Source organism: Macaca thibetana, chromosome 8 (genome assembly GCF_024542745.1).
Source record: "Macaca thibetana thibetana isolate TM-01 chromosome 8, ASM2454274v1, whole genome shotgun sequence".
NCBI classification, from domain to species: Eukaryota; Metazoa; Chordata; class Mammalia; order Primates; family Cercopithecidae; genus Macaca; species Macaca thibetana.
Window position 1 is genome coordinate 33,693,795 of NC_065585.1, and position 144,179 is coordinate 33,837,973.

The following is a 144,179-nucleotide window of genomic DNA, read 5'->3' on the forward strand; positions in this document are numbered from 1 at the left end:
TCCCTAATGACTACTGATATAGTGAAACTTATTATATTTTTATTGAGTATTTGTACATTTTTGGAATAAATATTTAAATCTGTTGCCCAATTTAATTGAGTTATATTTTTTCTTTTTCTTTTTTTCTTTAATTTTACTTTAATTTCTGGGACAGGTGTCACTTATTCTAAAATCGACCATATAATTAGAAGTAAAATAGTCCTTTGCAAATGCAAAAGAATGGAAATCATACCAAACAGTCTCTCAGACCACAGTGCAGTCAAATTAGAACTCAGAATTAAGGAACTCACTCAAAACTGCACAACTACATGGAAACTGAACAACCTGCTCTGGAGTGACTACTGGGTAAATAATAAAATTAAGGCAGAAATCAAGCAGTTCTTTGAAACCAACGAGAACAAAGAGCCAATGTACCAGAATCTCTGGGCCACAGCTAAAGCAGTGTTAAGAGGAAAATGTATAGCACTAAATGCCCACATCTGAAAGTTGGAAAGATCTCAAGTCAACAGCCTAACATCACTACTAAAATAGCTAGAGAAGCAAGAGCAAAGAAATCCAAAAGCTAGCAGAAGACAAGAAATAACTAAGATGAGAGAAGAACTGAAGGAGATAGAGACACCAAAAACCCTTAAAAAAATCAATGAATCCCAGAGCTGGTTTTTTGAAAAATATAATAAAATAGATAGACCACTAACTGGACAAATAAAGAAGAAAAGAGAGAAGAATCAAATAGACACAATAAAAAATGATAAAGGAGATGCCACCACTGACCCCACAGAAATACAGACTACCATCAGAGAATACTATAAACACCTCTACACAAATAAACTAGAAAATCTAGAAGAAACTGATACATTCCTGGACACGTACACATTCCCAAGACTAAATCAGGAATAAGTTGAATCCTTGAATAGACCAATTACAAGTTCTAAATTTAAGGAAGTAATTAACAGCCCATCAACCAAAAAAAAGCCCAGGACCAGATGAATTCACAGCCGAATTCCGCCAGAGATACAAGGAGGAACTGGTACCATTCCTTCTGAAATTATTTCAAACAAATGAAAAGGAGGGATCTTTCCTAATTTTTTTTAATGTGGCCGGTATCATCCCGATGCCCAAATCTGGGAGAGACAGAACAAAAAAGAACACTTCAGGCCAATATCCCTAATGAACATCGATGCAAAAATCCTCAATAAAATACTGGCAAACTGAATCCAGCAGCACATCAAAAAGCTTACCTACCATGATCAAATCGATCGATTTGATACCATGATCAAATCAAATCGATTTCATCTCTGAGATGCAAGTGTGCTTTAACATATTCAAATCAATAATCACAATCTATCGCATAAGCAGAACTAGTGACAAAAACCACATGATCGTCTCAATAATTGCAGAAAAAGTCTTTGATAAAATTTATGTGAAAAACTCTCAATAAACGAGGTATTCATGGAACATATCTCAAAATAATAAGAGCTATTTATGACAGCTATTATAAGAGCTGTCATAAATAATAAGAATAAATAGAATAAGAATAAATAGAATAAGAGCTATTCACAGACAATCATACTGACTGGGCAAAAGCTGGAAGTATCCCCTTTGAAAACTGGCACAAGACAAGGATGCCCTCGATCACCACTCTTATTCAACATAGTATTGGAAGTTCTGGCCAGGGCAATCAGGCAAGAGGAAGAAATAAGGCATATTCAAACAAGAAGAGAAGATGTCAAACTGTCTGTGTTTGCAGATGATATGATTGTGTATTCACAAAACCCCATCATCTCAGCCTGAAAACTCCTTAAGCTGATAAGCAACTTCAGCAAAATGTCAGGATACAAAATCAATGTGCAAAAATTACAAGTATTCCTATACACCAACAATGGACAAGCAGAGAGCCAAATAATGAATGAGTTAATTGTTTTTATCATTGAATTGCAACAATTATTTATTGATACTGGGAACAAATTCAATATCAAACACATGAGTCACAAATATTTTCTCATTCTACATGTTGTCTTTTTACTTTTTTTCTTTTTTTTTGTTTGAGACAAGGTCTTCCTTCTGTCGCTAAGGCTGGAGTGCAGAGGTGCGGTACAATCATAGCTCGCTGCAGCCTCAACCTCCTGGGCTCATGAAATCCTTCTACTTTAGCCTCCCAAGTAGCTGGGACTCCAGGCCTACAGGCATGTATCACCATGCCTAGCTAATTTCATTTGTATTTGTGTGTGTGTGGCAACAATATTTTGCTGTGTTGCCTTGGCAGGTCCTGAATTACTGGTTTCGAGGGATCCTCCCCCCTCGACCTCCCAGATTGCTGGGACTACAGGTATGAGTCACCGCACCCAGACTCACTTTCTTAATTGTATTGTTTGGATTACACTGGTGCAAAAGTAATGGCCACTTTTGCCAAGGTAATGACAAAAACCACAATCATTTTCTTGCACCAACCTAGTAGTACCAAATGTATGTTTGTATGTGTCTGTCTTGTACCTAAGAAAGTATTGCCTAATCTAAGGTCATGGATATGTACTGCTATGTTTTCTTCAAAAGGTTTTAGTTTTAGTTTTACTTTTTAAACTTATTTAAAAACATTCAATTCATAATTTTCATCATGTACAACTAAAAATTTGTTTATGTTTTCTCATCTATCTATCCATGAATGAGAATGATTACCTAGTTCCTTGAAGCTGCAAGTGCAGAGTGTAATTCTGTTACATTTTAGAGGTAACTATAAAAACATCAATTCAACCTAATCAATGTTGTCAAATGGAAACATTTGTTGTATTTATTTCCTTGTCTTTCTTTTCTTTTTCTTTCTTTCTTTTTTTTTTTTTTTTTTTTTTTTGAGATGAAGTCTCACTCTGGTGCCCAGGCTGGAGTGCAGTGGCTCCATCTCTACTCACTGCAACCTCCACCTCCCAGGTTCAAGCAATTCTCCTGCCTCAGCCTCCTTCCCAAGTACCTGGGATTACAGGTGCCTGTCACCACACTCAGATAATTTTTGTATTTTTAGTAGAGACGGGGTTTCAGCATGTTGGCCAGGCTGGTCTCCGACTCCTGACCTCAGGTGATCTGCCCACCTCGGCCTTCCAAAGTGCTGGGATTACAGCCCTGAGCCACTGTGCCAGGCCAATTTGTTGTATTTCTATATGGTTAACCATATGTTTAACTTCCAGGATTTCTAAATGTGAACTTCAGTCTCAATAATTTTTATTTTATTTTATTTGTATTTGTATTTATTATTTTGCATTTGAGCATCCTTAAAATTGACAAACTGACTATTTAATCTTTCCTCTAATTTGCTCACAGTAATGACCTATCAGCCATTTATTAACATAGAAATTGTGGCTCTATATTATTCTATAATGAATTCATTTTCCTTTGTTATATATTACAGTGAGCACACTGTTAAAATAATGCCGTTCTGGAAACATTTAGAACCTTCAAGAAAAGTAACATTATACTATTTAATATGACTTTTGTTTTTAAATATAACTTTTATATAAGTTACGGTTTTAGTCATGTAAATCTCATTCCAAGTGGATTTTGATAGAGTGATGTAAACTAAAGATTAGTCTGCACCATTATAGCATTCAGTCAACATACTGACTTAAGAGGAAGCTTTAAATTTCGCCTTTCTTATGTCTGTCAGTGCCAGTGAGTACATGGTCCTAAGTGCTCTGTTTCATCCACATTTTCAATCCTATGTTAGGTTTCTTACTGCCAAAGAAGATCTAATGAGCCATTTATAATTTGAAAGAATTCTTGAATATTTTATCTCTATATTCACAGGCTTTATTTTTTCACTCAATGCAAATTTCCGTTTACTCTAAAAATCTAGTGCATAAACTTCTTAAACAATGGGAAAAACATAATTATAAACTAGAAAAATGTACTATATTTTAAATTTGAAAAATATTTAAGTGACTATGTTATCTCAAAAGGGTAATCTGGGAAAATCTTATGAGTAGGCTTCAACTCTCTCTCTTTAATAACTTTAACTTAAATTACAATATCCTCAGCACCACAATTTAGATATTCTCCATTTGACACTGGATACACCCATACCTAGCTGAAAATGGGCCTGTCTTCATACCTATCAAATTCAGCTCTTTAGTCTCCAGCAAAACATCTTACTGCTATGTTCCATTCACTTAGTGGCTACCTGTGGATGTTTGTAGGTGATAGGTAATTAATAATTAATCTATTTAGAGGTGATTTTTTATTTATATATATATATTCTTGCAAATTAAATACTTTATTATACAAAGCACCAAATCTCAATCATTACTCAATTTCCAAAAATTACAATTTGTAAGCATTTTACTCAGCCCTTTTTAGGAAATGCAACCAATTCTTCTCAAATCACAAACCTGAGAAAGGTATCTTCTAAATCACTGTATTTCTATACATTTTGGAAAATCAGGCCTCAGGACTCAGATGATATTTTTTTTTTTCCACATTGAACATTGTATGTCACTGTATCACTTTCAAGTGTTTTTCTAGTTTAATGACCTTCTCTAATTTAATCTAAGACATAGTTTCATTTTAATATATGATGCTATAAAAATAAGGCTTAACTTTAAAATTTCAGATATGTTAGTGAGATTCTGAACAGATTTTACAGAAACCGCTTATTTGGCTTTCTAAGTAAAGTATGAATTTGCCAGGTTTTAGGTTTTTGTTTGTTAATTCTTTTGTTTTGTTTTGTTTTTTGAGACGGAGTCTCGCTCTGTCACCCAGGCTGGAGTGCATTAATTCTAAGCAGTTTCTACTTATTGGTCTTATTTAGTTAAATGTTAAATGGGCTTCCTGAAAAGGAATAAGAATAGAAAATTGATTCAAAGAGATGCGTTACCAATAAAATACGAAGAACAAAAAAGTATGGTTAATAGTTTAATTTTACTTATCTGCTTTCAAAAAAACTCTCCCAAATGTTACATATATATATATATAATTGAAAAATTGCAAGTTAAAATTATTCATATTCATTTTAAATACACATTCTGGCTTTTTTAAACTTTTATTTTAGGTTCGGGGTACATGTGAAGGTTTGCTATATATGTAATCTTGTGTCATGAAGGCTTGTTGTACAGATTATTTCATCACCCAAATATATTTTGGTGACTATATATGTGTGTATGTGTGTTTATGTGTGTGTGCATGTGTGTATTGATGGCTGATGTGATACTTCAGTTCTTGTTTTCTTAATTTAAAATAATTTAAATGAGAGACACACTGTAAAGGAGATGCAGCATGGAGTATTTCATTGTGAAAGAAAAATAATATTTTGAAAGTGAAGTGCAGAATAGACAGCACGCCCCGAGAGAGAGATTTCAGGGCAGGCTGCTTGTAAGGGTGAGACAGCAAAGACCGGCACTAGGGAGAGTCCCTCTGTGGGAGTCTTACATGATTGTTCATAAGGAGGTGGAAAGTGGTGTTGCTAGTAAGCATGTTCTAGGTGGTCCTCTGGGCGCACATGTACAGTAGCCATACATGCTTGTTCACACATAGCATGTTTCATTAGCAACTTAAATCTCCACCCCGGGGTGGGTTTTTTACTATTAAGATGAGCGAAGCGTCAGTTTGAGGATAGGTAAAATCAAAGTGCTCCTGCCCTGTAGAGGGGAAAGTCCCTACTGAAGATAGCTTTGCTTGAATAAGCTCAATTAAAATATGAATGTTGAGGCTTATTGTGTTGACGGTAAGGTCACCACGGTGGCTGCGTCCCAAGAACATTGTCATTTCTTTGACTACCTTTCCTGCTCCAGGTTCCCCCTAAGAGATCTTAGGAACTATGATCATACGGGAAGTTGAGGGGTTAAGTAAGGTTGTCTGAAGCTGCCTCCTGCTGAGTGGGGCACCGACCCTGCCCACCCTAGGCCCCAAAGTCTCTTCCTTCCTGATCTAATGGAGTAGAAACCATGTTGTCTATGGGACTGGTGGGTAACTTGCTGGCAGCCAGAGGTTGAAAGCCCTTGCAAAACCATCATGGAGAAGTGGAGTTGCTGTAAGCAAGAGCAAAAATTAAGTGAACATTTTAAACAAAGTTGGACCAAAAGTTAAAGCTAAAAGTATGGTAATGACTGACACCACTAAAAGCAGCAAGGCAGACAATAACCATTCCTTCCAAGTTCCCTTAGACTTTCCTGAAGATTCAATTTTGTCTGCATAGGTAATCATATTTTTGACATTTTCTTGGATAAAACCAGACTGATTGACAGAAAAACAGCATTCTTCTTTTAGATACAAAGTGGTACTCCTTGCCTGGCTCTGAGAAGACCTAAGCCTCTTTGGTTCGGTAGGACTACAGTGGCCAGGGAGTCTAGCAGTTGTTTGAAGTCCAGTGAGGCCCTTAGCCACTTTTTGGAGGGCCACTATGGTCTTCTGAGACTATTTTATTTCTGCAAGGCACTGATGCTCTGCCTCCCATGGCTGACTGGGTTAGTCCCAGAGGAGAAGATAGTACTTACTGCAAAGGAATAAAAGGTCCTGCTCAGAGGTGGATCTTGTGATATTGGTACATGGGGAAAGGAAGAGATGTTTTAATCCATGTGAAAGTTAAATAAGGAGAAATGTAGGCAATGGAGCATCACCCCTTGCATAGTAGAGGAAGTTGTAGATAGGCCAAAGGTCTCACAAACCCCCAAAATTCCATGTGATAGTGAAATTTGTGCTGCAAAAGTATTTTGCATTAAGATAGTAAAAGTAATAGAAGTTTGGTGGCCATGGGTTTATCAGAGGGTAGTAGAGTTGGGTGGTGGTGTTCATAAGTATTTTTTTTAAAAATCAGATCCCCCTTTTAGGGTCTCATCATAAGCTGTATAGATGACTCACTGACAAATGTTTGGTTACACTGACTGTCTCTTAGAGTTTTCCTATAAAAGTAGTGGAACTGGCATTGTTGTTATAGAAACAGAAGGGGAATTCCTGCAGGTAAAAGGTAAGGTAAGAAAGCAATTTTCCCTTTGGCAGAGTGGAGCTATTATGAATAGTTAAAAGTGGAAAGTTGAACTGGCCATAGCCAATTTCAAGAAAGTCTCTTTGTATTGCTTGTTTAGTCAGATATTCCCATATTATGGGCCAATGGGTTTGTACCAAGAGGTGTATAGAAGTTTTGGCCCAGTTTTCTTGAGGCACAGGTTTGGTATATTTTCAACTTTCAGTAGTCATGCAAAGCCAGCAAGTCTAAATTAATTTTAATAAGCTAGCCAAGAATGCCTAAAATACAATGAGTAAATAAGAGAAAAATAAGAACATTACTTATCTCTTAAGGAGGTCTCACTGCAAGTGTTTTCTTGAATAGAAGCTGGTGCTTAGGCAATCATAATTGTTCGATGTTTAGGTGCTGGCTGTTTCTTGGACAGGAGCTCTAGATCCTCCAGAGCTTCACAGGAATAGCTTGGAGTCTGTGTTGTGGGTTTCTGTGATAACTTAAAAGGAGTAACTTTTTACTTTTGTTAAGAGCACCCAAGGCCCCATACCCCTAGGTTTTACTGCAGTTGAAGTTGGTCAGCTGTAGGGTAGAGTGAAAATCCTAGTTTGGGGTTTGCTATTAACACTGATGACAGTGTAGTGTTTGGCAGGCAGAGGTCCAGGGCAGAAAGTGAAGGCTGATAGGCATACCCATGAACCAAGCTGAACCACGAGGGGTCCAGGGCGTCCCTTTGAAACTCCATTAAACTGAGACCTTAGGAGTTCATGGGTGTTTGCCATGCGTCGTCCTGGGTCTCACAGTGCTGGCCGTCTCCAGGCCCAGCTGAGATGGCCTCTGCTCCCAGCTGGGGGTCCCTGACTTATCAACAAGTCTTCCCTTACCTCACTGATTTGCCATTTTGACGCCCAATGATAATGCTTTGAATGCCTGGGCGTACTCACCATGACTGTGCATCCATGTGGACATGCACCTGTGCTCAACATGGATGGCCTCTTGCAAAGTCTCCCAAAAGAGTCTCAGAACACATAGAGCCTAGAGGGACAGGGCACTGTTCGCAAAATTAGATTTAAAGTGTCCAGGTGATCAAAAATTTTTTAAGAGATTACTTGTTTAACAGACAAATTACAGTGGCCAATTATTACTGGTCAGGATGGTCCTGAATGGGACAGCAAAACAAACAGTGAGATAAAAACAGCAAAAGAATCCAAAGACTGAATAATCAGGACATTTCATCTGAATAAGGTAATTATTAATATTGCCAAAGCAGCAGCAAAATGGAAAGTAATCACAAGTACTTGCTCAGAGAATGTGAGTTATTTAAAAGGTCCTCCTCAAAAAGCTAAATAAAATAAAGCTAGGAAAAGCAGTGATAGTCAACCAGGTAGCCTGGTACTGCCATAATACCCGTCACGGGTGAAGGGAAAGTGTAATCAATGAAGCAGACAAATGTCTATCCAGGTTGTGGCACCAGAAATGCTGATATGATACCTCGGTTCTTGTTTTCTTAGTTTAAAAGAATTTAAACAAGAGACACACAGCAAAAGAGATGTAGCATAGAGTATTTTATTGTGAAAGAAAAAGAATATTTTGAAAGTGACGTGCAAAAGAGACATACAATCTGAGAGAGCATTGCTGCTCATAAGGTCAAGACAGCAAAGACCGGAAGTACGAAGGCTTTCTTTATGGGAGTCTTACATGATTATGCATAAGGAGGTGGAAAGTGGCATTGGTCAGAAACATGTTCTAGGTGGTCCTATGTCTGCACATGCACAGTAGCTGTACATGCTTGTTCATAGATGGCATGTCTAGTTGGCATATGAAATCTCCACCCAGGAGTGGGTTTTTAACTTTGATAATGAGCAATGGGTCAGTTTGAGGACAGGTAAAATCAAAGTGCTCATGCTGTCTAGCAGGGAAAGTCTCTACTGAAGATAGCTTTGCTTGAATGAGCTCAAATACAATGCGAGTGCTGAGGCTTATTGTGTTGATTGTGTTGATGGTCAACACAGTTGCTGCATCCTGAGAACATGGTCACTTTCTTGACTGCCTATCCTGCCTATTGTGTATATGTGTATATACATACATATATTTGGTGACAACAGATAATATATGTATATATATTGAATGACAATGTATTATTTATTTCATAGAGTAAGGTTTGGCTAATGCTAAATCTGCTATTTTATTTGTGATTCTATGATGCATAAAAAGATATATAAATAAATACGTGGATAGGTGTCTAGATGTAACTGTTTACTGTTCAACATCTGTCATTAAAATGTCAATTAAAGGTGTTCAATATATGCTATGAAAATGTCAATTATTTTACTATATTGACTGAGATTTTAATTACCCTCTTTATGTTATTTTTCAAGGAAATTTAATATGTAAGGAGCCTTGAAAGTCTGTAAATCTAGCTCTTATTTTGCATCAGAATCAACTAATGTCTGAATAACATCAAAATATATATAGCTATTAAGTATGAAAATAAACACTAAAATTTTTAGTTTTAAAATTTCCTATAATCCTGAGTATTGCGTTTGCTATTATGCAAAACTTGTATCATAAACATAATTATCTTACTTCTAAATGATACTTCATGTTGCATCTAATATTTAAGAAGCTGGAATCATCTTCTGCCTTCCACCCAACCTATGTTTCTTCACTGAATTCTTATTACTCAAATGATTACTCTACGACTAGAAATATTTATGGGTACTAGTATAAGGATCTCACTAAAACTCCTAAGTAATTGCAAGTTCATTTTATTTTTCAAGCTATAAAGTTACATAACATACTAATAAAGATTAAGCCTCTTTACTATGATGTCTTATTGAAGTAGCAGTTTGCAAATGAAAGATTATATATTCTTGTAATAAAAATATATTAATATTATGATATATTCTCGTAATGGCAGTGAAGAAACGTAACTGACAATTGTTGAATGAACAAAACAAGGAAGACCTTCTTTATGTTATACCTCAAGGTAACATTTTACCTAAATAATATAAAATTCTATTAGTGGCCATGTTATTCCATATCATTTACTTTGTATCTGGCTTTACTGTTTTCTAGTAGAAATCAAATTAAACTAGTGCTTATGCGCTGGTTTAATAACTATCCCAGCAGTCTGCAGTACATAAGGGAACCACCAATGAAGAGATCACTTGAAGGCTACATTCTGGATCATATATTATTTGAGCCCTATACAACTATATAGATTATGCAATTCAAACACTCCAAACATTATATGAATAAAAGAAATACTGCAGTCATTACTGACTTTTCTGTGTTTGTATTAGAAGACATATTATAGCACAAATCTTCTGGGTTTTTGTTTAACTTTTATTTTAGGTTCAGGGGTACATAGGATGGTTTGTTGCATAGTTAAACTCATATTGTGGGGATTTGTTGTACAGATCCCTTCATCACCCAGGTACTAAGCCTAGAATTCAATAGTTATTTTTTTTGCTCCTTTCCCTCCTCTCATCCTCCACCTCAAGGAGGTGTCTGTTGCTCCCTTCTTTGTGTTCATGAGTTCTAATCATTCAGCTTCCACTTAAAAGTGAGAACATGCAGTATTTGGTTTTCTGTTCCTGCATTCATGTGATAAGGATAATAGTCTCTAGTCCCAGCCATGATCCCACACAAGACATGACCTCACTTTTTATGGCTGCATAGTATTCCATTGTGTATATGTACCACATTTTACTTATTCAAACTGTCATTGGTGGGAATTTAGGTTAATTCCATGTCTTTGCTATTGTGTATAGTGCTGCAATGGACGTTCACATGCATGTATCTTTATGGTGGAATGATTTATATTCCTCTGGGTATACTGTATGTGTGACAGATTGTATTTTCCAAATTTAGTCACCATCACAGTATCTCCCAGCTAATACACTCTTCCACTCTGTTCCCTTCATCAAAATTCAGAGCTGAATCCTTTCTTGTTGAATCTGAGCTAGGCTTATAACTTCTTGTAATCAATAGAATGTGATCAAATGATAATGCATTATTTTGGAAGTTGGGTCAGAATAAGGCATCCAGCTTTCACCTAGCTCTGAGGATAATACCTCTCATAGTATTTCCACTCAGATACTGATGTCATATTCTGATAAGCCCCAGTCACATGAAGAGGTCACCTCTAGATGCTGTGTGGACAATCCCAACTACTCCAAAACTTCAGCTGACCCATCTGGAGGTCAAGATGTCACTGAAGAAGATATCTGGGAAGTAAATCTTTCAGACCTAATTGTTCAACTTTCAATCATTCAGGTCTTCAAAGGCAAATCCTGAATGTTGTGGAGCAGAGAAAAAGCCACCACCGCTGAGACTTTTCTAATTTTTTTTCCCAAAAGAATCTGCAGTACTATAGGCTTTTTATAATTTTATATCACTAAATTTTGGGGTGATCATTGTGCAGCAATAGTAACTCTAATACCACTGTAAAAAAGACACATGTTGAATATGAAAGTTGGAGGACACCAAGATTTCAACTTGTATGACACACATGTTATATGAAGTAGAAGGCTGAAATTATAGCCTGGATCTTTTATTTTATTTTTTCTTAGAGCAGAAAACCAATCCCCAAAACACCACAATAACCTGCCCTCTTATCCTGCTTCTAACAGCAAATGGTTATTTGAAAATGAGTGCATTTTTTACCTATTTATATAATTATCTTAATTTTTGCCTGGATTACAATCTAGGAAATCTATGTCTTGAGTAGATAATATATATTCAGTTATGCACAAATATAATTAATTATCCAGCTAATATTTGAAGAGGTTTTTTTTGTTGTTGTTGTTCACCAGGTTTATCTGGAAGCATTAACTTTCACAGAGCTTTGTATTGAAATAACATTTAAGGTAAAGTCTGGAATTGATTATCTTGCTGAGGCTTATCTATGAGGTAGACTATGTATATGTATATTTGTGTCAAAAATGAAATATGTGTGTGTGTGTGTGTGTGTGTGTGTACATGACCTTACTTAACTGACTCCTCTGTTCAGAGTCTCATCAGACTGCAATCCGGGTGTCCGTGAGGGTTACACATTCATTAGAGTCTCAATCTGCTTCTCAGTTCCCTCAGACCAATGACAGAATTTATCACCTTATGGTGTAGGACTACAGCCCATTTTCTTGCTGGCTGTTGGCCAGCACCATACCTCTTAGAACCCTCTCGTGGTTCCTTGCCTCATGGTCATCTCACAACATGTCAACTTACCTCTTCAAAGCCAACAAGTGGATCTATCACTCTCACGCTAACCTACTAAGGAAGATTGTTGTATAATGCAATGTAACCAAGACTGTGACACCCCTTTTACCTTTGCCATGTAACATAATCTAGTCAATGGAGTGGCATCCTGTCACATTTCTCATATTCCATTGACTTAGAACAGTCAAAAGTCCTGGTGGCACTCATCCCAAAAAGGAATTACGCAAGACTGTGACTCAAATTTAATCATCTTAGAGTCACAGGATCTTTTGGGCGTCATCTCACCATCTGGAAACCTCTGTGGTCAGTGGTGCCTTTGCCTGACTTTTGCTCAGTCCCACTGGGTTTTTCTGCCCACTTGGCCCAGCAGTCTGTGCTCAGCCTGCACTACCAGCCTGGATTCCCTGCCTGCCAAGGGTGAGCCAGGTACAGAGCAGTGAGGGGTGTGTCAGCAAGTGAGCGCAGGGTCCGGCCACAGTCAGGTACCCCGGCTGCTGTGGCAGGACGGGAAGCTCCAGGCTCTGGTGCAGGTGCCAGCTCCGTGCAAGGCTGCAGCTGGACCAGATGTACTGCACATGGCTTTTCCTGAGAGCACCGGTGTCTGGACAGAAGGAATGTGGTAGCACCCAAAAGCTCAGAGACACCAGAAATTGCAGAGCCCTAAAGAGGGTTTTACAGCCCTGGCTCAGGGAGCTCTTAGGTCTGAGTTCCCTGAAGGGCCGCAGTTCTTCTCTCCTTCTCATCGCCTGCAACATGGTGAGCAGGGGGGTGTGTTTCAGTCCCGTTTGTGTTATAGCTCTTTCAGTCCCACCATCCAGCAGGTCTGAAATTCTTGTCGCACATCCAGGAAGAATGAGGTATGCGGAAAACTGAAGGGTTAGCAAGGTGAAAAAGTGCTTTATTGAGCAACAGTACAACTCTCAGGAGACCTGAAGTGGGTAGCTCCTACCCGCAGGCAGTCGTCCTGTCAAGTCTGCAGCCCTCAGTGGAGAAGAGATCTGGAGTGGGTAGCTCCTATAAGCAGGCAGGTCATCCTGGAGATCAGGAGTAGATAGCTCCTTTAGGCAGGCAGGTCTTCCTGACATCTGTAGCGGAGAGGAGCGCCACAGTGGTAGCTCCTATCTGTAGGCAGGTAATCTGTGTGAATCTGACTGAGTCCAGGATTTTTATGGCTTCAGAAGGAAGGAAGTGCATGCTTATTGGTTCATGGTGGCCATGGGTGGGCCTGGAAGAAGCACTATAAGTTCTCACTCCTGGCGGCCTGCAGCCTGGTCCCCAGTCTTCCCTGTCCCTGGTTTGAAGGTGGGGCTTCACCGAGGACCCACCCCTTTCTGCCCAGGACCTTGTCTGCCTCCTGCCTCCATCAACATGTCATCCATGGTATGTAGGCTGTTCATGCCAATGATTGCCCGCAAGCCTACAGTGCACCACCTTCAGCCCCGCTTGGCCTCTGTCCCTTGATCGTCAGTGCCCAAAGTCCCACGGGGACTGAGGTGTGGGGGTGGAGGCTGACATGTCAGTGTCTCCTCCAGCACACACATTCGGCTGGGTTGCCACAACGCCCAGGCTTTGCTTTACAGTGGTGTGGGTGCCCGAGCCGGAACAGGCCAGGGAGTGGGAGCAGGCACTTCCGAGCCTATAGGAGCATAGGGCATATGGGTCTGGAGTCACCCTTGCAGTTGCATCTGGAGTGAGGGGCTCTTGCCTTGCCACTTGATAGGGGCGGGGGTCCTGCATGTTCCCGGCCCCACCAGCTCCACAGAGGCACAGTCCCACCACGCCTCCCTCGCTGCAGACAACGTCTTCCGAACTGCGGCCCCAGATGGGCTGCTGCTACCATCACTAGGATGTATCCATTGCAAATGCCTTTTGAAGAATGCATTCAGTAACATGGAAAAACATAATTACAGACACAGTAACATACAGACAGTGCTTACTTCCAAAAATAAAGACACAAATTCATATCAAGAATCTCATATCAAGAATCCCTTCTTTATCTCTCCTTAGACAGATATTCAATTATATCTAATATTTGTGTATTCTTTATTTGTCGGATATTTTCCCAAGTGCTTTAAAAATGCTTTAATACTCATAATAACTCTATGCAGTATCTTTTTATTATCACTTTTTTAAAAATGAGGCTGTGAAAGTTTACTAACAAACTCACATAGATGAACATTGCAAATTGAGATATTAAGAAAAATAATTTTTGTATAACAATTACTGTTTGTTTTTATAACTGCTAAGGAAAATATCATTAATTTAGACTGTATTGTACAAACTTTAATACAACATCTAAATAATAAAACATATTTTACATGTTCAATAAATACATATTTTTCTATATGCATAAGTCACCGGAACCTATTACCAATACATATATTTAATGTAAAAATAAAGTACATTTTTTATGGAAACTTTAGTTTCTGGACTGACCATTAAGTTCATTTTGCATCAAGCACTATCTCATAGGAAATGATGTAGATAATATAATGTTATATTAAAGTTGATCTTGTACAATTTGCTACAAACTGACTTTATTCCCCTGTTGGTGGAACCAGTATTACAGAGTATTTTCTTCCTAGCCTGTGTTTAACAATTGATTACAACATACTCCTTGACCTTTTTATTTTCTTGCCTATGTATACTGCCTGCCTGTCCTGTTTTAAGCCCTATTTCTTTTAAACATCACATTTCTTATTGGTTGCTGTCTATCTTTGTTCTTTATCCTACGTTACCTTGTTATCAATAAAATTGCACATGTCTGATTGAGTTGTTGTAGCTTCTAGTTTCATGAGCTAAAAGTCCAGTGCCTCTCTCTTTCCCTTTCTTGAGGCATCCATTTATTGCTTCAGCCATTTCCTCCTCCTGTTCACTTCTCACTTCTCTATTTTTTCGTTTCTCATTTCCTTTTTCTTTCTCTCCCTGTCTTTTTCTCTTCCTCCCTAATCCAAAACTGTATCATCCAGTATCCTATTAAGAACTATGTTTTACAAAGAAAATGATATGTTATACAAAGCTGTCGATGATGAGTAGGGAAAAATAAATGCTGCAATTAGATGATAAAGGGGAAAGGGAGGGAAATATAACCCTTAGTCTTTCATAATTAAAATTTCATATATCTAAGTGAACTCACTGGAACTCAGACTCAAGTATTTGTAATAGCTGAAGTCATGTTATTTTAGTATAAAACTGGAAAGCAACTCATTTTTGTTGCTGTTATTCTTTTTGTTTGTTTGCTTTTTCTTAGAATCAGCAGACTTGTGAAACACTGTGACATAACATCCCCTCATGCACTGACTGCAGAGGAAGCAAAAAAAAAAAAAGAAGTCTCATGCTTTCTACCCAAAAGTCCCTGCTGAAATGCAACATCAGGTCTGGTTTCACTAATTTTCCATTTTTCAATTGTTTTTCTTATGTTGGAAAGAAAAATCTCAAAATAATTTGATAGGGAATTTAGCAAACATAAAATTAAGTCATGATCCATGCCATATGCAAATTACTGTCGTTTCCTGAGAGATTATTGCACTTTCTAGTTATGTAACAATGTATGTTCTATCTTGAAATAGCTTTAAGACTTGGCTGAGTTTCCAACAAAGTCTCAATTACATATGAGATTTAACAAAGGCAATGAAGAGATTCAATGCCCTAGGCTTTCAGAGAAAAAAAATAAAAATAGAAACACACATACCCATGGAATTATTCTAATAGTTACTTGGTATTACTAAGAGAGTCAGTTGAATATGCCTTTTCACATATGGATTAGCAAAATATTGATTTGAACTAAGTATCTTAACCTCATTTAAACTTCTGCGGACTGCAGTAAGTGAAGTGAAGCACTGTTCTACACATTTGAGCAGATTTTCAAGTTCTCTAACACTACAATACTTCCAACTAACAAGTTGGCAATAGCCCAAAGTTTGTTTTGAAAGTTTAATTCTTTAAATAAAATGTTTACTTTCACCTACATATAACTAATAATTTACTTCTCTGGATCAAAATTACTTGGATTTTGTATTTATATTTTTGTTGCTATAATTGATTAGTCTGTTCAATAGACACATGTAGTTCAATATATTTGTACATTTTATGGCATCATAGGTATACTGAGAATATACTAGGTGCTTTTATTTTTCAAGTAAATCAATATACTTAACATACACAAAATATTAGTTTCCATGTATACTATTTAAAGTGAAAATAAGGTTAATATTTTGAGAAAGATACATAATGAATTGTTTCTCAATGAGGGAGTGAATAATGGAGGAAAGAAAAAATAAATGAGAGCAGTGAAAATGCTCCTTTTCATTAAAAATGACAGAAACAAACACTTAATTGAAATAAATGAACAAGCATCATTTATTCAGTTGTATGACAAATATCCATGGCAAGCTACTATGTACCATGCCAGTAAGGAATAAAACATACTTGTGTTTATGTGTTCTATTCTAGTTGTATAGCCAGAAAATAAACATTTACTTTATATTTATAAGAATCCCATTTATAAGATATTCTTGAAAAGACAAAACTATAGTGATGGAGAACAGATCAGTAATTGTCAGGATATAGAGTTGATGTAGTGTGGTTGGTTATATGTGGCTAAATGTGTGCTAAAATTTATAGAAATTCACATCCAAAATCAAAGTCAATTTTACTATATATTAAACCCAAAACAGATAACCTTTAGACTAAATTAAATAAACTGACATAATATAATGTTTTCTGGAACACGTGGACTACATTTATTCAACAAAGCTTGTAAAACTCCTTGGCATATCTACTACATATGCATACCTTATAACCCAACAATTTCTATTTTATAAATATGTCCAATAAAAAAGGCATATGTAAGTCACAAAAATTTTGTAATGTATTTTGAGTAGCATTCTTCCTAATTGATTTTTTTGTATAATATATTCCAGGACAATAAGAATCTCAAGGTAACTTTTTAAAGTTAACTAAGATTTTTAATTTAATTTAAAATTCTGAAGCATTTTCAATACCATTTTGGTATTTTAAAATGTACAGTATAGAACAAAATGTTTATGATTTTTAAAATGTAGGATTTTAAGGTTAAAATAAAATATATTAAAATATAGTAAGTAAAACCACAACCTTCCCAAATATAATTTGGAAATAAGAGTAGCAACTTAAGATGCATTGTTAAAGAAAAATGTATTTTTTAAACAATGGATTTCTGATTTTGATCTACCTATCTAGGGAAACAATGAAAAATACAGTATCTCAATGTTAAAATGAAACTTACTCTTTATCTCATAAAAATATACTTCTTTTTATTACCAAAATTATTATTTTTAGTGACTACTCTGTCACTAAAATCTCTGTTGCATTTCTTGAATCATCTTTATCTTCTCCCTTCATAAGCCATATATTTCAGTAAACCTAATAGCCTACCGTACCTAGAAAGATGCCACATATATGTTGTGTCAAATAAATACTAGTTGAATGAATGTATTGGTGGTCATTTAAAATAACAACTTACATTCTAATATCATCATTATAAGAAAGTGTGATGTCTTTGAATGTACACGGCACTACATTGTAACTTCAAAGAGATAAAATTATTGTCCACTTTGTAAGTAGCCCATAAAAATCACTGCCTAATAAAAAAAGTGAAGGGCAGTATCTTCTAAGGGAACTTTATTCCTCAATATTATAAGAAAGAAGAAAGAGATGTATTATCTACTTGAGATATGAATAATGAATGTTAGCATGAGCTAATGTGAAAATTTAAAAGTTGTAATGTGTTATGAACTGAATGTTTGTGTCCCCCCAAAATTCATAGGTTGAAATTCTACCCCTTAACAAGATGGAAACAGGTGGGGAATGTAGGTGATAATTAAGTCATGAGAGCGTAGCCCTCATGAACAGGATTATTACCTTGATAAAAGGGACCACAGGAGCTCTCTTGTCCTCTTTCCTCCATTTGAAGTTATGAGGAGGTCTGCAGTCTGTGACCTCGACAATGCTGGCACCCTGATCTCAGACGTCCAGATTCAAGAACTGCAAGAAATAAATGTTTGTTGTTCAAGCAACCTAGTCTAAGGTACTATGTTATAGCAGCTGGGACTGAGACATGAAGTTATTCAGATATATTGTAAATTTATTTGTGTTTTATTTTCTAAATACAATATCAAACCATTACTAATATATTTGTATCTAAAGAGCAATATATAATTAAAAAGAACCACACAATTACTTTTGTCAACCTTGATCATTTTTGATGCTAAGGACAACTCACTCAGGAAGCGTTACAATTTAATCTAATTCCATATATAATAGAGAATCATGTGTATTTTAAAAGAAGTTTCTTTTTCTTATTCTCTAAAGATTGAATTTTATTCCAAGCCATAGATTTTTTTTATATTAGTACTCATCACTGAAACATTTCAGTAGAACATTCAATAAAGTACTTGTCATATTGGTGAGGGGAGCTTTTATTTTCTGGTTCTATTTTTCTATGTGGGTGAGTTTTTCTAAGTGGTACTGTTGGTATCTTTCACGTTCCACAGTTGTTTCTCACTATTAAGGGAAGATTGGCTTAACTGAGAGTGTGGTTATAAGGAGACACTGATTACACTTAGCTCAGCCCTACCTTCCTTCATTCCCTTTATTTCTGCCAACTTGCACAAAGGATCTATTCTCATTCTTTCTTGGTCATTTATTAGATTTAGTAGGACAGATTTCCATCACAGAGCCTTTGCATTCTATTAATTTCTGTGTTTAGATGGATCTAATTATTCAGGAGTATAATATAAATAATCAATTATCTAATTAAATCTATAGCCATATATTCGAACCTAGATTTTGTCAGTATATAATCATTTTATTTGTTTATTTTTACAAATTTAAATAGTTTTTTGTGTATAAGTGGTTTTTTTGTTACATAGATGAATTATATAGTGGTGAATGCTTTGATTTTAGTGCACCCATCACCGAAGTAGTACATATTGCACCCAATAGATAGTTCTCCGTTCCTCATCTCCTCCCACCCTCCACCTTCTGAGTCTCTAAAGTCTATTATATCATTCACTATCTGTGTCTTTACATAATCTTAGCTTAGCTTCCACTTATAAGTGAGAACATACAGTTTTTGCATTTCCACTCCTGTATTACTTCACTTAGAATAATGGCCTCCAGCTCCATCCATGTTGCTGCTGACATTATTTTGTTCCTTTCAATGGCTGAGTAGTATTTCATGGTGTATATTTATCATATGTTCCTTATCTGCTCATTGGTTCACAGGCACTTAGGTTAGTTTCATATCTTTGCAATTATGAATTCTGCTGCTATAAACATATGTGTGCAAGTATCCTTTCATATAATTACTTCTTTTTTTATGGGGTTTTAGATACCCCGTAGTGGGATTGCCGGATCAAATGGTAGCTCTACTTTTAGTTCTTTAAGGAATCTCCATGCTGTTTCCCATAGAGGTTGTACTAATTTTCATTGCCATCTGCAGTGTATAAGTGTTCCCTTTTCCCCATATCCACATCAATATCTATTGTTTTGTGACTTTTTAATAATAAAATTGTCATTCTTGCAAGAGTAAGGTAATATCTCATTGTGGTTTAGTTTGCATTTCCTTGATGATTAGTGATGTTGAGCATTTTTTCATATGTTTGCAGGCCATAAATCTTCTTTTGAGAAATGTCTATTAATGTCCTTTGCATACTTTCTAATAAGAGAATTTGTTTTTTTTAAATTGGTGATTTGTTCCAGTTCCTTATAGATTCTGGATACTAGTCCTTTTTCATTTGCATAGTTTGCAGATATTTTCTCCCATTCCATGGGTTGTCTGTATTTCTTTTGCTATGCAGAAGCTTTTTAGTTTAATTAGGTCTCATTTATTTTTATTTTGTTGCATTTGCTTTTGGGGTCTTAGTTATGAATTCTGTGCCTAGGCTGATGTCTAGAAGAGTTTTTCCAATATTGTCCTCTAGAATTTTTATGATTTCACGTCTTAGATTTATGTCTTTAATATATCTAGAGTTGATTTTTTATATGGTGAGAATTAGAGATCCAGTTTCATTCTGCTACATGTGGCTTGACAGTTTCCCCAGCACCATTTATTAAATAGGGTGTGCATTCTACAATTCATGTTGCTGTATGCTTTGTCAAAGAACAGTTGGCTGCACATAATTGGCTTTATTACTGGGTTCTCTGTAATCTTCCATTGAACTATGTGCCAACTTTTATACCACTACCATGTTGTTTTGGCAACTATAACCTTATAGTATAATTTGAGATCTGGTAATGTGATGCCCAGATTTGTTCTTTTTGCTTAGGTTTTCTTTGGCTATTCAGACTCTTTTTGGTTTCATATGAATTTTAGGATTGTTTTTACTAATTCTCTGACAAATGATGTTGGTATTTGAATGGAAATTGCATTGAATTTTTATGTTTCTTTGGGCAGTATGATCATTTTCACAATAGTGATTCTTTCAATCCATGAGTGTTTCCATTTGTGTCTGCCATGATTTATTTCAGCCTGTTTTGTAGTTCTCCTTGTAGAGATCTATCACTTCCTTAGTTAAGTATATGTCTAGGTGCTTTTGTTATTGGGGTGTGTGTGTGTGTGTGTGTGTGTGTGTGTGTGTGTGTGGTTTTATTTATAGCTGTCGTAAAGAGATTGAGTTCTTGATTTGATTCTCAGCTTGGTCGTGGATGCTGTATAGCAATTCTACTGATTTGTGTACATTGATTTTGTAACCCAAGTCTTTACTGAATTCTTTATCAGATCTAGGAGCTTTTTGGATGAGTCTTTAGGGTTTTCTAGGTATTCAATCATATCATTTGTACACAGTGATAGTTTCACTTCTTCTCTTCCAATTTGGATTCCATCCTCATGATGTAATTATCTGCTAAAGACTTAGCCTCCTAATACCATCACATTTAGGGTTAAGATTTCAACATATGAATTTTGGTGGAACTCATTCAGTCCATAAGAAGACCTTATAGAATGTCACAGAGTTTAAGCAGGTAGAATAAAAGTAATTTTTAATAATTATACACTGACACCCAGGGACTCCCACTCCTGGGGGAAGGGGGAGCACACCACATCAAGGGAACATCCTGTGGGACCAAATAATTTGGATGGCAGGCCTTGAGCTCCAGATCCTTCTGCTGGTGGAAAGTTTCCTTCAGCAGTGGCTGTACTCCAGTCTAGAATACAGAGCAAGATTCTGACTCAAAAAACAAAAAGAAAAGGCTGCCAGGGCAGTTGTCAATGCAAGGCCCTGGGTTATTCAAATATAGTTTTTCCAGGAATAGTTTTAACACAAGAACTAATAATACTAAATCAGGATAAGCCTATCCTTTCTTATTTGCTTGCTTGGCTTTTTGATAGACACAGTGAACACTTATGGATAAATAAAGATCTTGAAGAGACTTAAATACTTTCCAGATATACTATGTGAGCTATAATCCTTGAACTAGGTGTTCAGCATGCTTCAGGATTAAAATGAGTGCAGTTTTTTTTTTTTTTTTAATGAAAGAGATGGTTTTGTCCTTTAATACTTTCGTAATATATTTTTTTAATTTTTTAACTCATGTTAAAATATTATTTAAGTTTGGATTTTATTTAATCAATAATTTTTAACTTACCTCAAGGGCATAAAGGCATCTAAAGTCCCTTTGTACTTTAATACTCGATCCATAATTAATTTCTCCCTACCAGTGCTAATGGTAGATATTGAAATTGAGGACATCTCCTCATGGTTGGGATTTTATTTTTGTAGCATCTGTATTTTATCATTGAGTCTCATTGTAAAACCTTGTATAGTATATGTCATGAACATTTGGATTTTTTTTGAGGTTCAGAGTAGCATTCAAATCAATTTTACCACTTTATGACTATTTTTAAAATATACCATTCTGTGAAGAATAACATAACCTTCCCTTCAGTGATCTTCAGATCATCAGCAAATGGTTGGGGCACATGACAGACATCACAAACAGAATGACTCAATTTTAATCTTTCTTTTGATCCATCATGCGCACAGAAAGTTCAAATATTTGCTAATTCTGTGTGTGTGTGTGTGTGTGTTCTCTGTGTACTTGTAGATTGTATTGCTGTGAAAATATGCATTGCTCTCTCATCAGGCTTTTAGTTTATGGAACACTCCATAGCAGGTTCTTCTCTACAGTACATCTCCATCGTGTAAGATTATACCACTGTTCCCCAGCCTAAGCCAAGTGATTGGCTTTAGACATATAATTCTCAGCCTGGGACCACTTCGTCCCCCAGGGAACATATGGTAATGTTGCAGACATTTTTGTTTGTTACAACTGTGGGGCTGTTACTGGCATCTAGTGGGTAAAAAACAAAGATGCTGCTAAATAATAATGCACAAGATAGCTCTTCCAACCCCACCACAAATAATTATCTGGTCTCCAAAGTTAGTAATATTGTGTCTGAGAGTGCTTTTAATAATGAAATGTGTGTGATGTGATATGAACCATTTCTGAGTAGAAATCTTAAGAATCATAGTGTGATTCTGCCATTATTATTTTTTTTCTCTACCATGAGATGGGTGTAGGGGCTCCAATATGACTGCCTCTATAACCTAGACCCAAAATTGAAGAAGACATGGAGCAGTGCTCTAGCCAAACCACAATAGACGTATAATATGATCAAGAAATAAAGACATGTAATATGATCTAGAAATAAACCTTTCTTGTTGTAAGCTACTAAAATTTAAAGGTCTTTTGTTACTGTAGCATAATGTACTTAACATAAGCTGATTGATAAATTACTTAGTGAATTTCAGTAATAAGATTAGCATGTTTATGTCCATGAGGATGATCCCTGAATCTGACTCTTAATTGGCTCTGAATTCAGTTGATAAAGAAGGATTTTATTTATTGCCTTGCATAAAAATTAAAATATATGCTAAGATAAAATTGCTAATTCAAGGAAATGTAAACATTTCTATTTGAAGGGTTTTTAATCTCCAAATGATGCCAGACATTTTTAAATATGCTAAAAATCACCTTCTTTTGAAAGGTTAAAGCATGTCAATGACCAGCCTGAGCAAATTATCTTAAATGTAATGTAGTTTTAAATATGGTCTTGTCCAGATAATTTGTAATTTGTTAAACAGTTCATGGATGCTGGTTCTCAAAAGACTTGGGAAAGTGAAAATTTGAACATCATTTTATGTAGGGGCCTAGTAGACAGTAACAACAATTTTGGGAGTGACTGGTAAGTTCAGTTTAGTGGTAAAATAGCTATAATAAATTTATAGAAGCAGTAAATTCCTGCTCTGTAGTCAACGATTCTCCCAATAAGGTAGTCTAAAAATCTTGAACATTTACAGCCAAGTGTGAGAAGATAGTTCCAGCCTCTCTTAGTTTAAAGATAGTCTGCTACTCTTTCTGTGCTCATACTTTTCTTACAAAGTGTCAAAATATGTGGTGAACAGATACACACAAATAGACAAAGCACATGTGTTTGTGTTATAGTGCGCGTGCTTTCCGTCAGGCTTCAATTCCTTTTTGAAGGGAGTTTTGCCTTATGAATGTCTAATTAAGAGTATTTGGCACATAAAAAGGCTAAGTAAAGATTGAATTAATGAATACTTAAAAATGAATAGATAGTTTAATTTATGCTTATTTTCACAAAATAATCTAACAAAAATTTTATGAAAATTAGATATTTAGAACCAGTCTAATGTTTCAGTTTATACAAAGTTTTTTTTTTTCAATTCTACAAGAAATAAAAATGAAGTGTTTCATTGTAATCCTGTTTTCAAGACTGGAATTTATCTTCATTTTCAAAAGACTAAGAGTGGATGGCTTGTGGCTACTAAATTTCTCAAAATAGACTTCAAGACATATCTGAGTGTAGAGAAGGTGAGCAGATATTGGAAAATACAGTTCTCCTACATCAAACATCTTCAAACTTTAAAAAGCTTGGGCTTGTAACCCATCTTGTCCTCATAAAAAAGCTATACCATGCTGACATTCAAAGTTTTGGACATGGTGTTTTGCCATATTACGATTGTGATATACCTGTTTGAGACTGTGAGTTAGATCCTTTGGTTTCAGTTGAAGGACCTTATCTACAGCATATTTTTGTATTCTAATATAAGAGAATTGGATGTTACTCTAATAAAATTCAAAGGAAATAATTCTTTATAGATGCTTAAACTTCATAAAAAATTTAGGAAAGGTAGAGTGGCTTTGGACCTCAAATTTCTTTACATTCAGCATAACATTATTTTAACTTACAGTCTTGTATAACCCAGAGAGAATTTAATTGTCCAAAACCTTGTTATCTAAATGAAAGTCTGTGGCCTGGACACCCACACTGTCCCTCTGCTGGTATTATCTTATTTTGGGTCTTAAATTGCTGTTTTCTGAGGAAAGAAAAGTGTCTCCTGACGTCATTAAAAAAAAATAGACCCTGCTTTTTGATGCTCATTAATTTTGTATAATATGATTTTCTTCAGCCATCCAATTTATCTGTGTGAAGCAGTTACGTTTAACTTTAGTTTAGTTGCAAGCCTAAAGATTTTATTCCTAACTGCATTAAGTTAGTTGCATTTTATTTGTGATTTGAGTTTAAAGTAGGTAAAATATACATAACTATGAGCTGTTAAGTCTTTCTTTTCATTAAGAATGGTATTCTTCTTGGCTATTATTGTACTCTAGATACTATTTGTCCAACATTTTCTAAATATGTAAAAAATCTTTAGGTTATTTGATTTAGCTTTAAAAAATAATTTTGAACAATCTTCATGTAGATTGAAGACCTTCATTTACTAATTTTATTATGTAAAATATTTCAAAAATGTTATACAAATTAAATATTTACTTCCAAATCTTGAAATGAATTCTATTAAGTAGTATTTAATTTTAAAATACATATTTTCAGACAAAACTTTTATCAATTAGAATATTTAAAAATATACACAAGTTATTCCTGGAATCATTTAAAATAAACATCATAATATCCTCTTCTGAAGTGTTTCTATGTAGCTGTTATTAATATTTAGACACATACACACATACCATCTAAACATTTTGTGAACATGAGTGAAATATATTAAAAAGTTACAGTTCAGAAGATAAATGAAAGAACAAGATATAAAACAAACCTTTTTTTTTTTTACAAAGGCATTAATTTATTAAAAGATGCATTAGTTAGAATGTTAAGATTAACCAAATCCTCAGAACAAAAATTGGATCCAGTGCCACGAAAACCTGCCCACCATCTCAGGAGAAAGGCTGTCTCAAATACTTATCTGGCAAGATCTCATGCTATCCAAATGGAATATGAACTTCATTTCATCAACTCAGGTGAGGAAAATAATCCCCAGATGTTGCAATGAGCTCACACATTTCTGTCATCACTTTATTGTTGTATTATTGTTATTTGTGTATTAGTTTTCTTTTCTGCAATTGACTTAGCTCATCTCTGGGTCAGTTGGCTTCTCTATTTTAGTGTCATAGTCAACACCTGCAAGAGCAATCATATGTATTTCTCTTATAGCCAATGGCTCTCAGGAAAATATATACAATGCAGCATGTTTACTAAGGCATGGATATTTGTCTTATGCAACGTTGTGGGCAATCTAATCAAAGCTACCTTGGCTCCTGATTATGTGTGCCCAAGAAGTGGGCTTTCTTTCTTTTCCCACATAGCTCTAGGCCAAAAGATGAACGAGCTTTTGGCATTCTCTGAACTCCGAGAAATGTTCTTCTTTTGTAGTTTTACAGGAATTTCAAGTTATTTAGTCTTTCAATAAGGGTTTTGAAATCCAGGGTGAATAATTATTGTATAACATACATGAGACATATTCTGTCTTGTATATGTTCATTTGATACAGTATCTGCTATGAGTCAGGCATTATGATGATTACAGAAGATAAAAAGAAAACAGGACGCCTGCCTTCCAAGATTTCACGACCAAAAAAGTCAAATAAATTAATAAGCAGTTTCAATACTTTTTTTCTTTTCTTCTTCTTCTTTTTTTTTTTTTTTTTTTTTTTGAGACAGAGTCTCGCTGTGTCACCCAGGCTGGAGTGCAGTGGCACGACCTCAGGGCACTGCAACTTCTGCCTCCCGGGTTCAAGAAATTCTCCTGCCTCAGCACCCCGAGTAGCTGGGACTGCAGGCACACGCCACTATGCCTGGCTAACTTTTTTGTATTTTAGTAGATATAGGGTTTCACCATGTTGCCCAGGCTGGTCTCAAACTCCTGAGCTCAGGCAATCTGCCTGCCTCAGCCTCCCAAAGTGCTGGGATTAGAGGAACGAGCCACTGTGATTGGCCAATTTCAGTAATTTCTAAAGCAAGGTAAACTATTAATGAGTTCAATTATTTGGCATAGATATAGGTTTTTAAATATTGTATACATATGTAAATCAACTAAAATTAGAATCTTAGCAGACAGAGGCGACTGGAGTTTCAATCTCAATCACATTTTTCCATGCCTTTCTATGTACAATGTCAGTCAAAGGAGATGATAGACAGGGGAGGTCTCACTGGTTATGGGACTATTTTGGCTCCAGATGAGATACCCGTTATGTTAGCTCCCATGATGCTCCCTTGTCCACAGGATCTGCTGCTACAGGCCATGCTAGGAGCAGGGTCAATTGGACGTGTTTGTAAGGGCCCATGGCCTAGGGTGAGATTCACTCACGCTAGGAGGTGCTAGACCTGAGATTCATTCTCCCTATGTGTGCCTCAGTCACTTTCTCATTGGTGTTGCTACTTCCCAAGGGGGCTGCTGCTTCTAATCATATTTGTCCTCCTTGGATCTCCTCCACGCCTCTCTCCCTTCATTCTACAAGAATTCCAGTTTTAAAAAAGATAGGTTTTAGAAAAACAGAACAAAATACCAAGAAGAAAAGTACATTCGGCCAGCTTTATCTTTAGGGAAGAATCATAAGCCATTCTGGGGCAACTTAGGACAGGAAGGCCTGCCTCTTCATGGAAATGGAGGTGGGGAAAGAGATAATTTGAAAATAAAACGTGATTTCATGTATCACATTTTTAAACACATCTAATAAATGTAAGCCAAAGATTTTAATGTCATGCAAAATACTATGATTGAAAAATCGCTAGCCAACAGGCGAGTAGAAGATACCTGTAACTCCTAACCATGAAAAAATCAGGGAACAGGTATCTCATCTGGAGCTAGAAATCAGGGAAAGATTAAAGTTTTCTAAAGTTTTTGAAGGAAAGGACTCCAAAGGGATTTTAGACACAGCTGAGTCTTAAAGACAATGTCAGGAGACTGAAAGGGATGGAGTTTATTCTAAGCAGAAAACACCGGTACTACGAACGTAAGTTCTGATCTACTTAAGGAATCACACACAAATTAGAACACATTGTACAGTACGTGGAGAGTGGTAGAGAGAAGAACCAAGATATAGTGGCCAGATCATAAATGTCCTTGTCTGCCCTAGAGATTTTACTTTTATAACAGACAATAAACTACTCATGCACTGTTTCTTTCTGAATCCTTTATTTTTATTTACTGCTTTAATTATTACACTTGCTTTCAAGTGCTCATATACCTAAGCTAAAATTGTGAAATCTTTAAGTAAAGAGAACATGTCTTATAACTATTTCCTATGCATATTAATACAATGTCATTTAAATAGTATTTTGCAGTAGTTTGATAACATTTCAATTTTGTTATTTATATTATGCCTTTTGCCATAGTAAAGAGTATATTTGCTTGTTTCACTTAAGCTCTAATTTTTGTTTTTGAGTCAATTTTACTAATAAGTAAGTAATAGATAAGCCAAATTTTACTTGCTGAGATCATGTCAAATTTTAATTTTGTTTCCCAATATTCTATTTATCTAACCTATTATTTTGCTTACAATTAAATCAATAACTGCATTAAAGATAAACATAATACATATTAATTTTCCTTTGGAAAACTGAGAACTTTTTATCACAGAACTAATTTTTAGAAAGCATTATGATTCTTTTTAGTAGAGAAGAGATGTTTTTAAAAGTAAAATAAAAAAAGAAAAGAAAAAAGGTACTTTCCCTGACTAGGTACATGCTGAATCAATTTTAATTTTGGAAATAATAATTTACCATTTGCTTATCAAAGTCATACTCATTCCAGATGTTTGTTGGCTTTTTTGTATGCAAATTAACATAATAATATCTTTATATTTAAATAGGAAATAGACAAAATCATCTGCTTATTTCGCGTAGCAGAAAATAATGAAATTGTTTATGAAAGTAGACTACACTGAAAAACAAAGGAAAAAATTACTATGTTATGTGATATTTTGTTATTTTTTGTGGTGTACAGATTTGGTCTATGGAAACTGTGGAGATGTTTATTTTCTTCAATATACAAATTTCTCCATTTTTTTTGTGTGTGTGTATATGTAGTTAATTTAAATTAATGATTAATAAGAAAGATATTAATCATTTATTAATATATCTATTTTTTTCTTTTTCTATTACTTCTCTCTCCACCCTTTATCTGGGTTCAGGTTGGGGCTAAAACATGAGAAAGGACATGGGCCTCTCCTGAATGCATAACCCCACTACAACTGCCAGAATTTCTACTATCACCAACTACACAAGCTTCAGAATCAAGCAGCAGAGACTAAGTACCATAGTCATTTCATAATCATGAAGGTTGATTTTTGTAATTTTTCTGCAATGGATGTTTTGTACTCTCTCTCTCTGTCTCAATGTAATTTGGTTCTGAATCAAAATCTTGAAAGGATGAATCTAAATTATGTCCCCAAACTTGCAAGATAGTCTTGGAATTGTAGTTCTTAAGTGAGTTACCTCTGTATGCTATAAGAGGTCTACAGTAGCTTTCAACAGATTATTCATAAAGATATTCAAGTCAAGTCTGTAAATGAAATCAGACCTGTCACACATTGTTCTTAGATACTTTTTCTAACTAACCTACCATTCTGGTTAACTCTGCTGGCCAAATTAAGGTTAAATTCTGTTTTTTATGCATGTGACTGGACCCTTAGAAAATACACATGTGGAAAAAAGGTTAAGTAGTGAAAAAAGGTAGTAAAATGTGAAACCATCTAGATTTTCAAAGCACTTTAAACATATTTGTTCCAAACCCACACAATTTGTACACAAACATTCCTCTTGAGCACGTCTTCTTTGACTGCTTTGGTAATATGGTCGCTAAATTGTTTAATTTATTTTATCTCTTAAATGATACTGGAAATTGTATAAAGCTGTGATCCCTAAACTTTTTGGCACCAAGGACCGGTTTGTGGAAGACAGTTTTTCCACAGAAGGCAAGGAGGGATGGGTTTGGGATGATTCAAGTGCATTACATTTATTGTGTACTTTATATCTATTATTATTATATTGTAAAATATAAAGAAGGAATTATACAACTCATGGTAATGTTGAATCAGTGGGAGCCCTGAGATTATTTTTTGTTGTTGTTGTTTTGTTGTTGTTGTTGTTTGTTTTGTAGCTAGTTGGTTCCATCTGGGGTGATGGGAGCCAGTGACCCCGAAGTGTGTTGCTTATGTTCAGTTTACTCTGCAATCTCATTTTGGTTGCTGTCACTGCAGGAAAGTCTGCTTCGCAAAGATAGGATGTTGGAAATGGAAGCATGCTTTTCAGTGCTTTTACGGCAATCTCAAGATATTCTGCCTTGCCTTTAATCCAGAACGTATGGAGATTTGATGTCTTCTCAAACATACTTTTAAGGGCACCATCTTTTGTGATCTCAAGCAGTTGATTCTCTTCTAGCATGGGGTGAGTCAACTCAACTGGCTGATTCACAAATGGGTCACGGATCCATTCCTTCCCAGTTCAGGGAAGTAGTGTAGTTGGGAAGTAATGCTCAAACTCTTATGAAAGCTGAGATAGGTGATCATGCACCACCTAGGAGGAAGAAAGCCCTGGCTCATTCTCTTTCAAAATCTCTGCTAGTGCTTGAAACATCAGAAATCCCAATGTTCACTTGTTGTCCTCACAATTCCAGTTTGGCATTGAATGCAGCCATTTTATCTGGTGGCTTGAACACAGCTATCAGTCTCCTCTGAAGTGATAGATTGAGTTCACTGAGCCAGTTAAATGTGTCACACAAATAAGCAAGTTTGCAACCCATTTTGGATCACTGAAATGTGCTGTTAGTGGTAACTGTTCTTCTAAAGGAAATCTCTGGAGTGACTCTCACATCCCAAAAACTCTGGCCAGTGATCTACCTTTAGAAGGCCACATCACTTACGTGTTGAAGACGTGTGTGCTCTGCATCCATCTCCTCACAGAGCTGTGCTGTGAACAGACATGAGTTAAAGGCATGTACTTTCATGTGGTTGATAATTTTAATCATATCCTGCAAACCACTGTTAAGTTCAGGTAACATTTTTGGGCTAGCCAGTATTTCTTTATGGATGACACCATGTGTAGACTCATATTTAGATGCAACCTCTTTGACTCCAATAGTGAAACCAGAAAGCCATGCAGTCATGGCAGCCACTCTGTGCATGCATATACTGACACAAAATGACTAATTCAGTTTTCCAGATATGTAATCATTTAAAGACTTGAATAGTTCTGCAGTTGTGTTTTTAGTTGCCAGCAAAAGTGTACATAACACAGCCTCATGAACATCCTCCTGAAAAATATAACGTACAAAAACAAGCATTGTTGCCTTCTTGTCAACATCGGTAGACTCGTCAACCTGGATAGCGTACCACAGTGACTCATTAACCCTATCTAACAATTGTGCCTATATATCCTCTGCTATTTCATCAGTTTGTCTAGTTATAATGCTAGCCAAAAGAGAAACATGTGCCACCTTTTGAACTGCAGCCTCTCCTAAAAGTTCACAACAAATGTCCTTAGCAGCAAGCAGGATTAGCTCTTTGCAATGGTAAAGAGCTTCTTAGCTTTAGCAGTACAGTTAGCCCCTAAAAATGATGCTCTCGGTACAGACACATTTGATGAAGTGGTGGCCTTTATTGCTTCTGTTCTTCATGTTCACAACATTTTTTTTTTTTTTATCTTTTGAAAAACTCCTAAGGCTTGTCTTTTAATACAGGGTTCTTGGTTTCCATGTGATGAAGCAGTTTTGACAGTTTAATGGTTTCATTAAATAGCTGGTCATCACATATACAAAGCAGATTTACAGAATATGAATCACCTTTTGAAATGAATCCACAATTTAAGTAGGACTCTTGGTATTTTCTTTTAAATTCAGCTGTATTTTTGTTGTCAGTGGTAGAATTTTCTGCTGTCTCATCATTGCATCTTTTCCTCTTTTCAAAGAAACTCCAGTGACATTTACTTTTTACTCATTTTGGCTAGCGTTAGCTTGTGGGCTTACCCAAACTGTGGCTGAGACAAGTGCACAGTAAAGGAAAGAGGCATGAACAGAAGTGGTAAATAAAATAATGGGCAGCCCATGCATGGACTAGAATAAGTGTCAGATCCTGACTTAAAGCCTGCCACCAGATGCAGCTGTACAATTGAAGTACATCAACTCACATACCACTATAAAGCCAGCCAGCAGATGCAGTTTAATTGTCACTTGCCACTCACTGATAGGGTTTTGATATGAATCTGCAAACATTTGATTTGTATGTTCTCTGTGCATTCAAACATCTCTGCTAATGTTAATCTGTATTTGTAGTCTCTCCCCAGTGCTAGCATTACCTCCTCAGTTCCACTTCACATCATCAGGCATTAGATTTTCATAAAGAGTGTGCAACCTAGATCGCTCACATGTGCAGTCCACAATAGGATTCACAGGCCTATGAGAATCTAATGCCACAGCTGATCTGATAGGAGGCTGAGCTCAGGTGGTAATGGTTGTCATGGGGTGTGGCTTTAAATACAGATGAAGCTTTGTTTGTGTGCTGGCTACTTGCCTTCTTCTGTGTGACCCAGTTCCTAACAGGCTACGAAACAGTACTGGTCTGTGGCCTAGGGGTTGGGGACCCCTGAAATACAGTATTTGACAAACTTACTGACTTAATAAAATGAGCTAAATAGACAATCTTCTACTTTGTTTAATGCATAAATATTTTCCAAGTATAAAAGCATGTGATAAAATGTCTATTATTTAAATAGACAAGTAAAGGATAACAAGTAGTTTGATAATGCCATGAATCTAATTTTTCTTCAAATGACTTCTAATCACAGATAATCCATTAAAATAGAAAGATAACAAAATTTAGAAACATATCTATGTCTTGCTCTGCACATACAAAGAGCATCTGTCCATAGACCAGACAATTTAGCACTTTGACTCAGTGGTTAATTTTCATTCACTGTAAGGCCAGTCTTTACAAAATGTAAATAACAAAGTACATAAAGAAATGCAAATGTAGTATTAAACTATTAGTTATTAAAGAGAAAAGATACATGATCTATTACCAAACAACATTATGTAGATGACATTCAGAGTCTGCAGAGAACTGGTCCCTCTAGATGTTCAGCATATCCATAGCTTGTCAGAAGTCATGGATATTTTCATATAAACTCTGGTACCATCTCTTGAAGCTCACTTCTTTTTGAGAAAAGAAACTCTAACACTGAATTCTGTTTTTCAGCTTTCTCCCCTAAAGCCATCTCTTTCCTATAACCATGCCAGGGTCCTGCTGTTTCTTCTCAGCCTATATGTGAAGTTGTCAATTATTCTGTTCCAACATATTACAATCTTTGAAACTCTGGGTCAGGAATTTAAGATGAGAAAGAGCAGCTATTTGTTGGAGCTCTCACAGTCACTGTCAAATGTTTCTCTGTTCCTGTTTTTCTGAATTGAACTCCATTAATAGGTGTTGTTCAGCTTTACTTTCTTGGATATGTGTTGAACCCCACGAGGGGAATAAATTATGGGGAAATAAAGCATAATTTCAGGAGAAAAAAAATTGAGCACTATGTCATTTATATCAATCAAGGTAGGAAGTGTATAATAAAGCATCCATGTCTGGTTCTTGAGAGTTTGCCTCTTGTTATGGGTAATTTTATTTGTCAACTTGACTGGGTCAGAGTTTCCAGATATTTGGTCAAACATTATTCTAGATATTTTTGTGTTTTATGAAATGAGTTACCATTTAAATGGGTAGACTTTGAATAAAATAGTTTACCTTCCATAGGTAGTCTCATCTGATCAGTTGACAGCCTAGGAAAAAAATGGACCTCCCTGAAAGAAAAGGGATTTCTTCCAGCTGATTACCTTTGAAATGCGTCTCCTTTCTGGGTCTCCATCCTACTAGACTACTGTACAGATATTGGACTTGCCAAGCATCCACAATCACACAGCCAATTTCTTAAAATCAATCTCTCTCTCTCTCTTTCTCTTATGTGTGTATATATGTGAGACAGAGAGACTGATTGATTTTGAGAGAGATATTGATTGATGTATATGTAGATACACTTCAGATGTATATACATTTTTGGAATTTCCTAAGTAATAACAGTGCCTTTGTTATTGATGATAGGGTCCTCATTATGCTAATTAGGTGTTTATGATGAAACCCTAGATAGTTTATACTAATCACATGACTTCAGGACATATGCCAATCATGCCACAAAGACCAATCACATAATTAGAGAGCTCAGGCTTTGAGCCACCTGATATTAGCCTGACCTCTAGCTGAAGACTGCATCATATGGGCAATGGTTCAATCAATATTGCCTATAATATACAACCTAATAATAACTCCGAACACCTATGACTTCAGTTGAGGTTCCACAGCTAGTTATTAGCATCAGGAGAAAACTGTTTCCTGAAGATGCTGCAAGTTCCACGCCTGGAATCCTTCCATGTTTTGCCTTATGCATCTCTCTCTCTCTCTCTCTTTTTTTAGTTGGTTCTCCTTTTTATCTTTTAGCCATAGCACAATTGCAATAGTGAATAAAGTACTTGGAGTGAGTTATGTGTAACTTTCTAGCAAATTATAGAACCTTACCACGATTGTAGGAACTCTCACATGTGTAGTCAGTGGTTTGAAGTCAGAGTTATCTTGGGACCACTGAACTTGTTGATGATGTCTAAAGTGAGGGCAGTTTTGCAGGAAACTGTTCCATTAACTTTGATTTTGGCAAACTCATTGCAGGAAGAGATATGCTGCACTTAATTTTAAAGTAAAACATGTTCTTATTTGAATTTCTGAATTATAAAGATTGCATTATGCTTCAGGCTTCAGGGGTTTAGTTTATGCCCAGGGATATGAGTTGAATAAAAATCTCTGAAACTCCTGACTGTTGCATCTCTATAGAATGATTTTTCTTCAGCTTTCACTTTAACTTGAAAACCTGTCTCCTTCTCTATATCCTAGCTATCTGACCTTGCCTAAATCATTTAACTTATTGAATGATCAATTTTTTTTAGTTGTAAAATGAAAACATAACATTAACTTCATTTAATTACTATGATGATTAAATTAGATGATGTATGTAAAGTTAATGGATTATTTGGCCCATAATAATCTCCTGATCACTGTTACAAATTCTGAACATCAATGTTTAATGAAAAATAATGTTATAACATGCAATTAAATAGTAAGGTCATACTAATAAAGTATTTTTTATAAGAAAATCTACATAAGAATGAAGAAACAATATTTGGTGTTAAAGAAAATAAAGGAAGTTAAATAATATGAATCTTCCAAGATATGAAGCTATGTCCGATTAACTAATACATTTAATTTGCAAAAATTATCTTGGTCAATGGATGATAATATGTTCCACTCTTTTGGACAATACAAGGATAAACAGTCTCCAAATTGCCACGCTTACTTTTATTTTCTCTATACGTTCATTGTTCATCAACATTGCCCCTGGCAGTAGAATAATTTTTAAATATGTTAACACCTTCTATCTAATTTAAATTGAATCAGACCAACTGGAAGCTTTTTTATCTCCTTACAAAGACTTTGCATGTCTTTCCTCACTTTGACGTTTTTTTTGTTTATTTTGTAATTTACTAACATGAGAAAAATGAACTTTTTGTTTTCTCACATTCTCGAGGATTATAGGTTTTAATGGTTCTGAATACACTAGTTATGTTTGAAAATGGAGAAAGTATTTGAAGACAAAATACTTGGTGGTGTTCAACATTATTTATCTGTATGTATCTTCTACAAAAATGATAAGGGAATGATAGAAAGAATTTCTTCATCTTCTTTATTCATTATAGTTTCCCCAGTGACTATGAACATATATTATTTCCTAATTTAAAATACAAAGCAAATTTAAAGTGAAAAACAAAAGCAGTTTATACAACCAGAGTGCCTATATTCTGTTCTCTCTTCTACTTTGAAAAACTACTTGGACATCCTAAGTGTTTGTTGTATTATTTGTCAAAGTGGGGCAATAATACTGTATACATACTATGATAACCTTGGAAGAAGAAACCGAAACAAAAATCAAAATCCAAAAAGTATAAAAGGGACCAGGTGCGATGGTTCACATCTGTAATCCCAGCACTTTGAAAGGCCAAGGGGGGCAAATCACTTGAGCTCAAGAGTTTGAGACCAGCCTGGACAACATGGTGAAACCCCATCTCTACAAAAAATACAAAAATTAGCCAAGTGTTGTGTCATGTACCTGTGGTTCCAGCTACTTGGGAGGCTGAGGTGGGAGGATTATCTGAACCCAGGAGGCGGAGATTGCAGTGAGCCAAGATAGTGGTACTGCAGTCCAGTCTGGGTGACAGCAACATCCTGTGTCCAAAAAAGTATAAAGGGTCAAATTGTGAAAATTGTCCCTCCCACCCCATTCCCAGCCTCTCAGTTCTTTTTCCCTATCCTTCCAAAGATGTTTTATGTAAATGCAATCAAATATACACATGAATACTACTATTATTCCCCTTGTTAACAAAAATTTTAGTTTTCTTTATTATTTCTTCTAATAGAGGTGGGGTTTTGCTATGTTAACTAGGTTGGTCTTGAACTCCTGGCCTCAAGAAATCCCCCTACCTTGGCCTCCCAAAGTCCTAGGTCCATGAGCATGAGCCACCAGACCTGGACAAATTTTAGGCTTTTTTACACATTATTCTGCATCTTGACTTTTTACATATACCAATTGATTTTGAACATTGTTTCATGTAAGTGCATAAAGAGCTTCCTGTGTTTTGTTATAGCTGCATAGTATTCAGATTATTGATGTACCCCCTTTTTTTAAGTAGAGATAAGATCTTTCAATGTTTCCCAGGCTGGTTTCAAACTCCTGGCTTCCAGTGATCCACCTGCCTTGGCCTCCCAAAGTGCTGGGATAACAAGCTGAGTCACCACACACAGCCCCATAATTTATTTAATCCCCTATTGATGGATATTAAGTCTGTGATACAGTTTGCATGTTTGACTCCTCCAAATCCATGTTAAAATATGATTCCCAATGTTGGAGGTGGGCTGTGGAGGTAGATAATTGGATCATGGGGACAAATCCCTTGTGAATGGCTTAGCACCATCCCTTTGGTGATAAGTGAGTTCTTGCTTAGTAAGTTCATTCAAGGCCTGGTTGTTTAAAAGCCTGGGACCCTCCTCCCAGCACCTCACTTTCTTTTTCCTATTCTTGCATGTGACATGCTGGATACCTGTCACCTTCAGCCATGATTGTAAGTTTCCTGAGGCCTCACCTGAAACACATGCCAGCACCACGTTTCCTTTTAAGCCTAAAGAAGTGGGAGCCCATTAAACTTCTTTAAAAATAAAAACAAGAAACCCTACAGCATATACATCCAAAATACTAGTAATAGATTATTATATGACAGGTGCTAACTGATCCAGATCTCTAATCTCCAGATTAGATCAGTCAGATTCTCTCATTAAGGTATTTGGAGTTAGTACTGAATACATTGTACCACTTAAATAATAGGATCACTTGTAATAAAAATTACTGATTCAAGGCCATACCAGTGACATTGCAAGTCCCAACTATCCATAGGAACCAAGATTAAAGGCAGAAAGTCTATCACAAAAAAAAAAAAAAAAGAAAAAGAAAAAAAAAGAACATGTCTTAATAAGAAAGAGGAAAAAATTACACCTTTTGGCCTTAAAAAGAGGTAAAACGGTTAACTCAATTTTTGAAATGTTGTGGTTTTGGTTGTTTTGTAGTATAAAAATGTATCGTCGTCTACTATGGTTTGAATGTTTGTCTCCTCCAAAACTCATGTTGAAATTTAATTGCCATTGCGACAATATTAGGAGGTGGACTTTTAAGAGGTGTTAAAGTCATGAAGGCTAGGGCCTCATAATGGACTAATGCCTTTATTATAATAGTGGGCTTATTATCCCAGGAGTGGTTTGACTCTTTTTTCTAGCTACATCTAGCCTACTTTTTGCCATTCCACAAAGTAATGATTTCAACCATGCTATGATGTAGCAAGAAGGCCCTTGCTAAATGCCAGCACTTAGATATTGGACTTCCCAACCTCCAGAACTGTGAACCAATAAAACTTTTTATTGTAAATTACCCAGTCTATGATATTTTGTTATACCACAAAATTAAGACATTATCCTTTTCTCTTATTTCAGTTCCATTTGTTTGATACTCCTTGTATTTCCATTATACTGGTAGCTGAAGTGAAAATGAAAAACATTGACTGTAATATCAATATGAAATAATACTATTTAAGTAAATTGTATGTTACTCTAAATGCATTTTTTCTCCTCATTCCAGTTGATACTATATGCAGTTAGTCCCTCATGTCGATGGGTTCTACATCTGAAGTTTAAACCAACCTCCAATCAAAAATATTTAAAAAAATAAACAATACACCAAAAATACAATTAAATATAAGATACCAATGATTTTCATAGGATTTAGATTGTATTAGATGTTTTAAGTAATCTAGAGATGATTTAAAGTATATGGGAGGCTGTGAGTAAGTTATATGCAAATAGCACACCATTTTATATGAGAGATTTGAGCATGCTTGGATTTGAGTATTAGTGAGCAGTCCTGAAACCAGTGCCCCATGAACACTCAGGGCTGACAAGACAAACTTCCTTGATGTTCTGCGTGTCCAAGGTTTAAGGAATCCCATCCAGATCAAATTTCTTGCATATATATCCCACATGAAATGACTTTCCATACATAATATAAATTTGGGCATAGAAGAAAAATGGGCAATTTTGACACTTTCATGTGATATATAGTTGATTTTTCAAATTATTGTAAAACTTTCATCATCATATGAAAAAAACTCAATGTAGAGTATAAATGTTGAGCATTTCCGTAAGTGATATTACTCATATTACTTAACCAAGTAACATACATTCAAAGTAAAATTTGTGAATGAAAATGTGAGCAATTCAAGGTAAAAGCCTGAGTAAAAACATTAAAAATTTGTCTAAAATTGCATTGAACCTGCAAGTTTAATAAGATTTTCTTTAATAATTTTGAATAAACTCTGTTATCTTTATATATTTTGCTTATATACATATGTATTCATTTTTAAGTAAATATTAAAAGTCAATAAAATATTCTGAATAAATACTTAAGGAGAGAAGATATAGGGACAAAATACTTCATAACCACTGTCTCAGAAAATTAATAAGCACAATTTTCTCTAAGAAATTTAAAAAGAAATGAATCAATCAAGCTCCAGTCAAAGGTGAAAAATTTACATCATGCCAATTTTATCATCATATGGTAATTTAGACCACTTAATATTGCTCAGAGAACAAAATCGTAGGTATTCTCAGAAAGAATATACATTTTTAGTAGTAGCAAGAATGCCATGATGCACTACAAATAGCTGTGATCTCATATCCAGAAATCCAATGTAATGCATTTAACTCAATATTTTTATTCTAGTTAAAAAATTTCATTGTTTTCACTTCTACCAACTTGATAAATTTGTTTATCATTAGTCACATATTATTCTTAAAAACTCACACTGAAATATTCATAAAAATTTAGTTTTATGAAACAATATGATAAACATATTAAGGCAAACACAATTTTTTAAATAATTTTGAAATGTCAAATTATATTTGTGAATGAGTTGACCAATTTTAAAATAATCTTAATTTGGTAATTTCAACAGATAACAAGAAACATATATATAACTTCAATTCTGAACATTCTTACTGGCTAAAGTGGCAATGTCAAAATTACAGAAATAGGCATATTAAAACAAAAATAACTGCTCTGTGTATTTCAAAAACAAACCTTTGAAATTCAGTGTCAAAGACGCAAAACAAATCTTGTTAGGTTTTAAGTGAATTTAAATATTGGACGGCCTAAACATAAACAATCTTAAGATAATATGACTATTTTATTTTTGTTTGAAGTTTGTCTTTAAAAATACAGATTTCTAAAATTTGAAATATCTACAGGAAATTACTAAAGAAAAGTAAGTAATCAATAGGCATAACATAATCCTGACATCCAGTGGCCATTCAGGCTTATTGCAGAGGGATTTTTTTTTAGATTATTCAAAGCAGTGCTGGTAAAATGTTTGTAATGGTTATTTAATTTTGTGTTATTTATATGAGGAGCACTTTCCTTACTGATCACAACATAAGTAATAAATGTGAAACTACAAACTTCAAGCTATTAGTAGTATATTTTTCTTTAATAACTCCTAGAATTATTAACAATCTCCCAGAATAACAAAGAACAAAGAATGTAAAATATTTAAACTTTTCATATTTCACTTCAGTATCGATATCTGTATAATTGCTGACATTTAACTTTTGATAAACAATCTGATGGATAGGTTTTGATTTTCAGTTTGCTTTTATAGACTGTTTTTACATGCTCCTTTGAATACATTTCCATTTGTAGCTGAAACACAGCATGTTTCAGCCAGGATAGGCACGGTTATGCAGTTATAAATATCAACACACATTTATATCTTATTCAAATTACTTGTCCATTGCTGGTTAGCAGAGAAATTGTGCTCACTGGAGTTACTCATGGATCCAGGCAGTTAGAGTAACTGGCATCATTAAATTGCTATTTCTTGGAGAGAAAGAAAGAGAGAGAAAGTGAGAGAATCTTAAAGAGTACCATATGACGATCAAATGCTACAATTCACAAATAGGCACAAGACTGCATTGGCAAAACCAGCCACCCAGCATCACCTAACAGAACAGCCCAGAAAGTAATTTCTACCATGTGTCCAGTTGGGGAGGAAACAGTTGCCATCAGCACCCATGGAATTAACACTCCCTTGTCTTTGTCTCTTTGCCTTCTTTTACTAGAACTTCTTCAACATTCTTACAAAAGTTTCAGGGCCTAATGTTTTAATCCAAACTTTAAATCACATTTATGCTGATGATTTTCAAGTTGATGTTTTTTAGTGTATAATTTCTTCAACACTCCAGGTCATACAGCTAACATTTTATTTAACATTAGCACTAGATACTATCAAACCTCTAAAACTCAAAGTGGTTATAATAGATAATATGGTAACACTCTAAATTTTTTTTTCTTTTGAAGTTTCCTATATTTTAAAAGGAATGGGCCATTTAGTTAAACTTGCCAAAAACCTAGTCATTCTCCTTGAAAATCCTAGGCTATCATTGTTGTAGGAGGCATGCTTTTTTCACCCTAATGATATTTCCCTGTTCATAGTAAGGGGTTCAGGACTAGGTTCATAAAACAAGCTAAATTAAACAATTCAGATCCCACAGGTAATGTTAGAATAACCATCATTAATAATTCTTGCTGGGTTTTAATCTATTATACTAAAAACAGAATTTACAAAGATCAAACTTTCACACAGTTAAGAAAATAAGTAAACGCATTGAGGTAAAGAAAGTCAAGTCAACAGATATATTGAATCCAAATCATGTGACTGTTTAAACAGTTAATACGGCTGGAGTTGAATATATAATTGTACTACTGGTTTTCATTTATATGAGTCAATAACTTTATCTTATTTAAGACTATTTTTTTCAGGTTTCCTGTCACTCGCACCCAAACAAGTTTTAAATAAAATATTTTATCCTTACATACACACAGACATATCTACTAATAGCAGTATTAGAATATTTAAATAACTTATATAATGTAGTGCTATATACCGCATAAATTTAGAATTATTGCAAAATAGTACATGTATATTGAAATATTTACAAACTTTTTATAAAGTATATATGTAGGCTGTATATAAACACATATGTGTATATATATACGTGTATGTATTTTTTACAATAGTTGAAATCTTTCAAATTAATGCAAAAAGCCTGAATATTTATTAAATATCCGCAGAATTTGTAACATAAAACAAATTATGAGTACATATATTATTGAGGGCTTTAATTTTGAGTCTGTGGCTCTAACTTACATGTTATAAATTAGGTTTAGGTACACAGTGACCCTTATCTGTATTTTTTTTAACACTTAGAATGTTTTTAAAGTTACATATATTTTAAGTATATACTCATTTTATTTTAACTGTGCATGCTACTACTATTTTTTTATACATGTGATTTGAGGCAGGTCTCTGGTTTAAGCTGCCTAGCAGACAACCATTTTTTCATCACTTGGGTAAACCAAAACTACAAGGAAACCATGTTCAAATTTCTGAACTGAAGGAGAAGATTTTCTTATATATTCTTGTTTATCAATGTTTCTTTCTCAACCCCATTCATATCATATTGGTAATTGGGTTGCTGAAAAAGAATTGAACTAAGAACACTTTAACATGTTACACTGGAAAAAGGTTTCATAAGAATTTATTCAAATATTGGTTAAGATGTTCATCATTTAACCAGCCTTAAGGAACTGTGTTCCTCTCCTGCATGTGATGTTTTGACATCCCAGGTAAAATAAAAACCCACAGCTCATACAAGTCAGATAAATTTTGTCTGTTTGATTTTTGAAGTCACCGAAGAGCCTCAAATTCCTGGTACCTGTAACAATATCTTTCTATCTTAGTTCAATGTTTCTAAAATTGTGCTCCACAGGCTATGGGTCTCTGACTCAGATTCTCTGTGTGTTCAGGTATCTGTATTTTAAGAAACATATCCAGTGATACATACATGCCCCCAAATTCAAAGTCTAATGCTTCAACCCAGGAACTCAAAAACTGCAAAAGGAAAAAAAAGATCTACTTCCTTACCACAATTAAGGTTAACCATATTATTCCTTGAAATTTGGGAATGCTGAGAAATAAATTTTATTTCTGTGTCTCTTATTATTTGTTTATACCATAAGCGAAATTGCGACAAACTACAGCTGGCACTGATAACATGAAAGAACGTGAAAAATTAATAAATTAACTTGAATAGGATTTAAATTACATTTACAAGAAAGTGAATAAGGGAAAAACTAGAGAAGGACTTAAAGGATAGAACATAGTTAAGACTATTGGAAGTGCTGACAACCAAAGAAAGAACCTTTTTTATCCAGGTGAAAATCACATGAATAAATAACTTTGGGAGAAATTTTGCCTATGGAATTTCCTGGTATGGTTTTCTTGAGATTTTTAGCAAAACAAAATTTTGTCTAATTAGCCAGTTCATATGAACTAGTAGGCTAATGTGATCTAATCACTTGTTCAAAATGCCTATTGTAAAATTGATTACCTCTAGGAGTTAAGCTAGAGGCCTTGTATCAATTAGTAATTGTAATTGAAGTTGAATGTAATTAATTATATAATTTTGGGATGTTAATGGTAAATCCCATTCTAATTACATGATGAAACTGAATCATTATGAAGAATTTACTCAGGTATGAGTAAAACCTCTGAAGGGATTTGTTGGACATTTTTATTAAGAACAACAATAAAATTATTTTCACCTTGTAGGATACATGTTAGACTGCAGGCAATTATTAATTATAATGAATAATATCTGTGCCTCTCTTCTCATTTCACACACTCTTCTGTTTCCTAAATCTTCATAAATATTGTTGTCTGATTCAGTAAAATGAAATTCTTTCACTGTCATTCTATAGTGAGTTTCTAGAAAGTTTTTAAATTTTAGTTCATATAGACTTTAAAAAAAAACTGCATGTACTACGTGGACTAGGTTGGGTAAAGATGACACATGATACATATATATATATATTCACCAAATACACAACAGATATAAAACACCTTATCCATAATTGATATTATAATTTTAAAAAGGAAACCCCACTATGGGTGGGAAATATTTTTTTCATGATGAGCTCCAAGCATTTATTGACAATAGATTAAATTAAGCAAATAAATTGAAAATGATTTGCCAATTCATCGGTAGCTTATTAGCTATTGATATAAAAGAAGAATTTTCCATTGATTTTTGTATTCTCAATGCCCAGTACAATGGACCCTATATTAATTTTCCAGGAAGATATGAAGAGAGCTGGGGATCCATTTCTCTATCATATGTCTTCTGTGTACTCATAACAGAACTGATAATCACTGAAAGGACAAAACCTTTGCATGAACACAACAGCTTCAAATATAGATTTAACACATATCTCTTGCCCAATCTTCATTGAACTTCTGCAACTGTTCCTTTTAATTTATATCCTTCACTTTCCCATTTAAAAGTGCTAGATCTTTGGGCAAAAACACAGTTGATCTGAAATAATGGTGACTATTTGAATTTTTATTCTTGCTTGATGCATTTGTTTTTTTTTTCTTTCAAAATAATAAAATAGCTGAAACCCTCAATCATGGATTCATTATACATAGAAATTACTATCTTTCATATTTCAAATTGCTTTAAGATAAAAACAAAAATTAAATGTGACAGGTGACAGTTTTAATTTTGTGACTAGTTAAAGATTACTTCAATTTCGAGGTTTTATTGTGTATTTAGTAGAATATATTTTGAAGTGCATTAGTTACAGTATAATTTTATAACATCTTCTTACTAATATAAAAAACAAGCTATTTTAGAATAAAAATAGGCTTTGATTCATTATGTGTCTCCGTTGCCTGAGTCTTGTAAATGAATATTACTTATTTATAAAAGGTTTTAATTTCATATTGTCTGTGACAGCTGTATGCCAACAAGGTAATGAAAAGGTTATAACTGAGATAAGTTTGCTGACTATGAAAACAGATGCCCTTCCTTCTTTATTTTTTTACTATGCTTTAAATTTCTTCATTTTATAATCTCACATAATCTTGTGTAGTATTATGTGTTTATTTGTGTTTTTCCCTCATTAGAATATAAGCTTTAAGAAAGAGGCTATTTTCTCTGCTGTATCCATAATGGGAAATATAATAAATGTTCCATAAATATTTATTTAATAAATATGTACCTAAACCTGAAAAATACAATTTTAATTTAAAACTAACTTAATTGTATTGCAGTTTTTTGGTGATATGTAAGAAATCAATATAAGATTATACAAAATGTCTTCTTTTAGAATTAGACTAAGTTCAATTAGATAGTGGTATTTATTAAGTAAAATTATCTAGTTTCTTGTATAAAACAAGAGAAAAAATTCAACTTTAAGATTAAAATATTGATGTCAAATTTAAATGCCAATGGAGGTCAGGCTTATCATTTTCTCCTTAAATGTTTTGAAATATATATAGACAATCATTTTTATTCTCCATTTCCTACACTGAAAATATATGTAAAATAAAGTAGATATTATATTTTGCATGTAATGAGACAAACCCAATCCAACATGCAAAAAGAATTTCTTTAAAATGTATTATCTTAGTAGGTAATATTTGATGTAGCTAACATTACTAGAAGGTTGTTTTATAGTTAACAGCTCCATTTAAGCAGTGGGGTTTGGATATTCAGCAACGTGGTCCTAGGTTTATTTTCACCTCGTGTTAATAGGATTGTTTTTAAGGAGTAGAGTTAACATGGCCTTTTCTTGTTTTGTTATTACCTTGTGTTTCTTGCTCAATACTATTTTCATATCTCTGGTTAAAAGCTCCTGGGAGAAAAGCTTTAACACCAGGAAGTTATGTTTTCCCCTAAGTTGCTCTACCACTGCTTGCTTAGAAATTGCTATGTATAGCAGTGAGCCGAGATTGCACCACTGCATTCCAGCCTGGGCGACACAGCGAGACTCCGTCTCAAAAAAAAAAGAAAGAAATTGCTATGTATTATGGGACAGGAAAAAGAAGAAAAACAAATAATAGTTGAGGCTTTCTATTTATTAATCCCAACTGAAGTGAGTAATGTTTTCTGAGTGCATCTTGTTGTAGCAACCAAAACTAAGGCTATCAAGTGACAAAGCTTATTTCAAGTGGAAAGGAAAGTCAGATGAAGTTTTCAAAAATAAAATGATATTATGATCTTTCTTTGTTGTGTCTATTCCTACACAATGCCAAGAGATTAGTTGAAATAACTGAATTCTGCTCAACAGTTTTGTGGACATTTACAGATACTGTGGTAGGAAGAAAAATAGCCCATAAGAGGTGCCCATGGTCTAATTCCTGGAAACTGTAACTGTTATGTTTTGCTGTAGGAGGGAATTAAAGTTGCAAATATAATTAAGGTTAGCAATCAGCTGACCTTGAGATCTGAAGAGTATTCTGAGTTATCTGGGATTTAATGTAATCACTAGAGTAATAATAAATGGATAAATAGAAGAAGGTCACAGGAGAGTCAGTCACAGTATGTGAATTGAGAAATTACCATGTTTTGCCTTTCTTTTTTTTTTTTCTTGAGATGGAGTTTCGCTCGTTGCCCAGGCTGGAGTGCAATGAGGTGATCTTGGCTCACTGAAACCTCCACCTCCTGAGTTCAAGCGATTTTCTGCCTCAGCCTCCTGAGTTTGCTGGGATTACAGGTGCCTGCCACCATTCCCAGCTAATTTTTTCGTATTTTTAATAGAGATGGGGTTTCAACATGTTGGCCAGGTTGGTCTCAAACTCCTGACCTCAGGTGATCCACCCGCCTAGGCCCCCCAAAGTATTGGGATTACAGGCATAAGCCACCACACCTAGCCCCATTCTCTGCTTTAAAGATGGAAGAGGGATATGAGCCAAGGAATGAGAGCAATCTATAGAAGCCAAAATTGGCAAACAAACAAACAAACAAACAAACAAACAAAAAAAACAATGAAAATTCTTTAGAGACTACAGAAAAGAATGCATCCCTACCAACTTTTGACCTTTTGGTCTTTAAAAGTGTATGGTGATAAATATGTGCCATTCCAAGTAACTAAGTTTATGATAATTTATATCATAATAGGGATATTACAAATCCAGTATAGCAATAGGAAACTCACAGATATACTTGGTTGAATTAGCAGATTTTCCTGTGCCAAAGTAAATAGCAGTAAAAAACATGGAGCTGTAATGACTTTGAGGTAACAGCTAATGTTTCTTCAAATAAGACTATGTAAACAAATCTCAAAAAAAAATGCAAAATAAAATCCCGGATGCTAAGGCTAGGTGAAAAGTTTCTGGAGTTGACACCAAAAGCATTATCCATGAAAGACACCAAAAGCATTATCCATGAAAGACATGAGAAATTGAACCTCATCAAAATATTTTTAATTGCTTTTTTGAAAGACTTAGTAAATGGATAAAAAGACAAACTATAGAATAGGAGAAAATATTTGCAAATCACATATCCAACAAAGGACTAGTATTTAGAATATAAAAAGAACACTCACAGCTTGATAGAAAACAATCCAAATAGAAAATGAATGTATGCTATCATAAAACAATTCATCCCAGTATATAAGCATAATAAAATTTAAAATTACTATTTTATCACATTTGAAAGCTGGGGCTATGTATTGATCCATGATTCTTGGTTTACCATATTTTTACTTTCAGAAACCTAAAATAAAACTACTACTTCTGTATTCTTTGCAGAAAAAAACACTTTTATTAGTTTGAACACATCTGTAATAGTGCTAAAATTTGAAGATTTTGTGGGCCTAAACTGCTCACAAAATGGAATGCTAAACAAGGTTTCTTTTAAACTGGATTCATATCAAAGACATCCTTCTGTGTTCCTAGAGAGGTGAAGTAGTATATACTTTCTCTTCTCCTAGAAGTAATCAGGTTCCTTTCACCTTTCAATCTTTCTCCTTTCCAAGACAGTAACAATCCGCTTAGTTTCCCTTTAGTTCCAATATTCTTCCAGATTTCCACTCCTTTGTGATAATTTCTGTTTAAAAACTTTATTAAAAAAGAGCCTCTGATTTAAAATGAACTAAATAAAAGGAAAAGAAAGTAAAGAAAGCTAGCAAATGCCTCCCTGTGCCGACCCAAGCTATTCATGTCCTAATTCCCAGAACCTGTGAATATGTTACTGTGTCTAGTAAAAGGGACTTTGCAGATGGGATTAAATTAAGAATATTAAGTTAAAGAAATTATCCTGAATTATCGACATGGTCCCAATGTAATCGCTAGGGTCTTTATAAGAGGGAAGGAAGGATATTTGATTACAGAACAATGTAGTATGAAACTAAAACTCAACCAGTGATTGTAACTTGGAAGATAAACAAAGTGGCCAGTGGCCAAGAAATCCAGGTGAACTCTAGACATTTAAAAATATTTGCAAGCTATGCATCAGATAAAGGTCTAATATAACCAGATCTATAAGGAACTTAATCTATTCAACAAGAAAAAAAAGAAACAACCCCCTTAAAAAGAAGGCAAAGTACATGAACAAAGAATTCTCAAAAGAAGATATCTAAGCAGTCAACAACCATACGAAAAATGCTCACCATCACTATTCATCAGAGAAATGCAAATCAAAACCACAATGAGACACCATCTCACACCAGGCAGAATGTTGAGAAATTACCTGAGTTGGTGAAGCTGTGAACAGGGAACACTTACATACTCTTGGTGGTAATGTAAATCAGTTCAGCCACAGTGGGAAGCAATTTGGAGATTTCTCAAAGAACTTAAAATAAAACTACCAGTCCACTCAGCAATCCCATTACAGAGTATATACCCAAAGGTATTAATCCTACAGAAATTATTTCAAAAATGAGGAACTGGGACTCCTCTCTAATTCATTCTATAAGGCCAGAATCATTCTGATACCAAAACACGGCAGAGACATAATGAAAAAAGAAAGCTTCAGGCCAATATCCCTGATGAACATAGACACAAAAATGCTCAACTAAATGCTAACAAATTGAAACCAGCAAATGTATTCAAAAGCTAATTCACAATGACCAAGTAGACTTTATTCTGAAAATGCAAGGTTGGCTCAACATACACAAATCAACAAATGTGATTAATCACATAAACAGAACTAAAAAGGAAACCACATGATCATCTCAATAGATGCAGAAAATATTTTCAATAAAATTCAATGTTGTTTCATGTTAAAAACTCTCAACAAACTAGGCATTGAATGATCATACTTCAAAATAATGAGCCTCTATGACAAACTCACAGCTAACATCATACTAAATAGACAAAAGCTGGAAGCATTCCCCTTGAGAAACAGAACAAGTCAAAGATGCCCATCCTCATCACTCCTATTCAACATAGTACTGGAAGTCCTAGCCAGAGAAATCAAGCAAGAGAAAGAGACAAAAGTAAAAGACATGCAAATAGAAAGGGAGGGAGTCAAACTATCTCACTTCTCAGGTTATATCATTCTATACTTAGAAAACACCATAGTCTCTGCCAAAAAGGTTTCTAGAAGTGAGAAGCAACTTCAGTAAAGTTTTGGGATCAAAATCGATGGGCACAATTCAGTAGAATCCTTTCCTCCCCCTCCCCTCCCCTCCCTTCCCCTTCCTTTCCTTTTCTTTCCTTTTGACGGAGTTTCACTCTTTTTGCCCAGGCTGGAGGGCAATGGCGCAATCTCAGCTCACCGCAGCCTCTACCTGGGATTACAGTCACCGCACCCGGCCTAATTCAGTAGCTTTTTTATTCGAAAGTACCATCCAAGCTGACAGCAAAATCAAGAATGCAATCCCATTCTCAATAGCCACAAAAAGAATAAAATACTTAGGAATGCAAGTAACCAAGCAGGTAAAGGAGTTCTACAATAAGAAATACAAAATCCTTTGAAAATAAATCAGAGATTACACAAACAAATGGAAAAAACATTTCATGCTCATGCACAGGAAGAATCGGTATTGTCAAAATGGTCATACTGCTCAAAGTAATTTACAGGTGCAATGTTGTTTCTATCAAGCTACCAACATCATTTTTTTTTACAGAATTAAATAAAACTATCCTAAAATCTATATGGAAACAAAAAAGAAGACTGAATAGCTGAAGATATGCAAAGCAAAAATAACAAAGCTGTAGGCACCACATTACCTAATTCAAACTATACTACAAGGCTACAGTAACCCAAAGAGCCTGGTACAGGAAAAAAAAAAAAAAAAAAAAAAAAGACCAATGGAACCAGTTAAAGAACCCAGAAATAAAGCCACACCACACACCCACAACTATCTGATTGTTGACAAAGTCGACAATAACAAGCACTGAGGAAAGGACCCCCTATTCAATAAATGGTGCTAGAATATCTGGCTAGCCATATGCAGAAGATTGAAACTTGACCCTTTCCTTTCACCATATACAAAAGTCAACTCAAGATGTATTAAGGACTTAAATGTAAGTCCTAAAACTGTAAAACTTCTGTAAAACCTAGGAAATACCCTTCTCAACTTTGGCCCTAGCAAAAAATTCTTGGTTAAGTCCCCAAAAGCAATTACAACAAAAACAAAAATTGACCAATGGGACCTAATTAAAGGGCTTCTCCACAGGAAAAGAAACTATTAACAAAGTACCAAACAACCTACAGAATGGGAGAAAATATTTGCAAGCTATGTATCTGACAAAGGTGTAATGTCTAAAATTTGTAAGGGACTTAAACAAATCAGTAAGCGAAAACCACAAAACTCCATTAAAAATGGGCAAAGGGGCCGGGCATAGTGGCTCACGCCTGTAATCCCAGCATTTTGGGAGGCCGAGGTGGGTGGATCACGAGGTCAGGAGATCGAGACCATCCTGGCTAACACGGTGAAACCCCGTCTTTACCGAAAATACAAAAAAAAAAAAAAAAAAAATTAACCGGGAGTGGTGGTGGGCCCCTGTAGTCCCAGCTACACAGGAGGCTGAGGCAGGAGAATGGCGTGAACCCAGGAGGCGGAGCTTGCAGTGAGCCGAGATCACGCCACTGCATTCCAGCCTGAGCAACAGAGTGAGACTCCATCTCAAAAAAAAAAAAAAAAAAAAAAAAAATGGGCAAAGGATATGAACAAACACTTCTCAAGAAAACATTCATGGGGCCAACAAGAATATGAAAAAATTATCAATATCACTAATTATTAAATGCAAATTGAAACTACAATGAGATACCATCTCACACCAGTCAGAATGACTATTATTAAAACATCAAAAAACTCAGATGTTAGTGAGGTTGTAGGGGAAAAGGAACACTTATACACTGCTGGTGGGATGTGAGTTAGTTCAGGCACAGTGGAGAGCAGTTTGGAGATTTCCCAAGTAACTTAAACTAGGACTACTATTTGAACCAGGAAACTCGTTACTGATATAAACCAAAAGGAAAATATTAATAAGTTGCCCTACCAAAAGGACACAAGCACTCATACATTCGAGAGACCCGACTAACTGGAATTTCCTAGGCCGACTAAGAATCCCTAAGCCTAGCTGGGAAGGTGACCACATGCACCTTTAAACTCCAGGCTTGCAACTTAGCCCACACCCGACCAATCAGAGAGCTCACTAAAATGCTAATTAGGCAAAACAGGAGGTAAAGAAATAGCCAATCATCTATTGCCTGAGAGCACAGCGGGAGGGACAAGGATCAGGATATAAACCCAGGCATTTGAGCCATCAACATCAACCCCCTTTGGGTCCCCTTCCCTTATGTGGGAGCTCTGTCTTCATTCTATTTCTATTAGCAACTAAACTCTTCTGGTCCATGTTTTGTTACAGCTCCAGCTAAGCTTTTGCCTGCTGTCCACCACTACTGTTTGCCGCCATTGCAGACTCACCACTGACTTCCATCCCTCCAGATCCAGCAGGGTGTCCGTGCTGCTCCTGATCCAGGGAGGTGCCCACTGCCACTCCTGATCAGGCTAAAGGCTTGCCATTGTTCCCATTTTTCCTGCATGGCTAAGTGCCTGGGTTCATCCTAATCCAGCTGAACACTAGTCACTGGGTTCCACGGTTCTCTTCCATGACCCACTGGCTTCTAATAGAGCTATAGCACTCATCCCATGGCCCAAGATTCCATTCCTTGGAATCCATGAGGCCAAGAACCCCAGGTCAGAGAACACGAGGCTTGCCACCATCTTGGAAGTGGCCCACCACCATTTTGGAAGTGGCCAGCCACCATCTTGGGAGCTCTGGGAGCGAGGACCCTCTGGTAACACATTCAGTGCTGCACTATTCACAGTAGCAAGTACATGCTCATCAACAGTGGACTGAATAAAGAAAATGTGGTACATATACATGATGGAATACTACACAGCTATAAAAATGAATGGAATTATGTCCTTTGCAGCAACATCGATGCACCTGTAGGTCATTATCCTAAGGAAATAAATGCAGGAACAGCAAACCAAATACCGCATGCTTTCACTTAAAAGTGGTAACTAAACATTGAATACACACGGACTCAAAGAGTGGAATAACAGGTGCCAGGGCATGGTTGAAGGTGGTGGATGGGAGTAGGCTGAGAGTCAAAAACTACCAATCGGGTACTATGCTCATTACCTGGGTGATGAAATTATTTGAACACCAAATCCCAGTGACATGCAGTTTACCCATGTAACAAACCTGCACATGTACCTGAACCTACAAGTTGAATAAGAAAATTAAATATATGATTGACAGAAGAGTCATATGACAGAACGTCTTAAATGGTATAATATAACCATGTTCTACTACTCCATATTAAACAAGCTTTACTTGAAAAAATAAAATAAATAAATCTACTTTTGATTGATGTTTTTTCCCCCCTAGTTTAGAGCTATTACACATAATGTTGCTCTGAACTTGCTTTTGCATATCTTTTGGAATAATCCTGCTCATTTCTTTAAGTTATATTACTAAGAATGGAACTGCTTTGTTGTGAAATAGAGTATGCTTATAATCAGTTTAGGTGATCAGTTTTGGTGGACCAGCATTACATGAAATTTCCAGTTTTTTGATATTATAGCTAAAACTTGATTTTGACATTTTCTGCAAACTTAGCTATTCTATTTAATTGGTATTGTATTTGTTGGAAGACAATTTTTTCATAGATTCGTGGAGGTACTACACATTCAGGTATTAAACAACCTTCATGCTTTGAGACTGTCTTTTCTGGAATCTGTATGCAGCCCTGGAAACAGAGACAGAAAATCCCTCGGAGGCAAATTTATTTTATTTTTTGGACAAGTAAAGATAAAGACAACAATTCTCTCTAAAAAATTGAGAGATGTTTCTCCCAGAAAAAAACTCTTGCTTACTTTTTTGGGTAATCAAGATAGGGGTGCGTTTCCCTACTCCCTGGAAATATTTACTTATATTCCAGGGTAAAGAAATTGACATTTGTCTCTGGAAAAGAGGGTGGATGAGCAAGTTTACTGGCAGCTACTACATAAGATCCGAGTGTCCCAAACTTGTATTTTTTATGCTGTAACATCTTGTTGCTACATGTAAAGTTATCAACTGGAACTCACTACTTTGCCCAATGGGAATTGGTGCTCTAGGAAACAGCTTGTAATTTTAACTTGGTTTCTGCTTTTGCTGTGAGTGATAAACTGTCTTTGTCTTTAACCCAAATATCAATCTCTCTTTCTTTCTCTCTCTGTCTTTCTCATTCTTCTACATGTGTGCGTTTGTTTATATGTTTATTTTTCTGTGTGTCAGACTTTCCCATTAGCTTGTAAATTGGGTAAAATAACACTTCACAGTTACTGACTTAAAAATGTTGTAATTTAAATTTGCATTTATTTGTTCATGAGGTGAAATTCTTATCTTTTGATTAATGATAATTTGAATATCCTCTTTTATAAAGTGCATTCTCAGATCATTTTTTCTAATTATTTCAAGCTGCGTTTATTTGTACTTTAAAATAGCTTTTTTTTAACCTCTTTTTAAATAAACAATGCAAGTTTCTCTCTTACACTATGACTTTAATTTTTAATTCTAGTCATAGTTTCTTTTGATAACAAGAGCTCTTAATTTCAACAAACACCATTTTACCAAATATTTATTTTTATTATACTTTAAGTTCTGGGATACATGTGCAGAACATGCAGGTTTGTTACACAGGTATACATGTGCCATGGTAATTTGCTGTACTCATCAACCCATCATCTACATTTTACCAAGTATTTTTATAGCCACTTCTGTTTTTTGGGTGGCTTACAATATATATTTGTTCTCTCACAGTTTGGGAAGCTAGAAACCTGAAATCAAGATGTTGGTAGAGCCATGCGTCCTTTAAAACCTTAGGGGAGGATATTTCTTTGCCTCCTCCAGTTTCTGGTAGCCCAGAATAATCCTTGACTTGTGATAACATATGTCCGATGTCTTATTCTATCTTGTAAGAACAAATACAAACTAAAAATAAGAGGCTTCATTGTCCCTGATAAATTAAGGAAAGAGATTCTCTTCCCTCTTTTTTCTTAGAGCATCTACTTTAGAAAATATAAAATTGAAAATACTTTCTCCTTTCTTTGAAATATAATGAGATCTTTTGGTAAACTGAATAGACCTTTTATCATCTTTATGATTCAAGAACATCTTTCTCAAAAACTTGAGAGTCATCTCTTTGAAATGTCAACAACAAGGGAGATACTATCTTTATCTCCCAATTTGTGTGGGAGGCGAGGAGTCTAACTTCAGTGAGTGCCATTCTCCAAGTTGCAAACCTAACCTCATGTCATAAAAACATAAGTTTGTTTTTCTTTTGGATATAGCCAATTTGCTAATAACAGACCACCTTAATAACCAGGTAAAGTTAGGATGAATTATGTGTAAGAGGATCCTCTTACCTGAGAACTACATATTGTTCATCTACAGAACATGTATGAAACATGAATTCTACTTGGCTACAGAAAACAGTGGAATTTTATTTTTGTCCTTGCATCTCTTGATTGTCTGTGATATATATCAAGTTTTGATTTAATGCTTATTGGGTAAGAAAAGTATTTTGGTAGGGCATGGTGGCTCACAACTGTAATTCTGCTGCTTTCAGAGGCCAACATGGGTGAATCTTTTGATCCCAGGATGTCATGACCAGTCTGGGCAACATGGTGAAACCCTGTCTCTACAAAAAAATAAAAAAAATAGCCAGGCATGGTGGTACAAGCCTGTAGTTCCAAAACTACAAAAGTTATTTGTGATGCTAAGATGGGAGGATCACCTGAGCCCAAAGAGGTTGAGGCTGCAATGAGTCATGATCAGGCCATTGTACTCTAGCCTGGGTGAGAGAGTAAGAAAAGAAAGGAAGGAAAGAAGGAAGGAAGGAAGGAAGGAAGGAAGGAAGGAAGGAAGGAAGGAAGGAAGGAAGGAAGGGGCAAGGAAGGAAAGGAAGGAAGGAGAAAGGAAAAGAAAGAAGGAAGGAGAAAGGAAAAGAAAGAAGGAAGGAGAAAGGAAAAGAAGGAAGAGAAAGAAAGAAAGAAAGAAAGAAAGAAAGAAAGAAAGAAAAAGAAAAAGAACAAAAAGAAAGAAGAAAGAGAGAAAGAAAGGAGGAAAGAAAGAAAGAAAGAAAGAAAGAAAGAAAAGAAAGAAAGAAAAGAGAAGAAAAGAAAAGAGAAGGGAAGAGAGGAAAGGAGGGAGGAAAGAAGGGAGGAAGGAGAGAAATAAAAATGTATTTTTCCTTTACAACCTTTGTGGGGAGGATTTCTAAGACGTTAGAAGATTTTGTTTTTAATTCTCTTTCCCTGTGTGTCATCACCTGGAATTATCTGTGTGTTTGTCTGTCTGTGTCCAAAGTCCCTTCTTCTTAAGAGGATGTGAGTCATATTGGATTAGGGATCTAATGACTAATTTTAACTTTATCATATCCACCGTAACCCTATTTTCAAATAAAGTCACATTTACAGGTAACATGGATTAGAAATTCAACATAATTTTGGGTTTAGGGTCACAATTCAGCTCATCAGATAAGTGTTCCTGGATTCATATCACTGAACAATAAGGTAGTTGATAGGAGTTTGTCTCCAGGATTTGAAGAAAATGTTCTGTTTTCTGGATGTAAAAATAAGAGTGGATGCTGTGAGATAAATGGGTAGACTATGTTGGGTATCTTTTTTGTTTTTCCCCATCCATTCTCTGCTCAGCTGTCTGTACTTGACATTTGATTACAACGTACTGCACTATCTGGGAATTTCATGACCTCTTTCCCATGCTTGGTTCAAACAACAGGCTCATTTTTTTTTTTCTAACCAAGTTTATAAATACCATCTAGTGGTCATGTTCTACACGTATAGTTTCTGCTTAATTCTAACAACTCATTCTGCATGCCCTTTTAATTCCAAGGGTGATAGTTTCCCTTTGCTGCTAGACCCAGATTTCTTTATCATAGTTTCATAATTTTACCTTCATTCTATCCACATTTGTAATCCTCCCTCCTTAAAATACTTATATCACTCCTTCTTAGTATAACATTATTTCTTACCACGACCCTCATAATTATATCTACTCTAATTTGTAAGTCTACTTCTACTAAAACTTAAGGGTAAGTTATTTCTTTCTTTTATGTCTCAGTGTGAAAATATTCTTTGCCTCCTTTCATAGAGAGAGCAAAGAAGGGGAAAAAAATGTCTGTCAGCAGTGTTTCTAAATCAGGAAGCCCAACTGTTTCTTGCATGAGCTTGCAAAGTATCTTCTAGAAATTCTTGATGAGAGGTTGCAACTGAGCACAGTGAGCTGTAGTATACTGTCCATGTATATGAAAGAGACTATGCAAGCTGAGTAAGTCACTTGCTCCTGATCTGTTGCCACTCTTGTAGACAATAATGCTTTGTAAGCATTATAAAAAGAGATGCCCTAGGCATGTCCTAAACCATGCATGACAACACTACATTTATTGTAAATTACATATTGGTTTCTATTAAAATAAGATAATTCTTTCCATATTTACTTATTTGTAATCTTCATGCTTCATGGTTATACAACCTGCACAAGCAACTTTAAATTGTTTATAAACATATTCTTCCCTAGATAACAAGCAATGTCTCAATTTGTTTACTTTGCTAGGGGATAAAGTGTTCTTACATTTTTTAGAACAACTTATTCTTCTCTTCCTTTTTTCTTCTTAATTTTATGATAGTATAAACTTAAAATAATATTTTGTTATACATTTCTTATCTTTTTGTGTGAGTTTTTCATATTATCACACTCACATTTATTGGTCATAAGTTAAATTTAAACAAGCAAAAATATTTTTGAAAATTTTCTCGTTTCACACTATGTTCTTATCTAATTCCCTTTTTGGTCCTATCAATTCACTTGCTATATCTTTCTTTCTACTACTTACAGAGAATACAGAGGTCAAAGAAGTATCAGTTACTTATAATGTTGAGCTCTTCATCTACAACTTATTTTTTTTTAATTAAATGTTTCTTGTTTTCTATTTTATAGATTATGCTTTAATAGCTCTGAAAATGTATATATAAGTTTTTGATGTATCTCATCTAATTCAAATAAGTAAACTTTAATTTGCATACAAATTTTTTTAATAATGAGATTTTCTTACATCCACATTGCTTTCCTCATAAGAAATGTAATATATTACAATTATATTGAATTAATTCTGAAGTAATAAAATAAATTCATAAGAACTTTCTTTTTATTCAAATGTATCAAAAAAAGAATGGGTCTTTATTTAGAGAATATAATTAAGAAGGATTTTAATCAATATTTTACCAAAAATATGAGTACTGACTTCAATGTTCTTCTGGACTACATTTTACATAACAGATATGAGGGGTTGTTTAACAGCTCATAAACTTAGAATTGTGACTGTCTCTGAACACTATCGTTCAATAAAGGACAGTATTTGAAGTGGCCTTGCAAGTAAATTATCTACTTCAAAATAACATCACCCTCACCTGGCAGAGAAAAACACTACAGATAACAATAAATGAGAGAGATGTCATCAAGATAGCTTACTCAAAGCACACAACACTCACCTCCTCCAAAAGAGAAATGAAGAAAATGAGCAGATAAACACACACTGAATAGAACTTCTAAGGGAGAACAATGGAATTCTGCATGGAAATGACAAAGACCCTCTGGGATATGGAAACTCGGGATAGCAGAATAGTGTGGGGAGCAAAGCAGCCAGACAGACACCAGTTATAAACCAAAAGGATTTCCCCATTTCAGGGAAAAAGGTAAGCAGAAGATCCCAGCAGTCTGCATTTTCATCACAGATGCCAACAATCCTAGCTATCATGGAGTCTCTCAGTGTTAACAGGCCCTGAACTTAGTGTATTAGTTCATTTTTACACTCCTGATAAAGACATAATCAAGACTAGGCAATAAAAAAAAAAAAAAGAAAGACGTTTATTGGACTTACAGTATGACATAGCTGGAGAGGCCTCACAATCATGGCAGAAGGTAAAAGGCACATCTCACATGGCAGCAGACAAGAGAAGAGAGTTTGTGCAGGGAAAATCCCCTTTTTAAAGCCATCAGATCTCATGAGACTTATTCACTGTCAGGAGAACAGCACAGGAAAGACCTAACCCCATGATTCAATTACCTCCCACCAAGTCCCTCCCACAACAAGTAGGAATTCAAGATGAGATTTGGGTGGGAACACAGCCAAACCATATGATTCTGCCACTGGCCCCTCCCAAATGTCATCTGAGACAAGGCAAGTCCCTTCTGCCTCTGAGCCTGTAAAATCAAAAGCAAGCTAATTACTTCCTAGATACAACAGGGGTACAGGCATTGGATAAATATAGCCATTCTAAATGGGAGAAATTGGCTAAAACATAGGAGCTACAGGCCTCATGCAAGTCCAAAATCTAGCAGGGCAGTCAAATCTAAAAGTTCCAAAATGATCTCCTTTGACTTCATGTCTTATATCCAGGTCATGCTGATGCAAGAGGTAGGTTCCCATGGTCTTGGTCCCCTCCATCCCTGTGGCTTTGCAGGGTACAGCTTCCCTCTCAGCTACCTTCATAGGCTGGAATTGAGTGCCTGTGGCTTTTCCAGGTTCATGGTGCAAGCTGTCAGTGAATCTACCATTCTGGTGTCATGAGGATGGTGGTCTTCTTTTCACAGCTCCACTAGGCAGCATCCCAGGACCCTGTATGGGGGCTCTGACCCCATATTTCCCTTCCCCACTGCCCTAGCAGAGATATCCATGAAAGCTTCACCCGTGCAGCAAACTTCTGCCTGGGTGTCCAGGCATTTCCATACATCTTCTGAAATCTAGCAGATGTTCTCAAACCTCAATTCTTGAATTCTGTTCACTTGTAGACTCAGCACCACATGGAAGCTGCCAAGGTTTGGGGTTTGCACCCTCTAAAGCCACGGCCCAAGCTCTGCATTGCCCCTTTTCAGCCACGGCTGGAGCAGCAGGGCACTAAGTCCCTAGGCTGCACACAATATGGACACCTTGGGCCTGGACCATGAAACCACTTTTTCCTCCCAAATCTCCTGGCCTGTGATGGAAGGGCCTTCAGTGAAGACATCTGACATGCCCTGGAGACATTTTCCCCATTGTCTTGGGGATTGACATTTGGCTCCTTGTTACTTATGCAAATTTCTGCAGCTGGCTTGAATTTCTCCTCAGAAAATGGGATTTTCTTTTCTATCAGATTATCAGGCTTCAAATATTCTAAATTTTTATTCTCTGCTTCCCAAATAAAACTGAATGCCTTTAACAGCACTCAAGTCATCTCTTGAATGCTTTGCTGCTTAGGAATTTCTTCTGCCAGATGCCCTAAATCATCTCTCTCAATTAGGTTATTTGGATTTTCTCTCTTCTTTATTTGGTTAATCTTGTTAATGTTCTGTTAATTTTATGTATCTTTTCAAATAAGCAGTTTTTTTGTTTCATTTATCTTTTGTATTTTTCTTGTTGTTGTTGTTGTTGTTGTTGTTTTAATTATATTTAATTCTCCTCTGATCTTGATTATTTCCTTTCTTCTGCTGGGTTTGGGTTTGAGGGAATGTCAATTTGTGCTCTTTCAGTCTTTTTGATATAGGCATTTAAATCTCTGAAATTTCCTCTTAGCACCACCTTTACTGTATCCCAGAGGTTTAGTAAGTTGTGTCATTTATTGTCATTCAGTTCAAAGAATTTTTTAATTTGCATCTTGATTTAGTTTTTGATGCAATGCACATTCAAGAGCAAGTTATTTAATTTCTATGTATTTTCATGGTTTTGAAGGTTCCTTTTGGAGTTGATTTCCAGTTTTATTCTACTGTGGTGTGAGAGAGTGCTTGATATAATTTTAATTTTCTTAAATTTATTGAAGTTTGTTTTATGGCCTATCATATGGTCTATCTCAAAGAAAGTTTCATGTGCTGTTAAATGGAATGTGTATTCTGTGGTTGTTGGATGGAATGTTCTGTATATATACATATATGTTAAGTCCATTTTTCCAATGTATAGTTTAAAATCCGTTGTTTCTTTGTTGACTTTCTGTCATGATGATCTGTCTAATGCTGTCAGTGGAGTATTGAAGTTTCCCACTATTTTAGTGTTGAATATTTTCAAAAGCAATCTACAAATTAAATGCAATAGGTATGCAAACCCTGTCAAAATATCAGGATTAGAAAAAAAAATCTAAAATTCATATGGAACCAAAAAAAGAGCCTGCATAGTCAAAGCAAGACTAAGCAGAAAGAACAAATGTGGAGACATAATCACACTACCTGAATTTAAACCATACTATGAAGCCATAGTCACCAAAACAGCAGTATACACTGTACCCAATGTTTAGTCTTTTCTCCTCACTCCCCTCACCCCCTTCCACCCAAGTCCACAAAGTCTATAAACTCTAGTCCAGAATTCTTTGGGGATATAGATTTGTAGGTCTCCTTCCATCTCTTGACCTTGAGATCATTAAACTCCGTTTTTGCTGAAAATTCTGCTGTCTTAGTGTAATTGGCTTATTACTGTGCAACAGGCATACAAAACTGTTGGTTTTATAACAATATTAAATAATGAAAAAAGGTTTAAGTTCTATAAGCTAAGTTTATACCTTAAGAGGCTAGAAAAAGAAGAGTAAATTACACAAAAAAGGGCAAAGAAAATAATAACAAGAGCATAAATAAATGAAAAACAAAAGGACAATACACAATGGTTTCATTGGAAAACCAAAAATTGTTTTTGAAAAGAACAATAAAAGTGACAAACATCTATCTATATTGATCATGTAAAAATGAGATAAAACACACACTTCCAATAGTAAGAGAGACAGGTATACAACTGTGATGGTTAATTTTAATGTGTATACTTGCTTGATTAAGGGATGCTTATATAGCTGGTAAAATATTATTTTTAGGTTTGTCTGGGAGGGCATCCAGAGAAGATTAGCATGTGAATTGGTTAACTGAGTAAAATAGATGACCCTCTCCAATGTGAATGAGCATTATTCAATCTGTAGAGGTCTTGCATAGAACAAAAAGGTGGAAACATATGAATGTAATCTCTTTTTCTGAGCTAGAACATCAATCTCCTCTTATTCTCATTGTTTTTGGTTCCTGGGCCTTTGGAATCTGAATTTTTAATACATCACTAGCTTTCCTGGTTTTTCAAATTGCAGATGGCGGAACATAAGACTTCTTAGTCTCAAATTGTGTGAGACAATTCTCATAATAAATGTCATTAAGTAAAGTATATACAATCCCCTATTGGTTGTGTCTCTCTGGAGAACCCTGACTAACACACTACTACAGCTCCTTAGGCAATTAAATGATTTAAAAATATGTATTTTTAATCATGTTATACTGTAAGTTTGATAACCCAGATATATTAAACTAATTATTTGAAAAAGAGAAAGAAAAAAAAAAAAAAAAAAAACACCAATGAACAATAGGCAATCAAGGTAGTCCTATATCTACTAAACAAATTGAATTGGTAATAAACTTTTTCATTTCCTGCCCTTCATCATCAACAACACACACACACACAAAAACCCAGATGTTTTCTCTGATGAAATTCATCAAAATTTTATGGTAAAAAGAATGGTAAAAGAGAGGACAAGAAGAAAATGTATTACTAAAGTTTATTATTTTACTCTGTGACCTGTTTATTTAACTCAATATTTTGTATGGGACTGTTGGTCTGTTTAAGATTTAAACTGCTTTGAGAAGCATCAACAGACCACCCACAGACATACCTTACAGACATATCCTACAGACATGCTCTGACTCTGACAAGCAGAGAGCCACCAGGTCTCCGGGAGTTGCAGGTCTCCTGCTTACCTTACCTTTAGTGCTGGTTTTCCCTGAGAGAGTACAGCCTACCAGGGACTTCCTTGAAGCAAAGGAAATGAAGTTTCCAGTGATTGGAGACAGTTCTAAGGCCCAGGAACAGACATGGCAAGGGGGTTACTTATTGCCCTCTTTCCACCATCCCAGAGCAACGCTGTGAATGTGCTGAAATAAAAGAATTATGCAGATAAATAACAACGTATCTGCAGGCCTTCAGTCTTAAGTGCCACCTACAGGATCACAGCCTGAATTACACCGAAAAAAAAAAAAGAAAAAGAAAAAAAATTAGCACACATGGCCAGTGAAACCCAATCAGGAACATAATGACAAATATACATTCTACATAGAGCCTTATACCTCTGAAATCACCCAGAAACGAAGCCAATTCGCTATATTCAGCATAAACCCCAGCCAAACCTTAATGGAAATAAATTTTAAAAAAAACCACACATATAGAATTAAAAAACCCCATTCATATGAAAGCAATTACAAATAAATAAAGGAACACCAGCCCTCACAGATGAGAAAGAATCAACACAATACTGCAGCAATTCAAAACGACAGTGTTTTTTTACTTCTAAATGACTATGCTAGCTCTCCAGGAAAGATTTTTAACCAGTTTAAAATGACAGAATCGGAAATCAGAATCTGGCTGACAAGGTAACTGAACTAGATTCAGAAGAAAATTAAATACCAGTATAAGGAAAACAGTACATTTTTCCAAGAGTTGAAACATAACATAGTCATTTTACGAGAGAGCCAAATTGAACTTCTGGAATTGAAAAACTCCCTACAGGGTCTTCATAGTACAGTTGGAAACATTAACAGCAGAACAAACCAAGCTGAGGAAAGAATCTCAGAGCTTGAAACCTGGTCCTTTGAATTAAGCCAGTCAGAGAAAAGAAAAGAAAAGAAAAGAATTTAGAAATAAACAAAGTATCTGAGAAATATGGGATTATATAAAGATACCAAATATATGACTCATTGACATTTCTGATAGAGAAGGAGAAAGAGTAGGCAAATTGGACAGCATATTTGAAGATACAGTTTGTGGAAATTTCCCCAATCTTCCTAGAGAGAATGGCATCTTAGTTCAAAAATTTTAGAGAAACGCTGCAAGATACTATATAAGATGACCATCACCAAGACAAATAGTCATCAGAGTCTCTAAGGTCAATGAGAAATGAAAAATCTTAAAGTCACCCAGAATAAAAGAGTCAAGTGACTCACAAAGGGAAGCCCATCAGGATAACATTGGGTTTCTCAGCAGAAACCTTACAAGCCAGAAGAGAATTGAGTTCTATTTTCAATACTCTTAAAGAAAATAAATTTCAACCAAGAATTTTGTACCCTGCCAAATTAAGCTTAATAAGGAAAAAATAAATATAATAATTTCCAGGTAAGCAAATGCTAAGGGAATTTGTTACCACTAGACCAGCCTTACAAGAAGTTTTTAAGGAAATTCTAAATTTAGAAATGAAAAAAAAAAAAAAAAAGATAACCTGTTATCACACACAATCACAAAATTAAGTACATAGCCCACAGACCTTATAAAGCAACTATACAGTCAAGTCTATAAAACAACCAACTAACAACACAATAGATCAAAGCCTTACATATCAATATTAACCTTAAAAGTAAATGGTCTACAGGCCCCTACTTAAAAGGCACAAGTGGCAAGTTAAACAACAAAACAAGACTAATCCTTCTGTTGTCTTCAAGGGACACATCTCAGATGTAATGACATCCGTAGGCTCAAAGGCAAGGAAAGGAAAGATCTATCACTCAAACAAAAAACAAAAAAGAATAGGGAGTCATTATTATATCAGATGAAACAGACTTAAACCAACAACTGTCAAAAACACCATAAAGGGCATTATGTAATGATACAGGGTAAAATTCAACAAGAAGATCTAATTATTCTAAATATATACAAACCCAATATTGGAACATACAGATTTATAAAACATGTACTTCTAAAGCTACAAAATGGGTTACACAGTGACAAAATAATAGTGGGGGACTTTAACAACCCACTCACAGCACTAGGTTATTGAGGCAGAAAACTAATAAAGAAATTCTGTACTTAAACTAGACACTTGAACGATTGGACCTAATAGACATTTATAGTATACTCAATTGAACAACCACAAAATATACATTATTCTTATTTGCACACACATCATAATCTAAAATTGACCACATGTTCAGCCATAAAAATAAGTTTTAAATACATTAAAAAATTGAAACTATATCAACCATACTTATAAACCACAGGGCAATACAAATAGAAGTCAATACCAAGAAGACTTCTCAAAAAACTTCACAACTACACAGAAATTAAATGACCAACTCTTGAATAGCTGTTGGGTAAATACTGAAATTAGGGCAGAAATCAAATAATTATTTGAAATTAGAGAAAACATACTGAAATCTCTGGGGTGAAGCAAAAGCGGTGTTAAAAAAAAAGATTGTAGTGCTAAATCGTACATCAGGAAGTTAGAAAAATCTCAAATTAATAATCTAAGCTAGAATAATTAGAAAAACAAGAACAAAGTAACCCCAAAGCTAGCAGAATAAATAAGTAAAATCAGAGCAGAACTGAACAAACAGGGATGCAAAAATCCATGTAAAACATCAACAAAACCAAAGGTTGATTCTTTGGTAGGATTATGTAACATTGTCAGACCCCTAGCTAGATTAACAAAGAAAAAAGAGAGAGGATCCAAATAAGCGCAATCAGAAATAACAGAGATGACATTATACCAAATTCTGCAGAAATACTAAAGATCCTCAGAGACTATTATAAACAACACTGTGCACACAAACTAGAAAATCTCGAGGAAATGGATACATTCCCGAAAATACACAACCTCCCATAATTGAAGCAGGAAGAAAAAAAAACTCTGAAGAGACCTATAATTAATTCCTAAATTGTATCAATAAGAAAAACTCTACCAACACCCACCCCTGCCAAAAAAAATTCCTAGACAAGATAGAGGCCCAGCCAAATCCTACTAGATTTTCAAAGGCATGATACCAAATCTACTGAAACTTTAAAAAAAAAAACCTGAAGTGACTCCTCCCTAACTCATTATGTGAAGCCAGCATCATTGTATACCAAAGTATGGCAGAGACACAACAGAAAAAGAAAACTACAGGCCAATATCCCTGATGAACGTGGGCATAAAAATCCTCAAAGAATACTAGCAAATGGAACCCAGCAACACATTAAAATGTTAATTCAGCATGATAGGGCAGGCTTTATTTCTGGGATACAAGATTGGTTCAACATATGCAAATGAATAAATGTGATTCATCATATAAGTTGAATTTAAAAAACATGATCATTTCAATAGATGCAGAAAAATCTTTTCATAAAATTAAAAATCCTCAACAAAGTAGGCACCAAAGGAAAATACCTCAAAATAATAATAGCCATATATGAAAAACCCACAGGCAACACCATACTGAAGGGCAAAAGCTGGAAGCATTTCTTTTGAGAACTGGAACATAACAAAGATGCTTACTCTCACCACTCCTATTTACCATAGTACTTGAAGTCCTAGTCAAAGCAATCGTTCAAGAGAAAGAAATGAAAGGCACCCACACAGTAAAAGAAGTCAAACTATCTCTCTTTGCTGATGAAGTAATTTTATATGTAGAAAACTCTGAGACTCCACCAGAATGCTGCTAGACATGATAAGTAATGTCAATAAATTTTCAGAATACAAAATTAATGTAAAAAAAAAATAGCATTCCTATATATCAATAATAGTCAAGCAGAGAGGCAAATCAAGAATTCAAACCCATTTACAAACACCGTAAAAGGAATGAATACCTAGGACAAGGCAGTGAAATATCTCTGCAAGGAGAACTACAAAACTCTGCTGAAAAAAATCATAGGTAACACAAACATGCTCATGGACTGGAAGAATCAATATTGTTAACACTTTCATAATGCTTAAAGGAATTTACATATTTTTACAGATTTGACTTCCAAAGTTATTTTAATAGAATAATAATAAAAATAATAAAACTTTTCTAAAATTCGGAAGCAACCAAAAAAGAATGCAAATACCAAGGCAATCGTAAGCAAAAAGAACAAAGCCAGAGAAATCACATTACCAAATTCAAACTGTCCCAAACTGCAACAAAACAGTGATCAAAACAGACACTGGTACTGGTACAAAAACAGACACACAGACCAATGGAAAATAATGAGAACCCAGAAATAAAGCCACAACCCTACAACCATCTGATCTACAGACATCTCATGTTCATTTGATCTGATCTTCAACAAAAATAAGCAATGAGGAAAGGACTTCCTATTCAATAATTGGTGCTGAGATAATTGAATAGTAAAATGCAGAAAAATAAAACTGGACACATACCTTTCACCATATACAAAAATTAACCCACGATAGTTTAAAGACTTTAATGTAAGACCTCAAACTGTAAAAAGGCTAGAAGAAATACTAGGAAATACTCTCTGTGACATCAACCTTGGGAAAGAATTTATGACTAAATCCTCAAAAGCAATTGCAACAAAAACAAAAATAAGCAAGTGGGATCAAATTAAACTAAACAGCCTCTGCACAGCAAGAAAATCTATCAATAGAGTAAATGGACAAGCTACAGAATGAAAAAAGATATTTGCAAACTATATGTGTGACAAAGGCCTAATATCCAGAACCTATAACGACTAAGTGAAAAATAAATAACTGCATTAAAACGTGGGCAAAGGACATGACCAGATTCTTTTTAAAAGAACACATATAAGTAGTCAACAAACATATGAAAAATGCCCATCATCACTTATCATTAGACAAATGAAAATCAAAACCACAATGAGGTACCATCTTCACCAGTCAGAATGGCTTTTGTTAAAAAGTCAAATAATAACCGATGTTAGTGGGGCTGTGCGCTGTTGGTGAGAATGTAAATTAGTTCAACCACTGTGGAGAGCAGTTTAAGGGTTTTTCAAAGAATTAAGAGTTGAATTTACAGGTGTAAAAAAAGAATAAAATGACATCTTTTGCAGCAATATAGACGCAGTTAGAAACCATTATCCTAAGCAAACTAACACAGCAGCAGAAAATTAAATTCCACATGATCTCACTTGTAAGTGGGATCTAAACTTTAGGCACACGTGGACATAAAACTGTGAACAATAGCCACTGCAAAATACAATGGAGGAAGGTAAGGAGAGAATAAGGGCTGAAAAACTACCTATTGTTCACTCTGCTCATGTCCTAGGTGATGGGCTCTACTGGACTCCAACTTCAGCATAAAGGCAACACATCTTTGTAGCAAACCTGTACTTGTACCACCAGAATCTAAAATAAAAGTCAAAAATATTCAACTCTGTTCACAAAACGTATTCCAGAAAATTGTTTTAAAATATCTTGTTAGCAAGATCTATTTGTATTAAAATATATTGTAAGCATTTAATTAAGTCTTACAGTTACTATATAAAAATTATAGAGTAGTTACCCATGTTTTATGTAGATGAACTCATCAGTAGTTCTCTACATGCAGATTTATATTTCTGATGTCTTCTATTGTTTTATTTGCAATATTTAAATGTAAAAGTTATACAACTCTATATTTGGTGAAATTTGAGATTTTCTTTTTTATATCTACTGGATATTTTAATATAACTTAGATATTATTCTCTTTACTTCTATCCACACACTGAAAATTTCAATATTGTATCTCTACATCTGGCATCTTTAAGATGGATGTATTTTCTTCCCGGGATATTAAAAGTTAATTTTAATATTCCAAGTGTTTACCGTGTTTAAAGCAATAAAACCTACATATTTTCTTTTCACTTTGTTTTTTCTCTTTAAAAACAAAATTCTGGATCTAAAATAATAAACAGTCATGTATACACAGAAATACAAACACATACATGTAACATCATGAGTTACTGTTTGTTACTATAAATGCGATATAAAAATAATGGAGGTTAAATATCATTATTATTCTATTAATTTAATAGAAATTAGATATTTATAGTTAATGACAGTAATCTACAGCTCAATTTGTTCACAATGCAGGGATAAAAAAATATTTTCTTAAATATTTAAAGAAAACATCTCCAATTATTTTCCTTAGATAATTTGCTGATTATCTCAATTTATTTTTCTAATTGCTAGAAGGTATTTCTTTTTTTTTTTTTTTTTTTTTTTTTTTTTTTTTTTTTTTTGAGACAGAGTCTCGCTCTGCCGCCCAGGCTGGAGTGCAGTGGCCGGATCTCAGCTCACTGCAAGCTCCGCCTCCCGGGTTCACGCCATTCTCCTGCCTCAGCCTCCCCAGTAGCTGGGACTACAGGCGCCCGCCACCTCGCCCGGCTAGTTTTTTGTATTTTTTAGTAGAGACGGGGTTTCACCGTGTCAGCCAGGATGGTCTCGATCTCCTGACCTCGTGATCCGCCCGCCTCGGCCTCCCAAAGTGCTGGGATTACAGGCTTGAGCCACCGCGCCCGGCCGCTAGAAGGTATTTCATCACCAAGTAGCCACTAATCAGGTTTGGCAGGAATACCTACTATTGTAAAGATACACTTTTTGTTTTGTTTTGTTTTGTTTTGCATTGATTTAAACTCAAAATTGTTTCATGGTTTAATTTCAAATGCTAAAACCTTCAATTCATTTGTATTTAAAAATACAAAAAAAAATAACACTGAAAAGTAGAAAGGACAGTATAAAAATATTTATATGACCATTTTTAGCTTCAGTAATTATCATTTTGACAACCTTATGTCTATTTAAATGACTTAGGATTCTATTACAGTGTTATACATGTTCCTTCTATATTATTTCTGAGATGATTATTTGTGCTGTTCTATAAATAGTATATCAATCTGTGGCTGCTTTACTCTTTCTTAACAAATTTTAATAAACAGAAGTTTTTAATTTGAACAAGTCTAATTTATCAACATTGTATTTTCTTTATTTATTTATTTTGCTTTCTGTGTCCTTCTAAGAATGCTTGCTTTCCTGAAAGTCATGAAATTATTTTCTTATATTTCTCTTATGATTTTAGCTTTTATGTTTATGCCTATAATCAGTCTTGAATTAATTTTGTTTATGGTATGAGGAGAGAGTCAAAGTTCCTTTTTAAGAAAGAGATCTGGATATCCAGTTAAATCAGTAAAACTTGTTGGAAAGACTTTTCTTTTTCCCATTGAATTGATTTGCCAAATATTTAAAATTGTGCCCTTAACACAGGGTATAAAGACTCTTGATATCAGTCACCTGCCAGAAAACACTCGGTTCTTGATAAAACCTGAGGGACTGACACAAAACCAAACCTAATCCACTTATCATATCCCTATCATGGCTCACTAATTTGTTCTTGCTAAACCAGCATAGATTGTTCAACCTCCCCTTCAAGCAGACGTCTTCTGGCAGAAGGATGAGCTTTACTTTACATTTATTTACATACACTTCCTAGACTTCCCACTTTTTCTTAACTGCAGAACTTCTGTGGTCCTATCTCTGATTACTTCTTATGATGATTACTATGAACTCTCACTCTCTTGCTCTTACTCTCTCTTTCTTTTTGACTTATCTATCTCCTGGCCTCATCATAGACTTGATAATTTTAAATATTTTGTAACACAATGATCTATTCTGACTTCTAATGACAACTTTCTTCTTGATCACTTGCTTCTGGATCCACTTTCTTTTTATCTTCATTTCCATCCTTGTCTTGGTTCTAAGCACCATACTTTGTCTCATCTTCACACTGTAGTCTGTATGCTGTATTTGATATCAATTTTCATCAATTTTAAAAGTAATTTCCAGTCATCACTAACACCAAGTATTTCCAGGGAAGTAAATAAAAAGTCCTCATTTTAAGTAAGTGTTTAACTTTTATTTTAAAAAACAGCAATGAAATAGAAAACTTCTACAAAGCCATCCTCAAGATATATTATAACGTACATAAATAAAATATGAGGTTAATGAAAAAACTTGAAAAATCTATCATATATTTCAAACTAGAAGAGAATAATTCAAATAAAGCAAATATTTAAAGTGATAGATATTCCAATTATACTGATTCAGTTTTACAAATTATATGAATATATTCAGTTATCACATGTATCCCCAATATATTACATTTATCATATATCGTGAAAAATGTTCTCACTCATTTCTGGGAGCTAAAAAGGTGCAATTTTTAAAGATAGAGAGGTAGATGGGTGATTGCCAATGGTTGGGAAACGAATAAAGGAGGGAAGATAGAGTGTGTTTGATTAATGGGTGCAAATATACAATTTGATACATGAAATATAACTTAATGTTTAAGAGAGCAGTAGGCTGACTTTAATTTAAAATATTATATATTTCAAAATACCTAGAAGAGAATAATTTGAATGTTTCCAGCATAAATAAAAGACAAGTATTTAAGGTGATGGTTATCCCAATTATACTAATTTGATCTTTACAAGTTATATGAATGTATTAAATTATTACATAACTCCAAAATATGTACATCTATTATGTCTGAATGTAAAAGTAAAAACTCAGTGGTGGATGAAATAACTCAAGTACTTTAATACAATATCAAAAAAGAACGTGAAATATTGACTCCTGAGTGTAAACATGAACAATATCTAACATGAAAACATATATTTCTGGAGGGGATAAGTAGAAAGAATTAACACATTACTTCAAATAATTATTAGATTAAAAAAACACAAAAAATACAATGATCTCAAGTCATGTAAATAGGAAAGTAAAACAAGCCAAATAATCTATAACCAGAAATATCATTTGACCCAGCAATCCCACTATTGGGTATGTACCCAGAGGAATATAAATCATTCTACTATAGAGACACATGCAAACATGTGTTAATTACAGTGCTGTTTACAATACCAAAGACATTGAATCATCCCAAATACCCGTCAATGATATACTAGATAAAGTAAATGTGGTACATACACACCATGGAATACTATGCCGACATAAAAAGGAATGAGATCATGTCCTTTGCAGGGACATGGATGAAGCTGGAAGCCATCATCCTCAGCAAACTAACACAGGAATAGAAACCCAAACACTGTATGTTCTCATTCATAAGGGGAAGTTGAACAATGAGAACAGATGGACACAGAAAGTGGAACAACACACACCAGGGCCTGTTAAAGGGGTAGGCGTGAGGGGAGGGAAGTTAGAGGACAGGTCAGTAGGTGCAGCAAACAACCATGGCACATGTATACATATGCAACAAACCTGCATGTTCTGTACATGTATTCCATTCATTATTTTTTAAAGAAATTTTTAAAAAGCCAAATAAATAAAGTGCTATCTCTACCATAAAATAGAAGATAGTTTGTACATTTAAGTCATTAATTCTATCACACCTCCGCTTTCACCAACTAATATGATTTTTGCTTCTACACATCATATAATAAAAATTTTTCAGAGAATATTTGTGTGATGGTAGATTTTTAAAGTTTCTTCAATTTAAAAAGAGGATTTTTAAAAATTTTTAATTTTGTTATTGTGACGGAGTCTTGCCCTGTCATCCAGACTGGAGTGCAGTGGCGCAATCTCAGATCACTGCAACCTCTGCCTCCTAGGTTCAAGCATTTTTCCCACCTCAGACTCCCAAGTAGCTGTGATTACAGTCACATGCCACCACGCCCCACGCCTGGCTAATTTTTGTATTTTTAGTAGAGATGGGGTTTTGCCATGTTGGCCAGGCTGGTCTCGAACTCCTAACCTCAAGTGATCCTCCCGCCTCGGCCTCCCAAAATGCTGGGATTACAGGCATGAGCCACCACTCCTGGCCTAAAAGAGTTGTTTTAATGTACAAATGTCATACAATAAACTGAAATTTTGAAATGCATAATTTGATAGGTTTTAACATATCACACTGTGAAACTATCACCCAATTAAGAAAACCAACAGATACATCTCTCTCAAAATTTTCCTTGTGCTTCTTGGAGTCCTTCTCTCACCATGGTCTACTTTACTAACAACTACCATAGATAAGTTTGTATTTTGTAGAAATGGAATCATAAAATATAGAACATACATTCTGACTTCTAAAACTCAGCATAGTTATTTTGTGATTCATCTCTGTCACTACATGTATCCATATTTATTCATTTTTACTGATGAATAGTATTCCATTATATGTTTAGACCATAGTTTGTCTACTCATTCTGGTTTTAGATTTTTTTGGCTGCCTCCAGTTAGGGGCTATTATAAATAAAGCTGCTATACACAGTCATAATCAAGTCTTGGGGAAGGCATGTGTTGGATACTTAGGAGAGGAAGGGCTTGATCATAGGGTAGGTGTATCGTGAATTTCTAAGAAACTGACATATAGTTTTCCAAGGTAGTTGTATCATTTTAAATTCCCACCAACAGCGTAGGAGAGTTCTAATTTTTCTACTCCTCATTAACGGTTACTTTTTTAAAATTTTAGTCATTGTAATAGATGTGTAGTGGTATCTCCTTGGGATTTTAATTTGCATTTTCTTCGTAACTAATGATGTTGAACTGCTTTCACTTGCTTATTTATCACCCAAATATTTCCAGAGTTAAGCATCTGTTAAAATATCTTGTCAATTTTTATTGGGTTATTCGTTATCCTGCTATCCAATTTTTGAAGTTTTTTTTAAAAAGTGTGTTCTATCTATGTTTTATAAGCCTAATTTGGAAAACAAATTATGCAATAATTATTTATATGGCTATATTAAGTACTAGGGAGATACTATATGTAATGCATTCATCACACAGCTTGGCAAAGTGTAATCTATCAGTAAGTTAATTATTTTTTAGTTATTTTTGCAACTATTGCAAGTGAACACAGACTCTGAATGTCACTACCATACTGTGGAAAAGTCAGCAAATATTGCAAGTTTTCTGTGCTGCATTATGAGAATAATGGTAATAGTTCTAATAGAAATGATAGAACTGGGAAACACAACTCACATAAAATTAAAGATGCAGAACAATATTGTAGGGATTTTGAACTAATTGTAGACTTGTCTATTCTTCCAAATTATATAAATTTATAGTTGAAAATTAAGGAGCATTATGAGAAATCAATACTTCTGAGCTTTTACCTAGAAAGAAAATGAGCCAGAGAATAGAATGAATGGTGAACTGGCAGCTTTATTACTCCAGTGTATTTGATTATAAAATGAGCATGTAAAAGTGGAAATCATACATTTTATATTCTCTCAATTTAGAAAGAGTTATTTTCATAAGGATTGACTCTTTATTAATGGATTATTTGACTGTATCCATTTAGAGTACCTGACATTTAAAATAAACTTAAAGTCATACATTCAAACAACTTTCTCACGTACCAACAATAAATCTAACTTGTAGATTTTTGCTTCAAGTGAGTTAGGTACCTAATTTAACTTTTACAAAAAATATCTTTAAATTATAAAAGGGGGATGAGTTCTGAAAGAGGAGAAAAAATAGTAAGGTTCCTAAATACATTTATTCTTGATTGTTTTAACTTTGAATTTTGGAATAATTTTTAACTAAAAAAAGTTGAGAAATAAAATGATATTTTATAGGTTATAACCTGTTAACATGTGTATTTATTTTACTGCTAAACTTGTCACAGTTTTAGTCAATACGATTAATTAAAGTTGACTCCTTTATCATTTCTATGTGAAGCCCATTTTTGAGCACTTTCTTATAAAACCTGGAGATATTCCAGGCTCATCTTTGTACTTTCTTGATTTGTAGATGCCGTGATAGAATATCTGTAAAACACAGAGAATTGTTGATAAAGCTAACCTAAACTCTAAAAGTCTTCATTAAGGTATTATGATATAAAATTACCACATATATCAATAGCCTTTGCACAAAGAAACCATTACCTGTTAAAAGATGGAGAAAATCCCTTTATGATAGCAACAAATAAATGAAATACTTAAGATTGGACTTGTAATTAAGGCATATTTATTCATGTTTTTAAAAGTCTTTATTTCTATATATTTAAAATTTCTTAGATCTAATATTTAATATATGATATAAAGATATTTTGTAATGTTGATGCAACCTTGTTTCTAAAATAAATTCAAGCTGACCATAAAGTTTTATTGTCCTAATGGGGTATTGACTTCTGATCACCATTTTATTTAGTGTTTTGCACTGACCTTTCTAAAAAATATCGGCTAACAATTTTCATTTTTGTGCTATCTTTGTCATTTTTGAAAATCAATGTTAAACAGCCTTTATAAAAAGAATTAGTAGGCCAGGTGCGGTAGCTCACGCCTGTCATCCCAGCACTTTGAGAGACAGAGGCAGGTGGATCACCTGAGGTCAGGAGTTCGAGACCATCTTGGCCAACATGGCGAAAACCCATCTCTACTAAAAATACAAAAATCAACCAGGCATGGTGGTGGGCGCCTGTAATCCAGCTACTCGGGAAGCTGAGGAAGGAGAATCGCTTGAACCCGGGAGGCAGAGGTTGCAGTGAGCCGAGATCCCACCACTTCACTCAAGCCTAGGCAAAAGTGAAACTCCGCCTTAAAAAAAAAAAAAAAAAAAAAGTTACTTCTCTTTTCATGACTTGTTCATGGGTTTCTGTCAATACCAATAAAGTGGTTCTTGTAATAGCCAAAAAAAAAAAAAAAAAAAAAATTTAGTTTTCTTTATCTTTCTTCCTCCCCTCTACTTCTGGAATTCCCATAACATGTATGTTACAAACTTTGTAGCTGTCCCACAGTTCTTAGATATTCTATTATGCTTTTCTTTGCCTTTCTTTTAGCTTTTCAGTTTTGACAGTTTCTGATGGGATGTCTTCAAGATCGAAGTATTTTTTTTTTCCTCAGCCATGTCCAATCTACCAGTAAGTACGTAAAAGGCATTCTTAATTTCTCTTACAGTGGGTTTATCTGTAGCATTTCTTTTGGGTTCTTTCTCTGAATTTCTCTCTCTGCTTACATTGTCCATCTGTCTATCTGTTCTTTCTCTCTCTGTTTTTGTGGTCCATCTTTTCTTGCATACTGTCTACTCTACATATTAGAGCCCTTAACACCTTAATTATAGTTGTTTTAAATTTTCTGTCTAACAATTCAAACCTCACTGCCATGTCTGGATCTGGTTCTAATGCTTGCTCTTTCTCTTTTTTTTTTGCCTTTTAGTGTGGACTGTCATTTTTGTGTTAATACTTGGATATGAAGTACTGGGAAAAAGGAGTTCTATAAATAGACCTTTAATAATGACATGACAGGGGAAGCATTTTATGCTCCTTTGATTAGGTCTCAGTCTTTTAGTGACCCTACGCCTCTGGACTGTGAACTTTGCAAATCCCGTCCTGCTGCCTTCTCGGTCGGATAGGATGGCAAGAGTGGGCTGTAGTTGGTGTTTTCTTTCCTCCAGGTTCGTTAGGCTCTGATAAAACCCAAGCAGATTAGGTTCTGTTTAAATTATTTCTCCTGAGGGCAGACATTTTAAGAAAAGTGCTCTGGCTTATGTCAAAACGGTTCCTTTCACTTCTCCTGACAGAAGCAGGGGTTTTTCTTTAATATTCATAGTGATAACCTTGTAGAACTCTTTTTTTTTTTTTTTTTTTTTTGAGACAGAGTCTTGCTCTGTTGCCCAGGCTGGAGTGCAGTGGCACAATCTCAGTTCACTGTAACCTCCGCCTCCTGTGTTCAAGTGATTCTCCTGTCACAGCCTCCCTAGTACCTGGTATTACAGGTGCATGCCACCATGCCTGGCTAATTTTTGTATTTTTAGTAGAGAGAGAGTTTCAACATGTTGGCCAGGATGATCTCGAACTTCTGACCTCAGATGATCCATCTGCCTAGGCCTCCCAAAGTGCTGGGATTACAGGTGTGAGTCAATGCGCCTGGCCCATGAACCTGGTAGAACTTTTGGAGATAAAACTTACAAACGTATGGGGTACTCAGTGATTGGGTCCCCCTGGAGGTTTTTATGTCTCAAACCTGTCCATGCTGAGCCTATAGTAATTTGTCACAGTTCAGGTTTCCCAGTCTCAGCACTCAGCACAGGTTCTCAAGTGGCTTATGCTCACGGGTTATTGCTCAGATGAGCCAATATTCTCTGCATTTGACAGTTATTCTCTCCGATTTGAGGAGCCCTGGCTTGCCCTGTGATCTCACTTCTCTGACAGATCTGAAAAGAGTGTTGATATTTCAGTTTGTTCGGCTTTTTACTTGTCAGGACAAAGTGGTGGCTTCCAGCTTTTTACATGCTGCACGAGAAACCAGAAAACTCTTGCATTTTCCTTCATTTTCAATTTCTAAAACATTTGTGGAGCATTGAAAACATCTGCCATTTGAAGAATAGGGAGAATTCTTCTGTGAATTATCTAGGCCTGATGAATTTTTTTTTTTTTTTTTTCCTCTAGAGACAAGGCCTCACGATGTTTTCAATGCTGGTCTTGTACTCCTGGGATCAAGTGATCCTCCCACGGGAGGCTCCCAAAGTGCAGGGAGCCTGGTGATTTTTGTGGGTGAGTTTATTATTTAATCTGCGGAAAATGGGCTATTTAAACTTTCTATTTTAAGTCTCCTCTTTTTTATTCTTTTGCCACTATACTATCTATTGTGAATGATGTCTCTTTTTTTATATGTTTGATACTGAATTATCTATTGTATTGAGGTTTTCATGTTTATTTATATAGAGGTTTGTAAATGAATCATTTGTTTATTTGTTCAGTTACTTAATTGCTCCTTTACTGGTTGTTTTCCAATAGACATTGCTTATTTATATAAATCTGTGCTTTATCCATATTTCTCTAAATCAATTACTTAAAAAAACAAAACTTCGCTACATTAATTATGACTACTTCTATTGTATCTCTACCTCATTAATTTCTGCTTTTATCTTTATTTCTTCCTATACATTTTTTGTTTACTTTGCTGGTTATTTTTTTCTATTTTTTTAATCTTGACGTTTAATTAATCTGTTTTCTTCTGTTCATTGCTTTAAACGTATCCCACAAATTTCAATATGCAATATTATTTTCATTGCTTTTTAAGAAACTTTTACTTGAATTTTTATTTCATCTTTCACCTGAGGGTATTTTGATAGAAGGCTTATTTAGTGTACATGTAGAATAGTCACAAGGATTATATATCAATTACAATAAATATATGTATTGAACTAAATTATCTATAACCCATACATTTGATCTTTTTCTTATGCAAACATGAATACATCCACTTTATTCCACCTAAACCTTATGCTACTCAAAACTAGAGAAATTGGTGTGAAGCAGTGACTGTCTTTTCAGCATGTTAAAATTTCAGCCCCTGAAGCAGGGAAAAGAAAGAAGAAGCCAGAAGACATAAGATTGACAGAAAAATATATTAAAAGTGGAATTTTCTGAGAGAGTTTAAAGATTATGATGTAATTGTCTAACATAGTAGCAATTTCAATAGAAAGGAAGAATATAATCTAGCAAGAAGAGTAAGGAGAAGAATTTCCAGGCAGTGGATTCCTGGAGACATTTCTTACATGTAACATTGTGTTCTTTGGAAATGCTTTGATTCAATATAGTGCTTCAGTAAGGTCCTGCATAACAAAGGAAGAGTCTTGTCACCAGAAGGTCAGCATGTAGTCAAATGGGGTTTAAGGCTATCTTATAGCTCCAAACAAAAATAGAGCCCAAGGCAAAAATAAAGAGAATCCCAGTCTTAAGGGTGAAAAACACAATGCATTAAAAAGAAATCATCAATGTTACAGACCAAGGCTAATTCTGCATGCCAAAGCTGTACATTTGCTTCCAGCGAGGCATTATATGAGGCATAGGACTGAATTTCCTAATGGAGTTCATTTTCAAGTCTTATTCTCCAGTGGAGAGAACTAAAGAGTTAGAGTATGTAAAAAGAATGTAGAAAGAAACCCCCTAAGTTAAGGTGTATCATACAGCCAAAAGACCACTTTATCTCTCTAGACACATTTCAAGGTTTCAAGTGATTGATGTATTAAGCTGTACAGATATAGACAATATCTATTATCACAAAAAGTTAATTTGACAACACTTTTCTATATCATTAATAAAACAGATGACATTCAGTGTATTGCTCTTAAATGATAATAGATAATATTTCTGCCAGGAATTGATAAATTTGGCAACAACAACTATGCCTCAAAACCTGTCCACATTCCTACCATCCCCAGAATAGAAGTTGATAACTTTTGCTGGTAGGCTTTTCTCTAACCCTTTTTAAATTCAGTGGCAAGTAATTATGCTATAATTATACTATATTATACTATTTTCCTTCTATGTAATTCTATCTGATATAAATCCATATTTATATTTTTTAAATAAAAATAACATTTTACTAATTCAATTGTTACATTGCCAGATAGAGTTAAAATGCCAGATCATTTAGAGAACAAAATAGAAAATATTTGAGGAGTAATATAAATTTTTTTTTGGTAAAAGAAAAGTAATTAGGAAATACTATCCTCCTTCTCCAACAAATTAAACTCATTTAGATAATTGTGATTTTTTTCATACTTGAATGAAGGAACCATTAGTTTTTATGAAAGTATCTTACTTCTAGTAAGATATATAATTTTAAAAGAGTCTGCATAAGCATTCATATTAAGAATTTTTTTAATCAAATTAAATGGCTCTTTCCTAAATGGCTCTTTCCTAAGTGACAAACAACAAAAGTCAGTGATATTTTGTCATCAACAAATATCGACTTTATTTTATAAATAAAGTCAACAATATAAAGTCAACAAATGTCGACTTTATTTTATTTCTTAGAAAATTTCCTTATGAAAACAATATTTTCAGGTATAGTGAGTCTGTCACTTAACCTGTTATATTCAATTGGATTTGCTTGACAATTCACTATATTGTCACTAATTATCAAATTATGTGAGAATTTTCACTTCCCTTATTTGTTACAGAGATAATTTACAATAAAATAACTATTTTCTAGATTTCATATTCCCAATAAAGTGCTATATAATGTCTTAAATATTAAATTTTAACGATCTGTGCATAAGTATTTCTAAGTTGCCTTGTAATAGGTAGAAATTTGATTACAGTTGAAACAGACCATTGAAAAACCATTGATTTTATTGAACCTTTTTAACTATTTTTGTAAAGGGTCTCTAAAATTGAGTTGATATGATTTTATGAAACAGACATATTAATATCCTCATTCACTTGAAGTACTTTTGTCATGTTTTTTTGAGGGATACAGAATACAGCTTTTAATAAAGATAAATTTTTCCAAATATTAGGAGAATATTGGTTCAAATATTTTTTCTATATGACAAAACTCTCTAAAGCTGATGTATTTCAAGATTCCTCAAAATAAATTGAGGAGAAATTGACATTTTTTTAAAATAAATTCATTCAAATTCAAGTTTCTCATCATATAGCTTCAAGAAAAATAATAGAATTTTATATGTTATCCTTTGTTTTTGTTTTATGACTGATTATTTTCTGTAGAAAAATCATTTAAAATACAAAGTATGATATTGTTTTATGCACCAGTGCTTATAACCCTTAAGGTTTATTATAAAGCACAAACGCAAACACATGTGCACAAGCCCAAATGACTTAAGTCACTGATTCACTGAATAGAAAGAAGTATCCAAAATCCTAAGCAGAGCAGAAAAAAAAAAAGTCTCCCAGCCAAATAATGAATGGTTCATATAACACAATGTTAACAAAATTTAAAAAGTTCAATTTATAAAGAATAAAGATATTCATTCCTTGAATAAAGAAACTAAATTTTGTTTTCAGAGATTATGCAATTTTAGTATTAACTGACAAATTAAATAAATTCAGATTATGAAATGAAGAATATTAAACAAATCTCAACTCAGTAACTTGTAGAAAAAGAAAGTTCTGTCTACCTTGGCTAAAAGTACTATGACGTCTTTAAGCCATTAAACTTCCATAATTATAATAGCAACTTTACAAAAATATCTTTATGTATAATAGAGGAAAAATAACATTTGCTTCATGGAGTAATTGCATGGTTTGAGCAAGGTGCTTATGCAAAATTATTTGTGGAACAGTTAATCGTATGTATTATTTCTGTTATAATGATTCTAAAGGTGTTATTTTGATCTTTAGCATGTAATTACAAGACTAAAAACAGACTTTCTTAGGATACTTCAAACCTGTTTTCAAATGAATACTCTTTAGCATTCTGCAGACCCTGAACAAGACAACTAAGCCTCTAAATAAAGGAGTGTTCTTCAATGGTCAGAAAGGACTTCTTGCCACAAAATAGGAATTGAGGTCTGCTGCCTTGCAGAGGTACTTATATAAAGTTTTACTTAAAACAGCATATATTTTGACTAAATAGGTGACCTTTAAAGCTAAATTAGTGACCTCAAGTTTCTGCTACTTAACAATACATGTGACTTTGGACAAGTTTAAACATGTCAAAGCTATCATTTGCTTATCCGTATAGTGATAGAGCACCGCCATCTTGGACAAACACTGCCATTTTAAGTTTCAGCTCCCTTTCTAACCTCATGCATTTCAAGAAGATCACTTCTCTTCTAACAACAAGCAGCCAGAGAGAGCAGACAGTAAAACACAGATAAGACGGCTTGGATACAAGGGGATCAGGGAAAGCCTCTTGGGTAACCACCAAACGTCACACTCACACAATGGGCCCCAGTAAAATGGTGGGCCCTAATAAGCGCATCCCTTTCTCTTTAGGCGCACTAAGATAAGGAAGCTAAAAGCAGACTTGGGGGTTATACCTACAGCTGCAGGAAGATATATGAGAACACACACCAAACTCTCCCTCCCAGGTAAGCAAGACAAAGAGACAGAGACATTCTGAGCCTGTGGTAAACTCTCCTGCCCTGAACCCTTAAATACTCTTGTCTGTACGATAGAGTGCTCCTGACCTAACTCGGCCTGAAGGCCCTCTCAGGTTTATTCTCCAAACTAAACCTGTCTTTGACTGTTGAGCTGCTTTTCGTGTTTCTTTCCTCTTTCTTTAACTCTTACATTTAGGTCACTTGACAAAGGGAGCTTGTGAGTGAATCAACTACTTAGCACAGGACTTGTTACTTAGTAAACTTACGTGTAATATTTGCAAAGAAAGTGTCTGTTATGATTTTAAGGAAGAGAGTCCACTTGATAAATCCATACTTCAAAAGTATCCAAGATGCCTAAATAATATTTCTATTTCATAAACTGTAAATGTTTCCTCAGTAAATACCAGGGAACAGAATATGTGGGATGAATTTAAATGTTTGTTATTTATCTCATATCCTTTGGATATTAGATCTGGAAGTTTTGGTTCTAGAGCAGTACTTTCTGATTAGCAGGCCAGTGGGAATTATGTAGATTAGCTTAAATAGTTCTAGAAATTACATATATTAGGACTTGGTCTCAAAAGTCTCGTAAGCAATACGTAAGACACTGAAAAAGAATAATAGACAAAATGTTTGGTTTACCCAATCACAATATTTGTAATTTTCTGCCTATGGTGTTGATTAGAGCCTCAGAGAATTAAGAAATATCATAGTAACCATAAAAAAATAAGACCTAGAGCATCTCATACATACTAGAGAAAATGAAACTCAACTTTGAATTAGTGGATCCCTACTGACTTTACCACTGACTTTTCTTGTGGATCATGTCTCATTATTTCCTTCAAGATTGTGATCATTACTTCAGATCTTTCAATAATTTATTGTCAACTCTACAGAATTTGAAACATCCTAAACAGTGCATTTTTTTCTCTTGTATTATCCTGAAATATTTTATTCTAGCTACATAGATTTAGTATAGTATATGCCATTATGAAAATAGCTCATCTGTTTCAGCAATGTACTTAGAATGCTTTTCTATACCAGACTTTTGACCCTAACCTCTCTCTTTGCATTTTTCCTTTTCTGATGAGCAATATCTATGCTGATACCTCACTATTTCATACATAGTTACAGTCTCATAGCACTTAATTTTATAAGGCATAAAAAGCATTTGCCAGAAGAATAAATTCTATCTCTAAGCTCTTCATGATGAAATTGTAAATGAAGAATAAATTATATCTATAAACTCTTCACTGATGAAACAATTATGTAAAAATATGAGATTCTTTACTGTTTAGTTAAAGGATTGGTAAAGGTATTTTGAATTTTAAGATATTCATATCCATAAGAGAGGAAACTTCAGAATTCAAGTTGGTTAGCAAATCTCTCTCAGGTAACTTAAAGAGAGAGAGAGATGGGGGGGAGGGAGAAAGAGAAAGAGAGAGAGAGAAATAAGAAGACACAGGAATATTTGGATTGCTAATGTATCTATGCAATCACTAAAACCAGAACTGCAAGTGTTATTTCTGACTTTTTCCTTTATCTTATCCCAGGCATTTAACTGCTGTTGTAGTACTTAGAATTATCTCTCCTTAACAACTTCTGGGATAATTTTCTCCTTCATATCCACACTGATAATTGCCTTAGTTCAATTTATCATCACCTCTATTGGTTCTGTTGGGAGTGTAGCCTTGCTGACATTCTGCCTCTAAATTCACAATCTTTTCATTCATCATTTGAACCATGCCAAAATAATCATTCTAAAGAATAAATATAACATATATTTACCTATTTGAAACATTACAATAGATCACTATTGCCTAGTAAATAAAGTTCACAGTTAAGCTTGACATACAAACATCTGCCTGGTCATCTCCCTTGAAATCATTGTTGTCTCTCCTCAACCTAGCACACCCTACATTTCTAGAATGAGAAATTACTTACAGTTTACTGAATATTACACACATTTTCAGAACTTTTAATGCTTTGTGCATGCTTACTCTTCAATCTAAAATGTCCTCATCACATTATTTCTCTTAAAGAAAATAGTTAATGATATTGTGATGTATAAATCATGTACCACCAATGATACTGACTTAATGATCACCATTCATTTTATTTAAAAAAAAAATGGACTTTGAGTGAATGAAGAACAGAGCGAGGGTATGAAGTCTATAATCTTAATAATACAGTTATTGTTTCTCTTCTTAATTTTAAGAACTTCTTTAGTTTCTATTGTTTCTAAATTAGCTCCTCTGGCTACCTCTTAAAATTCTGAGCTTCTAATAATGTGTTAATAACTTTTCTTTTGCATCTACTTAGTCACTATTTGCTTGTATATAAAACTAATAAGTGCAACAGGTACAATTTGAAAGAGAACACTAAAAATATTTTGTGCAGTAATTATATATGGAACCAAGAGGGTCTAGAGCTTTTTATTTTAAAAAACAGTGGCAAGAAAGCTTATCCAATTGAAATTCTGAAAGATGTGATGTAGCCTGGTGGCAGATATGTGTCTGAGGAAAGCTCTAGAAATATATATTTTTTCCGTCTCTATCCAGAAGAATAAATATTAAATTTTTTCTTAGGTGTTGATAAAAAAAAAAGTTAAAAACCTTTCTTATCCACAGCCTTGTAAGATGGAGAGCTTAACTTCTTTACTTAAAGTGGGACATGTGTAATTCAAATTCCATATGACTTACCAACTTCATCTTCTGATGGGAACAGACCTTGAGAAATATCTTAAAAATATACAGAATTTAAGAATGGCATTAGAGTTGGACAGCATGAAACAGCATCTGGTGAAGAAAATCAATTTGATAAGAAAGCATAGATGTAAAAATGATCAGTTCGAGCATTCAAAATAATATGAAAATGTTTCACAGGACACAAACATGTTGACACTGAAGAAAGACAACATCTTGACTGACAGGTATGCCAACCCCTTTTTTTAATCACAGTTAGGAAAACACCCCTATTTACAATTGGTTAATAACATTTATCCTTAAATTTCAGTAAGTTAATTGACTTTTAAGATGAATTCCTTCACTAATCATTTTCATTTTATGTATTTCTAGATACATCGTATTGATGCAATAATTTGTGTTGCTTTCTAGATTCAAGCAACTTTTATTCATACCATAATGGTCAAAAGATATTGAAATGCTATGTTTAAAAATCTTTTCTAAATTAACTTTTTGACTCTTTTTATAACACTTAGCTTAAAACACAAACACATTGAATAGCTGTAGAATATATTTTCTTACTTTGTATTCTTATTTTAACAATTTATTTATTTATTTTACTTCTTAAACTTTTCTGTTAAAATCTAAAACATAAACACACACATTATTAGTCCAAGACAAACAAGGGTCACGATCATCAACATCACTGTCCTCCACTTCCACATCTTGTCTCACTGGAAGATCTTCAGGGGCAATAACACACATGGAGCTGTCATCGCCTATGATGACAATGCCTTCTTCTGGAATACCTCCTCAAGGACTGACTGAGGCTGTTTTACAGTTAACATCTTTCACAAGTAAAAGGAGTACACACTAAAATAATGATAAAAAGTATAGTCTGGTAAATACATAAACAAGTAACATAGTCATTTACTATCTTTATTAAATATTACATACTGTGCAAAATGGTATGTCCTTATTTATTTATTTATTTATTGTATTTATTTATTTTTTGAGATAGAGTCTCGCTCTGTTGCCTGGGCTGGAGTGCTGTGGGGCGATATCTGCACCTCCACCTCCCGGGTTCAAGCGATTCTTCTGTCTCAGCCTCCTGAGTAGCTGGGAATACAGGCATGGGCCACCACACCCAGCTAATTTGTTTTGTACTTTTTAATAGAGACGTGGTTTCGCCATACTGGACAGGCTGCTCTCAAACTCCTGACCTTGTAATCCACTGCCTCGGCCTCCCAATGTTCTATACTTTTATATGACTGGCAGCACAGTTGTTTTGTTTATACCAGCATCACCACAGACATATAAATAATGTGTTGCACTGTGATATTATGATGGCTATGACATCACTAAGCAATAGGAATTTTTCAGCTCTGTTATAACCTTATGAGACTACCATTATATATGTGGTCCACCGTTGACTGAAATGTTAGGCAATGTGTGTGTGACTGCAATTAAATTTTTGGCTATTATATAACTTTAATTGATACTTATAGAATGATAAAAAACCTATATTATTAATACATTACTATGTATTTAAATTGCTGGAACATGTCCAGGCAAACACTTGAGATATTGTGCCCATTCATTGCTTGGAATATCGGGAATGAATCCTCAGCATTTGGTAGCATACTTGCCAATGAATAGGGATACATTAATTTTTTAAACAAGCAAATAAAAAATTACTTAGAGTTATAATCAGTATTGTAATACATTTGGTAATATTTAATTTTTATTAAAAGTGTTTCATATCCTTTTATCATACTTTTTCTTACTGCAATGGAAGTCTGAATATATTCAGGAGCTTTCTATACATGAGCAGTCTTATGAAATAATTTTTAAATAAGTGGCATTTTCACAAATTCTGATAATAGCCAGGTACATCAGACTAGACTGGATTTAGATGTTCTTAACATGCATAATATCTCTGTAATAGAGTTATATACAAGATTTGGAACAAATAGCCCAAACCCTTTGTTGTAGCCATCAGGGGGTAGAGGATAAATTTTTCTCAATATGAGAAAAGATTCTGTATGGCTTTAATAACTGAAGTCGATTATAAGAGAGGTATCCTTGCCCTTAATAGTCTACTCCAAGGTCATTTAACTTGATAAAATCATCCTGAAAATACAACTTGTGATATTTACTGTGCATTATATTAAGAATTCTAAAAATGCCTCTGTAGTACCACCAACCCAATCACACTGTTATATTTCATTTTGTGATGTAAATTAATAGCCTTTGAACAGCTGTCTAGGCAAAAAGAATTATAGGATCCTTGTTTAAACAGTGGAAGTGTATTATGCAAAAGAGATCATTTGAGCTACATTACTTTAAAAAATTTCATACTTTCTGGTTTTTATAACACACAGATCATCTAGACATGTCACGGTTTTAACTAAAGTTTTTCTTACCATCATTAGCACCCTAATTTTACAGGAAAAAAAAATTTGCTTTTTCTAGAATAGTATATATTATTATTATACAACAAAATTTTTTTCCTCTATTTTCAGCACAGTGGACGGTTGCATCTGCTCCCAGAATTGAAACCACTTTGACAACCTTTGTCCAAAGAAATGGAAGAGTAGGTGATGTTTGTCCTTTTTGTGCAGAAGAATTTAGTTTCACTTGTGAGGTTCCCCTGCACTAAGGATTGTGGAAACAATTGTTAATATTTAGCTTAGTTGTCTCAGCAGGGACTGATGACCTGCCTTAAAATTCATCACTAGCATCAGTCATTGCTTTGAGACATACAACAAGTATTAATTCTTCAAGGACCCCAAAGAGTGAGGTACAAAGTAAGACCCATGGTTGCACAATAATTGCATGATTTTTTCGAACTATTTTAACAGAAAAATCTGGGCATTTTTGTGTGTGAAAGGATTTTAAGAATATACAACGTAAATTTGTATAAGGTGTAAGGAAGGGGTCCAGTTTCAGTTTTCTGCATATGGTTAGCCAGTTTTCCCAATACCATTTATTAAATAGGGAATCCTTTCACCATTGCTTGTTTTTGTCAGGTTTGTCAAAGATCAGATGGTTTTAGATGTGTGGTGTTATTTCTGAGGCCTCTGTTCTGTAACATTGGTCTATGTATCTGTTTTGGTACCAGTACCATGCTGTTTTGGTTACTGTATCCTTGTAGTATAGTTTGAAGTCAGTTAGTGTGATGCCTCCAGCTTTGTTCTTTCTATTGAGGATTATCTTGGCTATTCAGACTCTTTTTTGGTTCTATATGAAATTTAAAGTAGTTTTTTTTCTAATTCTGTGAAGAAAGTCAATGGTTCCTTGATGGGGATAGCATTGAATCTATAAATGACATTGGGCAGTTTGGCCATTTTCGTGATATTGATTCTTCCTATCCATGAGCATGGAATGTTTTTCCATTTGTTTGTGTCCTCTCTTATTTCCTTGAGCAGTGGTTTGTAGTTCTCCTTGAAGAGGTCCTTCACATCCCTTATAAATTGTATTCCTAGGTATTTTATTCTCTTTGTAGCAGTTGTGAATGGGTTTTCACTCATGATTTGTATCTCTATTATTGGTGTATAGAAATGCTTGTGATTTTTGCACATTGATTTTGTATCCTGAGACTGCTGAAATTGCTTATCAGCTTAAAGAGATTTGGGGCTGAGATGATGGGGTTTTCTAAATATATAATCATGTCATCTGCAAACAGAGACAATTTGACTTCCTGTCTTCCTATTTGAATACCCTTTATTTCTTTCACTTGCCTGATAGCCCTGGCCAGAACTTTCAATACTATGTTGAATAGGAGTGATGAGAGAGGGCAACCTTGTCTTGTGTCAGTTTTCAAAAGGACTGCCTCCAGCTTTTGCTGATTCAGTATGATATTGGCTGTGGGTTTGTCATCATCAGAGTGAACAGGCAACCTACAGAATGGGAGAAAATTTTTGCAATCTATCCATCTGACTAAGGGCTAATATCCAGAATCTACAAAGAACTTAAACAAATTTACAAGAAAAAAACAACCTCATCAAAAAGTGGGCAAAGATATGAACAGGCACTTCTCAAAAGAAGACATTTATGTGGCCAACAAACACACACAAAAAAGATAATCACCACTGGTAATTAGAGAAATGCAAATCAAAACCACAATGAGATACCATCTCACGCCAGTTAGAATGGTGATCATTAAAAAGTCAGGAAACAACAGATGCTGGAGAAGATGTGGAGAAATAGGAATGCTTTCACACTGTTGGGAGCGTAAATTAGTTCAACCATTCTGCAAGACGGTATGACAATTCCTCAAGGATCTAGAACTTGAAATATCAATTAACCCAGCAATCTCATTACTGGGTATATACCCAAAGGATTATAAATCATTCTATTATAAGGACACATGCACGCATACATTTATTGTAGCACTATCCCTATTCCCAGTAGCAAAGACTGGGAACCAACCCAAATGTTCATCAATGATGGAATGGATAAAGAAAATGTTGCACATATACACCATGGAATCCTATGCAGCCATAAAAAAAAAGAATGAGTTCAAATCCTTTGCAGAGATATAGATGAAGCTAGAAACCATCCTCAGAAAAGTAACACAGGAACAGAAAAACGAACACCACATGTTCTCACTATCAAATAGGAGTCGAACAGTGAGAACATATGGACAAAGGGAGGGCAACATCACACACTGAGGCCTGTTGGGGGATGGGGGGCTAGGGGAGGGATAGCATTAGGAGAAATACCTAATGTAGATGATGGGTTGACGGATGCAGCAAATCACCATGGCACATGTATAGTTATGTAACAAACCTGCACGTTCTGCACATGTATCCCAATATAATAAAAATATGATGAATTTCATTAAAGGAATATAACATTTGATCAGACTGAATTTATTTATATGTGTATGATAATCACAGATTCTAAGTATAGTATGTTAGATTGAGTGTTTTGGAGACTCCAATAGTTTGATTGGTTAGCTGACTAAAAATTTGAACTCAGCTGGGTGCAGTAGCGCAAAACATTTTGAGAGGCCAAGGGAGGAGATTCACTTGAACCCAGGAGTTCAAGACTCACCTGGGGAACATAGCAAGACCTCATCTGTACAAAACGTTTGTTTTAAAGTTAGCTGGGCATGGTGGTGTATGCCTATAGTCCCAGCTACTTGAAGGAGCTTACATGGGAGGATCACTAGAACCCAGGAATCAAGGCTGCAGTGAGCCGTAATCCCATGACCGCACTCCAGCCTGGGTGACAGAGTGAGACCCTGTCTCAAATAATAATAATAATAATACATAAAAAATAAATTAAGAAATTAAATATTGACCCAAAGAAAGCCTAGTATAAATAATGTTGAAATTCTAGAACTTATTTAGTATTTTAGAAACAAAAATGTTCAAAGATAGGAAGACTGAAATGCTAGAGTAAGTTTATCATGTAAGACCTCTGACCCACCTCTTAAATATGTGTCCTGGAGAGTTTTGTCATTTGTGATTCATCAGTCACATATGGGGAGTCTCTGCTTCCTCTCACTTCTTCCAGATTTGGGTGAAGCAGCAGAACACTGTGCAGGCATTATGATTTCTCCAGCAATTACTGAAGGGGCCATGTTGGGCATCTCAGATGCATAGGATAGTTATCCTTCCATGAGACAAACTCTGACCATGGAGTACAGGAGCCAAGAAAAGACTGGCAAATCAATTTTCTCTTGCTTCTTCCATCTGATAACCCTGTCTGGATGAATATTTGCAGTTGCCGAATGTCAGATATGAGTGTTCTTAACTCATTAAGGGACAGTGGCCAGTTTGTTAATGCATCCTTTTTGCCTTTACTCACATTCCTCTTTGCTTCACTTTCATTTGCATCATCCTACCTACATTGGAATGTGACCTCCCAAAGGTAATGAGGATTATTACTTAGTCTCAGGCTCTGTTTTATAGTGAACATGGATTGAGATAGCAATGGATCCTAAAATGGCATTTAATAAAGTAAACTTTCATTTATGATTTTTTGTACACTAACACCATGTATGAAATAAGATGCAATATAAAATAGATTTTGAACCAAAAGCAAATATTTTAATTATTTACATCAGAGTTATTATGATTGAATTCAAATCTAAGAAAAGATATTGGGTGATTATATTATTCACAGCATACTTGATTGTCTATACAATGTGTTTCAAGAGAATTTGGTTTAAATTTTTACTCTTTGGTCACCCAAGAAGACATTTTAGATATATTTATACTTATATTCTTAATTATATGTACACCATTGGTTAATTCCTTCATGAAAAATAATTTCATGAGATATTTTGAAATTTTATATTTATAATTATCTATACAAATATTAATTTACCTGTTTTGTAATAAAAAATAATTTAGCTTTTTAAAAATATGAAATATAGCTGTAAAGAAGAGGTTTGTCATTTAACTTTAACAATATTTAGCATTACTTTTGAGAAGCTATTTTAGAAATGAAGCCTATATGAATATTTAATATTTGTATAGTACTTTTGATGCTTAATTGTGACCCAAGTGCTTTGTATTAATTATGTCATTCATTTTAATAATCATCCTGCTTGACAGTACTATCATTATGTCTCTCAAGGCTTAGATTGGTTTAGCCTGTTGCCCATGTAACTCATTTAGTGCAGGATGGATATTAAACCCAGGTGGTAGGGACAACCAGCAGAACATGCCCCCATAACTTCTAAATTAATTGTGAATATTGTGTAGGTGCTTATTATTTAAGATTAGCTGTTATTCTCATATGAAGATATATATTGAGTCTTCAGTATTATTTAATCTCAGGTCTGTGCTCAGAGTCAAAAATCTAAATCTGCAATTTTGAATTCAATGACGTGACTACAAATTTTAATCTTGGCGACCAGCCAGGAAATACTGTATTTCCTTTTTAATGAATAATTGTTTATTTAACATAATATGTTAATTTAAATATTGTTAATTTAATATGACAGAAAAATATTTCTTATTTAGGTTACTAAAATTTTTACAAAAAGCACAATTGTTGGTAATATAAATGATATTCATGTTTTGGAGGAGCTATTTTTCTGTATAACCATTTAACTTAACTAACAAAATCACATACTAGTTGTTTTATTTCTTGAGGATGTATAATTTGTTTCTGTTTGAATGCCTAGGTTTTGTATAAAAAATATAAATGTATTTAAAATAAATTATCATGTATATAGCCTTACATGTAAAGAAAAAAGTCCTTATCTCTTGAAAGATGACACTAGTTAATTGGAACCTTTTTCCACCCAGCAATTGCTCTGCTAATACATTAAAAATACAAATAAATAAAGCCTCATTTGAATAATTTTTAAATATTTGTTACTAGAACAAAAATAATTTTTATAAACACCTGTTACATATGGGTCAATGAATGCAATTTAGTTTTGTCAACAAATAATGAGTTCTGAAAAAGGCACACATCTATACAACCATCACAATAAGACATAAAAAACTTTAATTACCCTCGAAATCCCTTTATGCCATATACCAATAAATCCTCTACTTCCTTGTTCCCAGGCAACCACTAATATCCATTCTGTCTCAGTAATAGATTTGTCTTTCCAGATTTTCATGTAAAAGGGAGCCAAGTGGAATGCATTTTTGTGTCTGACTTTTTTACTCAATAGTGTTTAAAGAATCCTCTATATTATTTTGTTTCAGAATTTTTTTTTTTACTGTTGTGTAGTGTTGCATTGTATGAATATGCCATCATTTGGTTATCCATTCATATGCTGATAAACATAGTCCTTTTTCAGTTTCTGCTTTATGAATATAAATACTACATATCTGTGTGCAAGACATTGTGTGGACATTGCTTTTATTTCTTACTTGTAAATGCCTAGATGTGGAATTGTTGGATTATATGCAAAGTCTATGTTAATATTATAAAATAATAGGTTCTCAAATAGTTATTTTTTTCTACCAGCTATGAGGATTCTAGTTGTTTCTCATCTTTGCTAACACTTGAAATTATCAGATATTTAAAATTTTTCTTATCTGAAAGATGTGTCGTGATATCTCATTGTAGTTTAAATTTGCATTGCCCAATGACCACTTATTTTGAGAATTTTTATTTGGTTTATTCGACTTTTCTATATTTCTCTTGTGAAGTGTCTGTTTAAATCTTTTGCACAACACTTATGATATTTGTTGCCTTATAAAATTGATATATTTTGTATAATCTGTATACATCTGCATACATTTATCATATAAATATATAGAGACTTTTCAATAACTTATAGTATCCAAGTTAAAATAGTTGTATGAACTTATAACTTAGTGTTTTAGAAACAACTGCTAGAAGAACATAAAAAAGGATTAGTGAAATAAATTTCCCTATAAAGTTAAGAGATTTAGGAAAAGTATATTCAGTGCCATAAGACTTTGTTTTTTTAAATTTTAAGTGCATATTTCATTTTCTTATGAAACATATACTCTTTACAATGGTTTGACTAATTTTTATAACTCTGGAATGTAAACATTGCTGAAATTCAGAACTAGACATATCATTTCTATCCCCAGGACATTGACAGCACGCATATTATAATATGGAGGTGTCATATGTGACATAAGGCAACTTAAAGACTTAGCTTTCTACGTTAGCAAGGGAAAAAACAACATATTTGGTCAATCTGGAACATCCTAAAACTTTCTGATAAAAATACTAGCATTTGTCATTTTGAAAATCTGAAAATTATTGTATTAATGGTTATAGATATTAAAAAGTAGATGACGATAGATTGAAACCATTTACAAAGTGAAAGCAATTAGAAATGGTTAAAGTATGTTGTTTTATTTATTGTTGGTTAAGAAATGTAATATAACTAAGTAAACATTCCCAAGCAATTCCATTTCTACTTACTCTTCCTCTTTCTGAAATTTGACCTTATAACTTAATAACTTAAAATGTAGCAATTACATATTTTAATTCCACTACCATGATACTTACTATACTTACCTTTTGAGAGTTAGAATAGTGTTTGTCCTGATAATGTGGAGGAGCTTGTAGTTAGTTTAGAGGATCTTTGAGGAATATAAATGTTTAAGATAAACATATAAAACCTAGAATCAAGAAAAAGACCTTTTTCAGAAGATGAAACTGTTACTCAGGTTACTTGACTGGGAGTTCCCAGACCTCCAGTTTCAATCCTCCCTTCAGCCTTCAATCCCTAAGAGACATCCAGCCCCAGCAATTGGATTGGGCAGGCTGTCTTGACGCACCACAGTGCTGAATGCTTGAGGACATGTTTCAAGAGATCGCCGGGGTTAGTGTGTGTCATCACATTTAAGGGGAGATCAAGAGACAAAAGACTGCCCTGCTGGAGCTGTGTGGTCTTCTCCAAGTGAGAGCTGCTGGCCATAGGACTACTTTGCTTTCAGGGGAAAGGAGGAATTCATTTTCAGTAGCCACAAGAAAAGCAGTTTCTTTTCAGAAGCAACGAAGTAACTTAACAGAAAAACTGAAAGAAACCACAGATCTTTTGAAAGAAGCAGCAGGCTGCAGCCTAAATTGTGAACCAGACTAAAAACTCCCTACAGGAGACAGTGAACCTGCTCACACATCCAGCACATCACCACCACAACCACCATCTGAGAAAGCCATTGCACAAAGATTCTCTATAACCAAGGGATTCATACCGAGTCTGCACCACTGAAAGCACACGGAGCTGCAGCTAGGTGACAATAAACTATAAACATTAAAGTCACATCCTTAAGGGAAAACAGAAATTAAAAAGACAACCTAGCTCAATCAAAAATGAGTTCAAACGTCATTAGAAGAATAGTCTGTCCACATGAGAAGGAGCCAGAAAAATAATTCTGGCAATATGAAAAACAGGGTCTAAAACATCCCCTAAAATATCAAACTATCTATCTATTAGTGTATCCAAATGAAACTGTAGAAACATCAGATAAATAATTCAAAGCGTTGATTATTAAGTTACTCAAATAAATACAAGAAAAAGGTGAAAGCCAACATAAACAAATTTTTAAAAATCAGGATATGATTAAGAATATTTCTAAACAGATAGATATTTTAAAGAAAAACCTACCAGAATTTCTGAAAATGTGAAGACACATTTAGGGAAATATAAAATGCAGTGGAAAGCTCAAACAATGGAATAGACCAGGTAGAAGAAATATTTTCATTGTTGTGTCTTTTGAATTAAGCCAATCAGACAAAATAAACAAAAATGGATTTAAATAAATGAACCGTCTCCAAGAAACATGGGGTTAAATAAAATAGCCAAACCTAAAAAATACAGGTGCTCCTGAGAGAGAAGAAAAAGTAAAACTTTGGAAAATCTATTTGAGAGACTAATTAAGGAAAACGTACCTTGCCTTGCTACAGATTTAAATATCCAAATACAATAAGCCCACTGCAAAAGGGGACTCACTGCAAAAGGAACACCACCAGGCTTATGGTCATCAGTCTATCTAAAGTCAATGGGAAGAAAATAATTCTAGAAGCAGGAAGGAAAAAAAATAATCAGATAACCTATAAAGGAAAAACTACCAGTCTAGCAGGAGACCTCTCTGTAGAAACTTTACAATCCAGAAGGGCTTGAGGTCTTATCTTTTGTCTCCTTAAATGGAGTAACAATCCTCCAAGAATTCTGTATCCAGCAAAACTAAGTTTCATAAATGAAGGAGAAATAAAGTCTTTGTCAGACAAGCAAATGTGGAGTGAAATTATTAATACTAGATCAATCCTACAAGAAATACTAAAAGGTGTTCTAAATCTTGAAATACAAGGTTAATACACACCAGAATAGAAACTCCTGAAAGCATAAAATCACAACACTTATAAAACAACAACACAAAGAGGAAAACAAAGTCACTAGTTCACAATCGACATGATGACTGGAACAGTATCTCACATCTCAATATTAACATTGAATGTAAATGGTCTAAATGATCCACCTTAAATATACAGATTGGAAGAATGAATTTAAAAATTCACAAATCAAATAGCTGCTGTCTTCATAAGACAAACCTAACACGTAAGGATTCTTATAGACTCAAGGTAAAGGGGTGAAAAAAGATATTTCACACAAATGGAAACTGAAAGTGAACAGGGGTAGCTGGTCTTACATTGGATAAAACAGACTTTAAAGCAACAACAGTAAAAAAAAAAAAAAAGAAAAGAAAAAGAAAAGACAAAAAAGGCCATTACATAATGACAGAAGGATCAATTCAACAAAAGGATATAATAATTATACATATATATGCACTTAACTCTGAAGTTCCAGATTCATAAAGTAATTACTACTGTGGTAGGAAAAGAGATAGCAGCACGATAAGAGGGGGGGATTTCAGCACTCCACTGACAGCACTAGAAAGATCATAGAGGCAGAAAGTCAACGAAGAAATACTGGATTTAGACCGGGCGCGGTGGCTTATGACTGTAATCCCAGCACTTTGGGAGGCTGAGGTACGCGGATCACCCGAGGTCAAAAGTTCAAGACAAGCCTAACCAACATGGAGAAATCCTGTCTGTACTAAAAATACAAAATTAGCCAGGCATGGTGGCACATGCCTCACATGTCTGTAATCCCAGCTACTCAGGAGGCTGAGGCAGGAGAATCGCTTAAACCCATGAGGCAGAGGTTGTGGTGACCTAAGATCACACTATTGCTCTCCAGCCTGGGAAATGAGTGAAACTCTGTCTCCAAAAAAAAAAAAAAAAAAAAGGAAGAAAGAAAGAAAGAAATACTGAATTTAACCTGTACTCTAGAACAAATGGACCGAACAGATATTTACAGAGCATTCTACCCAAAAACTACATTAGCACAAGGAACATTCTCCAAGATAGACCATATGAGAAGCCACAAAATAAAGTATCAATAAACTTAAGAAAATAGAAATCATATTAAATATCTTCTTAAGCCACAGTAAAATAAAACTAGAAATAAGTCAAAAAGAACTCTCAAAACTATTCAAATACATGGAAATTAAACAATCTACTCCTGAATGATTTCAGGATTAATGAAGAAATCAAGATGAAAATTAAAAATTTTGAAATGAATGCCAACAGTGACACAATTTATCAGAATCTGTGGGATACAGCACAATACTAAGAGGAAAGTTTATAGTGCTAAATGTCTAAATCAGAAAAATCTGAATTATCAGAAATTCACATCCTAACATCATACCATACCACAAGGAACTAGAGAAACAAGGAAAAACCAAACCCCCAACTATCAGAAGAAAATAAATACAAAAATCAGAGCAAAACTAAATGAAATTGAAACAAAAAAGTACAAAAGATCAATGAATATACCACTGATTATTTGAAAAGATAAACAATATTGATAGACCACTAGCTAGATTAAAAAAAAATAAAGAGAGAGAAAATTAAATAAGCTCAATCAGAAAGGAAGATCACAAATGACATCACAGGAATAAAAAATATCATTCCAGACTGATATGAACACCTCTATGCACACAAATTAGAAAGACTAGAGGAAATTCATAAATTTCTAAAAACATGCAACATTTTCCCCAACCCTCAGCTTAAATCAGAAAAAAATAGAAATTCCAAACAGACCAATAACAAGCAGTGAGATTGAGTCAGTAATAAAATAAAGAAATCCAAAAACAACAACAAAAAAAGCCCAGGAACAGATGAATTCATTTGATTTATTCCAGGCATTCAAAGAAGAATTGGTATAAATTCCACTAAAACTATTCCAAAAGATTGAAAAGATTTCAAAAATCCTTCTTAACACATTCTATGATGCCATTATCAATCACCCTGATACCAAAGCCAACAAAGGACATAACAACAAAAAACTGCAGACCAATATATCTGATTAATATAAATGCAAAACTTCTCAACAAAGTACTAGCAAACTGAATTCAACAGTACATAAAAAAAAAATCACCATGATCAAGTGAGTTTCATTCCAGTGATATAGGGATAGCTCAACATATGCATATACAAGTCAATCATGTTATTCATCACATAAACAGAATTAAAAACAAAAACCATATTGTCATCTCAGTAGATCCAGAAAAAGCATGGAATAAAATCCAGCATACTTTATGATATAAAATCTCAACAAACTAGCCATAGAAGGAACATATATGAAAGTAATAAAAGTCATATATTACAGATCCACAGCCAACATCATGCTGAATGGGAAAAAGTTGAAACACTTTTTTTCTAAGAATTAGAAATAGACAGGGATGCCCATTTTAACCATTTCTATTCAAAGTAGTACTGGAAGTCCTGGCTAGAACAATCAGGCGAGAGAAAGAAATAAAGTGCATCCCAACTGGAAAAGAGGAAATCAAACTATCTCTGTTTGCCAATGATATGATCTTATACCTAGAAAACTCTAAAGATTCATCCAAAGCACTCTTGTATCTGATAAATGAAATAAGTAAAGCCTTAGGATAAAAAATCAATGTACAAAAATCAGTAGCATTGCTATACACCAACATTGACCAAGCCGAGAATCAAATCCAGAACTCAGTCCCTTTAAAATAGCTACAAAAACAATTGAAATATAATTAGCAAAAGAGGTGAAAGATCTCTACAAAGAGAACTACAGAGCACTACTGAAAGAAATAATAGATGACAAACAAATAGAAATATATTTCATGGTCAAAGATCGGAAGAATCAATACTGTAAAAATGCCTATACTGACCAAAGCAATCCATAGATTCAATGCAATTCCTATCAAAATACCAACATCATTTTTCGCAGAATTAGAAAAAGCAATCCTAAAATTAATACGGACCCAAAGAAGAGCCCAAATACTCAAAATAATCCTAAGCACAAAGAACAAATCTGGAGGCATCATATTACCTGACTTCAAATTATACTACAAGCCTATAGTAACCAAAACAGCATGGTACTGGTATAAAAGTAAATACACAGACCAATGGAAGAGAATGGAGAACCCAGAAAAAAAACTCAAACATTTACAACCAACTGATCTTTGGCAAAGCATCCAAAAACAAATTGGGGAAAATGCATCATATTTAATAAATAATGGTGGGAAAACTGGATAGTCACATATAGAAGAATGGAACTGTATCCCTCGCTTCCACCTTATACAAAAATCAATTCAAGATAAATCGAGGACTTAAATCTGAGGCCTAAAACCATAATAATTCTAGAAGATAATCTGGGAAAATGTATCTTCTGGATATTGGCTTGGACAAATAATTTATGTTTAAGACCCCCAACAGCAAGTGCAATAAAAACAATAGTAATTAAATGGGAATTAATTAAACTAAAACGTTTCTGTACAGCCAAATGAATAATTATCAGCATAAACAGAAAACCTTCAGAATAGGAATATTCACACACTATGCATCTGACAAAGGACTAATATCCAGAATCCACAAGGCATTCAAAGAAATCATCTGGAAAAAAAAATCCCATCAAAGAGTGGGCAAGATACATGAATAGATATTTCTCAAAATAATATGTATAATGTCCAACAAATACGTGAAAAAATGCCCAACATCACTAATCATCATGGAAATGCAAACTAAAATTACAATGAAATACCACCTTACCCTACCCAGAATGGCTATTCTTAAAAAGTTAAAAAAACAATAGATGTTGGTGTGTATGTGGTAAAACAGGAATGCTTTTACACTGCAGGTAGGAATGTAAATTAGTAAAACCTCTAAAACCTCTATTGAAAACAGTATGTAGATTTCTCAAAGAACTGAAATTAGATCTACCATTCTATTCAGTAATACCACTACTGAGTACCCAAAGGAAAAGTACTATATCAAAAACGCATCTGTGCACATGTTTATCACAGCACAATTCACAATTGGAAAGATATGGAATTAATCTAAGTGCCCATCATCCAATGAGTGGATAAAGAAAATATTTTTGTATAAAAACAGTATATATATATTTATTTATAAACATAAATATATAAATACATATATTATATATATTTACATATATATTTTTGTGTATGTCCATGTCCCCCAGAACTCCCCTGAGGTTGTAGGCTCTTGAGATAATCCTTAGGAGATATATATGTGTGTGTGTGTGTGTGTTTATATATATATATGTATATATATGTCTTGAAATACTTCTCAGTCATAAAAAGAACAAAATAATGTCTTTTGCAGCAGCTTGAATGGAACTAGAGGTCATTATTCTAACCGAAGCAACTCAGCAATGGAAAACCAAATATTCTATTTTCTCACTTACAAGTAGGAGCTAAGCTACAGGTACACGAAGGAATATAGAGTGGTATAACAGAGTTTGGAGACTCAGAAGGGGGCAGGGTAGGAGGGGGATGAGGGACAAATAACTGTCTATTGGATGCAATGTGTACTACTCAGGTGACAGGTGCACTAAAATCCTAGACCTCACCAGTGTACAATTCATCCATGTAACCAAAAATTCCACTGGTACTCCAAGGCTATTTAAAAAAAAAAAAAAAGAAACTCTCTCTCTCTCTCTCTCTCTCTCTCACACACACACACACACACACACACACACACACACACACGAAGATGAAATTATTTTATAATGCAAAAAAGATGTTATCAGATCCACAGAGAAGGACATAAAATCTAAGCCAAATAGATTTTGCAGACTTGAACATAAAATGTGTTCCCATTTCTAGTTAGAATATAGAGGAATGAGGAAGTCCTTCTTGTCTTCCAAAATAACAAGATAAAGAATAAAAACTTCACCTTATATTATTTTCCCCCCACTAATAGCATTTATTTATTACAAGATGCTTAAAGATAAAGACACTTCTCATTGGATTTCAGGAAAAAACGTAAAACATTGGGGAAATCTCCCATTCCCCAAGACGTTGTTTCTGATGCCCAAAGTCACATGGTGCCTTGGCTCCTGGGTGGGCATACCCTTAGGTTAGGCTAATGACCTTGCCCAGGAAAAGACTGCTGCATATGAAGTGGTCAAAGATCATCACAATGAAGGGCCTGTTGAAAATGATAATGAGAGGCTTGAACGTCAACTTTAGGACATCCCCAGTGGTGGCAGCTGCCTCACTCTTCTCATCAAGTTGCAGCATGGACTTATGGGCCACCTTTTACATCTTCAGCTTGACCTCTTGGGTGATGTCTGAAAAGTTTTCCTGGTTGGTGAAAAAGTCTGCAATGTCTGTGTCCCTCAGAACTCCCCTGAGGCTGCAGGTTCTTGCAATGATAAGCCTTAGGATTTACAAACCAATTTGCTCATTGGGAGTGGGCAGATGGGATTGGATATTCCTGAAGCTGGACCTGACAGAGAAGAGAGCAGCAGCTCATCTCACAGCCAAACCCTCATTGATCCCTCATGTGATCCCTTCACCTCCTGCATCCAGTCTGACAAGCTTTTAGGGGACAGAGGAAGGGACAGGGTAAGAAGCAGGATCTGCCTCTTTCGTCATCTTACGAGCACCTTTCTCTTGGGGCCTCTGAATTACAAATTACTTTATCCTTAACAATTCTTTTGAGGCTGATTCACCTGAGATACAGCTGGTCCAATAAGCATTTAAGACAATGCTCCCCAGAGCACCCCCTGCAAGAAGCAGAGGAGTAAAGGGAGCATCCAGCTTGGAGCAACAGTACTAGCCTCAGCCATGCTGCTAACCCTGTGACTTCACTCAGGTCTTACCCCTCTCTGTGCTAGTGCCTTCTTTCATGCAATAAGATTGTTGAATACAGCTGTCTCAGGGCCCTTGAGTGCTAAAGCTCAATGTTTCTGCAAGATGATTCAGCTGACTGTCTCCAGTAGACAAAGCAGGTATAATTTCTAGAAAGGTAATTGGAATTATGCTTGAAGGTAGAGAATAAATATAGGACTAGAGCCGGGCGCGGTGGCTCACGCCTGTAATCCCAGCACTTTGGGAGGCCGAGGCGGGCGGATCACAAGGTCAGGAGATCGAGACCACGGTGAAACCCCGTCTCTACTAAAAATACAAAAAATTAGCCGGGCGCGGTTGTGGGCGCCTGTGGTCCCAGCTACTCGGGAGGCTGAGGCAGGAGAATGGCGTGAACCCGGGAGGCGGAGCTTGCAGTGAGCCGAGATCGCGCCACTGCACTCCAGCCTGGGCGACAGAGCGAGACTCCGTCTCAATAAATAAATAAATAAATAAATAAATAAATAAATAAATGAATATAGGACTAGGGTAAGCATCTACACTTTTTAGCATATTAAAGCTTTTATTTTATTTTATTTGTACTGTAAAGGGAGAGAAGATGTCTGAAACTCTGAAACTGAAGAGGAACAGTGAAAGGAAACAGACTGTCCAGCAGGTAGAAAGGAAGGCATGAGACCCTCTCTTCATTCAGCCAAAGCAGCCCTGTAGGAAGCCTGGAGATGGGCAGCTAGCCAGTGTGAATTTTAAGCCTTATTGTTCAAAAGGTATTGAAGCATTAAAAAATGAGTCAGATGAAAAAAGAAGAAAGAATAAACAGCAAAGCAGTTAATTCAATCTATCCATATAGTTACATTAAATAAGATGGAAGTAAAGTTTTCAATCAAAAAGCTTTAAGACTAAGATTTACATAGATTCTATTAATACTTTGTAAGAATAAATATAAACATAAGCATTTTTATGAAAAATCAGAGACTTTCAGATAAAAGCAAAACCCATCTATACATGTTTTTGTTTTTTTATTAAGTACATTTAGAAAGTAAAACCATGAAAAAAATGCAAACACTATGAAAATTGGTGTGGCTATGCCAAAGTCAGAAAAATAGACTACAAAACTGTGAGTATTATCACAGATTAAGAGGACGTGTAACAAAATAATTGATTAATCAAAGAGATACAATAATCTTAAATAAGTGTATACTTAAAAAGAGATTTCAAAGTACACGAAACAAAATTTCATGCACCTAGAGTACAAAAGTAAAAGTTCACAGAATTTTTCACCTTAACTCAGTAATTTATAAAATAAATAAAGAGGAAAAATAAGTATAAAGAAGATATGAACAGCGCTGTCAACTATGGACCAAAGAAAAAAATCACAGAGGAAATTAGGAAATAGCCTAACAGTGTAAATGAAAACAAAACTCAGACTTTTATGCTATAAAATTAACCAGCTATTAGAAGAATAGGTATAGCTTTAAATCTTTCTGGTGGGAAAGAAGAAACATATAAACATCGATGAAATAGGCATATGTCTTAGAAAGCCTGAAATAAAAAGCCAAAATAAATCCAAAGTGGATAAAGGAAACACCAAAACATATTGAAAAAAAGAGTGGACATAAATTAATGGGGAAAACGAATAATAGAGAAAACCTATAAAATGAAAATCTAGTTCTTTGAAAAGACTAACAAAATTGATAAAATTCTAATTTCACTTATTAAGAAAAAAAAGAGAGAGAGAGACAAAATATACCAGTATATAAAAATAAACAAAATATACCAGTTTATAAAAAATAAACATCAGATAGCACTAGAGGTACTACAGAATTTAAGCTGATAATGGGTGATTATATAAACTAATTGGTACCATATGATTGTTTAATTTATCTAAGCAAGTTTCTTCTAAAACATAAATTATCAAACTGAAATAAGAATAGTAAATCTGAGTAGTTTTACCTTTCTAAATAAATAGAATTTGCTTTTGAACATAATTTTAGAGTGAAAACTCAGGCCCAAATAGCATAATTGCTGGATTCTAGCAAATATTTAAACAATAAAAAGATCAATCATACATAAAATCTTTTAGAATTGGGAGTATACTTATTCCTTACCTGACCAAAATCTTTGGTCTAAAACAAGCAACGATATTTTGGCACCGAGTGAAGGGTAGTAAACCCTTATATTTCCAGTCTTTGGCAAAAGTACACTATTTTTGAGAGTGGGACAGAAGCAAAAACTGTTAACTCATAGAGGAGCAAAAAGAAACCAGTTGTACACAGGATCCTGCTCTGGTAAAAAGAAAAAAGTAAGCTCCACTCTACTGGGGGAATGTCAGAAAATGTTTTCTTCCCACAAATACAAGGCAGAAAGATCTAAACTTACTATAGAAAAATTTTAAAAATTGACCTTTCAACTTTGTAAATTCCATGCCCATTGATATACAACTGAAATATAATAATGTATAAAATTTCTTTAGGGTTAGAAAATTTTTTAAAATGTACTGTCCAATGTCTTTTCAAAATAAAATTTCCATCAATAAATTAATTGAAATTAATCATATACAATATATTTTGTATTAACGAGTCATTTATACCATCTTAGTGTAACATTTAATATGCATGTAATAAATTTTAGAATATGCCATAATTAATTGTGGAATTATTGATTAAATTTGTTTCCTTCTTTCTTGCACAGTAGAGAATAACCTAGACCTATGGCTATCTAGATATAGAATATATTTTTCATCTCTTTAAACAAATTGCTACTTTTGATCATATGTCTAAGTTCGTACAACTGAAAACTAAGTAAAAGTATTGTGTGCCATTTCACCTGACTCAATTTAAAGAAAATTTATCCCCTAGATTTTCAACTCCTCTTTTCCTGAGATCCAGATCCTGAACATGCCAGAAAACACTTTTGCCTTTGTAAAACCTTCTGACAAATCGACCTTGGGGAAATACTTACATGTTCTTTTCCTCAGTTACCTGAACTATAAAAGTAGTAGAGTACCTGAAACTAGATTTACCATATGCATTAAAACATTAGAAAACTGAACAGTTATTGGTCAGCAGGAGGACATGACTGTGATCCCTGAAAGTGAAAAAAGCCCCCCAAAACTGGAGGTGCATATTAACACTGCCCTGACTTTTTGCCTGAGGATATTTTTCAATCCCCACATCAGAAAGGAGAAGCCTAAGTAGACAATGGCCATCTCAGAGCCTCGGAGACAGAGACTGGAGTTTGAAATGTAAAATAGTACCTGGAAATTGTAGGCATGATATCTGACTTGAGGGAGAACTATAGAATGAGCTAAACTACAATAAATCTTCTGGATTCTTTGACTTAAAATATTCTGATCATGCATAAATGCCACCAGCACCCCTCAAAACAAGCAAACAAACAAACAGCTTCCAATCATGACTGATGCCCAGAGCTCACATAGAGTGTGAGAAGATTAAGTTCATATAGCCAGAATCAAGAGAGCTCGTTGAGCATTTGGAGCAATCAGTAGAGAACTAGGAATAAACATGCTTTAGCAGTAAGGGGAAATTAAGCCAAGTAAAGGCCACTGCAGACTTCGCTAACAAAATTTATAAACAAGCTCCTTAACAGTGGATCTGATTTGCTAGTAACTTGATAGTTACATTAAAGGAAGAAAAGCAAATCTAAACTGCAACAATCTAACAACAATGCCTGCGTCTAATTATATATTATTATAAATTAAAGAAACAGAAAAAATTTAGTCATAATCAGGAGGAAATTATGAATTAACATAAACAACTGACAGAAGGGCTTAAAAAAATGACGGAGATGGGACTGACAAAAAATGACATTAAGGAGCTATAGCTAATATAAATGTGCTTGATACTTTTAACAATGAGTGAATATAACAAGACTAGAATGAGAAACAGATGGGAAAGGTAGAAATGAAAATAAAATGTCTTAAGTGAAATTTTTCTTAATTAGATCACATGAGAGGTGGCAGAAGGAAAAAAATCACTAAGCTATGTGACAACAATAGCACCTACCTAAACTGAATCACAAAGAGAGAAAGGAAAAAAAATAAAATATAAACAGATTGTCACTAATCTATAGCATCTTATCAAGCCACCCAATATAAATGTTCCCGTAGTTCCCTAAGGGAGGGGCACATAAAAATATATATGAATAAATAATACCCTAAAAGTTTCCTGGTCTGAAGGAAAATGTACCAAAACTAGGAGATCAACAAACACTAAGTAAAATAAATCCAAAGAATATCACACAAAATCACATCATAATCAAATTCATAAAAGAAAGATATAAAGAAAAACTGTTAGAATTTTGATATGAAAATACAATGCATACAAAGGAACAGTCTTAAATTCTGACCTGAGACTTCTCCTCAGAAAATAAGCAATTCAAATAACAGCAAAGAAGCATCTTTAATGTGCCAAACGAAAAGAAAGAACTGTCAATCAACTCTTTAAATACATAGTTAATGTATGCTTTAAAAGGTAATGTGAAATGAAGACATTAACAGATGGGCAAAAGCACAGAGATGATGATGCCTGGAGAACTGCACTGCAGGAAATGCTGAAGGCAAACACTTCCATCTCCTGCATAGCATGTAGAAAACCAGAAAGTACATCATTCCCACCCTGACAACTAGACACAGCTGGGTAATCTATAAAATAATAACTTTTTCTAAACCTGGCAGAGACCTGAGTTCATATGACAATCAACCAGCCTGAAAGCTAAAGAAGCCAGCACCTAAAATGAGCACTGCAAACCTTTGGCAGCAGGAGGAGGACAAAGTCTTCAGACAGGCAGGAAAGAAGAAATTGCTAAAATGTTTACTGAATTGCCAAAGGCCAAATGTGATCTAGTATGTGAGTATAGAAGCCCAGAGGAATTTCTACGACGTTGAAGGCTATTCTCCAAAGATCTCCCTGAGTTCTCATGAGAAAGATGGAGGGCTGGGAATGTCCAGAAAAAGCTTCTCTTGCTGGTGCAGGAGTGGGAAGAAGAGTGACATTGCTGTAAGAAAGGCACAGTATCTTGCCTCGTTCTTTCTACTCTGAGTAACAAAAACAGTTGAGGTCCTTCAGGAAGGGCAACAAATTCTGTTGCCGTCGGTGCACACATGAAGACTCACAACAGCTGGGAGAAGGAGAGACAAATAAAATGTCCGACGTCTCAAGGTTGGGCAAGAAACCATCCTGTGTTCAGGCTGTTAGAGAGCCTGCATCCCCCATTTTACTGGTTCAGCCTGAGTTTTTTTGCTTTTGTTTTTGTTTTTCACGCCTCGTGTCACTAAATGTGCGGTCTGGCTTTTTCAGTGATCCAGAAGAATTTGCCTGAAGGAGTCAGTGCCTGGTTTTGTTGCTGGCAATTTTGAAATTCATCAGGGATAATAGCCAGGTTGTCACCGGTGAGAAAAAGTCCATAGTTCTTGAACTTGTACACAGTCTCCATCCCTGTCAAAATAGATATGCCCCTCCTGGGCCTATTTTACTGATATGGGAATGAACAAGGAAAAAGGCAAACTGGCACACAGAGGCCAAATTGACCCTGTTTGGTTTTTGAGTGTCATCTCTGTGATGAATGGTTTCTTAGTGGGTATTAATGTAATTCACCTAAACCGTATATATTATGCTTACTCTAATCCATTCATCTACATTCTTCTTTTTCAGATCTCTTTGTCTCAATATTACAATATTAATTTCCCCCAGGATCTTGATCAAGCAGACATTTTCCATTGCCCTATCTGTCACAGGTGTCAGTATGTAACTACTCACTCAGATCATTTTTTCTTTCATTTGAAATGAACAACATGCTGTCTCTTCCCTGTGACCAGAGTTCTCTTCTGCCACCTTTATGTCACGTTTTACTGCTATAGCCATTCTTACTAAAGAAAAAATGTATATGAGAAGAAAGAAAGCAAGAAAGATTTTATGACTCACAGCAGGGGAGAGAAATTCAACTCAGCTTTACGGTAACAAAAGGTATTAGTGTTTTCAAATGCTGGGGTGAGCTAATGAAAAGAAGTACTAGACAGTGTTAGGGGATGTTAGTCAATGTGATTAGGCTGTATATATTTGCTTTTTGATACTTATTGAAATTAGGCTCTGACCTTCCTATAGAAAACAGGTACTGCCTTTTTAGATGATTATATTTCATAGGGATGACTTCTAGGGCCTTGACAAAGACATTCCTGTATTGTAACTCTAGCAAGAGACTGGGAAAGGATGTACATTACAAATAAAGTGATAAATCATTTGCAATTACAAGGTTTTTGTTGTTGATGATGTTAAAGTAAATGCTCTAAGAAAAAGGATGTCAAGGGACTAGAGTCCAGATGAAGCCTATCTGAAACTGCCTCAAACTGAGGGTAATTTTAAGAAGGTTTTGGTCAATATACAACTAGCGTAAACAAATTATGTTGAACTATGTACTAACAGTACTTGAAGCTTTCAGCAATTCATTAGGGAGAACATTTCAGAAAGAAAAAATAAAAGTGAGCTGAGGGAGAGGCATCAATGCAACAGATCCATTTGTGTCTTCTGAATTTGCTTGGAACTGGTCCTAGATGAATCAAATCTATCATTCAATGGTAAGCTGCATGATTATCAAATCAACAATTCAGTAAATAGGTGAAAATACCCATCTTTTATTGGACAGCCTTTATCACATAGTAACCTAAATTTTCTTGCTGAACAAGTTGGTTCTCACACTGCTAATAAAAGCATACCTAAGGCTGGGTAATTTACAAAGAAAAGAGGTTTAATTGACTCACAGGTCCACATGGCTGGGGAGGCCTCACAGTCATGGCAGAAGGTGAATGAGGAGCGAAGTCACATCTTACATGGCAGCAGGCAAGAGAGCTTGTTCAGGAGAACTCCCATTTATAAAACCATCAGATCTCATGAGACTTACTCACTATCACAAGAACAGTATGCGGGAAACTGCCTCCACGATTTAATTATCTCCACCTTGCCCTGTGTGGAGACATGTGGAGATTATTACAATTTAAGGTGAAATTTGGGTGGGGACACAGAGGCAAACCATATCATTCTGCCCCTGGACCCTCCCAAATCTCATGTCCTCACGTTTCAGATCATAATCATGCCCTCCCACAATCCCCCAAAGTCTTAACATAATCCAGCAATGATCCATAAGTCCAAGTCCAAAGTCTCATCTGAGACAAAGCAAGTCCCTTCCACTTACAAGCCTGTAAAATCAAAAGCAAGTTATTTACTTCCTAGATACAATGAGAGTAAAGGCATTGGGTAAATACACCCATTCCAAATGAGAGAAATTGGACAAAACAAGGGGCTACAGGCCTCATGCATGTCTGAAGCCCAATGGGGGAATCAAATCTTAAAGCTCCAAAATGATCTCTTTTGACTCCATGTCTCACATCCAGGTCATACTGATGCAAGAGGTGGGCTCTCATGGCCTTGCGCAGCTATGTCTCAGTGGCTTTGCAGCATACAGCCACCCTCACAAGCTGCTTTCACAGTCTGCAGCTTTTCCAGGCACACAGTACAAGTTGTCAGTGAATCTACCATTCTGGGGTCTGTAGGACAGTGGCTCTCTTCTATGGCTCCAGTAGTCAGCGTCCCAGTGTGGACTCTATATGGGGGCTTTGACTCCACATTTCCCTTTCACAGTGCCCTAGCAGAGGTTCTCCATGAGGGCTCTGCCCCTGCAGCAGACTTCTGCCTAGAAATCTAGGCATTTCTATACATCCTCTGAAATCTAGGCAGAGGTTCCCAAACCTCAATTCTTGACTTGTGTGCACCATCGGAATAAGCAAGTGGAAGCCACCAAGGCTTGGAGCTTGCACCCTCTGAAGTTTCAACCTGAGCTGTACACTGGCCCCTTTCAGACACTCTGGGACTCACAGCACCAAGTCTAGAGACCGCACAAAGCAGCAAGGCCCTGGGGAAACCACTCTAGTTTTTCCTCCTAGATGTTCCACCCCTGTGATGGGGGGGGCTTCTGTGAAGACCTCTGACAGGCCCTGGAGACATTTTCTCTATTGTCCTGGCAATTAACTTTTGGCTCCTTGCTACTTATGCAAATTTCTTCAGCCAGCTTGAATTTCTCCCTAGAAAATGAGTTTTTCTTTTCTACTGAATCATCAGGCTGCAAGTTTTCCAAACTTTTATGCTCTGTCACCTCTTGAATGCTTTGCCACTTAGAAATGTCTTCCACCAGGTACTCCAAATCATCTCTCTCAAGTTCAAATTTCCACAGATCTCTAGAGTAGCGGCAAAATGCCACCAATCTGTTTGCTGAAACATAGCAAGAGTCACGTTTATTCTAGTTCCCAAAAAGTTTCTCATCTGCATCTGAGACCACCTCAGCCTGGATTTCATTGTCCATATCACTATCAGCATTTTGTTCAAAGCCATTCAACAAGTCTCTAGGAAGTTCCAAACTTTCCCACATTTTCCTGTCTTCTTCTGAGGCCTCCAAACTGTTCCAACCTCTGCCTGTTACCCAGTTCCAAAGTAGCTTCCACATTTTCAGGTGTCTTTACAATGGCATCTCACTCTACCTGTACCAATTTACTGTATTAGTGTGTTCTCACACTGCTAATAAATGCATACCTAAGACTGGGTAATTTATAAAGGAAAGAGGTTGGGTTTACTCACAGTTCCACATGACTGGGGAGACCCCACAATCATAGTGGAAGGCAAATGAGGAGCAAAGTCACGTCTTACATGGCAGCAGGCAAGATAACTTGTTCAGGGTAACTCTCATTTATAAAGCTATCACATCTCATAAGACATATTCTCAACCATTAGAGCAGCATGGGAAAAACCCAACTCCTTGACTCAGTTACCTACACCAGGTCCCTCTCAAGACATGTGGGGATTATTACAATTCTAGGTGAGATTTGAGTGGGGACACAATTCTAAGCCATATTAATGTCCTAAATGGCAAGTCTTTTAAACAATAGCCTGAACTACAGAGTAAATTTTACTCCTACTTGCAATCAAATTTTATCAGTATCCTGAATAATCAATAAATGGGTAGAAGTAGTATATGTATATAAGTGTGGTAAAAATTCACTGAATTCACAGAATCTCCCCAAAATTAAATACTCTTGTTTTTCATTAGTGGCAGAAAATTCAAAGTGCAGCAACTTATCTTTTCACTTGCCTTATCTCAGAATGCCTCAAATGACAACATTCCATCAGACCTCCTCTGCACAATTGGTCTCAGAATCTTTGTGGTGTTTATCCACTATCATCTGACATGTATGTATTTTACTAAAGCATTTAGAAATCTTGCCATTTCTTTCTCATTAAATCTAATTAGCGTGATGTCACAAATACAGTGGATCAGCATTAAGTTTTGCGCAACATCCAGACAACTAAAGCTCTCCCTGGTAACTACTTAAGACTGACAGCAGGAGAGTTAACATCACCAAATAGCTGATCTAAAATTGCAAAGAAATGGTTGCCATAGCTTTGGCTGGATTAAGTAGTGATTCTGAAAGGATTTTAAGTGGTGCTTGAGTGGTTTTCTGATAAATAGGCCTTCCATATCGCCTGCTCTCACAACAGAATATAAAAGAAGTACTGAATGTTTCTATTTTGGAAATATTTTGTAAGATAACTTGAAGATGATCAAAGATATCTAATACATAATCTCTCTTCTGAAAGGTACTAAATCTATTTTAGTGTAAAATATTTTATATAAGTAACTTTTTTAAATAACCAGCAAATAAAGTTTATATATTAATTACATCAACTAAACATTATAGCTTACAAATTCTATGAGGACTAAGAGGGGATATATATTCCTATAAAACGGCTTGAGAAATTATTTGTTCCTAAAGTTGTTTGTCCTAAATTTAAAAAGTAGATTGGAATTATATGGAGTTGTTCTATCCCAAGTAGGTTAGCACAGTATTGGGTCACTGAAAACTTTAAGAGGATATGTATTCATGAAGACGTAACTTAGAAATTAAGCAAATGGCAGTGTTGCCTTATATGATAGCAAATTAGAGTAACAGTGGCAGCCTTGCTAATACAAAGTGAGTATAAGCTAACTTAAGTCATGTTTATGTCCCTAAAGAGGTTGCCTGCTTTTTTTTTTTTGTCATCGTCTAGGACCATATTACATCTTTTTACATGTTACATCTTTCTTAGAGAGATGATGTCTATTCCCTAGTCAAATTAAGAGTCTTTTCAGATATAAAAATCTCTTGAGTTCCGGTATGAAAATTGCAATGCTTTGTGTCCTGCTTTACATGTCGATGCTGTCTTGACCTGGTGTCCAAAACCCCACTTTATACATTAAGAATATTGCTGTGACTGCTGAGTGTGACCACGGCCCCAGAACAGAGTTTGTTTTCCAAACCGTATTCTTGGATGTCTTGAGCAGAAACACTTAAGTTGACTTTTAAATAGGCAGAATATCAAAGGCTTCTACATGGAAAATGGCTGACAAAGTCACTTGAGAGATCATATCCAACATAATAAATACATTCATCTGCCATTTCTCATCTCTCCAAGAGTAGTATAAATATCTAAAGAACTTAGACTATAAATAAAATCTTACAGGCTAGGAGCAGCGGCTCACACCTGTAATGCCAGAACGTTAGGAAACCAAGGCAGGTGGATTCTTTGAATCCAAGAGCTGGGGATCAGTCTGGCAAGATGATGAAACCCTATCTATACAAAAAATACAAAAAGTAGCGAGGCATGGTGATATGAACCTGTAGTTACAGCTACTTGGGAGGCTGAAGTAGAAGAATCACTTGAGCCTAGGAGGCAGAGGTTGCAGTGATCTGAGATCACACCACTGCACTCCAGCCTGGGTAACAGAGACTCCGTTTCAAAAATAAATAAATACATAAAATAAAAAAAAATCTGTAGGACATTTAAAAATATTTAAAGATAGTTAGCATTCAAATACAGATAGAAGCCAGACAGTTAATTCCAAAAATTACAACAGAAATAAATTGTAGGAATTAAAAATTTATGAGTTTCTAGTAAAAGGATGTTTATCAAATTCCATAGGTATGGCCATGGAAAACAGCAGTGTGGTAATCTCATTGCTTATTATCAAAAGTGTCCAGAAATCAGAGTTCTTATCTAAGAAATCATCTGGAATTAAATGGTAAACTTTGGAAGCTAGATAAAACAGGAGAAGTGAAACATATGCAAAGAATAGACTGCCAAAAATCACATGTTGAGCTACTAAAATACTGTCTGACCTAGGAGCTGCGGTGAGGCATGATGCTAAAAAAGGAGGCAGAGGCCAGAGAGAAATCCACTTTTAAAAGATAGAACAGCTGGGCACGGTGGATCACACCTGTAATCCTCGCACTGTGGGAGGCCAAGGCAGGTGAATCACCTGAGGTCAGGAGTTTGAAACCAGCCTGGCCCACATGGTGAAACCCTGTCTCTACTAAAAATACAAAAAATTAGCCGGGCACGGTCACAGGTGCCTGTAATCCCAGCTACTTGGGAGACTGAGACAAGAGAATCACTTGAACCCAGGAGGCGGAGGTTGCAGTGAACTGAGATTGCTCCACTGCACGGCAGCCTGGGAAAAAAAAAAAAAAAAAAGGAGCAACAAGAAGCTATAAGTATGATTTTTTTTTCCATGATACATGCTTCAATTGTGTAAGATGACTCAAAGAGTTGAGTATAGAGTCCATAGCTAACAAAATAACTGAAGACCGGAGAGGTCTGAAAGATAAGGAAACCACAAGGAGAGTGAGCTCTATCATCTACTATAAGATTTATTTGGTCAATATTTTATTCAGGGAGAGGAGTAACTGAGAGGGTACCAGCCTAAGAAGACAGTGGAAAGTAAAAAAGAATTGGAGATTACAAGAAGTAGCATACTTTAGCTATAGTTTGAAGCCAGTTAACTTCCTATTACAGAAACATTCCACAAATCTCAGAAAAGCATGACAGAATCTAATCTATACAACATATCATCTACATTGTCTAGTTTTCAACCAAATACTATGAGATAAACAAAGAAAAAGAAAAATGTGACTAACCTATAATCAGGAAAAAAGACAGAAACTGACTACAAGTGGAATCATCTGTTGTATTTGGAAGACAACGATTTCACAGCAGCTGTTGTAAGTAAGTTAAAAGTTATCAAATGTAGTATAAAGGCTCCAAAAACAATGCCCAAAACTGGAGGCTTAAGAAGCAGCCTGAGAAGCAAAGTCTCTTTCTGATCTCCTATCCTCCTGTCTCTCACCCAGGCAAGTCATAGAAACTAGCATCCTTCTTCTCCAAAGCAGGTCAGAGAAATCAGAATCATTTTACTCCAAAATAATAGCCATAATGCCTAAAAATATTATTCTAAACACCTACTACTACCAGATTTTTCTGTAATAGCTAGCCTCAAAGAAATTAAGACTCTCATTTCAGTAGGCCCCTACCCCGTAACCAGGAGAAAAAAATTGTAATACAGACAGGCCAATAAAAATCTTAACAGAGAGCCCTTGTTGAGTTTCCCCACCCAATCTGTTAGTATCAGATCACATACTTCTTGTCCAATCATATTTTTAATTGGCTGTCTACACATCATTGAACCTGAGCATAAAAATGTATAGTTTTTCCTTTTTCTTTGGTCTTCATTCTGATGGCTCCTGTGTCACATAAGACTATGATCAAATCCATTTGTTATATTTTTCTCAGTTAACTTATCTTGTTATAGGGGTGTTGGCCAAGATTTTTGTGATGGGGAAGTAAGAAAGGACCTATTTTCTTCCCCAATAATAGTTTGTTCAAAATATTGAAGAATAACGTTGCATTTGTGAAGAATGAGACTGATAATCTCCATAGAGAAATAAAAATTCTATAAAACAATATCTGAAGTTGCATATTGTGATTGCTGAAATAAATATTTTGGTAGGTGATATGAGCAGGAGATTGAAAATACAAGGAGAAAGAATTAGTGACTAAAAAGAAATAAATAATACAAATTACCCAATCTAAAGAGCAGAAAGGGAAAAAAATAAGCAAAATACAAAGAATATTAGAATTTAGTGGAGCCATAGAATGTGATACAAAATTTCAAAATTGTAATCCCAGAAGGAAAGGAGAGATAGAGAGGTGCAGAAAAAAGTATGTGAAGAAATAATGACTGGTAATTTCTAACTCATGAAAGTATTAAATTACAAATCCAAGAACTTGACAAACTACAAACAAGATAAACACAAAATTATCTCCTTATAGATGGAAACATCAGGGTAAAGTCCAAGATGTGGATGCTAAAAAGAAAGTCTTGGAAGCAACAATAGAAAACCAACACATTGCATTAGGGGGAAAATAATAAAATAATATGGAATGGAGAACACATTGGCACAAAATATTTCATGCAGTAAAGTTTAAACAAATTATGAAGTAAGAATTCAGTGTTCAGTAAAGCTATCTCAAAAGAGTGAAGATGAGACAAGGCAAGATAAAAACATACTGAGATAAAACCAAAACAGAAAAGTTGTCATCAACAAAGTTTTACTACAGAAAATGATAAAGGAAGTTAGCCAGCTTAAAGGAAAATGACACTAAATACTAATGGAAATCACCTGGAAGATATTCAGGGTAAACATTTGAGTCAATTATGAGATTAATATTTTGGTTTTTCCTTTTTTAAATTTATTAAAATATGTATTATTTGGTAAAGCAGATATTATATTGAGAGACTTGTTATGTATGCAGTTGTAAGATTTATATAAAAAGCAAACCAGGTCTGGGTGCAGTGGCTCATGCCTGTAATACCAGCACTTTGGGAGACTGAGGCAGGAGGATCACAAAGTCAGGAGATCGAGACCATCCTGACTAATACGTTGAAACCCTGTCTCTACTAAAAATACAAAAAATTAGCTGGGCGTGGTGGTGGGTGCCTGTAGTCCCAGCTACTTGGGAGGCTGAGGCAGGAGAATGGTGTGAACCCTGGAGGCAGAGCTTTCAGTGAGCTGTGATCATGCCACTGCACTCCAGCCTGGGCGACACAGTGAGACTCTGTCTCAAAAAAAAAAAAAAAAAAAAAGCAAATCAAAAGAGAAAATAATAGAAATTATTTACAAATCACATATCTGATAAGAATCTGGTACTCACAATATACAAAGAAATTTTACAACTCAACCACAAAAAGCCAAATAACTCAAATAAAAAGGGGCAAAGGATTTCAATACTCATTTATTCAAAATGATTATATAAAGAAAGAATATATGCAATAACAAACATGAAAAAATTCTTAATGTCAGTCATTAGGAAAATGCAAATCAAGATTACAGTGAGATACTATTTCAACCCACAAAAATAGCTACAATAATAATTTTAAAAGAGCATGAGTTGGCAAGGATGTGCAGAATTTGGAATCCTCATACATCGCTGGTCGGGAAGGAAAGTGATAGAGCTGCTGCGGAAGAAAGTTTGTCAAGTTCTCAGAAGTTAAACACAGAACTACTACTATATGACCCAGTAATTTCTCTCCTAAGTATATACCAAGAGAATTTAAACCAAATGCTCATGCAAAGCCTTATATGGAAAAATTCATGGTAGTGTTTTCATAATAGCCAAAAGGTAGACGTTAGACATTAGCCAAATGTCCCTAAACTAATAGATAGGCAGAAAGTATAGAACATCTTTAGGGAGTTTCCAGGTAGCTGAACATGTGGAGGTTCCTGGAGGGTGGCTCACCCAGGAAGGACTTGAAAGCTCTGGGCACCTTCCCTCCTGCCTCGCCCTACCCATCTCTTCATCTGTTTCCTTTGCAGTATCCTTTATAATAAACTGGCAAATGTTTCAGAGAGCGGATTTACTATGTGTACAGTACTTGCCTCTAGTAATTCGGGTAATTCTCATGGGTGCCAGGCTACCTCATGAAAACCTGGAGATGAGTTCATGTTGCACCCAGTATGCTTCTTGATGAAATGTGATGAAGTGGAAGGCATCACACAGTTTTTTGTGGCAGTGGAAAGAAGAGTGAAAACATGACACCCTGTGTGATCTCTGCAACATGCAAACCGTTATTCAGGCAGTGATCTTCTGTAACATTAAAAGGAATGTTGATTGATGGAGAAAATGAGAGAAGCCAATTTCAGAGTCCTTGATGCACAAAGGAAATGCCTCAGAAAGACGGAGAGTCCATCATGAAGGAGTTCCAATGTAGCACCCACTGAGTGCTCATTTCTACACACATCTGGGTTAGGGAGTTGAATGTCTCGCAGGTGTCCTTCATTATTAACTATGACCTGCCCGATAACAGAGAATTGTATATACAGATTTGGGAAATCAGGTCAATATAGCCAGGAGATTGTGGCCATTAATTTGTAAAGAATGAGGACATCCGCATCCTCAGAGATGATGAACAGTATTATTCCACTCAGACAAATGAAACTTTTGTGAATACTGCTGATGTGATCTGAAGAAGCAGTCCCAGTATGCTGAAGACGAGTTGGAGACTGTTCACCTATTTTGTACTCCTATTTGGAAATATGTGGTGGCAACTTCTATTTAATGGGGCTTCTATGAGCTCTCTTCTCACAACCACCCCCAAGGAAAGCTCTGGGGATCCTGCTGTCTTTTCTTATCCACAGTAAATAATAAATTGTTTTAAGTATTTTTTCAGTAAACATATAAAACTTTCCCCCAAAAGGAATATCCTTTAGACATAAAAAGGGAGAAAGTACTGATACACACTACACCATAAACTTTGAAAATACCATGATAAGTGAAAAAAAAGCAGTCATAAAAACATATACATTGTATAATCCACTTTTATGAAATGTTCAGAATAATCTAAAAGAGGAAAGAAAAAGTAGATTAGCTATTGCTGGAGGCTGGGGCGAGGAAAAATAAGGAGTGATGGCAAAAATATGGGGTTTCTTTACGGAGTATATTAGTCTTCTCAGGTTGCCGTTAGAAAATACTACAGTCTGGATGGTTTAAACAACAGAAATTCATTGCTCACGGTTCTCTAGGCTGGAAATTCAAGATCAAAGTGCTCTCAGGGTTGGTCTCTAGTGAGGCCTCTCTACCTGGCTTGTAGATTGCCATCCTCTCACTGAGTCCTCACATGGCCTTTCCTCTGCTAGCACATGCAAAGAGAGATCTGGTATTTATTTTTCTTTTCTTCTAAGGACACCAGTCAAGTCACATGAGGGCCCACCTTTATGACAACATTTAACTTTAATTACCTTCCTGTATGCCCCATCTCCAAATATAGTCACACTGGAGGTTAGGGCTTCAATATATAAAGAATTCTTTTTTTTTTTTCCTGCAGAGATTGGGGTGGGTATGGGATGATAATGTCATGCTATGAGTTGTATCAATAAAGTGTTTGTGTATGCTTGCATATGTGTTTGTATATGTGATTGCTCACATTTCATTGACATCTTAAGACCATATGTAGGGGATCCTCAGACACAATAGGTATCCACATTGTCTCACCAGCTCTTTACAGTAGGGATTTACTTAGTGATCACATAAAAACTGGGAGTAGGGCATAGTCCTGTTGCCACTCTCCATGCTACTGAAGCACAAAAGCCCGTAGACTTCCTGGAAACCATAATACCACAATCTCTATGAGGTAATGTCATAGGTAACATTCATTGCTGCTGAGAAAGTGAAAAAAGCCAAAGCAACATTTCTGGTCTTGAAATCATTCTTCTGTTCTGCTGCAAGCATCTGCCTCCAGGGAAAGAGTAGAAACAACAACTTTCTGCCCCTGAGGGAGTGAACTATGGTTTTAATTATGGTGTCCCTTCCAAAATTCTTGTTGAAGCTTAATCCTTAATGCAACAGCATTAAAAGGGTGGCTTTTAGAGAAATAAGTCCTGAAGGCTTTGCCCTGATGAAATGAATTAGCACCCTTATTAAAGGGCTCTGCTTAAAGGTTGCACTCTCTTGCCCTTTAGTCATTTCTGTCATGTGAAGCCATAGTGTTCTCTCCAGAGGGAGAAGCAACAAGACACCAGCAGAAAGAAAACCTCCTGGCACCTTGATCTTGAACTTCTTGGCCTCCAAAATTATGAGAAATAAATTTCTATTGTTTATAAATTATCCAATCTGTAGTATTTTGTTATAGCAGTACAAACTCAGAGAGAATGTCTGGAATCCACTCACTCTTGGAATCCTGCACTGATGCAAAGCAGAGGTCTGCTATTTTGAAGGATAAACAGGAAACTCTTCCCTACCCAAGATCCCCACAGATGCAAGGCAAAGGCAATCTATGTCTTTACTTTTCTACCTTACCATTTATTCAACAGTGCTGGGTTATGTGCTGAACTAATATTAAATATTCATTTCTAAGAAAAGTGTCTTAAATGTTATCTGGATTCTATTTAATACATAAAAGCAGAAAATTTTATACTTTTCCAATAATCATAGTTAATTCAGTTGTAACTTGAAGATATGAACTAGTTGCTAAAAAATTAAATATAAGTGTATTTTCATACTTTTCATATTATTATAAACTTTAATTTGCCACACACGTCATATGATATTTGCTTTAATATTAAGAGAGGATCTGCAAAAAATGAAATAATAAAAGAAGGCAAAAATAGAGTATCATTAAAGATGCTGTCTGGATAGGGAAAACTTACATTATCTTGATATCTTGCTTCTTCAATAATGATACAGTTAATCCAATTGTAACTTAAGGATATGAAATAGTTGCTAAAAAATTAAATGTAAGTATATTTTCATAATTTTCATATTATTATAAGCCTTAATTTGCCATACACATACAAAAATGAAATAAGAAAACAATGATAAAACAAGAAGGCAAAAATATAGTATCATTAAAGATGCTATCTGGATAAGTAAAACTTACATTATCTTGATATCTTGCAGAATATAAATTGTTTTCCCCTATAGACTCAATCAGAAACCCTGCATTCTTTTATATATTTAATAAGCTAATATTTTGTGTAGTCTCATAGTAGATACTGAACTCTTTTTCAAAAGAATAAGAACCCAAGGGAGCATTTTATGTCCTCAGTTAGTAAAGTGAAATATGTATTATGTATAATAGATAACACAAGAGCCTGGAGAGACTGCTTTGTCAATCCGATTGGGAAAAAAATAAATAGTTGGAGCTGCAAAACTACTCAGTATGATAATTATGAAGTGTTAAATATATGAACCTATGCCATACATCAAAGTTGAATTCATTTTTATTCATTTACCAGAAAAGCAGTAACAGCCAAATCCAGGGAAATCTCTTTGTTCCCAGCACCAGTACTAGTGCAAAATTGCTTTGCTCATTGAGTAACGCATGGTAACAGAATGGTTAATCTTAATGAGGACACTAATTAAGACATTTGAAGGACAAATTTTTGGTCTAGATTAGAAAGACAAAAATAGGAAAGTGATACAGTTTGACTCTGTGTCCCTACCCAAATCTCATCTTGAATTGTACTCCCATAATTCTCAAATGTTGTGGGAGGGACCCGGTGGGAGATAATTTGAATCATGGGTGTGGTTTCCCCCATACTGTTCTCATGCGAGTGAATAAGCCTTACGAGATCTGATGGTTTTATCAGGGATTTCTGCTTTGGCATCTTCCTCATTTTCTCTTCCCACTGCCATGTAAGAAGTGCTTTTCACCTCCTGCCATGATTCTGAGGCCTCCCCAGCCATGTGGAACTATAAGTCCAATTAAACCTCTTTTTCTTCCCAGTCTCAGGTGTATCTTTACCAGCAACATGAAAGCGTACTAATACAGTAAATTGGTACCAGTAAAGTTAGGTGTTGCTGAAAAGATACCCGAAAATGTGAAAGTGACTTTGGAGCTGGGTATCAGGTGGAGGTTGGAACAGTTTGGAGGGATCAGAAGAAGACAAAGAAATTTATTGGGAAGTGGAGCAAAGGTGACTCTTGTTACGTTTTAGCAAAGAGACTGGTGGCATTTTGCTACTGCCCTAGAGATTTGTGGAATTTTGAACTTAAGAGAGATGATCTAGGGTATCTGGTAGAATAAATTTCTAAGCAGCAAACATTCCAGAGGTGACTTGGGTTAAAAGCATTCCATTTTAAAAGGGAAACAGAGCATAAAAGTTGAGAATATTTGCAGCCTGACAATGCAGAAAAAAACAAAACAAACAAACAAACAAAAAACAAAAACAAAAAAAATATTTTTAGAGGAGAAATTCAACCTGGCTGCAGAAATTTGCATAAGTAGCAATGAGCCAAATGTTAATCCCCAAGACAATGGGGAAAATGGCTCCAGAGCATGTCATAGGTCTTCATGGCAGCCCTTCCCACCACAGACAGGGGAAGCCTAGGAGGAAAAAATGGCTTTGTGGGCTAGGTCCAGGATCCCATAGGAACTCAGTGCTCTGCGTCAAAGTCACGCCAGTCATCACTAAAAGAGGCCAAGGTACAGTTCAGTCCATTGTGTCAAAGGATGCAAGCCCCAACCCTTGACAGCTTCCACATAGTGTTGAGCCTGCAGGTTCACAGAAGTCAAGTATTGATGTTTGGGTACCTCCACCTAGATTTCAGAAGATGTATGGAAAAGCCTGGATGCCCAGTCAAAAGTTTGCTGAAGGGATCCCTCATGAAGAACCTCTGCTAGGTCAGTGCAGAACGGAACTGTGGGCCTGGAGCCCCCACACAGAGTCCCTACTGGGGCACCACCTAGTGGAGCTTTGAGAAGAGGACTACTATCCTCCAGACCCCAGAATGGTAGATCCATCGACAGCTTACACTGTGCTCCTGGAAAAGCCTCAGACAACACCAGCCTGTGAAAGCAGCCAGGAGGGGGACTATACCTTGCAAAGCCACAGGGGTGGAGCTGCCCAAGACTATGAGAACCTGTCTCTTGCATCAGTATGGCTTGGATGTGAGACATGGAGTCAAAGGAGATCATTTTGAAGCTTTAGATAATTTGACTGCCCCACTGGATTTCAGACTTGGATGAGCCATGTAACCCCTTTGTTTTGGCCAATTTCTCCCAGTTGGAACGGATGTATTTACCCAATACCTGTACCCTCGTGGTATCTAGGAAGTAACTAGCTTGCTTTTAATTTTACAGGGTCACTGGCGGAAGGAAATTACCTTATCTCAGATGAGACTTTGAATTGTGAACTTTTGGGCTAATGCTGAAATGAGTTAAGACTTTGGGAGACTGTTGGGAAGGCATGATTGGTTTTAAAATGTGAGGACATTCTATTTGGAGGGGCCAAGGCTGGAATGATATAGTTTGGCTCTGTGTTCCCACCCAAATTTCATCTTGAATCATACTCCCATAATTCCCATGTGTCGTCCAATTAAACCTCTTTTTCTTCCCAGGTTTGGGTATGTCTTTATCAGCAGCGTGAAATGGACTAATACAGGAAGCAAACATAAGAAACAAACATACATAAGAAGTGAAGTATTTTCTACATCTCAATATATCTTTTGCTCATATTCCCACTTTAAAAAGCCAACTAATCTGACTTTCGCCTTTAGGTGAACTTAAGTAGTTAAAACAAAGCTAGAATAGCCACCAGAGTGTGTGGAGTATCATCTGGTAGCCTACACTGTAAAAACATGTAAAGCAGGAGTCCTTTAATCAATGAAGAATGAATGTATTTTTGCTGTTCTAAATTCAATTCAGTTCTGAAGAAATTACTACTATAGTTGGAATATAGAATTTTCTCCAAAATATAAGGTAATATTACATAATAGTGATTACAGAGGTAAAATTAGCATATAAAATTTTCCCCTTTAAAAAACCCAAATTGGAAAATTAATGTATATCAACTGACAAACTGAAATATTTGCAAAACACTGTAAGTTTTAATGCAATAATTATCCAATTGAGAGACGTTCATTATTCTAAGTGTCTAGTATCATATAAAACAAAAACAACTGCAAATAGCATTACGGTCAATGTTAGGAATTGGTGTTAAAATTATTGAAATCATTACTATAAAATAATTATATCTACTGTTCCATCATGATAAGATTGTTTTATTGATAGAATCGAAAAAAGCACAAAAGAAAAAATAATTTTTATAAAACCTGTATGTGATTAATATAGCAGTTCATTTTTTTATGTCAAATAGAAAGTTTTCATTTTATGACTTTATTATTTTAACATTATGTAAAAATAATATTTGGATATAGATTCAATCTCAATAAAGAATGAGGTTGCTCTTTTGGTAAATCTACCTAATTTGCAGGAGGCTAGAATCAAAGCTGCTGTAATAAAGCCTTCTTCTTCATTATGTTTAAGGATTAAACATTATGGATGTTCTTAAGTCTTCAATTACTTGCCTTGATATTTTACCATTTGATTTATAATATCTATGTTATTTTGAAATTCATCTGACAGAATAATGGTAAGAAAAGGAAGCAAAACTTTAAAATTCAAAATGTATAATTGAAGCCAGAGTATCTTGAGACACAGGAAAACTCATATGTTAAAAAGATTGCCCCAGAATTCAACACTAAAATGTCAAGATGAAAGATTTTTATCTTCTTTTTCCTTTATAATCTCTTTCAGAGTGTGTGTGTGTGTGTGTGTGTGTGTGTGTGTGTGTGTGTGTGTGTATTAGCAGTTTGGCAGAAAATACTCCAATCCTGACTCAAATAATGACTTGAGTGCTACAGTTCATCAACAAACATATAACATCTTTTCACTCATAAGCAGTTTTCATACAGTTATGTCTTATAAAACTATGACATAATATCTAAACCAGAAAATTGACATTGCCATTTGTGTATAATTCTACTGCATTTTATCATATGTGTAGATTAGTGTAGCCAACACTACAATCAGCTTATAAAACTGTACCATGGCCTGAATTGGTGGCTCATGCCTTTAATCCTAGCACTTTGAGAGGCCAAGGCGGGCGGATCACTTGAGGTCAGGAGTTCAAGGCCAGCCTGACCAACATGGTGAAACCCCATCTCTACTAAAAATGCAAAAATATTAGCTGGGCATTGTAGCATGTGACTGTAATCCAGTTACTCAGGAGGCTGATGCAGGAGAATTGCTTGAACCCAGGAAGCAGAGGTTACAGTGAGCTAAGACTGAGCCACTGTACTCCAGCCTGGGCAACAGAGCAAGACTCCATCAAAAAAACAAAGAAAAAGGAAAAACTGTACCATGTTACCAAGATTGTTGTAGTTTTACCCATTTATATTTCTACTTCCCCACCTTCCCCACACCAACATCTCTAATCCCTAAATGATTGTTTTCTTTTTTATTATTATTATTTTTTCTCTTCTTTTTTTTCTATTTTTCTTTTATTATTATTATTTTTTTGAGATTGGGTCTCACTCAATCGCCCAGGCTGGAGTGCAGTGGTGCAATTTCGGCTCACTGCAACCTCCACTTCCTGGGTTCAAGTAATTCTCCTGCCTCAGCCTCCTTAGTAGCTGGGATTACAGGCACACCCTACCATGTCTGACTAAATTTTTCTATATTTAGTAGAGACAGGGTTTCACCATGTTGGCTAGGCTGGTCTTGAACTCCTGAACTCAAGCGGTCCGCCCACCTCAGTCTTCCAAAGTGCTGGGATTATAGGCGTGAGCCACTGCACCCGTCCATGAATGATTGCTACGTTTATGGTTTTGTCATTTTGAGAATGTTTTATAGGCAAAATCATAATGTATGTGCCTCTTTAAAACTGGCTTCTTCACTTAGCACAATGCCCTGTAGACCCACTTGAAATTTTCTGTATATCAGTAGTTCTTGTTATTGCTGAGTAATATTCCATGGCATGAATATAGCACTTTTTCTTTAACTCTTCAATTATTAGGGACATTGTTTTATATTGTTGGCAATTACAAATAAAGCTGCAGTCATCAATCCTATACAGGTTTTCGTATGAATATAAGTTTTTATTTCTCTGGAATAAATACCAAAGAGTGCAATTGCTCAGCTGTGTGGTAAATGTATGTTTAAGTTTTTATGAAACCGCTAAACTGTTTTTCATAGTGGTTGCACCATTTCATATTCCTACCAGCAATGTATGAAAAATAATTCCTTCTCATCCTCTCTAGCATTTGCATTATCACATTAAAAAAATTTAATAAGTGTGAACCAATGTTGTATTGTGGCTTTTCTTTGTATTTCCCTACCAGTTATATTTTATATCTTTGTGTGTGCTTATTTGCCATCCATATATCATCTTCAGTAAAAGTTCTATTTTTCCATATTTTTGATTTTTTTTAACCATTGAGTTTTGAGAGTGTTGTCTAGATAAACTTCCTTTGTCAGATGTTTGCCAATAATTTCTTCAAATTTGTAGTTCATCTTTCTTCCTTCTTAAAAACATCTTTCATGGAACAATATTTGCCAATTTTCATAAAGTCCAATTTATCAATTTGTGTTTTATGTATATTATGCATAATATAACACATATGTATGTATTATGTGTCTAATTAGTTGTTACCAAGCTCTGTATCCTAAAAATTTTCTCTTGTATTATCTTCTAAAAGTTTTAGAACTTTGTATTTTATAGTAAAATTTATGATCCATTTTTAGTTAATTTTTTTCACATATGAAGTTTAGGTCAAAGTTTATTGTTTTGTCTGTAGATGGTTAATTTTTCCAGCACCATTATAGTCATTATATCTTGTAATACTTTTTAATCCCCATCCTCTTTCTCTACTCCTTCTGTGACTCAGATGCCATAAATGTTAGATCTTTGTTGTAGTTTCATTGTCCTTAAGGAACTGTCCTTTATAATTTTTTTCTATTTTCTCTGTGCTGTTCACATTGGAAACTTTCTATTATTCTATCTTCAAGTTAATTTATTATTTTCTCCACCCTCTCCATTCTGTTGTTGGACTCACCTACTGAATTTTTCATTTTATCATAATTTTTAGTTGTGAAATTTGTGTTTTCTTTGTATCTTTTATTTTTATTGAACCTTTTGATTTGTTTCATTTTATTCAACCATGCTTGCTATGGTTTGAATGTTTGTGTACCCTCATAACTCATATGTTGAAATCCTAATTCCCAAAGTAATGGTATTAGAAGGTAGGGTCCTTGGGAAGTGATTGAAAAGAAAGTGCATTCTGACGATGTTGGGCAAAATATTCTGTAATTTTTGATTAGCTAATTTTTTTATGGTGGTTGTAGAGGTCTTCTTTTTTCTATAAATATTGTCTATCTATTTGTTCTTGCTATTCCTGGGAGAATAGCAAGAAGTCTCCAGGATAATTTTGTTTATTTCTACTTCTCCTGTAAGTTTATATGCATTTTGAAGCTTAATTGTTTATTTGCTAAAATTTTTAATTTTACATTTTCCTAGGAAATTGACTTTTTTTTTTTTTTTTTTGCAAAGTGTTTATCTTATTCCTGGCCATATATGTACATATTTTTATTTTGCTTTCTTTTGGTAATTTATCTTGCTTGAATTTTAGTTTTTACACATAAAAACCACACACAAAAACTTATTTTAATAGTTTCTATTTAAAATATAAAAGTTCCATTATACATGTAATTTCCTAGAAGTAGAATAAGTGGGTCACAAATGTATGTGCATTTAAAATGCTTACACTTATTTTTAAATATATTTTAACATTATCTGTTATCAAGGTATACAGTACTCAGCAATATATGTAAGTGCTGTATTTCCCTAAACCATCAACTGTATGTGTATCATCAAATTTGAGAGCTTCTCCAAACTGAAAGATGATTTTAATATAGAAAATTGTTAGCTTTAGTCTCCTTAATTATGAGTAAGATTGAATTTATTTTTATTAGTTTCTAGGTATTTTCAAGTTTTCTATTATCTAATTATCAATGTATTATTTCCATATTATTGAATTTGCAATGGTTATAAAATTGTCATTTACTGATTAGTACGTGCTTTTGATGTATTTACCTTCTTTTTTCCCTTGTTTTATTTTTTATAGGTGTTTAGTCAGATATGTGGAACAAAATTTAATCTCTATTATGGAAAGTTGCTCTCTAGTGAAAAATAATATTCAAATAAACAATATAAAAATATATAAATATACATGTGTGTGAAAATTTAAGTTCCAATAGTCATCAAAGAAAAAGATGATACTTACTGTTATTACGACCCAAAGGGTTAACCAACTGGAGTTCACAACATTGAGTTAATTCAAATTTTAATATCCATAAATATTTGGTAATATATTTAACTGTCTGGTAAGACAAGGTATTATACTGCTCTTTTGCTTAAAAATGTTTTATATTTTTTTGTATGCTTCAATGCTTCTGATCAACCTCAAATTTAAAAATAGCTAATGATGTCTCCCTAAAGAACAAATGAAAGTCAAAAATATTATCTAATTCGTATTGTTTTATTTGTATGTTTGTTCTTTGTCTTTAAATCTTGGCCATTTTAACAGACTCAAAACAGTATAATACATCCCTTTTGGAATTCCAGGTAATTAAGCTATATTTTGAAACTGTAATTTATATTTCTTCTTTAGTGAAAAACATACACTAGTTTGTATGTGAGCAGATGGGTGAAAACCTAAAATCTTTTGCTAGTATTGCTAATGTCTATAAATATTACTGAGCTGCCCTCAGGTCCCACTTGGTATACCTCCCGTGCTCATCAGTGCCCAAAGTCCAGAGGGCGCCAAGGCAGCAGGGGCCTGGCATGTCAGTGCTGCACTGAGCATGTGCATACCTGGGCAGGTTACAGTGGTGCCTAGGCTAAGCTTCCACTTTGCTCCATGCTGGGAGTGCGTGCTGGGAGCGGGAAGAGGTCAGAGAGTGGGAATTGGCACTTCTGGGCCTACAGGGAGAAACAGGGCCTTCCTTGGTCCCCAAGAGTGCAGAAATGCCTGGGTCTGCAGCTGCAGCTTGAGAGGTTTCAGCTACGTCTGGGAGGGCAGGGCTCTTGCCTGCTGTGCGTGGCAGCAATGTGCAGGTGGGTGCAGATGTAATGAAGCCCCGCTTGACTGGAGGCCAAGCTCGCAGGACAGCAACCTCCTAGGGTACCTCAGTGACCTTTGGAGGCTGAGGGCATCCAGGCTTGCTCCAGGTGGTACAGCATCACTGAGCCCTGCCGCTATTCTCTTCCACATACGACGAAGCCACCTATGCACTGAGTCGCCCCTTGCCTGCCGCGTCCTCCCTTGGGGAGCTCGCAGGGCTGCTGCCCCCTGACCTATGTTCCTGCGTGGAGCTGCTCTTTCCCAGGTCGTAGAAGCTCTGGGGACCTCGGGGAAGTGGCCCTGGGGAGCTGCCCTGTCCATTCCTCACAATCTAGGGCTCCAGGTTCTTACTGGGACTGGGCTGGCATCTGCGGCAGGGGTGCCATTGCCACAAGTTCTTCCTGTGGCCCTGGAGCTCAGCAGCGATCTGGCTCTACTCCTCACCTGGCTTGCTGTCGTGCCTTTGGGAGCACCTCAGGGAGTGGATCTTGGGCCCCACGCCCGGCCATTAGGAGCATCAGGCTTGGCGGTCACCTTGATGCAGGGTGGAGCCTAAGGACGTGACCTCAGGCAAACCCACAAGAGCTTCTTCCTGGGGCGCAGGAACTTCACACCTTCGGCTGGGTGCTCGTGGACGCCTGGGACACTGTAGGGAGTGAGGTTGAGGCCGTGACAGTAGATCCGGGCCTGGGAGTGGGTCCTGCCCAGCTGTGCAAGAGCAGGGATACCAGGTATGCTGCCTCAGGGCCAAGGGGCACAGGGGTCCCACTACTGTCCCTGCTGCTTCCACAGTTGCTCTTTCCACCACTGCCTGCGCCTCCCCACTGCAGCCGGCACGATGGCAGTGGTCGATCCTAATGGCCTGCCACTGCCATCGATATGGGAGGAGTGTGTCATATAATTGAACTCAACCTCTCAGAGAAAGACAAGAACGCTATATGAATCTTTCTAAAAGCAGAATTTATGGTCAAGTTTGTTTTGACTTAACAGCGCAATTCAATGGTAGACAGTGTGGAAATCTTAGAGGTGTTCCTGGAACAAGTGTTAATCAGAAGTCAGTATGGCAGTGAGCATTCAAGCTGGGGTTGCTTTAACTTCCTCAACCGATCTTATAAGTTCATTTAACTGTTAATTTAATATATTCAATTGTGATTTCATATCTCATAAAGTTTCTGGAATCACACTTGTCACTTTAATGGGATACAGCATTGAACCAGACAAGAACTCTGTGCAGTCTTAGGATACTTTTTATTGAGAACAGAAGAAAATAAACAAATATATAATAAAATGGCAGATTTGATCAGTGGGAAAAATAAAGTAGGGCAATAAGATAAAGCTTTATGGGTATTGTAGAGACCTAGAGTTAAAACAAAACTTAAAAGTGGGTGTAGCTGGCAGGAACAGAGACAGGTGTAGAGGAGATCAAATGTTCCAAGAAACAGGGTTGACCACAGATGGCTCACCAGCACCCAAGCATTCTGTTACAATCATCCAGCTCACCTCTCACCTGCACCCAAGCATCCTTTCAGCAAGCATTCAGCCCAAGCAGCACAACCTTATGTAACTCCCCTCCAGCCCATGCCTCTTGGCCTTCTTTCTGCTGTTTTGCCTGTTGTTCCCTTGAGGTGTATCTCCTCCTTTTATCCAATAAATCTTCTTTTCTTTCCCCACAACTGTCTTGTAAATTATTTTAATCACCCACGCAATGGCCTCAGGCAGTTGTTGATCACGACATTTTGGTAACCTATGCAGGGACATTCAGATCATAAATTGTTTTTCTCATTTTGTTGAATTATCTCTCTGTATTCTTTTGTATCTCACTGAAATTTCCTAAGATAATTATTTTGATTCATTTGCTGTTTTTGTTGTTGTTGTTGTTGTTGTTGTTTTGTAAATTTTTGGGAGGAGTCTGTTACTAGAAAATTATTGTGTTCATTTGTAGGTTCATGTTTTCTAGCTTTTTCTAATGCTTGTGTCTCTACATTGATACCTGCACATTTGGTGGAACAATTACCTCTTCTAATTTTATGGAGTAGCTTTTGTAGGAAAAGACTTATTTTGTTTTCAACAGAGATGAATCCTAGGGTTTTAGTTGGGTAGGATGTGTTGGCCGTGATCTTGTTTGGACACAATAGTGTAGTGTTTGTGGAGTTCTTCAGGTGTAATTCACGTTAGTGATGTTTGTGAGTGCCTCGGTGGCCTAGACTGCAGAAGTCTTTGGCAGTGGTGGCGTGGATTTGCTGGTATTGGGCTTTCCAGGCTGATTCTCAAGCTGTGGAGGCATTCACTCATGTGATGGGTTGGTCAGCTTAGGGACTGACACATTCATCTGGCTAATGGTGTGGGTGTGTGGCAGTTCAGCTCACTTGGGGTTGTCTTCCCAGCTGTGCTGGGCCAGAGTCATGGCTATTCCTGGGCCCTGCCTCTGAGCAGTAGGGGCTTGGCATTGTGTTCCCTTGTCTGGACTTGCTGGAATGATGGTGGAACCTCAAGTTTGAAAAGGTGCAGTGACTACTGGCCCCCCAGAGCAGGGCATACTCCAGTAATGGTTCCAGTTTCAAGATGGCATTGTGCTGCAGCAGCTTGTGCTGCAGCAGCTTGTGTCATGGTTATGGAGTGTACAACATGTGCTCCTGCTTTGGAGTAATGCAGCTGTCTGAATTTCAGGCATCCCCAAACTGGGCTAATGGTTTGTGGAGACTGTGGGATCCTCCTATTGTAAGAATTGTAGGTGTCTGTGGTACAGTGAGGGAGTTATATTCTGCTTACCTTTTGCCCTCGAGAGGGAGTTATTTCTGGCTCCATGCCAATCCTGGTAGGGTAGATGGTGTGGCAGAGGCAGAATGCCTCAATCCCTTCTCCATACTGCCATGCTGGGCTTCTGTGTGCCACAGGAATCTTGCCACCTTCTTGCTTCATTCCAGTGCTGTCTTTAAGATACTGCAGTCAAATTTTAGTTGTTTTATTCATATTTTGATTTTTTTGTGTGTGGAAAAAATGAACCTTCATCTATCTTCTGGGAAAGACTAATCAGCCATCTTACTGACATCATTCTTTCGTGACTTTTTGATGTTCCTACAAAATATCAAAATTATAATTGCTCAATTAAGTTATAAAATATACATTTAAATGTTTATAGATACATACATTCTTTCCATAGTGATTAAATAACTATATAGGGTTTTTATGCATTATAAGTATGAAATAATAACATTATATAGGTATATATAACTGATTTTGTGTAATTAGCACCTTGGCACAGCCTGGAAATCTTAACATATAGTTTTATGTTTATTATTTACCTGTGAGATGCTTATTTGTATTTTGCATTTTTTTCAGCCATATTAAGAGAGACAATTTGCACATTTTATACCTTCTGTGAAATTTACATTTTAAAATATCTTTTAAGAACAATTAAAGGAATAAAACATCTAAATTTTAAAAATATGTATTCATAATACCTGTATGCATTTGAATACTTTCTACTGCAAATTATTTGTGAATTAATATCTCAGAGGGCTTATTTGGAGAAAAACCCTATATATAAGAACAATACGTTGGCAAAGAAGTAAGATTAAAATGCAGGTAGTTCAATTAATGCAAACAATATGTAACTAAAATTTGCATTTGCTATAATTTTGATCTATTTCAAAATATTGCTTAAAGTTCCAAACAATTAAGTATGCTCAGTATTCAGATTTTTTGCCTTTTTAAAGACAAATAAAAATTTTCTATTCAACCATGCTTTTAGATAATTAAATATACTTTATATAAAAATGTAACTTGTCAATCATTTCCATATATATTCTATTTATACATTTTTAATTGACTAAGTATTTTTAATGAAATGATAAATATAGATAAAACAACATAAAATAAACCCAGACAATTTTATTGAAAGTATCATGAGAATCAAACAGGAAATGTATGTAATATAGGGATATTAAAATAAATAAAGAATATATTTTAGGACAAACAGCATGGTGTTGATTTAGTAATAATGAATGTATGTGTATGTATAAATATACATATATACACACAGAAATGTACACATACAAATATATGAATAATATATATTTTTCTGGCTTTAATATAAATTAAATAATAGTGATCTAAAATGTACTAAATCCTTATTATTTTTCAGCATTAATGTTTGCATTCTAAATATTTGTATTAATTTCAATGTGAATAAGCAAAAAAAATTTTTTACAAACATAATCTGTTTATTCCAAGGTATCTCTTTTAAATTTTGTCATATTCATATAGTTGTTCAATAAGTTTTGATTCAATATTATTTTTCTTTTAGAGGTATAAATGCCATCAAAACATGCTGGAGTATTCATTTTTAATAAATTCATTTAACTTTCTTTCAGTAGCTAGTAGTTGATACAGAGATATTGTATGTATATGAGTTTTTATTTTTGCCTTGAATAGAGACTTCACAAAATGAAATATCTATTCCTTTTCTCAGCATTTAACTGGATTTTCACTCTATTACTAATGTTGTTACTAATTTGTTAATAATGTATCAAGTCCTAAGCGCTAATAATGGATCATGTGCTAAGCTCTAATGCTCATTTAATCAACTTAGTACCTTCTGGCATTAAAGGAATTATCATTTAATATATTACAAAGTTAGCAGACATATTTATGATATAACCTCATAAATTATGTATTAATTTTCTATTGTTACTGTAACATATTACTCTACACTTAGTGTTTTAATACAAGCATATTTATTCTCTTAAAGGTTTATAGGTCATAAGACCAATACGGGTCTCACGTGGTTAAAATAAAGGTGCATTTCTTTCTGGAGACTCTAGAGGAGAATTAGTTTTCTTGTCTTTTCCAGTTTCAGAGGCTGCCCATTTTCTTTGGCTTTTGGCCTTCTTTGAAGACAGCAATATTGCATCACATGTGAGCCTTTTTCATGCTCAGGACCAGGAATCTTCTCAGTTTTTATTGAATCATGTGATTATTATTGTATCTTCCTGAAGAGATCTTTGCTTTGTTATTCGAGTATTCCACATGTGGTATTTTGCCAAAACAGGCAGAAATGAAGTTCTTGTAACAGTTAATAATATTGACAGTGGTAACAATGACAGCTCTGCTAACCATATGCCTAGGTACAATGTAATGACCCTGTATCTGTTTTTACAATCCTTATGTTGTAATTACAAATATTTGTGACAAACTCGAAAGTTTTTTTTTTAAAACATCTACTCTGTTTATTTCCAAAACTGCATGACCATGACATTTTATTTTACAAGACAGATTGTGATTTACCAAGCAATATGTCTTTTCCCCTGCCTGTCCATAGTTCTTGTTTAAGGGCTGAGAAGCCTGTGAACCATGTTAAATAATAAACCAAATATTTCAGATAAAGCAATCATCCATTTTCTTACAGAATTATGTCAAGGCAAAAGACTTCAGATCAATTCAGTTAAATTCAATAGAATTTTTTTCAGTGATTATATGAAAGACATTTGCAGGTAATGCGGTGTTCGGGTGGTGTTGATAATGTAGAAACAGTAATTAGACATGATATTTGCACGCATTTTGCCTAAGAATCAGACTATTGTAGACATGATAATCGTGAAGAGCCCTAGGCAGATAACATTCTATTATTTTTATGATAAATGTTAATAATTTTTAATAAATTTAAAACTAGCTTTATTTATAAGTATGCCATTTATTGACTGCCTTTTACCTTTTATTCATCTTTTACTTGATTAATATTTTTCAAATTAAATTGAAAATGTTGAGCAATGTTTAATTTGATACATGTACATATTGTATAGAAGTCAACCTCACAGGATCCATATAAGCATTTTTTTCTTGTATTTTAAAATCTGAACCCTGGATAAATAAGGGCCATATATTCTACTTTGTATTGGTATGAACCTGGAATAAACCTAATTTGTTTCATGATTTAGCTTAGCACTGTTCAAATTTAGAATATGTATCTCTAGGTCCAAACATAATTGAACATTAACTTAAGTAGTTTCATTAAACAATGCCAAATTAAACATATAAGCCATAGAAAAACTTCTTAATTCAGTTGAGCTTTCTATTGCTAAATATCACATAAACTCCAATGCCAGGACTACCCCAAATATCTATTCTTTCCAGCCCCCGCGTTTCCTCAATGGTCATTAAACCTACTCTTTATTGTTTGTCATATTTCTTCTTCAGTTCTAGCTTTTACCTTCAGCACCTATTTATTTGTTCTTTTCAGTTGTGATGAAATGTGTTGCTCTCCCTTCTTTCAAATGCTAGCTAAATTCTAGAATATTAGTTACTGGACAGAAGAATCAGTGAGCTTATAAAAAATCTAATATTGATATGTTAGTATGTGATATATTTAAGTAAATATGCAATAAAGTGTCATTCTCCTGGTTATTCCCAAATATTCCAGCTCAGACATCAGGCAAATTTTGTGGAATTTATTCTGTGGTTACAAGTCTCAATGTTTGATCTCTACATTTTAACGTCTGAAAGACCCTTTTGGCTGGTAACGAAATATATTCACACATTTCAGGGATTTGGGTATAACATCTTGGCAATTTGGCAGTTGAGGCAGGTATATTCTGCCTACTCCATTGATGTTTAGCAAGTCAGTCCTTTATTGAGAATAAAATTTAGCAAGCAAAACCAGGGAAACATCTGGTTTACCATTTTCATGTTCTTTACCAAGTTTAGACAATCAGTAGGAAACTTTAACGAATGGCCTCTAAACTATTTAAAAATTATAATTTATGCAAAAAATAGTTTTGTGAAATAATTAGGGAAAGTTGAATTACTTCTTTTTTTTAAACATCAGCATTTTCTGCTTATATTGCTTAAAAATTACACCAAATTATATTCAATTTAAAACATTATGTTTTAGTGCTTTGATGTTATTGTGATTCTGATAAAAATTGGGCATTATTCTTTTGCAGAATTTTTCTTAATGAAAAACTGAAGAGAAAAAATTCCCAAGCCAAAAACAAGCAGAAAAACTAGATTCTACTGTTTAAGTATTAATCACTTTCTAATATAATTATGAGATTATTTGCATTCATATTAAAAGCTTATTTTACTTTTTAAAATTTAAAATCTTTAATAAGAAGAGTTGTCATCTTACATCTGTTTCCAAACATGTAATTAGCCATCTTTAAACATATTTTGAGTGTCACATATTGTGAAAAATTATAAAATGTGTTTTAAAAAATTTAATTAGGACTTTATGCTCTTTCTATTGTGATGAGAAAGTGTACTTGGTTTTTCATCCGTGCCCTTATTAAGCATGGTTCAGCAGTAATACCTTCTTGAGTTCTGGAGGTACTGTCTCAGGAAGTCAGATTTGCTCCATTAACTCCATACAGAAAGGAAGTTCTGAAAATGGAAGAAAAATGAATTTTAGAAATATCAACTAAACCTTTTGAATTTTCTATTGTAACCTCAAGAAGGGTTGATTTTGATCAAATTATTTAATATTAAACCTCAAAGACAGAACACCAATGTTAATTTTCAATATCTATGTCAATGAAAGGAATTATTGTCCCAGTGACCTAATATAGTCTATTAATCTGTCTGGAACTATGGACTTGTCCTTTCCTCAAAGCATCACACGAGTAAAATAATATTTTATGGAACTCTGACAGCTTTAACTTGGCAGAGCCGGGGTAAAGATCAACTTGTGGTAGGCCTACTCTTCACATTTCTGCTTACAGGTTTCATAGAGCAGGAGCAAGCATTTTTTTGAGTGTCAGTGTCTGGAATGCTGTCTTTACAGATTTGCATATTTATTCATTCAACAAATATTTTATAAATTACTCCTGTATGAAAGTCAATGATGAGACTTTCCAGAGAATACAGAAATGAATTTTACATGGACTTTGGTTCTGATCTTTGTGTGTCTGGATTTTGCTACAGTTTCTAGCAAGAGTGAAGAAACAGAAAAAAAAAAAAAAATAACTAACATCCCTTTCAGTTTTGTGCTTCTTGTCTATCAACTGAGTCTGTTTACCTGAATTAAACCAATTTCCTTCAAATGCCATTACTCTTCATTCTCACACTGTTATCATTTCTTTCAAAGCTCTCACTTCTTCATGCTAAGAGGCCAGAGAAACAGTCATTCTGACATTAAGTCTTTACAGTGCTTTATCATTACCTCTTTATTTCTTGCCATAAAGTGCATTAGCAACTATGACTCATGGATTTAAAACACAATCATGCCAACAGTACCAATCTGAGATTACACACAGTATCAGATTTGTGAATCAGAGTCTTCCCATACATCAGAGATATTAACCAGTATCAAGCTTAACTAAACATGTTTAAGGATATAAAAACTGCATTGCACAAATGAAAGAGGCAAGTCTCGGATCCCCTAGCACAGCTCCTCAGTTTCCTTATTCTCCCATTGAACACGCTTTGACCTAGGTTATAGATGGGCTCTCTAAATGGGATATGTGGTCACTTCACGTAAAAAGAGCTAGGTAGATTATGAAACGCCACCGTTTTAAACCCAGATATTTATATAAGTTCCTAGATGTCTGGTTTTGTTTTGTTTTGTTTTTTTAAGTATTCTAGATAACCGGCACTACACACTGGCACTATTCTCTAAACAAAAAACATTTAGGGTTTTCACCAGGTCTGTCATAAACATGGCTTCAAAGAGATTAGGAAGCTTTAGCTCCTTTTTTTTGCCCTGTTTCTCACTCACACAGAATTCCAGCATGTCTTTTTAGCCATTTATCACCATTCTTTTTAAAAAATAGTATTTCTCCTATTTTCCATTAAACGCACAGAAAGCAAAACATAACAAAATGTTTGTATGATATTAAACATTCTTAAAATATGCTATTTTCTTTGCCTTTCATTATATGCAGCACAATTTTGGTTGGACTTTTCTATGGAAATTCACTATGAATGCTTTCTCTCTGTGTGTGCCAAATACAAACGAATGTTGCAACTGCAGGTACCCTAGAGAATTAATGCAGGTTGAACATGATGCTGGTAAATATATTTTTCAATGTTTAACAAACCTTTCAATTAATTACTTCCTCTGTTTAAACTTCAAATACTATCTTTATTTCTATCACAGAAGTAATTCTTTTAAATAATTTTAGTTCTATATACTTCAGTGTGGTAAATTTAAAAACATATTATAACTTAATTTTACATTTTTTGGAATTTTTTCTTTGCTCTATTAAAAAATGAGAAAGTATAATTTTATCTTCAGTTGAGATAGGACAATACTACCGAAAAAATAGCCAGTGGCTGTTTGATTGGTCATTCACATGGTCTGCAGAAATTCACTTACTCCCACACCAAGCACTTCATTAAGTTGAATTATAATTTGTCAATTTAATATTGCTTATTGAGTAAGTTAAGTAATTTTCATGCCTATCTAAAGGCATTTAAATTCTTATCAGTGTGTATTTATTATTAAATAAAATGCTTTAGTGTTTTATTATTCAAACATCAACTGTATGACAGACATTTTGAAATATTATTGTATACATTTACTATTAATATTAATATAATACATTACTATTTTATTAATAAGATATTAACTATATAAGATATTAACTAATATAGTGTTTAATGTATCTTATATTCAGAAAAATCTTCTGCTTATGACTCTTTAGTGAATATATTTATGATATCATAATATATATGAATATATGAAAATGAACTAATTTTCTAAAAAAAATAGAATACCATGAAATTTGAAGGTAAGAATAATGCACTTCTATATAATAAAAAGTGATTTAAATAAGACTTATTGCCTGTATTTTCACACTGCTATAAAGAACTGCCTGAGGCTGGGTAACTTATAAAGAAAAATAAGGTTTAATTGACTCACAGTTCCACATAGCAGAGAAGCCTCAGGAAACTTACAATCATGGTGGAATGTGAAGAAGAAGCAAGACATGTCTTTTGTGGTGTCATGAGACAGTGTGAGCAAAGGGGGATGTGCTACTTTTAAGCTGTCAGACCTGTTCAGTACTCACTCATTATCATGAATTGGGGAAACTATCCCCATCATCCAATCACCTCCCACCAGGACCCTCCCTCCACACATGGGGATTGCAATTCAAGATGAGATTTGGGTGGAGACACAGAGCCAAACCGTATCAGTAAGTATATACATTTGACCCAATATATACCTAGTGGTTGATATTTTAAATGTGTATAACCATTCAACAATAAAATGTAACAATTTTTAAGACCCAATATTTAGAAGTTATTCAATAATCTTGTTTAAAACAATATTTACATGCTATTATAGTTTTAAAGTAACATATTCTAGAATCAGTTATCAATTTTTGCACATTTGCCTAGGGATACATCATAACAAAACAATGTAGTCATGAAAATTTTCAGTATATTCTTAAATTTTATGTATTGGTGCAAAGGATTAAGGATGTACACATGTGGACTTTGGTTCATCATTGCTTTTCAAGCAGTATTGACTGAAAGAAGTAAAGATGATTATTACTTTTTTCTTTTCTATTCCTAAGTATCTATTCTAAAAGAAAAACTCTTTGTACCTATTGATCAAATCTACTGTTTTCTTAATGATTACAATATAGAGAAACTAGGTAAAGATATGAATATAATTAAATTTCCTAAATTCTTAAAGAGAATTATAAATGCTGGACAATTGTAAGATTATGACATCATAGGTGGTCCCTGATTCAAATTAGAATGTTTGACTTTGTAATGGTGCAAAAGTGATATGCATTCAGTAGAAATAGTGCTTCAAGTACCCATGCAACCATTCTGTTTTTCACTGTCAGTACAGTATTAAATAAACTATGTAACATATTTAACACTTTTTATTATTAACTATACTTTGTGTCAGAATTTTTGCCCAACTGTAGGGTAATGTAAGTTTTTTTGTTTTTTTTTTTTTTTTTTTTTTTTTTTTTTTTTTTTTTTTTTTTTAGCACATTTAAGGTAGACTAGGCTAATCTATAATGTTTACTAGGTTACATGTATAAAATGAATTTTTGGCATGATATTTTGAATTTATGGTGGATTTATCGAGATGCAACTCCATTGTTAATTTTAGGAGCATTTGTATATTTTAAAAAGTGGTTGAAGAAAATTGAAAGATTGGATAGCATCTTCCTGCCAAAATGTTATAATTGTGTTGTTTTTTGTTTCTAAATTTTTGAACTTATGGGGAAGGGCATAATTGCAAATGCTTCACTTTGCTTTGTCTATATAAATTATATTTCTCTTCTACAAGATAAGTCACGTCCAATTTACCATGCAATACGTCTTATTTAAATCACCTTTTATTATGTAGAAGTGCATTATTCTTACCTTCAAATTTCATGTTATTCTATTTTTTTTTTTTTAGAAAATGAGTGGGTTTTTAATATAAATCATATAGTATTTGCATTAATCTTTAAATTCATATATTATTCTAAAATCAATATATCACTAAAAAATCAAAACAATTACTTGTTTTATTCCTCAGTGTTGTAGTCACTTTAGTTATTTTTTGTTATCTACAATGAGGTGTTATTTACAGTAAGATACATATGTATTATATGTCTATATATTTATCTATATGACAGGAGATCTGGTTTATATATGATTGTGCATGTGAGATACAAAATAGCTAAAAGATTTTAACATATGGGGTTATTGATGAATGATAATGTTCTTTTAATTTATCAAATTTTGTTGAATTCATATGTTCTGTTTTGTTTAGAATAACTTTTTCCTAAAACATGTGAAGAGAACAATTTTATGGAAATAATAATTGCTTTAATAATTAAAAATTATAATAAAAAGCAAATAAGTCTGGATCTCAAATCTCAGTTTTCACAGCTTAATATAATTAATCACATATTAACATTCTATTATGAACAGTATGTATACCTGCATACACAGATATTCAAAACATTATGTGTTTGTCCATTGTATAAGGCATTTGTATTGCTCATTGTTAAGTGGGTGTAATTATGTAACCCTGGATAAAAACATAGGCTAATATAAAGTTTTTATGTGCACTTTTAAGAAATAGTTCTTTTCTCAATGTATGTTTCAAAAGTTGAATAACAAGGAAAAATTCAATTCAGTTATTATAATATCCAGTCTAAGAAACCCATCAAGATCTTAGTTGATTTAACATTCTCTCATCTTCCCCAGTGTGGGCATGCTTCAGGTTTGAAGTCCCTATGGAAAAAGAGGAACTTTCTATTTCTCCTCCATTCTCACATTACGTTTACCTGCCAGAGAATTTCTTACACCCTCAGACCTGGGATGGATAGTATAGAGGAATGCTAAGATTCTGATTGTATCCATTCCTTCCTAGGATGACTTTGTACCCCTTAGTCCCAACAAATATTTATTATTGAGTTTTAATGGATTCACTAGGGAGGACTGGTGACTTTTCAACTGAGGCTATCATCACCTGAGTTAACTTATTTTTGATGGTTTCTTGTGATTCATTTCTACCACCCAACATTTCCTCTCAGCTTTTTGCTGCTGGCCTGGGATTGCTTCTTGTGCTTATGTAGACATCATTGCCAGGATTCAATATGGCCCGATCTCAGTTTTTTCTCCTGCTTGGTCCACATCTTGCTCATGGGGTGGGACAGAAGAGGTGGGGAAGCAGAAAAGATTGAAAAAACAGTCATTAATGCTTTGGAAAACTCTGTGAGTCCAGGGAAACCTAAAGCACTTCCTTCTAGTTCCCATAGCCAAACTTTTTCTGGTGTGGGTTCAGCAACAATATATGTCTCAACTACAAGAATATATTGAAAAGCATGCCAACTAAACCCATGGAAGCTTTCTTACCAGACCAGGGGTGAAAAATTGGCATACCCTCTCACAATACTGCATGGCAAGGCAGAAGCTCCCTCTGATGTTTCTTCCTATTTGCTAAACTTTTTTCTTTTTTATTCTCGAAGTGATAAATGAAATCAAGAATATAGGTATTTGGTTCTCAGACATTTCCTATTCTGCAAATAGTGATCCGACTTTGGAATTTCATATTTTTTAAAACCTTGGAGTCTACTGATAAAGCTCTATTAACACCCTTAACAAATCTGTATATCATCAGCTGGGATTATCTGTACAGTTTCACATATTGTTCTATTTCATTGAAAACAAACTATAGTTTCTTATATTAGCACATGTCGGTTATCCCTTTTCTTTGTAATAGCTGTAGAGTTTTCATTATATGAATGCATACTTACTGTATCTCCAACTAATAATTTAGTTTGTTTCAAACTTTAGGTCTAAAAAACTACTTTGAGTATTTTCACATCTAAATTCTCAGTTTTCTAAAGCATTTTACTTTTATTTTATTGAACTAGAGTGAGTCAAAATTTAATGTATATTTAAATGTTTTTAAATATTTTATAATATTTCTACACTGTATATCATCAAATTATACAACCATCATCAGTATATGCCAGTGTTGAATTCCTGAAACCATCATCCACATTGTGTGAAATCAAATGGTGGAGATTTGCCAACCTGGTAAAATAATTTCTGTATAGAGATTTGGTTTTTAGTTTGAAACCTCTTTGTCATAATTAAGTTTGAAGATTTTCTCACAATGTTTTTAAGCACTGAAAAAAAGGTTCAATGAACTGTTCTCCTGAGTATTTTGTTCATTTATTTTTCCTGATAGGCAATTTTTGTAATTCTTCCTCATGTTTAGTAAACATGTTTATGATATTAATGAGATAAAGGATTTGCTCCATACATTGCTAGTATTTTTACCAATGACATGTATTTTTACTTTGAAAATATATGTTTTATTCTTTTTGTATAGGCCAAATTTATTACTAAGGGTTTAATGTTTACCTTAAGAAGGATCTCTGAATTCCAAAATAATATTTAAATAACATAACAGATATACATAAATTATATAAACATAAAATAAGTAAAATGCATAAATATTAAATTGTATATATGAATATATGCATCTAACCATTAACTATACTCAAAAATAATAAAAATTATTGCATAAAATATTCCACAAAACACCTTATTACACTGTGTATCCATCTGACATAAAAATCAAAAGTAGTGACTTTATGGAATATTTCAATAAATTAGCAAATTTAGTAAAATTACTTTGTAACAGAATTCATATATTTTAATGTATTTAATTAAGCATTTTGTGATATATTTTATCTGTTTCTCTTCTTTTTCAGAATTTTTCTTGCAGTTTCTTTGTATGTTCCATATTTATTTTTCCACCTTAAAATTAAGAACCTTGAAAAAGTTGCCTATTTAGTATTTTTATGGAAATAATTCATTTGAAATATATTTAAGGAAAAAATATTTACGATATTGAGATTTTCTATCAGAAAATGCTTTTCTATTGTTGATTTATTTTGCTTGAAATCAGTGTCGTTTTACTTTTAAAAAACAACTTTTTGTTTCATTGATTTTTTGTATTGGTTTCTTCATTTCAGTTCCCTTTATTTCTGCTCTGATCTTTATTATTTCTTCTACTAATTTTAGGTTTGGTTAGCTATTGCTTTTCTGATTCTTTGAGATGCATTGTTAGGTTGTTTATTTGAAGTTTCTCTTCTTTTTTGATCTAGGCACTTATAACTATAAACTTCCCTCTTAATACTGCTTTTTCTGTATCCCATAGGTTTTGGTATGTTTCCATTATCATTTGTTTCAAGAAATTTTTCAATTTACTTCTTAATTTCTTCATTGACTCACTCATCATTTAAGACCATATTGTGTAGTTTCCATGTGTTTGGATACTTTCCAAAATTCCTCTTGTTTTTTATTTCTAGTTTCATTCCATTGTGGTCACAGAAGATGCTTGATATTATTTCAGTTTTTTTTGAATGCTTTAAGACTTGTTTTGTAACCTAACATATAGCCTATCCTTGAGACTGATCCAGGTCCTGAGGAAAAGAATGTGTACTCTGCAGCTCTTAGGTGAAATGCTCTGTAAATATCTGTTAGATTCACTTGTTTTATAGTTTAGATTATGTCTGATGTTTCTTTGTTGATTTTGTCTGGAAGATCTGTCCAGTGGATGCTAAAGTCTCCAGATATTATTATATCACAGCCTAACTCTCTCTTAAGCTCTAATAGTATTAGCTTTATCTATCTTGGCATTCCAGTGTTGGGTGCATGTATATTTAAAATTGTTATATCCTCTTTCTGAATTGACCCCTTTATCATTATCTTTATCTCGTCTTATAGCTTTTGTCTTGAAATCTATTTTGTCTGATATAAGTATAGCTATTCCTGATATTTTTTTGGTTTCTGATGGTATGGGATATTATTTTGCATCCCTTTATTTTCAGTCTATGTGTATATTTATAGGTGAAATATGTTTCTTGTAGGCAACAGATTAATTGGGTCCCGTTTCTTTATTCATTCAGCCACGGTACGTGTTTTGATTGGAGAGTTTACTCCATTTACATTCAATGTTATTATTAAGTACTCCCGCTATATTTTCCTGATTTCTGGTTGTTTCATAACATTGTCTTCCTTCTTTCTTTGCTCCCTGTCTTTTTTTAGTGAAAGTAATTTTCTCCTCTGATATGATTTAGTTGCTTGTTTTGTATTTTTATATATTCATTGTATGTTTTTTAATTTTGGTTTGAGGCTACTATGAGACATATAAGATTTGTTAAATCTTATAATACTATATTATAGTATTTGTTATAAGATAGCAAATACTATCTTATAATCTATTATTTTAACCTGATAACAACTTAACACTATTTTAAACAAACAAGCAGAAAGAAAACAATGAAGACTCTATAGCCTAACTTTGTGCCCTTGTTTTTTAACTTTTTGTTGTTGCTATTTATATTTTATTATACTATGTCTTGAAAAGTTGCTGCATTTATTATTTTTGATTGGTTCATTGTTTAGTTATTCTACTTGAGATAAAAGTAACATACACACCACATTTACATTGTTATAATATTCTGTGTTTTTCTTTGTAATTATTATTACTAGTGAGTTTTATACTTTCAGATAATTTCTTATTGTATATTAATGAGCTTTCTTTCTTATTACTCACTTTGGCATTTCTTGTAGGACAGGTTTACTATTGATGAAATCTCTCAACTTTTTTCTGGGAACATCTTTATTTCTCTTTCATGTTTGCAGGACAATTTTGCTGGATATATTATTCCAGGGTACAAGTTTTTTGTTTGTTTGTTTATTTGTTTGTTTTTTCTTCAGCATTTCAAATAATGGCATGCCATTCTTTCCTGGCTTAAAATGTTTCCACTGAGAACTCTGCTGCCAAGCGTACTGAACCTTCATTGTATGATATTTGTTTCTTTTCTTTTGCTGCTTTTTGAATTCTTTATTTTTCCTTGACCTGTGGAAGTTTGATTATTAAATGCTTCTAGATAGTCTTTTTTGGGTTAAATCTGCTTGGTGTTCTATAACCTTCTTGTACTTGGATATTGATATCTTTCTCTTGTTGTGCGGACTTCTTTATTATCTTTTTGAATAAACTTTCCACCCTTATCTCTTTCTCTACCTCCTCTTTGAGGCCAGTAGCTCTTAGATTTGCCATTTTGAGGCTGTTTTTTCAGATCTTGTAGGCATACTTCATTGTTTTGTATTCTTTTTTTTTTTTTTTTTTTTTTTGTCTCCTCGGACTGTGTATTTCCAAATAGGCTGTTATTTAACTCCCCAATTCTTTCTTCTGCTTGATCAAGTCTACTGTTAAAAGATACAGATACATTATTCAGTATTCCAATTTCATTTTTTAACCCCAGAGTTTCTGCTTGATTCTTTTTAATTATTTCCACCTCTTTGTGAAATGTATTGGATAGAATTCTGAATTCCTTCCCTACATTATCTTGAATTTCTTTGAGTTTCCTCAAAACAGTTATTTTGCATTCTCTGTTAGAAAGGTTACATATCTGTTTCTCCAGTATTGGTCCATGGTGCCTAATTTAGTGGATTTAGTGAAGTCATGTTTTCCTGGATCATCTTGGTACTTGTATATGTTTGTCTGAGTACAGGCATTGAAGAGTTTGATATTTATGTAATCTTTACAACCTGGTCTTCTTTATATCTGTTCTTCTTGATGAATCTTCTCAGATATTTAAAAAATACTTGGGTTTTGTGGTCTAAGCTGCATTTGCTTTAGGAGGGATGTCAAAACCAATAGCGCTGTGGTTCTTGCAAACTCATAGAGGTAACCAGCTTGATGGTCTTGGGGAAGCTCCAGAAAAATTCTTTGGACTATCAGGCAGAGATTCTTGTTCTCTTCCCTTAATTCACTCAAACAGAGTTTGTCCCTCTGCCCTGAACCACCTAGGGCTGTGGGTGGCTTGACACAAGAACCCCTGCAGCCACCACCCCTAAAACTGCACTGGATTGGTCCCGAAGCCAGTATAGCACTGGGTCTTGTTCAAGCCCTGTTATAACAATTCCTGGCTACTGTCTATTTTCGCTCAAAGCCCTGGGGCTCTACAATCAGCATATGTCAAAGCCAGCCAACACTATACCCTTTTCTTCAGCGTGGTGAGGTTTCGTAGTCCCTGGGAAAGTCCAGAGGTGCCTTCTGGGAACCAGGAACTAGAGTTAAAAAAACTTATAAGTCTACTTGATGTTCTATTATGCTATGACTGAGCTGGCACTCAAAGCATAAGATGCAGTTCTTCCCACTCTTCCCTACCCTTTCCAAAAGCAAAATAGCCTCACCTAGTGGCCACCACCACCTTAATCCCACAGGGAGCAGTCCAGTCTCACACTACCAGCAATGTTCCCTAAAGGCCCAGAGCTATGAAGTCAGCTATGGTGAATGCTGCCTAGCCTGGGACTCACCCTTCAAGGGAATGGGCTCCCCTCTGGCCCAGGTCAGCTCTAGAAATTCTACCCAAGAGTCAAGTCCTGGAATCAAGAATTCCAAGAACCCACTTGTTGCTCTACCCTTGTGGCTGAGTCAAGACAAAGTCCCTTTTACTTTTCCTTCAGCTTTTCTCAAGTAGAAGGAGTCTCACTTCACAGCCACCACAGCTAGAAAAATGCTGAGTCTCGCTTGAAACCAGCATGTTTCTCACTGAAGACCTTCATTGTGGAAACTGTGAATTGCTGTTGTCTACCCAGGACTCGAGTTCGCTTCAGTTATGAGGTGATAAATCCTGCCAGGACTGGGTACTTTCTTTCAAGGCAGTGGGTTCCCTTCTGTCCCAGGGTATGTCTAGCCATGTACAGGAGCTAGGGTCTGGAATGGGGCCTTGAGACTCTGACCAGTGCCCTATCCTGATGTGACTGAGCTGATATCCAAGATACAAGACAAAGTACTCCCCACCTTTCCCTCTCCGCTCCTCAAATGGAAGGAAGGAATCTTTTGTTAAATTTTATTTATTTATTGTTTTTGAGACAGACAGAGTTTCACTCTTGTTGCCCAGGCTGGAGTGCAATGGTGTGATCTCAGCTCACTGCAACCTCCGCTTTCCGGGTTCAAGCAATTCTTGTGTCTCAGCCTCCTGAATAGCTGAGATTAGGAGCATGCACCACCACACCCGGCTAATTTTGTATATTTAGTAGAGACATGGTTTCTCCATGTTGGTCAGGCTGGTCTTGAACTCCCAACCTCAGGTGATCCTCACTCCTTGGCCCCCCAAAGGGTTGCGATTACAGATGTTAGCCACTGTACTCAGCCAGAAGGAGTCTTTTTTGGAGCCACGAGCTATGAAGCCTGGGGTTAGGAGAGGGGTGATGTAAGTACTCCCTTAGCTACTCTGGCTACTATCTCAGCAGGTCGTGTGCCCACCCATTCCACAGTCTCTGGCCCCAGTTCAGCCTCACGACTCACCTAGGTGTTGCAGTCCTTGCGGCCTAGATTGCCTTTTATGTGTATTTGGGGCCCAGAGCTTTTTAGCCCATGGTGTCT

General features: G+C 34.9%; 1 long non-coding RNA gene across 1 annotated transcript; it reads right to left on the reverse strand.

Annotated features, from left to right (window-relative positions):
- Positions 1 to 13,785: 13,785 nt before the first annotated feature.
- On the reverse strand, positions 13,786 to 104,294 carry LOC126960805 (uncharacterized). The gene is made up of 4 exons (XR_007728114.1): positions 104,240 to 104,294; positions 91,831 to 91,895; positions 18,059 to 18,181; positions 13,786 to 14,023 (listed from the first exon to the last, which is right to left on the reverse strand). It is a non-coding gene; the product is annotated as an uncharacterized LOC126960805 (long non-coding RNA).
- Positions 104,295 to 144,179: the final 39,885 nt, after the last annotated feature.